This window comes from Sturnira hondurensis, unplaced genomic scaffold (assembly GCF_014824575.4).
Source record: "Sturnira hondurensis isolate 20B ecotype Veracruz unplaced genomic scaffold, ASM1482457v3 Scaffold0008640, whole genome shotgun sequence".
In the NCBI taxonomy this organism is placed as follows: Eukaryota; Metazoa; Chordata; class Mammalia; order Chiroptera; family Phyllostomidae; genus Sturnira; species Sturnira hondurensis.
In genome coordinates, this window is record NW_028081271.1 from 23,110,357 (window position 1) to 23,253,905 (window position 143,549).

General features: G+C 43.5%; 3 protein-coding genes and 1 pseudogene across 7 annotated transcripts; 2 read left to right on the plus strand and 2 right to left on the minus strand.

Annotated features, from left to right (window-relative positions):
* The first annotated feature begins 202 nt into the window (after window positions 1-202).
* POMK (protein O-mannose kinase) lies at window positions 203-14,663 on the plus strand. 3 transcript variants are annotated; one of them, XM_037055498.1, is made up of 6 exons: window positions 203-249; window positions 1,604-1,701; window positions 3,548-3,688; window positions 5,119-5,216; window positions 6,231-6,533; window positions 13,537-14,663. In XM_037055498.1, the coding sequence occupies exons 5-6, from the start codon at window positions 6,252-6,254 to the stop codon at window positions 14,305-14,307; spliced, it is 1,053 nt and encodes a 350-aa protein (XP_036911393.1). In that variant the 5' UTR covers window positions 203-249; window positions 1,604-1,701; window positions 3,548-3,688; window positions 5,119-5,216; window positions 6,231-6,251; the 3' UTR covers window positions 14,308-14,663. The 3 variants fall into 3 exon arrangements, with proteins under 3 accessions (XP_036911393.1, XP_036911392.1, XP_036911394.1); XM_037055497.1 differs by lacking the exon at window positions 203-249 and having other exon boundaries at window positions 613-1,701; XM_037055499.1 differs by lacking the exons at window positions 203-249; window positions 3,548-3,688 and having other exon boundaries at window positions 613-1,701.
* An 884-nt stretch (window positions 14,664-15,547) lies between these two features.
* On the plus strand, window positions 15,548-50,450 carry HGSNAT (heparan-alpha-glucosaminide N-acetyltransferase). Its single transcript, XM_037055097.1, has 20 exons — window positions 15,548-15,585; window positions 20,494-20,548; window positions 20,634-21,021; window positions 24,292-24,407; window positions 27,618-27,754; window positions 27,967-28,088; window positions 30,337-30,406; window positions 34,789-34,858; window positions 35,543-35,652; window positions 37,667-37,743; window positions 38,418-38,448; window positions 39,788-39,948; window positions 41,077-41,192; window positions 43,175-43,296; window positions 43,685-43,811; window positions 44,919-45,005; window positions 46,350-46,427; window positions 47,044-47,114; window positions 47,213-47,325; window positions 48,066-50,450. The coding sequence occupies exons 1-20, from the start codon at window positions 15,548-15,550 to the stop codon at window positions 48,245-48,247; spliced, it is 2,271 nt and encodes a 756-aa protein (XP_036910992.1). The 3' UTR covers window positions 48,248-50,450.
* Window positions 50,451-53,049: 2,599 nt separating this feature from the next.
* On the minus strand, window positions 53,050-82,117 carry INTS10 (integrator complex subunit 10). 3 transcript variants are annotated; one of them, XM_037055500.1, is made up of 18 exons: window positions 81,865-82,117; window positions 81,266-81,333; window positions 79,894-79,997; window positions 79,041-79,180; window positions 77,436-77,517; window positions 76,515-76,655; window positions 75,898-76,069; window positions 75,152-75,321; window positions 74,238-74,371; window positions 70,149-70,302; window positions 68,739-68,821; window positions 67,550-67,702; window positions 64,746-64,854; window positions 60,775-60,854; window positions 59,446-59,608; window positions 58,389-58,482; window positions 55,421-55,498; window positions 53,050-53,406 (listed from the first exon to the last, which is right to left on the minus strand). In XM_037055500.1, exons 1-18 carry the CDS (start codon window positions 81,991-81,993, stop codon window positions 53,250-53,252), a joined length of 2,211 nt encoding a protein of 736 aa, XP_036911395.1. In that variant the 5' UTR covers window positions 81,994-82,117; the 3' UTR covers window positions 53,050-53,249. The 3 variants fall into 3 exon arrangements, with proteins under 3 accessions (XP_036911395.1, XP_036911396.1, XP_036911397.1); XM_037055501.1 differs by lacking the exon at window positions 55,421-55,498 and having other exon boundaries at window positions 81,865-82,116; XM_037055502.1 differs by lacking the exon at window positions 81,865-82,117 and having other exon boundaries at window positions 81,195-81,274.
* Window positions 82,118-127,416: 45,299 nt separating this feature from the next.
* Window positions 127,417-128,690, minus strand: LOC118993041 (casein kinase II subunit alpha'-like; annotated as a pseudogene).
* Window positions 128,691-143,549: the final 14,859 nt, after the last annotated feature.

The window sequence follows — 143,549 nt, forward strand, 5'->3', positions numbered from 1 at the left end:
AGTGATAGGTCAACACATCATCTACGTTTGTAGAAAAGAAACCAGAATAGGAGAAGGACCGGTCGGTGCACCTGGGTTGGAACCTACGATTCGCTCAAACTCCTTTGCGTTGCAGCGTCCAGTCTCCGGTCTCCAGGGCCGGCGGGCAGCGGGCGGCGGACACCAGGGGGCAGACTCGCGCTCATCCTGCCTCCGTTTGTTTCCGGCCGCGCAGGCGCAGGAAGCTGCGCGCCCAGCCCAGGGCCGCAGGTAGGCGCGGCGGGTTGAAGAAAGGGTGGGCAGGAGACTGGAAGGGCGCTTGGCGGGCGAGAGACAGGTGCTGCGGAAAGGGTGCGGAGGCCAGCTCGGCCTCCTGCGGGGCTCGTCCCAGGTTCGGCTTCCTCAACCCTGAGCCCTGGTAGCCCCGCGTGCCTCTTGGGCTGCTTGACCTGAGTGCAGCTAGAGGCCACGCTGGCCTGGGGCAGCCGGCGCCCACCTTCCTGGGCCCCTCTGAATCCTTCCCGGAGCGCGAGCTGGACATGAGCTAACATAACAAGCTTTAGGTTCTTCTCCCAGGCATTTATTCTGCACGCGATCATTCGTGCCAGCACTGCTAGCAGCCTCTAGGTGCGAGCTCTGTGTTAGGTGTAAACATATGCTGCTCTTTTTTATTGAGCCATTTTATTTAGTAGTCCTGTTTTCGCCATCCCTTATCTTTACTGTATAGAACTTAAGGCTAAGTCAGCACCAGGAATTATTTTAATGGCATTCCGCTCTAAAGTGTATTGAGTGACACTAATTCGTGTTGTCACTGGTTATATAAAATTTTGTAGGTTAGTAAAAACTAATTTTGTTCCATTGCTTTTCTTCTTAAGTTAAACTGTGAGTTTGGAGTGGTGGTTTTCCCAATCTTTTCCCTGTTTACCAGCTTTTTCCTATGAATGCCAGGAATCCTTTTTCTCTAAACAGTGCCTGAATTTCTCCGTCCCAGCTGGCCCCACATTGTTATTCCTTAATCTGCTGGGGTTTTTATTCATAACTAGTGTCTTCTTTGCTTATTTCTGGGCAAGAAATTTCCTTCAGCCACACGGCGTATATCCCAGGTTTTGGGCGGCCTTCTCCAGAAACATTCCTTTGAAAGAAGAAAGCCCATCAGGTGTTGAGGGGTGCCAAAAAACCTTTAAGAAATGGGCTTATGTGGTGAAAATAAAATACGTGTATGGGAATTAAATGCTCCAGTGATTCTCAAACTTCATCGTGCATCTAAATCACCTGGAGAACCTGTCACAGTGGATTTCTGGGGCCCACCTCAGAGTGTCTGATTGGGGAAGTCTGGGGCAAGGTCTGGAGCCAGAACTTGAGAACCTGGGTTTTTTGTGGGTTCCCAGGCGATGCTGCTGCTGTAGGTCCTGGGACCAGAGTTTGGGAACTGACAACACCAACCTGTGGATGGTGATTACGTCCTGGGAGGGGGCAATATAAGTTTCTTGGGAGGGATCCACAGGACTTCAACTATGTGTGTGATATTTCATATTTTTAAAAAAGATCTTTTAAAAATGTGATGCAGTGTTACCTGACAAAGCTGAGCGGATGTCCAATTTTTCAGTTTTCTCTGTGCTTGAAGCATTCCAGGAAAGAAAAAAAGGCCCTGTTTGCTGCGTGGAGAATGGGTTGGAAAAGAGAACGTGGGAGATGGAGTAGGAAACTGTTGCAGAAGCCCAGGTAAGAGACGCTGTCGGCTTAGGCCAGGGACGGAAGAGCAAGGAAGGGGAGAGGTGAGCAGGTCAGAGAGACATTTGGGTGATAGAATGGACTGTGTGGGGTAATTGGTTGGTTTAGTGGTTAGGGAAGGAGGAATCGAGTCACCCGTTTTGTGAGTTGAGGGAGTGGCTGCGCTGTGTGCCCCTCAAAGAGAGGGAGCCCTGGAGAAGGCGCATGTTGTAGACAGGAGAGACACAGCCCAAACGTGGAAGAGCCCGCTGAGTGAAGCATAGAAAGATCTGGGCCGCTGTAGCGACTTGGATGTCAGTATTTACATGGCTGTGAAAGCCATGTTCGTGGATGAGATTACCTAGAGGGAATGCAGAGGAAGGAAACAGGGCCTGCAGCAGACCCAGAGGGGTATCATCTCCTACGGTGGGGCGGGGCCGACTGCTGCCCCACCTGTTTTTGTATAGCCTCTTAGTTAAGTGCTTTTTTTAAAAAACCTTTTAAAATATTGGGGCAGGGGAGGTAAAAGAATAATTTATTTTGACACATGAAAACTATGAAATTCTAATGCAGTGCCTGTAAATAAAGGGTTTTATATACAGACATGCACAGTTGTCTATGTAGTGTTTGGGGCTGCTTTCGCATTCGGTGGCAGAGTTGAATAACTGTGACGGAGACATTGCGTGACCTCTCATCCCTCTCATCCCTGAGATGAGATGACCTCTCATCTCAGCGCACCACAAGTCACAGTGATGCTGCTTTCTCAGTTTCCGCCTCTGGCCCCTCCACCTGAAGAGTTACCATCTGGATCTTTACAGAGAAAGTTTGCTGATCCCTGATCTGACATCTGAGTGAGACACACTTGGTCAGTTTTCACTGATGTAGAAAAGAGATGGCAATGGTTTTACTCATTTCTTTAAGATCTACTTCTGAGGATCAGGACTAATGGACGGAGCTCAAGAGACCGAGGGCTGAGTGGGGAAAGTCATTGTAGTTTCAGTTGACGTCCTTGAAGATGACAGAATGGACTGGAAAGAAAGATGCAGGCCTGGGATCTGTATGAGAAAGAGGAGCAAGCCACCGTCGGGACCTTGCTGGTTGCTAGGCAGAACTGGGAAGACCAAGGTGGTGGGGTGAGCAGATGGCATCATTTCAAGAAAAAGGTTGTGAGTGTTGCTGGAGCCAGGGTTTCCTGGGCCCCTCTTAAGGACAGTAGAGACAAGCAAAGCAGCCCTTTCTTTAAGTAAGTAGGAAAGACACAGAATTGTGGAAGAACCCATTATTTCTAAAGTTTTCTGCTTGGAGAGGAGCAGTGGCACTTTGTCACCCTTGACCTGTAGCTTCGCTGGCCTGGGGAACGCGAAGAATAGACCTGTCATTTACGGAGACTGTAAATACTGTGAGAACAGCGATTTGGGAGGGAAAGAGCAGATGCTCGGTTTGCGGAGTATTTTTATCTTTTAAAGTTGGATATTTGCGTACTGTAAAATGTGCTACTTTAAAGTATACAACCAGTGACTCTTAGTACTCTTACAACCATTACTGCAGATTCTTAAACATCTCATCCAGAAAGGAACTCTGTACCCACTAGCAGCCCCTCCCCATGCCCCATCTCACCCAGCCCCTGGCAACCACCAGTCTGCTTCTGTCTCTGGATTTGCCTGCTCTGGACATCTCATATAAATGGAGTCAGATCCTATGTGTCCTTTTGAGTATGGACAGGTAGGGTTTTGGGGTCTTTAGCTAACACTGCTGTGAACATTCTTCTACAAGTGTTTCTATGAATGTGTTTTCTTGGGTATATACTGAGCAGTGGATTTACTGGTTGATATGGTAACTTTTTATTTAACCTTTTAAGGACCTGCCAGACTCTTTCTACAGTGGCTGCACCATCTTACATTCCCACCCGCAGTGCAGTAGAGTTCTTGTTTCTCTGCATCCTTGTCAACACTTGTTATTGTCTGACTTGGTTTACAGCGCCCTGTGGATGTGTGATGAGGTTTGTATTTCCCTTGATCACGCATAGGGTTGAGCATCTTCCCACCTACCTATTGGCCGTGCGTACATCTACGTTGCAGAAATGTCCGTACAGGTTCTTCACCCATTTTAAAATTGAGTTATCGTATTTTTATGCTGAAGACAAATATTTTTGAGTTGTCCTTCAGATATCCAAATAGAGATTTCAAGGAAGCACGTCTAGAGGTCTGAGAAGGCTAGACATTTGGGAGGTGGCAGCAGGTGGAGATGGGAGAGTCCTGAGTCCAGGTAGATCACCTAGCCCTGTAGGCAGTGAGTGAAGAGGTCAAGTCCAAGCCTGGGGCACTCCAGCAGTGACAGAGGCTGGGGAGCCACCAGGGTGCAGTTCCCTGGGAACCAAGGAAAAAAGAGGTCGAAGGAGGAGGGAGCAATCAGCCATGCCAGATGCAGCTGAGGGGTCAAGACCAGGACTATGAATTGACTATTGTGTGTACTATTGTGGAGGTCACCTTGACAGGGTCTCCGTAGGCAGAGTAGCAGCGATTTCAAGAGAAGCAGGGGACAGAAGTGGATATAGTGAGAGTACAGAGTTTTTAAAGGAGTTTGCAAAAAGGGAAGAGAGAAATGAGGCAATGAGTGGAGGGGAAGTAGGGTGATGGGAGGGTGTTTGAAATGGAGGGGGAAATTAGGGCACACTGGTCACGATTCAGGAGAAGGGGGTGTCCTGCTGGGGCAGTGCCCACGAGGCAGGGAGGGGTCTGTGCAGGCACGGGGCTGTAGTGGCCTTCAGGTTTTGTTCAGAGTCACAGAAAAGACGGGGTGGGGAGCAGGAGCCTGCAGTGTGGTGTGGGGGCTCAGGGCAGTGCTCTCTGATTGCTTCTGTTTTTTCAGGAACATAGGGAACAGGAGCGTCAGCTGAGAGAGAAGGTCCAAGTGGGGGTGATACAGTTTGAAGAGAGGGGGACCCAGGCCTTGGGAAAGAACCTGTCAGTTTTATTGACCCACTGCACTGAGTGACCCGCACAGCGTTGGAACCTGGTGTCTCAACCAGGGAACAGAGTTGATACAGAATTTGGGGGGAAGGCAGCATCTAGGCAAAATTGAAATGATGCTTTCTTTTGATGGGCTGGAAGGCAAGCAGTGCAGTCTGTAAAGAGGTCAGGATGTGGTATGGATCACAAAGGGACCCCAGGGTCTGGTTTCCTGGGAGACTGCAAAGTCATGTGGATGTTTAGCATTGTCTCCAGACAAGCTGATGGGGCTTTATAAGGGTATCCGGGTGGCAGGAGGACTTCCCTGCAGCCACTGCACCGTCCTGGGAATCCAGAGCCAGAGGGACACCCAGACACAGGGAGGAGCCCTGGGGGAGGCAAACCATTTCTACTATTGCCATTTGTCTGTGTGCCGAGTTTCAATGTTTATTTAACAATTATTTTTGGCACTTTGTGGCAGAGTACTTTCTAACCAGTGCCCGCGGCCAGCCTGAGCACTGACTGACCCAGGTGTCCAGATGGAGACCTGAACCGGCAGAAGGAAGACGTACCTGGGAGGTAAAGCTTCCTGTCACACATGTCTCAGAACCAAGAAGTGAGGGTCAGTTCTGTCACTGCTGTCCCCATGCCTCTCAGTGCTTATATTCAGCGGGCACACACTAACTGGTGTGGCCACATCCCTCGTTGAAGTACTGACACAGTTGCACTCTACCTCAGGCACCCTGAGTGTCAGGCACCCCATGTCCAGGGTCCTTCCCCAGCCCTCTCCCCTCCCGCCCCCTTCCCACCCAGCAACTACAGCTGTGGTGCCTGCAGCTTCACCAGGGTCTGCACCACGGGCCACACCCCAGCTCCAATGTTGGAGCCGTGCCGTGGGTTTGGTGACTAACTGCACCTTCGATGGTTTCCTGGTGTGCGGTTCTCTCCGCATCACCCTCTCCCCACACTCGCCACCAGTGTCCTAGCTCACACACGCGTCAGCTCATATCCCGGGTTGTTGCCAGGGCCTCCTAAGCATCCTCCCAGCCCCAGCCGCTCCCACCCCTGCTGGAGAGTAGCCTTTGCTGCTTAAAAACATGAAGGAGCTTTTGAGTGCCTTCCAAGGAGCATTCCAGTTCCTTGAGTGGCTTCCAGAGCATTCCAGCCCCACCCACCAGTCTAGTGAATCTCCTGCTGCTCTCCTTTGTCCACCTTCTGTCCCAGCCCCAGTGGCCTGACATCCGCACTTTCATTTTGCTCACTCTTCACCGGTGTGTCCTCAGTGCAAGCACTGTGGGAGAGCGAGACAGTCAGACACACACTGCACCTCCTTTCCAATGGAGTCTAAAGGAGATGAACCTGGACTGGGGTGTGTAACAAAAACTCTGATTCCGAGAGCAGCTGACACTGAACATTTAGTACGAGCCCAGTGTTCAGTGCCTTCTCTCACCCTCACGATGACACGGTGACAGGGAGGTGCAGGATCCTTGAGAATGAGGCATAGAGGGTGTGTCACCTGCAACTGCACACTGTCCAAACACCTGAATGGGAATAAAAAACAACTGTTATTACTGGTTCCATTTTATATTGTAGGAAGTTGCCAAGGCTACCGGCATGGAAAAGAGGCCCCAGGATGGTAGGAAAGGCGCCCCCCCAAGAGAAGTGTCCCCCGTCGTGGGGCTGCTGCTGGCCATGGCCCTCATGAACGTGCTCCTCTACCTCTGCCTCGACCGGCTTTTCATTTCCCCTCGGCGTGCCGCCGTGGACTCTGGCCACTGTCCCTACGGCTCCTTCAGAATGGGACAGATGAAGACCTGCTCCCCGTGGCTGTCCTGCCAGGAGCTGGGGACAGAAGTGAGGCAGCTGAAGCGCGTCGGGGAGGGAGCCGTGAAGAGGGTGAGTGCCTGCTTAACCTCTATGCCACGCCCCCCATTCGAGGGGTGGGCCTTGGGGGAAGCAGCCATCAAAGTGTTTGTTCCCTTGTGCCCAGCAATGTCACATCTGGGACTTTACCTGATAAAATAGTCCCAGTGGAAGGAAAAAGCCAAATGCTTAAACGGTTCCTTTGCTTTGTTTTTTGTAGTGGTAGCAAATTGGAAATAATAACTATAGGGGACGGTTAGTTAAATTATGGCGCAACCACTTGTTGGAATATTCTGTAACCATTAAGTGTAGTTAGAAACCTGGGCAGCAATATGAAAAAATTTCATGATGATAAGTGGAAAAAACAAAATATGAAATTGTTGAACATACTGTTTCTCACTGAAAAACTATGTATTTATGTAGAAAATACAAAAATGGCAGAAATTATGCTACAGTGAAGGAGGGCTATGGGCAGTTTTTTCACTCTTACTACTCAAACTCTGTGATGATGTAGTGGTGTTTAAGTTTTTAATTTTACTAAGAGAAACTGAAGGGGTGAATTCGCTTCTCAGACGAAAGCTTCAGGAGCCCTCATCTCATCAGCTGGTGGGGGGGGGGGGGCGGCGGTGCACTGCAGTCCGGCGGCCGTCAGTTCTGTGATAACCTAGGTTACTGATGTGGCCGAGAGCCACTCTGGAAGCCAGTGCAGGGACGTGGAAGAGAGACAGTTCCTTTGTGAGGCTGCACTGAGTGACCGACAAAGAGGAGGAGGAGCGGAAAATGCATGCATGGGCCTGTGGCTCCATAAAGTGCTGGTCCTTATTTTGGGAGACCCAGAGCCTTGGCTGCTGACCCCAGGTTTGCAGAAAGGAGACATCTGAAAGGAAGTCAGACAGGGAGAAGGGGCAGGCATCTAAATAAAGTAAAACCGTAAAACAAGGTAACTGTAAAGATCCGCTCATTCATCGTATGTGTTGGGGCTGTGACAGCGAATGAAACAAAGACCCTTGGAGCTTGCCTTCCAGTCAGGGAGTCAGACAGTCAAGACAACCAGAGCAGAATGTCATGAAGTGTGTCCGTGCCATGGGCTGTGAAGACAAAGCCGAGCAAGTGGCAGGCTCGTTGCTCGAGGTGACAGAGCCATCTGAGAGCGAGCTGTGTGGATGTTTGAGGAAAAGATGTTCCAGTAGGAAAGGTGGGGCCAGCAGAGGCCCCAGGATGAACTTGCTTTGTTGTCTGGGGACCAGGAAGGACCAGTGTGCCTGGAGGGTGGGACGAGGAGGGGAGGTAGCAGTGACAGAAGGACTTGAGGTGCCCCGTCCGGCGGGGCCCCTGTCTTAGTTGATGATCTTGTTACCTAAGTTATTATGGAATAGAAACCACCCCCAGGAAATCTCCTCGCCGTCCTCTCAGCGGACCTTGAATCTTCCAGCTCAGGTGAGGTCCCTGACTGCCCACACTGCCCTCACCTCAGCTTTTCCCTGTCGCACCACCAGTCTTTCGCACTCTGAACAATGTTCCTACTGGCTCACAAACACACACTCTCTTAAAAAAGAGGATCTGGCCCTGATGGGAGTCGCTGGTGGGGCTCGGTTGGCTGGGTGTCATCCATAAACCAAGAGGTCCCGGGTTTGCTTCCCAGGCACGGCAGATGCCTGGGTGGCGGGTTCAGTCCCTAGTCAGGGAGCATGCAAGGGGCAACCTTCCACGTTTCCCTCCCGCATCAATGTTTCTCTCCCTTTCTTTCTCCCTCCTGGACCCTCTCTCTGGAATCAAAAAAGAAAAAAAAAATTAAAGAGTGAAAAGTCAAGCCATAAAGTGAGAAAAAATATTAAAAAATAAAATTAAAAAAGATTATCCTCTTCTATTGATTTTCTCTCCTTCTGTAGTAAGACTGACATAGTCTCTCCTTCTCCCATTCATTCATCTGTCCTCTTCCCTGCGGCTTCCAAACTCCCCCACTGCTACTATGCAGATGCCGGCAAATTTCAGGTCGGATGTTTCTTTCTTCCGCTTGTTCCTTCTCGAAGCCCTTGGTGCAGCCCGGCCTCTTCCAGCTGCTGCGTGTGTTTGGTTTTCCCCCTCCCTCACTGGCCGCTCCCAGTTCCTCTCCTTTCTTGCTTCTGTTCCCCATGTTGCCAGCAGTCAGCAGTGTTCAATCAGAGGCCATTGTGTTCCTTGGGGACGTCTACCAATGAGTAGAGACACCTTTGAGGTTGTGACACTGAGGGGCAGAGGAGGGGCCAGGGCCCCCTGTGGGGAGAGGCCAGGGACGCTGCTGGGCGTCCTGCAGTGCATGGCCAGCCCTCACCCTCCACACCTCACACCCGGCCCAAATGGCAGTAGTGCCGAGGTTGGGACCCTTGTTCCTGTTGGTTCCTTCCTGGATCCTCTTCTTTTATCTTCCTTGGATACACTGTTAGGTGTTTAATCTAGTTCCATTGCTTTAAATACATTGTATATGCTGCTGACTCCCAGATCGACACCTCTACCCAGGACCTCTCTGCTGAGCCACGGACTTATTGTTTATTACCCAGGGATTGATCTGCATCTCTACTTGGAGGTCTCTTGACGTCTAAGTACATCCCATTTGGAACTCTTTTAATTTCCTGCTCCAGAACCTGGGAGCCATCCTGAGCCCTCTACTGACTTCCCCTTAACCAAGCCAAGAGCAGGTTCCATTGATTGTATTTTGAACACATGTCCCAAACTTGTTCAATAACCTGTGTGCCCTGACCCATTTTTGTCAAGGCACTGTTCGCTCTCGCCCTGAAACAGGCCTCCCTACTTTGCGCTTCACCCTGCACCAGGCGGAGTCACTTCTAAACACAATTCATGTCACGTCGCTCTCTTCCTTCAAACCCCTTGGTGGCTTCCCACTGCGCTTGGGGAAAAAAACCCAAACCTCCTACCAGGATCTGGCCCTGCTGCCTCCTGAACTCACCCCAGATGCCCTCGCTCCCCACCCCGCACTCACCCTACCCTTTTACTCCTGAGTCAAACAGCCCTGTCTCAATGCAAGGCCCATGCAATAGCTCTTCTCTGCCTGAAACGCTCTTCCTCCACCCCTGACACAGCCAGCTCCTCGTCATCCAGGTCTCAGCTCTGGTATCAGGGTATCACTTCTCTAAGAGGCTTTCCCTGACCACCCTGCCCCCATCTAAACCCCCTCCTCATGAACTTCTCTTCTGTCTTCTGCTGCTTTGTCTCACAAATACAAGTTCCCCAAGGGCTCAGAGGGCAAGTCCCTCACATCTAGCCAAGTGCCTGCTTTGGAAAACGCATTTACTTGTCTCTATATTTTATTTCATGTTTTAGTCTTTTTTATTTTTTAAATTAATTTTTTTCACAGCATGCATTTTAGGGGCTTGCAGTCAGAAGCTCATTTATTGAATCCTCAGAAACTAAAATAATCGGCTCAGCTTTGATGGCTTCCTCAATGCACAGATGGCCTTCGAGCACCTCTCTCCCCAGTCTGCGAGTTTGGGTTGGGAACTGCCAGGGCGCGTGCCCTCAGCCTGGAGCAGTGCCGTCAGTTGTTACATGACTTACATATTTTGAAGAACTGTCCACTTCTCAGTCTCCGTTGCAGGGTCCACCTCCTCACCTCACTTAACCTTGGACCTTCTTCTCCTGTGCCCACCCCTTGGGTGGCCTTATCCAACCTCAGATCTTCATCTGCAGCTGAGACCTCTCTCCTGGACCATCTAGACTTTTCTGTCCCGCTGCCCACCCCACATCTCCACCTGAATGCCAGAAAGGCCTCTCAAACCAAGTGTGCCCCAGGTTGTCCCCCTCAGGTGGCCCTGCCTTCATCCTCCCATCTCAGTGAAGGACGGCTCCTTCTGTTCAGTTGCTCGGGCCACCGGCCTGGGAGGCGTCCTTGACTCCTTCTGCTCTCACATCCATCTGCAGTCTGTTAGCGTCATGTTGTGTCTGAGTCTCAGAAGAGATCGGGATTTGACCGCTCCCTAAGGAGTATCCCTTCTCGTATCCCTTCCTCCCCATCCATGCCACCATCATCTTGTTCAGTGACCTCCAAGTGGCCTCTGCTTCCACCCTTGTCCTCCTCCCTTCCCCTTCAGTCTCTTCTTAACACGGCAGTGAGGATGCTGCTATTAGCTGATATGTCAGCCAGTGTCCCTCGTCCGCTTGGATCCTCTGGTGGCTCCTGTCTCCCTCTGGGTAAAGGCCAGAGTCCCTTCAGCACCCGAAAGGCCTCACAAGGTCTGCACCCCTCACCAGCCCCTGTTCCGTTCCCTTGCTCGGTGCACTGAGGCCCAGGCCTTGCTGACTGGCAGCCTCGGGGCCCACTCTCCCCACAGCCTTTGCCCTGGCTGTTCTTTCTGCCTGGCATGTGGTCCCCCTGAGATTTTATGGCTCCGTCCTCTCCCTCCTTCAGGCTCTTGCTCAGCCATCACCTCAGCGAAAGCTTCCCCGACACTATATAAAATTGTAAACCTTTCCAGTTTTTCTCCAAAGCACATTTTACCTTCCAATATACTTCATACGTTTCCTGTTTCTTTTCTCTACTGTCTGCCTCCTGCACCAGAATGTAAGTTACACAAGGGCAGGGTTTTATTTCAGTTTTTTAATTCACACAAAAACAGTTGGCCCTTGAACAATGCAGGTTTGAACTGCATGGGTTTGCTTACATACGGACTTTTTTTCAGTTAATTCATGGTGTTCACTTGGCCTCAGTCCAAACTCAAGTTGTTGTCAGATCCATTGGCAGTTGGGAATCGGTGTGCGGGGGAGGTTGACCCAAGTACACAGGTGGTTGGCAGTTCTAATCCCTGCATTGTTCAAGGTCAGCTGTACTTGTTAAATAAAAGACATATCTGACTGCGTAACAGTTACATTCTTTGTGTTACCATAGACCATGTAAACTAAGGGAATTATTTTCTAAAACTTGTCCTATATGTTTATAATCAAGGATCACCTGGATAATATGTAAAGAGCTCCTAGAAATTAATAAGCACAAAGCAAATAACCATATAGAAAATTGGACAAAGGACAATGAACATCTTTTCCACAGGAGACACAACAAAATGCCAGTTAAGATGAAAAGCACTCAGTTTCAGTAATCAGGGAGGTTGAAATTGGAACAGGAAAGTGTTTTTGATCCCTCGGATTGGCACAGATCGCGAAGGTCGATAACATCTGGCAGATTAGGCCTAGAGAAAGTAAGACTGTGTCACACACGACTGGTAAGAGCCCATTGGCACAGCCCATTGGGACCAAGGGCTGTGCCCAGTCCCCGTCCAGGAGGCTGCTGGCCACCCAGCTTGTAACACTGTGCAGATGTGCCCAGAAGTATAAATACCACCTATTCATTGTAGCAGTGTTGTTAAGAAAAAGGGGAAGTAATTTAAATGTCCGTCAGATCTTTAGAAATAGATCACAGAAGATGGTGTTAAGGTCCATACAAAATTACAGAGCTGGGGAAAAGGGGACCCAGTCCATCGCCTGGGCTTGTCTGTCAACAAACCGCCCTTTGCAGATCCAGAAGAGATCTTCAAAGTCCACTGGCCAACCTCCATTTCATATAATGTTTCCGAGTTATTTTAAAAACTTTTAAGATGTAAAAGTAATATATATTCATTCTGGAAAAGATGGAAAACAGCCAAAAGGTGTAAGGGACAATAATCACCCAGAGTTGTACCATGAACCTGAGGACTGAAACATGAGCCTATTGCCTTCTATTTCTATATAATTTTATATCCCTTTTCATTTGCAGCATAATTTTATCTGTGAAAACTCCACCTATATATGCATTTTGCTGATCCTACCATAACTGAACTACTCCCCCGTCTTTGGTGGATGGGTAGATTCCAGTTTATGCTTTTATAAATAATGCCAGATTTTTATTCCTAGAGCTTTTCTTTAACTTACTTTTTTAAATTTTTATTTATTTATTTTTAGAGAGAGAAGGGAAGGGAGGTAGAAAGAGAGGGAGAGAAATACCAATGTGTGAGAGAGACAGTGATTGGTTGCCTCCTGCGCACTCCCAAAGGGGAGCCTGGCCCACAACCCAGGCCTGTGCCCTGTCCCGGAATTGAACTGGTGACCTATTGGTTTGCAGGATGACTCCCAACCCACTGAACCACATCAGTCAGGGCTCCCAGGCCTAATTTTTAGATAGGTTATAGACTTAGATGTTAAAAGCTCTTGATCAATAATGCCCCAGGTTGCCTTTTTACTTTAACTATGAAGAGACAGCAGCCTGGAGCAGTGATCTGCCCTTCCAGTCTGTTTTCTGCCTCCCCTTTGGGGATGTAAGCTGTTGATCAGAGGCTCTTAATGGCAGTGCTTCCTGCCAGCCTTTGGAGCTAAGAACAACTGAGAGCCCCAGGCAGTGCCGCAGTTTCCTGGACACTGTGCCAGGACAGGCTGGTCTGCGCATGTGGCGTTTCACCTCCTGCTTTTACAGCTGAAGTCCCGCTAACCCACAGTGCCCTGCGCAGATGTTTATTTTACATAGGACTATTCTTGTGGTTTGCTGTGCTACCTGTTAAAATTAATGAGTCGTCTTGTTGTGTGTGATGGGCTGGCTAGGCTCAACCCCCCACGTAGGGTTTTCCAGTCTTCTCTCCTCTCCCACCCTCTCCCGCTTTGTGCTGCAGTATTTGGGAACTGGCCGTCAGCCTGCCACCCGGTGCCCTTACACAGTCAGTCCCCTCTCCTGGGAATGCACTTCCCATGCTCCACGTCACCCTGCAAGCCCTGATCATCCCTCAGAGCAATTCCCAGGAGGCTGCTGGCACCCTCTGTAGATGGCCCGAGGCACCCTGACCAGAGTCCGCCCCTCCCGCCTGCTCCCTCCCTGCACCTTTACTTGCTGGTGTGGCACTTGCCTTGCTGGGTATCTTGTGTTTGCTCCTAAGTGAATCTTTGCAACTAGACCAAGAGCGGCCCTAGGCTGGGTCTATGTCTCATTAATTTCTGTATGCTCGGCACCAAGTCCAGCACTTAAAAGATGCGGAGTTCTTTCCTGGTGCCCTAAGACAGGTGCTGTTCTTTGGCTCTGTTTCAGGTCTTTCTGTCGGAGTGGAAGGAACGCAAAGTCGCTCTCTCACGGCTCACCAGTCCGGAGATGAAGGATGACTTCCTCCACGGACTGCAGATGCTGAAGTCTCTGCAGAGTAAACACGTTGTCACGCTGCTCGGCTTCTGCGAGGATGACAACACCATTCTTACTGAGTATCATCCCTTAGGGTCCCTGAGCCGCCTGGAAGAAACGTTAAACCTTTCCAGGTACCAACATGTGAACACCTGGCAGCAGAGGCTGCGGCTGGCCATGGATTACGTCGGCATCATTAACTACCTGCACCACAGCCCCCTGGGCACGCTGGTCATGTGCGACTCCAACGACCTGCCCAAGACGCTGTCCCAGTACCTGCTGACCAGTAACTTCAGCATCGTGGTGAACGACCTGGACGCCCTGCCCCTGGTGAACCGCAGTGCCGGGACGTTTGTGAAGTGTGGCCACAGGGAGCTCCATGGGGACTTCGTGGCTCCCGAGCAGCTGTGGCCCTTTGGAGAGGACACGCCTTTTCAGGATCATCTCATGCCCTCGTATGATGAGAAGACTGACATCTGGAAGATTCCGGATGTCTCCAGTTTCCTTCTGGGGCAGGTCGAGGGGAGCGATATGGTCCGATTCCATCTGTTCGATATTCACAAGGCCTGTAAGAGCCAGGCTCCTGCAGAGAGACCCACGGCTCAGGACGTCCTAGACACTTACCAGCAGGTGTTAAATTCCCTCAGAGACACAGTGATGTCTCAGACCAGAGAAATGCTCTAAGAACCAGCGCAGTGACGGGATTTAAGGAACGCGGGGAACAGTGACAGCAGTTCTGCTCTGACAGTGAGCTCGCTGATGTTTAGCCCCGTGGCTCTTCCTCTGCACCCACGTGCACACGAGTGTCCTGCCCCACCTCGGCCACCTGGGCGGCACCTGCTAAGCAAGAACAGACCAGGCTTGAGTCTGGGTTTGCTTGTGACAGTAATCCTTCGCAGGTGAAGATGCAGAGAAACAGAGAATCTGAACTGTATCTGAAGGAAGTAACAAAAACGTAGCTACAAAGAGGCTTCCCCTATCCTAAATAATTGAGTTTGTAAGCTTGTAAGAAGTAGATAAAGAAGATTTTGAAATGGCAATATATGAAAGAAACATAGCTCTGGCCAGGTAGCTCACTTGGTTAGACCACTGGCCCTGATACTCCAAGGTTGTGGGTTCAATCCCAGTCAGGGTACATACAAGACTCAGCAATGAATGTGTAGATAAATGGAACAACAAGTTGATGTTTCTCTCTCTCAAATCAATAAATAAAAATTAAAAACATGGAGTAGTTCTCCAAAGAATTTTTTTCCTTGTTTTTTTTTTAGATGATAGTCAACATCCCGTGTCGTGGGAGTATTTCTGGTCTGTTTTACTGGCTGTGGGTGGGGCCACCTTTACTGTCTTGACCTGTTGAATGATTGAGCTGTTGAAGCTCCTGTACCATCCTCCTTCCTAGGAGCTACAGGAGAACTATTAGAGCATGCTCTTTGAAACTGCGAATGGAGAAGGAATATTCAAAACAGCAAATATGAGGAAAATATGTGTTACTGCCTTGGATGGTACTTGTGTGAAATGCCTATTTACCTTCCTGCTGGGTTTTGTGCATCCCAAATTAGTTTTTGTGAACATTTTACATCAACACTGCCACCCTCTACTGCGAAGTGTCAAACCCGCCTGAGTTGCGTGATTGAACCTTTCCAAAAGTTCTTCCCTTGCTCACTCACCCTCACTTGCAGAAGATGACAGATTTGGTGCATGCTAATCATCCCTGACAAGGTGGCTAAAGCTGACATCGGGGGCAGGATCACTGGAATCACAGGGACAGCGCACCCAGGCAGTAGGATAGAGCAGCGTTCTCGGTCTTGTCCCCTGCTCATTGCACTTGGTCGGTTGGGCTCTCTGGGTGATGGGAGGATATGCTTGACACGGTATTGTTTTAACTGCTGCTTTTTATTATAAAAACTCCGCCACAGCCGCTAGGATGGCTGCAGTCAAGCGGACGGACAGTAATCAGTGTTGGTGAGGATGTGGAGAACCGGCCCCCTCACGCTGCTGGTGGGAAGGTGAAATGGTACAGCTGCTTTAATAATCCGGTGTTCCCCAGAAAGGTAAAAATGGAGCCACTGTGACCCAGCAATTCTGCTCCCAAGAATGCACCCAAGAGAACTGAAAACAAGTCCACAGTCAGGACACTTCACATTTGACATTTCCCAAATATCTTTCATCTGCTCCAGATTTGCTCTTGTGTTTCATACATCTGTAAATGGCACACCATCCACCTGATTTTCCAAGGCAAAAAATGGTTTCTACAAACTAAACTGTACACTTCAATGCACTTTGGTAAACCCCATACTCATGCCGCCGCCCTACAGATGAAACATGACACGTTCTGTCTCTGCTGGAACGATGCTCCCCGTCCCATCCCGATCCATCCTTTCCCCGATGCTGGCCTCGAGCAATGACTGCCTGCTTTTCAGAAAAAGGAGGATTTTTTTGCCCAGAATTTCTTATAATTGGAACCATACAGTATGGTGTAAACCTTTTCGTGCCTTTTTTCATTCATTGTAATTTTTTTAACTGTTTATGCTATTATAAGTGTCTCGTTTTCCCCCTTCGCCCCCCTCCACCCAGTCTTCCCCCCTTTCAATCACTAATGCTTTTCAGATCCACCCATGTTATTGTTTACATCAGTAATTTATAGCTTTTCATTGGTGAGTAATATTCCATTGTGTGTGTGTGTGTGTGTGTGTGTGTATCTATACACACACACACACACCACCCAACCACCTGCTGATGGACATGGGGTTGTTCCCAGTTTGGAGCTATTATGAACAAAACTGCTGTTAACATTTTAATAAAGTCGTCTTGGGTAAATACTTAGGAATGTCCCAGTGATCACATGTGAGCATATGTTTATAATAAACTTCTAAACTGTTTTCCAAAGCATCCGGCAACATGTAAGAGTTTCATTTGCTGCACACGTCGTAGCCAACCCTTGTTGCTCTCAGACATTTAATTCGAGCTCTTCTAGTGGGTGTGTAGTGGCATCTCATTGTAGTTTTATTTTCCTTTTTCCCACAGATGAATGATGCTGAGAACCTTTTCACATTTATTGGCCATTCACATGCCTTCTCTGGTGAAGAGTCCAACTCTTTTGTCTACTTTAAAATAATTTGCTTATTATTAGATTGTAAGAGTTCATTACTTAACCTGGAATTAAGTCTGTTACCAGATTTATCTTTTGCATTTTTTTCCTCACAGCCAGAGGCTTGCCTTTTCATGTTCTGACCAGTGTGTTTGTTTATTTTTAAGTGATTTATATACTGTTTAAGAAAGCTTTACCTCGACTTCTGCCAAGACGGAGGCGTAGGTGGAAACACTGTGCCTCCTCTCACAACCAAGTTTAAAGTCAACAAAGTTTCAGTAACAAAAATGCAGCCAAAACACAGAAAATTGAACTATACGAAGTCCGACAACAATGAACCATTCAGACAGACCGGTATGAGGGGTAGAGCCAGCAGCGGATCAGGGGGGGTCCGGCAGGAAAGATCTGCCAACCCAGGCGCATAGGCAGCCATGGGCAGATCCCAGGTGTGGGGTAGAAACAGGTGGACCCACTGAGGGCGTAAGGCGGCAGGCTGACCGCGGTCACACATTCGTGCACAGATAAACCAGGCAAAGGAGCAAGCAGTGAGACAGACTGCGCAGGCCCCAGCGGCAGGAAATAGCAGAGGGGATCGCCATTGCCCCTCTTGGACCCCACCCCCACATACAGCATCACAACCCAGCAACTGAGTTGCCCTGCCCTGGTGAACACCTAGGGCTATGCCCCTCATATGTAACAGGCACAAACAGACTAAAACATTATGGCTCAAGAACTCAAAGCCCCAAGCCACTAACTCTAAGCGACCAAGAAATAGCCAACCTATCAGATGCACAGTTCGAAATACTGGTGATCAGGGTGCTCACAGAACTGGTCGATTTTAGTCACAAATTAGAACAAATGAAGCTTAAACTAATTGAAATGAAGGGAAATGCACAGGAAACCAATAGTGATGTAAAGGAAACTGAGACTCAAATCAAGGGAGTGGACCAGAAGGAAGAAAAAAAATGACCAAACAGAAAAATATGAAGAAACAAGAATTCAAAATAATGAGGAGAGGCTTAGGAACCTCCAGGACATCTTTAAATGTTCAAACATCCAAATTATAGGGGTACCAGAAGGGGAAGAGGAAGAGTGACAAGTGGAAAACTTATTTAAACAAATAATAAAGGAGAACTTCCCCAATCTGGCAAAGGCAATAGCTTTCAGGAAATCCAGGAAGCTCAGAGAGTCTCAAAGAAGTTGGACCCAAGAAGGAACACACCAAGGCACATCAGAATTACATTAGCCAAGATTAAAATGAAGGAGAGAATCCTAGAAGCAGCAAGAGATAAGGGGACAGTCACCTACGAAGGAGTTTCCATCAGACTGTCAGCTGATTTCTCAAAAGAGACCTTACAGGCAAGAAGGGGCTGGAAAGAAGTATTCCAAGTCATGAAATCCAAGGACCTACAACCAAGATTGCTCTATCCAGCAAAGCTTTCATTTAGAATGGAAGGGCAGATAAAGTGCTTCTCAGATAAGATCAAATTCAAGGAGTTCATCATCACCAAGCCCTTATTATAGGAAATGTTATAGGGACTTATCTAGGAAAAAGAAGATAAAAAAAATGAACAGTGAAAGGACAGCAAACTCACAGTTATTAACAACCACATCTAAAACAAATGCAAACCAAGAGGATAGCTAGATCGGGAGTGGAACCATAGAAATTAACATCACACGGAGGGTTAGCAACAGGGGAGTGGGAGGAGGAGAAGAGGGGAGAAGATACAGAGAATAAGTAGCATAGACAGTAGGTAGAAAATAGATGGGGGGAGGGCAAGAATAGTATGGGAAATATAGAATCTAAAGAACTTGAGACACGTGGACATAAACTAAAGGGGGGAATGGTGGGGGAGGGGTGTGCAGGGTGGAGGGGAATGAAGGGGGGAATAGGACAACTGTAATGGCATAATCAATAAAATATATTTAAAAATTACAAAAAGGTACGGGGGGGGGGGAAGAAAGCTTTACCTCACCCAAGGTCATGAAGATTTTCTCCCTATTTCCTTCCTGAAGTTTTATAGTTTTAGCTTTTACATTTAGATCTATAATCCATTTTTGGTTCGGTTTCGTGTATGGTGTGAGGTCAGTTTTTCCCCATATGGATGTCCAATTGTTCTGGCATCATTTATTGAAAAGATTCTTCTTTTCCCCATTAACTTGCTTTGGCAGTTTGGTGAAAAACCAGTTGCGTGGGTTTACTTTTGGGCTCTCTTGCTTTCTTGATCTATGTTGCTACTCTCATACCAATAACACACTATCTGGATTACTGTAGCTTCACAGTAAATCTTGGACTCAGGTGGGGCCAGACCTGAGGCTTTGTTGTTCTTTCTCATAATCATTTTACATTTCCACATGAATTTTAGAATCACTTGCCAATTTCTATACATGTAAACACACATACACGCAACAAATGACGGGCTGGAATTTTGATTTGGGTTGCACTCACTCTATATGGATCAGTTTGTGGAAAACCAGCATCTTAGCAGTAATGGTTCTAATCTATGAACATGGTAGATCTTCCCAACAATTTAGGTCTCCTTTAATTTCTCTCATTCATGTTTTTAAGGTTCAGGTCTTATACCTATTTTGTTAAATTTATTTATGTATTGATTTTAAAAAATTCTATTGTAGCCTTGGTTGGTGTGACTCAGTTGGTTGAAGCGCCGTTCCTTAAACTGAAAGGCTGCCAGTTTGATCCCCGGTCAGGGAGCACACCGAGGCTGCAGGTTCGGTCCCTGGTCGGGGCACATGCAGAGGCAACCAATCAATGTTTCTCTTACACAGATGTTTTCTCTCTCCAAAAGCAGTGAAAAATGCCCGTGTGGGGTGAGGGTAAAAAAGAAATTCTATTGTAAATGCCATTTTTAAAAAGTTCCAAGTTTGTTTATATCTAGGATATGAAAACACAATTGATTTTTGTATGTTGACTTTCAATTCTGTGACCTTACTAAACTCACAAGTTCTCATACTTTTGGGAGGTGGCGGTGGGGGGAGATTCCTTAAGATTTTCTGCACATTCTTTCATGCCATGCTTGAATAAAGCCAATTTGTATACTTCTCTCCTCTTTTTCTCGCCTTTTTGCACTGACCAGGACTTCCAGGACAATGCCAAATAGAACCCATAAGCATGGATATCCTTGTCTTGTACCTGATCCAAGTAGGGAAAGAGTCTTTCAAGTCTCATTTAGCTGTTAAGTTTAGTGTTTATCTTCCCCTACTTGTCTTGACACTTTTAGTGCATATGCATATATCCCTAAACAACATATAGTAGTGTTTTTCTTGGCTTTACACTTTACACACAAAGTATTACGAAGGCATTTCTGCAACTTGCATTTTCCCCTCTGCCTTGAGTTTCATCCATTTTGATACATGTAACTCTAGATCGTTACTACTGCTGTATACATTATACCACGATGTATCCACCGCCTCTGCTGCTAGACATTCAGATTGTTTACAGGGTTTTGCAATTACAAACCATTCTGCTACAACCGGTTCTACACATGTCCCTTTATACGTAAGATAGTTTCTCCTACCATATAGCTGGGAGTGCAACTGCGGGGTCATCTTGCTTGCTCGCCTTGAACTTCATCAGAGACTGGCAAAGCTCTTGAAAGTGGTGGACCACATGATGGCTTTTAAGTCTCATCTTTCTCTCCAGATAGCGACCGTCTCGGGCTGGGGCTCTGCCTGTCGTGCTCAGCCTGACATTTCCAGAACAGTGGACAGAGGACACTAACACCCACTCTTTTTGTATGGTGAACGGCATACAAAATTTATAGGAATTCAACAGAAAGACGCTCAGGGGAGAGACGGGAGCTGCGGCTTGTGGCTCGCGTAAGGCCTCTTCGGACGTTTCCTAGAGGACCGAGAGCACTGAGCAGCGGGGAGGAAACCTAGGCCCTTAGTCCGCTTCCCCGAGCCTCGGGCGGAGAGCGGTCCGGCCCTCGAACCTTCCCGCACCCCCGGCACCGCCCCTTCCCCCTCCCCCCCGCGGGTGACTCAGGCGGCGGTGACGGCCTCCGAAAACGAGGCTATGACGGGCGCGCGGCCGAGCACCGCCAAGCAGCGCAGAGCTCGGGAGCGCGGCGGCAGCGGCGGCGGCGGCGGAGGAGGAGGAGGAGCGGCGGCCGAGGCTGCCCCCCGGCGGGAGCGGCGGCCGGTGGAGGCGGCGGCGGGCAGCATGCGCTGGGCGCCGGCCGCGGGCCGGACTCTGGCCGCGCTGTTGCTGGTCGCGTCCGTGTTGAGCGCCACGCTGCTGGCCCCGGGCGGCTCCGTCGAGCGCGGCCCCGAGCCTGCGCCGCCACGAGGTGAGTGCGCGCCGAGCTCCGGCCCGGGCGGCTCGGCGGACCCTCGCCCCCTCCTGCGGCGGCGCCCAGGGGGCGACGCGACTCCCCTGCGGGCCTGCGACGCTCCGCGCGCGGGCTCTCGGCGCGGCAGCTCCCCGGAACTGGGGCTTTTGTTCCCCCCCAGGCGGCGGGAGCTGCGAGGACCGGGCGTCCTGCGCGGTAGCGCGTTCGGCCACGCGCGGCTCTGCCGGGCGCAGTCGGTGGGGGCAACCGCCGAACTGCAGCGACCCGAGGCCGAAAGCCCGGGGCGCCCAGCGTCCGGGGGCGACTCTCGTCCAAGTGTGCCTCTGAGCGGGCGTGCAGTTCCCTCCCCAGGGCAGAGCTGGAGGAGAGTCGGGCTGGCCAGGAGGGGTGTGCCCGCCTCGCGACGCCCCTCTAGTCACGAGTGACAGTTCCGCACAAATGAAGTCCCTGCCCCAGAGGGCGGAGGAGGGTTTAGCGGCCGGCCCAGTGCGGGGCGGGACCGCGGATGCGCGGGCGCCGCCCTGCCCCGTGGCGGGGACGGTGGGACTCCGGTGGGCGTCCGCGGGGTCGAACTGGGTGCGTGAAGGCCTCGCTGGGCCCAGGGATTACACTGGAGTGACGGGCAGCGCGGGGAGGGCAGCGATTGCGGGCGTGGGTAGTTAAAACTCCAAGTCCGGTCTCAGGCGAGCCTCCCCTCGCTCCCCATCCCCCGCCCCCACCAGCTCTCCCGCAGCCTTCCTCTGGGGGGCTTTTTACTTAGGAGGGCACGGGAGGAACAGTGGAGGTTGAGGTCTGCCGGCGGCACCCTGCGGTTTGCGGGGGCGCCACTGAGGAAGCTTCGCGGTTCGCAGCCGGGAGGGGCTTGGCCGGGTTGTTTTTGCCGGGATGGGTAGTGATTCTGATGTGCGGCCGGGAGAGGCCGTCAGCTCCTCTATTTCTCTCACTTGTCTGGTCTCCGAACTCACCGGGGGAAATGTGAACAATGCAAATTCCAGAGCCTTTTTCTAGACTTCTGGAACGAGGCTCCCAAGGCGCTGTCCTGGCGAGGCTTCGGGCGGGGTTTGTGGGATCAGCCAACTGTAGCAAAACCTGAGAGGTCAGCGTTTGGGGAGGGTCAGGCTATCCGCGGGGGGGCGAGAGTCACCCACCTCTCTTCTCCCGCCTGTCATCCCCTCTTCTGTACCAGAACTTGGGGTTTTGGTGTCAGATTGCCGCTCCTCCCCAATCAGAATCTTGTCAGATGTCACAGAATAAATTTTGAGAAAGCATCTTAGCTGATTACATTTTGTACGCTGCCTCCCCCACCCTCCGGCTCATTCCCTTCTTTCCTCTCCTTTGATAATTTGAGGGAACAGAGCCTGAGAGGTAACATAATGTGCCCAGTCACAGTTTGTCAGGGACAGATTCGTACAATGCTCTCTTTTTGTATTTTAGCACCAATTCACAATCATAATTATTTTAGGAAGAAGAGGTAGTTTGTAAATAGTAATTGTGGAAGTGGGGGAGAACAGTATTCTTGAGTGGTGAACCCCAGAATCTTCACCAGGCTGTGTGGAGGGGGACACCCAGACTTGCACTACTACCTAGAGCCCAGGTTTGGGCTGAACAACTACCTACAAAGAATTCTGTCTTCATAGATGATTTGAGGCTCAAGTTTACTTGCAAAAAAAAACACAAAAAACTGAGCAGAATATGTCCTTTAAAATATGCCCAGGAAAGACACTCCTGAGCAGAGAGCTAGCATCAGAAGTTAAATATTTGGAAATGGAATAAAAGTTGAATATACAAACAGCACCGTTACCCAGGATTATTGAAAGGTGACTTAATTTGGTTTATTTCCTCACCAAAGCATTGAAGACTGAGAGAAGAGCAAGGGATTGTTCTTTTGAAGAAAATGCTCCTTGAGTGTTAAGCTTGGTATTTCTAAAGTCAGCTGTGTCTGAACTTGGCAGCTTTTTCTTGAAACTGAGCATCAGGTTCAATTCCAGTGTCACTGGATAGCTTAGGAATTGCGTCCTTTGTGCGTTTGAGTAATACAGACTCGTTAGCTTAAAAAAAAAATGTTCACGTAAAGTACAAAGTAAAAAGTACAAAGGTGTCAAAACCCCCTAGCTTTGCACTCAGCCTCTCTAGCTGTTGTTTTGACCTTGGCTGCATATTAGAATTATTGATACTTGGGTTTTTGTTGTTATTTTGGGAAGGAAGATTTAAAAATCTTGCTGGTTGGGTACGGATTCCGATTCATTTGGTCTGAAATGGGGCTTTAGTTTGTTTGCTTTTAGCCCTGAAGGAAGTTTTCATATTATGAAATAAAAGAGGTTATATTATTACCTTTCTAGTTAGTTTCCCATGCTTTCCCTTTGCCTAAAAGCTAGGAGGTAAATTAATTTCTTCTTCATATAATGTAATAGATGTAAATGGCCCAGTTGGTCTCAATGAAGCGTTTTGTTTTAATTTTAGTTAATAATAATTCCCTTTGTTTTACTCCACATTTTGCAAACTTAAATTTAGAATTTGCATTTCATGGTGGACTTCTAAAAGCATTTAATAAAGTGGGGAGCTCCAAGCTTATCTTCTCTCTTACTCCCCCCAAATCTGCTGTGGAAACTAGAAGGAGATTCAGAACTCCAAACCAAAGTGATACAGAGCAGACTTTAAAGGGCACACAAGTGTCCCAGTAGGTCTTACCTGCTCATCCCGACCCAGCAGGTCTGGGGTTCTGCAGGTCTCATGCTGCCCATACCACGCTCAGAGCTGAGTAACATGGTCGGAGAAAGTTTGGAATTTCAAATCTTTCAAATTGTGTTCAAAATAGTTCAAAATGTTGCACAGAAAAATTCTGTGGCCATGGGCAATTATCTAATCCTCTTGAACCCTAATTTCTTTGTCTGTGAAATGGAGAAAGTGCCTGGCTCATGAGATTGTCTTATTATCAAAATAAGGAGATACATGGAAACTATTGTACCAAATTCAGTGCCTGTTACATCTTAGCAATTGCTGAATGCACACAGTCCTTTTATACACAGGTTGTGGATGGTGTCGGCTGAGTCCTCATGTGCTGTAGAGACACGTGTGCAAAGGGGTTCTGAGTGTGTGTGTGTGTGTGTGTGTGTGTACACACATAGCAAGGGACCAGAGACCCTAGAATGTGGGTGTTTGAGAAACACTTCTATGAAGCCACCATCCACATGGTGTACTTTGTGCTTAACACATTTTTAAGTGCTTTGTTTTTCTTTTATTTTTTAACCTTTTTTTCCTAATTACTAGATTTAGACAAAAAACGGCATGTAGAGCTGAAGATGGACCAGGCTTTGCTGCTCGTCCATAATGAACTACTTGGGACACACTTGACTGTCTACTGGAATTCTGAGCGCTGTTATCACGTAGGTATCCTGTTCATGCTCACAATTGTGTTCACTTTGGGGATGGTTGCATATACCCCTGATGCCCTCACACCTGCTGTTTTGTCAGAAAGGAAACAAACAGGCTGTAGAGGCAGAACTGTGATGAGGGAGATGCCTAGCAAAGAGCAACATTTGTTTATCTTTTCCACTGCCCATTAAAAAAATAAACAGTTATCAGTGATGAGCAGAATCAATGCAGCATATTTTGTTTTTCTCCTTTTCTTCTGCTTACCCCTCTTGCTGGACCAGAGGGGGAGTGAGACACCTGAGTGTTCTCCAAGGGCGAGGGCGGTGAGGACAGTGGCGAGGTCATGTTGAGGCAGATGGCAGTTACTCCAGGGATCTGCCTCTCTGATGATAGAAATAATTTATTTTTTCTGAAGGGTTCACTTCTATCCTAGGCCTTTATGCTTTTTTAAAGCACGAGGCTATTTTTCCATGTAGAATAAAATATTCTTTTTTTAATATAATTTTTATTTAATTCTTATTCAAGTACAGGTTTCTGTCTTATATTCTCAACCCTGCCCGCCCCCGCCCCTAAAATATTCTTTATTTCCAAATAAAATTGAGAGCTTCAAGTTACCACCTTCAGAAGAGGACTTTGAATGCATGATGTACTCCTAGAATGGGTACCAGCTGAAAAGATGGAGGGATACGTGATGCTTCCTCTGTTTGGTTAAACCCATGGAAAGCTTGGTAAAGTAATGTGAAACAAAGAAAATCTATAATATTAAAAAGTGTAGCTTACAACAAAGAAGATTTAGTCTGCAAGAAGGACCTAAAGAAAAAACTAGAAAAAAAAGCAACAATAGCTGAAATAAAAAGTTAAAGAGTCACACATAATTTAGAGAATGAGAAAAATGTCTTCTAAACAGACTTAATAAAGGTCTAAAATCATTGGAAAGCAAGTTGAGGGGAGGAAAGGTATTAGCCATAGGTAAGAGTAAGGGCATCTTTAAAATAAAAATTTAAAAATCATCCATACAAAAATAGCAGCACTAGTGACAGACGGAAGAGTCAAAACACAAGAAAATTCACTACTTCAGACTAACTCAGGAGGAAAAAGGCGGAGTTATTTAGAAGAGCGTGGAGATAATTATGTTTAAGGAAAATATATTTCATAGAAAAATCTTTGCTCTGGCAAAAGAAGTTCTCATGAAAAGTTGTATTCAGATGTTCCCAGTAATAAAGGTCAAGGTAACAAGTTGCAGCTGCTCTTGCTGAGGGCCTGTTCTGTGTCTCAGAGATGCCGTATCTCATTGAGTCCTCACAGCAGTTTGGTAGAGAGGTTATCCTAGGATTCTGCAAGTGGTGATGCTGACATTAAGAAAAGTAAAGTGACTTTTCCCCGGTTTACGCAGCTGTTAATAGGATTTATATCCCGCTGTCCTTAGGACCCTGCTGTATGTTAATCAGAAAGAAAAGGGAACATGCAGGGCCACTGAGCAGGGGTCTCAGGGTTTGGGAAAGCTGAGTCTCATCATCCAAACCAAGAAAAAAAGAAAGCAATAAAAATGACAAATAACTATGAAAAATGAAAAAATTCAAATAGGAACGAATCAAGAAATGGTATTTTAAAATAAAAGCCACACAATTGGTGACTTATTGGTAAATTTAAGAGCACAATGGAAATTAATGAAATTAGAAATTAGGATATATAACTGCTATAATTGAAATAAGTATGAACCAATGAACAGTTACAAGCTGATAAACTCAGCATTCAAAAATTGATTGATTTCCTTAAAAAATACATGAAGGTTGATTTAAGAAATTGAGAACAGTAACAGATCAGCAGCTGATGAAGAAATCTGGGAAGTTGTAATGAATTCCTCTACTCAAAAATAGGTAGTTTTCTACGTTTTCAAATAGTAAGTAATTCTCAGTCTCTGTGAATTGACCCAAGTGTCACAAATGTCACAAATTGACCTGTCACAAATGATGCTGATCCTGGATTTATTCGACAGTGTAGATAGGATGTGCATCCCCCGACCTGGCAAGGGTATGACGAGACGTGCGGGCAAACTTTCCCAAGTAATAGGGGTTCAAAAATCTTAAATAAAATTCTACCAAGGAGGCTAAGTTAGCATGTTGAAAGACTTATTTATGTTGACATTTTTATCCTTGAGGAATCTTTAGAGCTCATATGAAAAGAAAATGATGGAATTTTAATGGGAAGAATAGAGGTTAGAAGGAGCGCTAGCCAGTGCACTCTGGTAGGAAGACTAAGAGGGAAACAATGGTACTTTAAAACTTCTACATTGAGTACAGTTGCTGTTAGTATATCAGTGGGTACTTCATAGAATCTGCCTAAGGAATCCCCAAATCCGTATGAAAAAGTGAGCAAGGGAGTCAAAGGGCCACCCAAAGGGAGAAGGGCATCGCGGGCCTTGCTGGACCAGGGCAGATCTGTTTCTGTGGGCAGAACACGGGGAGTGAAGACAGGACCAGAGTAAGTGTAGGAAGCAGAAACTGTTACACACAAGAATTTAACATATTACAACTCAAATCATGAGGAAAAGTGTTTCAAGTTGTTATATACCATCTATCAAATGTTCCAAGTGGATTCAAGTTTTAAAAAAACTGCCACAAATTTAAAAAATACTAAAAAAGGCAGGATACCTGTTTAAAGTAATGAAGCAATAGAAGAAATGACAAGCCAGATTAGTATAACTATATAAAACTTTAAATGAATTTAAATGAATAAGAGCATCATGTGTAGATCTTTGAAAACTATAACATGTAAATTATAGATATATTTACTTACAATTAAGTTATATAATTTTTAAAAACTATAATTTATATAAGTCACATATAAAAAGATACAACAAACTTTGAAAGCAGCATTAAAACACAATGATAATATTTCATGGAATATAGAGCAACCATTAAAAATTATAAGTATGCAAATTGAGTACAATCATGGAAATTTGTTAAAACATAAAACAATAGAACACAAGATGCAGTGTATGCTCTTACTTGTTAATCATGTGAAAGATCTACCTATGAATAAAGGTCTCATTCTATAATCACACCTTTAGGCAGCATCCAAATTTTATCTAAATTATTGAAATTTTAAGGTTTTCCCATAAGTATGGAAGAAAAGAAAAAGGCCTTTGGTTAGATGTTCTTGTCCTCCAGCCACCAAGGCTTCCCAGCACCTGACCCGTGTGCTGTGCTTTCGTTCTGCAGTGCTTGCCCCAGGCTCTGGTGAATGTTTCTGGGAGTGGGGGGCCCGGGAAGCCCAGCGCTGCCTCTGTGGCCGTGAGCACCCAGCACCGCTCCACCCTGCAGCTTAAGGACACCTCGGAAGGGAAGGAAGTTTGTAGGTTAGTACCCACTTCGTTGTGACCTGCCAAAGGCTGTTTTCTCTCTAGTTTTCTTCTTCTTTGTTTTTTTTTTAGCTTTTTTTCTCTCAAAATGTTTTTTGTATCTTTCCTGGTCTCCAGCCAGGAATGCCTATTCTTCATGACATAACCAAAATCTGACTCCTTTTTTTCCTAATCTAATCCTTTTTCTAAATTTTACCTAATTTTCACAGGCTGGAATACAAGTTTGGTGAATTTGGAAACTATTCTCTCTTGGTGAAGCATGCCCACAGTGGAGGCAGTGGTACTGCCTGTGACCTGGTTGTCAATCAGAATCCGATTGACAGCAACCTTCGTATGTATATGCTCTTTATGGACTTCAGATTTGCATTTTCAGATATTTTAGTTTTTGAGTGCTATTTGCAATACTTTGTGTAATTTAAAACCTGGATTTTAGGTTATCTGTCTCATAATTATGGTATATTTATCATGTCAGTGTTATTTAAAATACCAAGAATATTATGTGTATATAAAAAATTATATATCAACATAGCCTCTTAGTTGTTTAATTATGAAGCATAAATAAGCCAAAAAAGTTAAGCCAATGCCATGGAAAGAAACTGTCTAGTATCTTTCCTTGTTTTTGGATTTAGGGTCTGGTATTTCCTGTATGGGTCTGACGTTGATAGTCCAGAGTTTAAGAAGGGACTGTTCATTCTATTAAAAGGCCACTGAAGAGAATCTGTCACTCTGGGCCCTCCATCAGACAATAAGTCCCTAGGGCATTAGCAGGCACTGCTCTCAGTGAAGCTGTTGAAGACTGTGGGGTCACGTCAAAGGAACGTGAGAGCCAGTATGAAAGGGCCAGTGTGGGGCAACTCAGCTATTAAAAAGAACAGTGAATGTAACTGATGGAAGCACATTGAATATACAGAGCCCAGTGAGTTCATTGGGATGCTAAAAAGAGCAAGGCCCCTCTCCCCAAATGAAAACAAGAACAGCACTTCAGTTGCCTTTGGCGGCAATAGCACACCTGATGTTAACTACCCTGATGTAAAATTGTCCGTTGAAAGGAAAGATTTAAGTGTTTATCTTGCTTTTCCTGTATTTTAGGATAATTAAATAGCTCTAGGTAGACAGGGAAATTCTTTAGAGAAGAATTCCAGTTAATAAATGGCAGAATGACAGAATACTTTGCAACCCCTAATGAAATAATTATTGTAGGCAAAAAATCATGAGTGGGTGACACCATCAGATGAAACGGGAACTTCACGCAGGACAGGTCCGGCTTTCTCCAGCTGAACATGCCGGCATTTATCGGGCAGGTGGTCAGTGTTGGGGCAGCCTCTGGTGTGGTGCAGCAGGAGAGACACAGCACCTCCTGTGAAGTGTTCTTCTGGAAAATTGAACTTTCTTAGTCAAGCCCTTACAGCTGACTTCCTGTGTGCAGAACACACGGAGGCTGGAACAGAGTTCAGTGACATCCTGAGGAAGCGCGCTGACAGGTCCAGAACACGGGGCATTCTGAGAGACCACGGCTGCCCTGGGGTTTAACTGCAGCCAGCGGCGGCTCACGGCTGAATGAGACTTAGGAAACAAAACAAGCAAATGTGTGATGCGAACCTCGTTTGGACCCTGATTTGAGCATACTGACTACAAACAAACAGCTAGGAAATACTCACTAATTTTGTGTGACATTGTGGTTCTATCACAAAAGGTTCAATTTTAAGAAACTTTTAAATTCTGAAATAGTTTTAGACTTCTAGAAGCAGTGCAAAAAAGTGTTCCTGTGTACCCTTTACCCAGCGTTTCCAAACCCCTAAACTATATCATCATAGTACAGTGATCCCGTGTACAATTACTGAAACCAGGAACCTAACGTTTGATACAGTGCTGTTAACTGATCCACAGACTTTTCAGTTTTCCCCAGTTGTTCCTTCTGGTTTTTTGTTTTTTTTTTTTCTGACCCAGGATCCAGTCCAGATTCCCACAGTACGTTTACTGGTAATTGTCAGGCTCCTTCCTCTCTTCTAATCGTGGTCAGTTCCTCCGTCTTCCTTTGTCTTTCCTGATCCTGACACTTTTCAAGAGGACTGGCCAGTTAATTTGTTATTTGGCTTTACTTGCTGTTTTCTTAAGATGAGGTGCAGGGCATGCTCTTTGGTAGACTCTTACAGCAGTGACGTCGTGCCCCTCTCGGTGGGTCACGTCAGGACGTGCATCCTGCTAATATGAGATACAACCGAAGGCGTGGGGAGCAATCACGTGGTGTCTGGGATTTGCTTAAAAACACTTTAGGAAAAAAATAAGGGACAGTGGTAATACATAAAGCAAGAGTGACAATATTCTGATAATTTAGGCGATGGATATTTGTAGGTTTATTGTACAGTGTATGTTTGGTGTTTTTCATAATGAAAAACTGCACTCCCCTTATGAAGTGTTCTCATTTGTTTATAGGAAATTTAGCCTAAGAATATAGCCTTTTCCCTCATATGTTTCTATTTTTTTGCATTTTTCATTTACAGATTAATAGTAATTATGTGACAGCTTTGACTCTTATGATGGTATTTTTGGTGACAACATCTTTTCTGTTATTTTTGTAGCTGTGTGCATTGCATTCCTGGTTGGTCTAGCGGTTGTCATTGCTGTGTGCTTTCTAAGGTTCTTGTTGAGGTAAGCACAGTTGGGGAAAGGAGAATATCGAAAAAGCGTATTCAGAGAGGGCAGCGTGACCCATCAGATGACCATCATTCTTTGATGGAAGGAACACTTACTGTCGACCACGGCCCATCCAGGCACAGGGATTCAGAAGATGATCCCTGGCTTCAGGGAAACCATAAGCTAGTTCTAATGGGTCACTGGCTTCAATCCTCCCTAATGGCTGAAAAGGTAGAAGCAAATGCTTGAGCAGTCATTTCCGGAAGGAATCTCACATCCTATTTCATAGTGAGTAGCAGTGGACTGTGGTGATTTCAGGAGGTGGCCGCCACACTGGAGTTTTCTTCCTTCTCTCTGGCTCTGAGCCCTGAGGCCACCCCTGTGGTCTGGCTGCCCAGCTCCCGCCGCCCGTGGGTCTTTGGCAGTGGAGATGGAGGCTGAGGTGCAGTACCTGCAGGTGGCAGCGCATACCCCTTCCCCTTGTGGGGTTAGCAGCGGGGGGAGGGAATTCTTTGGTTAACAGCAATTCTGGTGAGAGTGAATTAGTAGGCTGGATAAGAAAAAGAAAGTAAATTAGATCCAGGCCTGGTAAATTACCTTTCAAAGGAAAGTTCTTATATGTTTTAAAAGGAGCAAGATGGATTTTTCACGTGCTCAGCCTGTTAGGGTCTCAGAAAGGACCATGAGGTTTTACTGGTGAGCGATATCCAAGTTGGAAGAAAAAGTTAGCCTTTCAGTTTGCTGTCTTGGGAAAACCCTGCAACTTTGGGGAGTTTATGTACTCTGACCCTATACCTTTGTGCATTCTAGAAATTATTCCACATACGAGAAACCTGGCTGCGTACAGGGGTAGAAGAACTTGCTGCTCAGTAGCAAATGTGTAACCTATCTTTTTTTTTTCCTCTTAAGATTGTGTTTAGACAGAGGGGAAAGGAGGGAGAAAGAGAGGGAGAGAACCATCAGTGTGTCGTTGCCTCTTACACGCCCCCTACTGGGGACCTGGCCTGCAACCCAGGCATGTGCCCTCACTGGGAATCAAACCAGTGACCCTTTGGCTCGTAGGCCGGTGCTCAAACCACTGAGCCACCCTAGCCGGGGCAATCTATTTGCTTTTTCAGGGACAGAGTATAATCCTAGCAGAGACATTTAATTTACTTGAATTAAGGTATTGTCAGTCTTTGGATGAGATGCAAATACTGTTCCATTTTGTTAGGATTTTTTTCATTTGGTGCATTTAAATGCAAATGTATCCATTACATCACTTTCTAAAGTAATTGGTAGCTGATCTCTGGCTCTTGCAAAGGGAGGAAATGCTACCCCACCCCACTGTGAAATTGAAACTCTCCTCTGCGGTGTTTCCGCCTTTGCAGCCTCAGGCAGAATGCTCTTGTTGGCAAAGCAAGAGGCCCTGGCCCTGGCCCCATCACTTTCCAGCCTGCCCAGGACGTCCAGGGAAGTTCACATTTGCCTGAATCAGAAAGGATCTGAAAGAGTAGTGAGAATACAGCTTCTCTCCTGTACAAAAAAATTTAAGTGCTTTTTAAAAATTTTAACTTTAACATATTTTAACTTCTCCTTTTCACCCTTCCTTAGATGTCTCTATTTTAATGTTTTTCATGTAATAGTGATGTTATTGGTGCTGAATAAACTAGAAATAGGAGTTTAGTTGTGGAGGAAAAGGGAAGAAATTAAAAATACATGCGTTGCCCCTGACTGGCGTGGTTCAGTGGGTTGAGTGCTGGCCTATGAACCAAATGGTTGATGATTTGATTCCCAGTCAGGGCACATGCCTGGGTTCGAGGCTGGGTCCCTGGTAGCGGACACTTGAGAGGCAACCACACATTGATATGTCTCTCCCATTTTTTCTTGAAACCTTCCTTTCCTTCCCTAAAAATAAAATCTTTAAAAACAGATTTAAAAATATATGCATTGGATATTTGGATCATGGTTGGATACTGATGTGAGCTATTGAATTGTAAGAAAAACCTTAAGAGACAGGGAAATTGAACTGGCTATTTGATAGTATTAAGGAATTTATTGATAATATTATCAAATACAATAAAGGTACTGTAGTTATGTTTAAAAATCAAAAGATCCTGCCCTGGCTGGTGTGGCTCGGTGGATTGAGTGCCAGCCTGTAAACTAGAAAGGTCGCTGGTTTGATGCCGTATCAGGGCACATGCCTGGGTTACAGGGCCAGATCCCCAGTTGGGGGCACGAGAGAGACAGCCAATTGATGTTTCTGTCCTTCTCTTTCTCCCTTCCTTCCTCTTTCTGAAAATAAATAAAATCGTTAAGAAAATTAAAATAAAAAACAAAAGTAAAAAGGTTCTTACCTTTTGGAGATACATGCTGAAGTGTTTGTGGATGAAATGATATGATGTCTGGGAGTCTTCAAAATAAAAGGGGTAGCGTGTGGGAGTGTAGGTGAAGTAAGGCCAGTCATGTGTAGGTACTTGTTGAAGCTGGGAGGTGTGTCTATGGAGGTTTATTGTGCTAGTTTGTCTATCTCTGCTTATGCTTGAAACTTTCCTTGATGAAAGAAAGAAAAGGAAAAAAATCCTATGCATTCAATAATGCAAATGTGCAAAGTTTATGTAAAACACGTGGGAAGTATGTCCTGGCTGGTGTGGCTCAGTGGATAGAGGGCCGGCCTGCAAACCAAAGGCTCACTCACCGGTTCGATTCCCAGTCAAGGCACATGCCTGGGTTGCGGACCAGGTCCCCAGTGAGAGGAGCGCAAGAGGCAACCACACGTTGATGTTTCTCTCCCTCTCTTTCTCCCTCTCTGTCCCTCTCTAAAAATAAATAATTAAAAATCTTAAGAAAAATGTGGGAAGTAGAAATGTCCTCTTAGAGAAAAAGTAGTAAATATACTTATCTTTTCTTAATCATGTAAATCAGTATAATATCATCTGGATATCTTTTGGAACTAAAGTACCCGTCTAGGAAAAAGAACCCAATATATTAAGTATTTGAATTACTCCAAAGTTACTTTCAAACTTTCTCAGTATGCATGCATGCATTTTTGCTTAGTTGTAATCAAGTCTGTGGTCTGTGTAATGGGTTTTTGTTTTTTGTTTTCAGTAGTTTATTTTTTTATTTATTTATTTTTTAAGATTTTATTTATTTATCTTTAGAGGGGAAAGGAAGGAGAGAAGGAGAGAAATACCAATGTATGGTTGCTTCTCATAAGTCCCCTGCTGAAAACTGGCCTGCAACCCAGGCGTGTGTCCTGACTGGGAAGCAAACCGCCACTTTCTCATTCCCTTTCCCAGAGTCTGTGAAAGCATATGTCATCAGGGCACATAGATTTCAGACAATGCTCAATTTTCCAAGGTGGTAGAGAATGAACATGCATTGTTTTCAGTAGTTAATATTTGTATTTCTTTGTATGCAGAGAGCCCACTTTTTTGTTAATTTATTTTTATTTTTTAAGAAGATACTATTTATTTTTACAGAGAGGGGAGCATGAGGCAGAAAGAGAGGGAGAGAAACATCTATCGGCTGGCTGTCGCGTGCACCCTGACTGGGGACCTGACCTGCAGCCCAGGCCTGTGCCCTGACCTTGAACCAACCTGGCCACTTTCTGCTTTTGAGCGACACTGCCCAGCCAGCGGTGCCATGCCGGTCAGGGACGTTCATGTGATTTTAGTAGCTGCCTTTCACCCTGTCACACAGCCGTCATATCCCGTGTTTAGTCATTTTTGTCATGCGTATGTTTGTTTGACATTTTTTTGCTATTCTAATTTAACAGTATTATTAATAAGAATTCTAGCCCTGGGGAAAAATTGTTTCATTAAACCCTCACAAAAACTCTTGAATGAAGGTTCTGTCTTTATTCCTGTTTTTATTGATGAGGAAATGATGCTGTAAAGGTTAAGCATTTAAAAATACTCCTGCTATAAACTTTAATTTCTACTTTTGTTTTGTTAAAAAACTAAAATGTTTAATTCTTTGATTTGTATGGAATATGGAGTTTAAATTAATTTACTTTCTTTTAGGGGGGAACATAATATTTACTTGTAATATGGTTTATATATATCTATATTTTTAAATATTTAATTTATTTATTTTTAGAGAGAGAGGGAAGGAGAAAGGTCAATGTGTGGTTGCCTCTCATGTGGCCCCCACTAGGGACCCGGCCTATAACCCAGGCATGTGCCCTGACTGGGAATCCAACTGGCGACCCTTTGGTTCTCAGCCCGCGCTCAATCCACTAAGCTACACCAGCCAGGGCAGCTTATATATTTTTAGAAGTTTTTATTTTAATTGCTGTTCAAGTACAGTTTTCTGCCTCCCCGCCCCCCATATACTTTCAATGTGATTTCTAGTCATTTTGAAAATTCTGCCAAAGAAGGTAAAGTAAATTTACTGAGGCTTCTCTTTCTTTACAGTTTGGATGACTTTAGTAATTGGATTTCTAAAGCCATGAGTTCCCGGGAGACTGATCGCCTCATCAACTCGGTGAGTTATCAGAATGTGTCTCGTGTGCTCTAGGTGGTTCTTTAGATTCATAATTTGCAATTTCCTGTTTAATAATCTTTACTGTGCAGTTTAATTAATCTTATTTATGTTGCGGAAGGCCGGGTCATGTGTCCTGTTTTCTCACTGAGGAGCAGCCTTCTCCTGGCTCCTGAGAAGGACGCTGTCCTCTCCTGTCTCCGCAGTGAGGCTGGGACTCAGGGCTGCCCTGTGACGCACGGTGTGGGGACGTGTCCACTCCGCAGGCAGCACTGCCGATCGACCCCGCCGGGTGTCAGTATTGAAACGAGATGTCAGTACTGACTCTGCAAATGCGGGGCCTCCTGGGATGGCTAAACATGTCATTTGTGCCAGTACATTCATCGGGGACCATTTTTGTCCACTATGCATTAGTTCCTTGTACACTTACACCAGCTGCACTTACACACCAGTTCTTTGCGGTCATTTTATCAGCACGGGCACAGCAAGCTCAGCTGAAGGCACAAAGTCAAATAAAGCGAAAATCCAAACCTCTGGGTGGGATCTTTACAAAAGCAAATTGAAGTATTGTTCGGAACAATGACCTTTAACTGTCCGCTCTGTTAATTTCTCTCTAAACAATAGAAAAGTGAAATTTATTCCCTAGCATTATGAATTGTCATTGTCCTTCTCCCCCTTTTTCTGAAGGAGCTGGGCTCTCCAAGCAGGGCAGGCCAGCTCGGCGACGATGCCCAACCGGAAGTGTGGCGTCCGTCTGCGGCGCCGTTGCGCCTCCGCTGTGTGGACACCTTCAGGGGGTACGTGGGCTCCCTTGTAACACGGTGGGCACAGGTAGTCCAAGGTACATGTTTACACACAAATGCACTTTTATTGTTGTAGATTTTATGTATTTATTTTTAGAGAGATGGGAAGGGAAGGGAGGGAAACATCAGTGTGGGAGAGAAACATCCATCTGTTGCCTCTCACACGCAACCCGAAATCCAGCAGTGTGCCCTGACCGGGAATTGAACCAGCACCCTTCGCTTCGTGGGCCCACGGCCAAACAACTGGGCTGTACCGGTCAGGGCACATAAACACACTTTTAAATTAAGGTAGATCCTTTGCTTTCTAGGCTAGAAAGGACTTCTTGCTACAGAAGTAAAGCAGCAGCCTCTCCTTTCTTGAAAATGCCCTGATAGTCTGTACACTCTGTTGCTAGAGAGGAGTAGTGGGGCGTGACCAGAACCAGTTTCTCCTGGTACAGAGACCCTGCTGAGTCAAGGTCATTGCACTGGGTCCAGTAGCTAGCTGTGTGTGGGATCCCGTGTCCATCTGCATCCCCCACCTCCTGTCACCAGCATGACAGGTGAGATGTGCCAGTCTAGGAAGGAGACACCAGATCACGAAGGAGTCAGCTCTCATCCTGTACTGGCAGAACAGCTAGAGCATCGGATCTTTCTGATAACAAAACCACAGTGTCACCTAGCAAATTGTTATTATCTTATAGTTCTGGTGGAAGATTGAAGGGTAGGACCAATCTCTGAAAATAAAGTATAAAAATAGTAGCCCGAAATAAACATCTAGGCATCAGGTCTTCCATTTCTATTCACCAGGGTCTTTTAAACTCCAGTGGTGACCGCCTAACCCTGTCCCAGCCTCACCAGAGCTCTGAGTGCTCCTGGCCTGTATACATGAAGCCAAATAATAATAACAAACGTGACGATAGTAACAATTGCGAACAATCTTGAGTTCTCACTATGTGCCAGGCACTGTTCTAAGTTGTCTTTTTTTTTAAATTTTATTTATTTTTAGAGAGAGGGGAAGGGAGGGAGGGAAACATCAATTTGTGATTGCCTTTCACCTGGCCTACAACCCAGGCATGTGCCCTCACTGGGAATTAAACCAGCGACCTTTGGGTTCACAGGCTGGTATTCAGTCTACTGAGCCACACCAGCCAGGGCTAACTTGTCTCATTTTATTTACTCTCTTAACAGCCCTAGGCGGTATATACTTTTAATATGCCTGTTTCACAGATGAAGAAATTGAACCACAGAGTTAAGTAACTTGCCCAGGCTCACTCAGGGACTAAAGAAGCCAGCCAGGATTTGATTCTAGGCAGTTTGGCTCCAGAGTCCCCACCAATTACTCCATTAACATACTAATGCCTTCATTCCCCACCTTCTGCAGAATCAACATCAAACAGTAGCCTATTTAGAATTGATTTTATTGTGTTCTCTTTCTGATTCTCATTGCCGCTTTTGGAGATAACATGTTCACAGGTGCACAGGAACTAACATTTATAAGGTGCTGAACTTGCCACGCTCTGGTCAGGTCCTGTACCGTACAGTACGGTCAAGAGTCCCAGAGGTGCCTCTGGGAGATGCACTCTCTCTGTCACAGAGAGGCGTACTGGGGTAACTGGCGAGGGTTTCGCCCAAGGCCTGACAGCTCACAGGAGAGAAGGACTCAAGATTTGAACGCTCAGCCCTGAGTGTAGTGACTGTGTGCCTTCCACTACACTTCTTTAACTTGAGACACCTAAATGATTAGCACAAAATGGAGAGATTGGAAATGTTCCGCTTTGTTTTCAAGCTGTCCAGGTTACTGTCCGAGTACATTTTTCCTTAAGACTGGATCTCGTTGGCCATGTTGGCCACAGGGGCACTTCGGCATGGAGCCTTAATTGTAGTGATGAGACATTGTCACTCTTTGCTCTTTAAGTGTCCTCTTGTGTTGTGAATGCGCCTTGTGAGGATACGTGTGTCCCTGGCAGCGGGGCCATTCCCTGTCACCTGTGTGCACCCTGACAGTGTGCTCGTTCTTGCTTTGCAGGCTGGCTCTCATCCTCATGGTCTTTGTTAATTATGGAGGAGGAAAGTATTGGTATTTCAAACACGCAAGTTGGAATGGTGAGTCCTTCCCTAAAGGTATCGTTGCTTAAGTAGGACCCCGTCAGAGAACTGGCAGGAGAGTCACTCGGTGCCCCCGGGGATCCAGAGCGGAGGTTCCTGGCAGCCTCCCCAGAGCCACTGAGCCCCTGCCTGCATAGAATGACCTGTCGATTATTTTGTTGTTTGTTCTTTTGTGTTCCATGGCTCCATGATGCTTTGCTATGGTGACTAACGGGCAGACTCCAAAGGTCTCTGCGGAAGATGCTGAGAACTTAGTTGTAAATGGTCCTTGTCGTGTTCTAGACATGCCTTTCCGTGCAGCCACATGCACGCCTTCTGAGACTCACGGTCCTCCTTGGGGTGCCCTTGGCCTGAGGTTGGCCTGGGTGGTGCTGAGTGACAGCAGTGAGCCTCGGTGGTTGGCTGGACAGTGGGCTTTGAGTAGTACCCCTTAAAGGTAACAGACTTGCCCACACACTTGTAGTTTGATTCCCCCGGGGCCCAGTGCTCTGTGCAGACACTCCTGTGCTCTCTAGGCCCAGTGACGGGCCGCAGAGTCCCTGTCTGTGTCTGGTCCTTCCCAGTGTTTTCCTGGGACTCTCAGTTTACTTTCCATATTCATCAGAATATAATGGGGCCATTCTAGATTTAGGAGGTTTATCCCTTTCCCTACTCTCTGTGTTTTTCCGCAGGACTGACGGTGGCTGACCTTGTGTTCCCATGGTGAGTTGGCCGTCTGCTACCAGCTCTTCTGTAGGTCATCTCCAAGTTTTTCCTTTTGGCTGATGCTGGAGCCTTGCTCAGAGACCAGCCTTGAAGTGTGGGGTCATAGCCTGAATTACCCACAGGCCTCTGCTGTTGTGTGCTCCTTCCGGAAGCTGTGGTACCGAATAATGCCCATGCGGCCTAGTGCTTCCCTGAGGCGTGCATGTGCGGATAAGAGATGAGTGATGGCAGGGGAATGTTTCGTCACTGTACACATGACGTACAAGCTCCTGGAATCCTGTGGGAAATTATGACTTCTGTGTAAATACCACTAATTCTGAAAATAAGCGTGAAATCATTTCTAAAAGGCACGTAGTGGCCTGGTATCGGGGCATTCTGAGAAGCAGGTAACAGGACAGTGACACTCTAAATTCACATTCAGAGTGAGACTGGCCGAACATGCCGTTGCTCCCCGGTGACCTGCTGATCTCATTGGGGGACCCCACCTTCCGGTCCAGCGTGGAATTTGTGTCTCCGTTGTGACACTTGAGCAACTGTGCTCCATCATTAGGGGTCATCCTGGCTGTTGGTTCATGTGTTTGGTCTCTTGTGTTTCATCACTAATGTGAACTCTGGGCTTTTTTGGGGGAGGGGTTCTTTTTTGAGGCGAGTTTGGGTAGGAGGAACTTTGACAAGCCTGCAGGCCTGGTAGTTGTGCATCTTCTCTGTGAGGTCCCTCTGGGAAAGGGGCCTGGCCCCTGGTACCGGAGGCTCTTCTCTGATCACGTGACCCCCCGAAGCGGCCAGGGGACAGGGAGGAGCGCGGCAGGAGCACACCCCTCTCTGTCAACCCTGTGCCAAGAGGCTAGAAAAATTACTATTCTGACTTTGTAAAAAAGAGGTACTTTTGTGTGATAAATTAAAAAAGGAAAGAGTGTATGGCTCAGACAAAATCAGAAAAAAATGCCGCTTTCATTTTTCTTCTAGGAGCAAAAGTGAAGTTAGAAACGATTGAAATGTGTGGTCTCTTTCTCACGGACTTTGAGGGTGGGCTGAGCAATGTGGACGAAAGCGCCTTCGGCATCGTTTCTCCCTGATATTGAAGTGGGGCCAATGTCCCAGGACATTGCGCTCAGCACTGAGGAGTGTCCTCTAAGACAGGACTCGAAGGCGCACGAACCCTCTGGCCCAGCAGGACCACGTTCTGGTGTTTCCTCCACTGTGAACCCAGCAACAGCCAGGAATTGGCTACTTGAGAAAATCATGTGTTGCTTCTCTTTTAGGAGACTATAAACTATTAGTGGTATATAGACAAAAAAAATCTGAGTGGCTGCCTAGTAATAGCTTTTTTTTTTAGGTTTGTGTTTATTATGGGAACCTCCATTTTTCTCTCCATGAGTTCCATACTCCAGCGGGGACGTTCAAAATCCAGGGTGCTGGGGAAGGTTGCGTGGAGGAGTTTCCTGTTAATCTGCATAGGAATCATCGTCGTGAACCCCAATTATTGCCTTGGTCCATGTAAGTATTTTCCCCTCTGTTAGTGTATGTTCAGATGGAAGTACAGAAATGATGTGTTGTAATTCAAAAGACGTGTACTTCCTCCATCTCAGGTACCTGCAGAAAGAACAGTTATTAGGAAAGTATATGTAATGCTGGTATACCCTGGGCTATTATTGTTGTTACACTGGGCGTTTAGACCTGGAAGGAGCCTCCAAGATGACCCAAACCCATCTCTTGCCGTGAGAGACTGAAGTGCTTTCTCCAGGTTAGCTGAGTGTAGTGAGTGGCAGGGCGGGACCAGACCAGGTCACTGGGCTCTCAGACCCTGCCATCCTGCCACCCTGGTTTTATCAGCTTTCTTGATAAGGCTGTCATGTGGTGGCTCAAGAATTCACCTTTGTCACCACCAGTATGTCAGCTGGGTGGCGGGAAGGAATGGCGCCTTTGTCATTGTTCTAGCGGTGTGAGTGAGATGGGAAAGCTGAGGGAAGGATGTAGAGTAAACCCTGTGTGTGGGACCTGGTATCAGAATTGAGGAAGGTGGTGGTTGCTGTCCTCAAGGAAACATCCCAAGGGGCATTACACAAAGAGGACACAAGTATCTAGATGGCAGCCAGAGGAATCCCGCCGGCTGAAGCACTGAGGCATTGGTGGGGTAGAGGTCTCTTCCAATTGGGTTGGAATGAAGGTGGCCCATAAATTTGATTCAGCGGATCTCCAGAAGTGGGCCACTGCCCACAGGACGATACATTCTGGGGTCCGTTCTTGGGTTCACATTTCCAGGGACACAGTCATGTGGCCCGTGGGGCAGGGGGAGTCTGTCGGGGCCTGTGCTGGGGCTGCAAGTTCCCGGTGGATGTGCGAGTTGAGCGCATATGGTTAGGAGATGAGCCTTCAGGGCCGGGGTAGTCCTTGCTTCATGCCCACACCTGAGGGGCACACTTTGGTTTTCACCCCAGCCGGCCAGCTTCCCGCCATGAAGGGCAGCCGTGTCTCCTGACTGTATATAGTAGTTCCATCTCTGAGATCCTAAAGAAGACCCACCCAGGTGCCATACAGGCGTGTCTCCTCCTTAGAAAAGGTCGCATTGTCTGGGGTGAAATGAGAAATGCCGGCTAATGTTCGCTGCACTTGTACCTCCTACAGTGTCTTGGGATAAGGTGCGACTCCCGGGCGTGCTCCAGCGGCTGGGGGTGACCTACTTCGTGGTGGCCGTGTTAGAGCTCCTCTTCGCAAAGCCTGTGCCTGAACGTGGTGCCTGGGTGAGCGACCCCCTGTTTTTAAATCGGAGAGAGCAGGAAATGCCCCTGTGTAGTCTTCGGAGATTTCTGTAGTTTCGGGTGCAGTACCGTACTTCAGTAGGCTCTTTAATGCTGTTAGGCAAATACTTTCTTTTCCCCTGCAATTAGTTAATTTTGTTTAGCCTTTGTATCAGTGATTTTTTTTCCTGTGGTGAAAAAAACAAACACATGAGATCTACCCTCCTAACACATTTTTAAGTGTCCTGTAATCAGATGCATTTGGATGGCATCAGTGTAATATCACAATGTTCTCGTTCGCTAATTCAGGCTCTTTCATTGTCCTCGTGGTATAAGATATATTTTTTAAAACTTGCATGACATATTAACATCTATTCAGAAGGCCGCAGAGGTTCACCTTAGAAGACAAGTGCCAAGCTAGGGTGCGGGGGAGTGACAGCGTGTCCTTGGCTGTTTCTTCTTTGTGAGAACTACGTGGGTCGCTTCTCTGGAGATTCCTTTCTGTCTTCCTGTAAGTTGCCGAGTTTACCCTGGTGACAGCGATTTCTTTTTACCTGATGGAGGTAACAATTCATGTGGGAGCGTTTAAGTCCTTCCATTTGGGTCCCACTAAATGGTAAATTAACAAAGCTGTACCTGTTTTCTAGCTTCTTTCTGTGCGTGTAATGAACAGATTCATCATCAAACCCCACATTCTCTTGGTTGCTCAGTTACATGTTTTTGGAGTGTGTTGAATCGTTCCTTTACCTCTTCTGCCCTCCCCGTGGCCTGTCTGTGTGCCTGTCTGTGCCCTCCATTGTGGATTTCCTGAGTGTGCAGGGAGACTAGACATGTGCAGGTGAAGCTGGGCGTGGTTAGCCGAGGGAGGGGCCTTAGGGACTGTGGAGGCTCGTCCAGGGTCTGTCGTGGGCCGCCACGCTGGAGCCAGGGGTTGGGCTTGGGACCCCAAGAATAGGTGGGTTGCACCCTTTTTCCTTTAACCAGATAGTTGCAAATGTTTAAATTTCATTTTTCTTTTTCTTTAGGATTTTACTTGTTTTTAGAGAGAGGGAGAAAGAGAGGAAGAGAAACATCAGTGTACGGTTGCCTCTCATGTGGCCCCCCCTCTGGGGACCTGGCCTGCCACCCAGGCATGTGCCCTGACGGGGAATCAGACTAGTGGCCCTTTGGTTCACAGTCTGTGCTCCATCCACTGAGCTGCACCATCCAGGCTCATTTTTCTTTTAAAACATTTCTTCTTTAACTTCTTTTTTAGAACAGCTTTATTGAGCTGAGTTTCACATACCATAAAACTGACATGTTTGATGTGTACAATTTAGTGATATTTAATGATACTTAGAGTTGTACATGCATCGTTCCTATCTTGTTCTAGAACATTCTCACTACCCCCAAAGGGACCCTGGTGTTCACTACTGGCCACTTGGTCCCCTGGCAAGTCCCCTAGCCCAGCCCAGTCCACTTTTTGTCTGTCGATTGGCTGATTTGGGGTGTTCCATGTAAATGGAGTCACACAGCATGCAGCTCTTGTGTCCAGCGTCTTTCACTTGGATCATGTCTTCCGAGGTTTCTCTGTGGTGCCCAGTATCAGGGTTTGATTCCGTGGCGAATAGCGTTCCGTTCTGTAAATGTGCCACACTTTGTAACCCTGTATCAGTTGGTGGGCATTTGACCTACTTCCACTTTTTGGCTATTTTGCACTTTAATGACTCTGTACACATTTGTGTCCAAGTTCTGTGCGAACACCCATTTTCGTTCCTCTTGGGTACAGGAGCAGAGTCGTCCACTGATTTCTTTTATTGTGGTGTTTCATAGAGAGGGAACATCGAGGTCACAGAATACAAATGAAGTAAACTTACATGTACGTTTGTATCGCTGCAGGAAAGGCCAAGAGAAGAACCACAGAAACTTTTCAAATGCATGTCCTGAGTATCCGTTCCCCTTCTACTTGCTTTTAGTTCACGTGTGTTTTTATGCCCCTCACTCAGGAGGGAAGATTCTCGTCTCTTCAAGACATCATACCCAGCTGGCCGCAGTGGCTGTTTGTCCTGGTGCTGGAGAGCGTCTGGCTGGCCTTGACATTCTTCTTACCTGTTCCTGGATGCCCCACGTAAGTGCCCCCTTGTAGGTAATCCCTTTCCGCATGTCCTTGTCTGCTAAGTCAGACCTTCTGGGACTCTGCTTTCAAATTTCCCAAGTCAAAAAAGTCCTTGTTCACTCTTTCTTCTCCTTTGAGGCCTGTTTTATTTGGGGAGGAAAATTGGGTGAGTGTCCAGAGGAGTGTCTGTGTGAGGTTTTATTCAGGGTCAGTTTGAATGGAAGTTGCCAAACCTTAACATGGGGGGGGGCAGTTGAGTCACAGAGTGTTAGTGCGAGGGCGGGTGTTCCTAGGCCGGTACGGGGTCTCCGAGGGTCTTTGTGGGGCTGCCTACACAGCCAGTGTGTACTCTTCCCTCTCTGGCATCTTGTCACTTAATTGCTCGTTCTCACTCCCTCAGCGGCTACCTCGGCCCTGGCGGCATTGGAGACCTGGGGAAGTATCCAAATTGTACTGGAGGGGCTGCCGGCTACATCGACCGCCTGCTTCTGGGAGAGGATCACATTTATCAGCACCCTTCCTCGACCGTGAGTGGTTCGGCTTGCGCTCAGAACGGAACACGCAGGAGCTCTGAAGGGGAGGAAGAGAGACAGGGCTGGGCAACTTCCAGTGGTGTCCAAGTCATGTCCATTTAATAAACTGTGGTGGGAACCAGTCTTTATTTGAAAAAGGGACTGACCGTAGTGACTTCAGTGTTCATCGTGGGGCAGCACGTAAACATTACTTTGGGTCTCAGAGCGAGAGCACCTTGTAGCAGTGTGCGGCCTGGTGCTTCTCTGCGTCCCAGGCCAGACTTCCTGGCAGCTGACGCTGAGGCAGATTCGGGTGCTGGAGCAGGCAGGCGTCCCTTGGGGGTCAGTGCCTGCTGGGGAGTGAAGGGCAGAGAGAGCTGCCGAACTAACTACACTGCAGTCCAGCCTAGGCCTCAGCTGATCTCCTGGGGGGCGGGGTGGCCCTTCGGAGTTGTTCTGAATCGAGGGGAGGGACCTGGCCCCTCTGTCACTGGCTGGGTGGGCACTGCCCCCAGCGAGGGGGTGTGACTCCTGAAGAGGCAGCTCTCTTCAATCAAGGACAAATCCAGGAGAGGGTCTTGACTGAGAGCTGTTGGCCATTGACACTTCTGGCAGCCGAGGAATGAAGGCTTTCGTCCTGAAAGGGGCAGGGGAGGGGGATGTTTGGGTGGTACATCAATACAGCATCCACCACACTATTTCCAAATTTCTACGCTTCCTACAATAACTTTTTGTAATAAAGTGATGTGGAAGTATTAAATGTGTTTTGTCTTAAAAGAAGGTAGGAAGTGCTGAAGTTACAGTAGGGCTGACCAGAAAGAATAAACTGGGAGATGGTGAGGGTGTTGTACCTACTGTGTGAAGCTGGTTTGGGATGCGTCGTGTCGCTGAGCCGCTGGGAGGCGAAGTGGCAGCGCTGGACCACGCGCTCCCTTCCAAAGGGCGCCCCTTTCTTGGCCAGAAGTATTCTGCCTATGAGCCCCCGAGGTTGGCCATGGAGTTCGGCAGTAAAAACAAAGCCCGCTGAGTGTTGCAGGGCATTGAAGTCTGTCGTTGGTCTGTGGGCTGTTGGTGTGCGTTTGCGAGGTCACTGAGTGCCACTTCTTGTCCTGCTCTGTTCAGGTGCTTTATCACACCAGGGTGGCCTACGACCCGGAAGGAATCCTAGGGACCATCAACTCCATTGTGATGGCATTTTTAGGAGTTCAGGTATTTGTACATTTCATTAGGAGACTATTTCTGACTGCCTGTGATTGCTGACTCACCACTAATTCAAAGACTATTTCATTAAAGTAAATAATTGGAAGCATATCACCTTCTGTGTATTACAAGTCTAGTAAATTCTGTGTACATTTGACAGGTTGTCAAAACTAAAAGTCATAAAAATTCAGCATATTTAAATAATTACGAATAATTTCTATATTCTGAAAGTAAATTCTTATTTTTCTCATGGCTCCTCTTAGAAACAGGCACAGCAGTTTCTGATAGACGAGTCCCTGCTGGTCTGGGCAGAGGGTTTGGGTACCAGTGACGCTGGGAACTCACAGATCACATCTCTCTTTTCTTTTATTTTTAATTGATTTTGGAGAGAGAGAAGTAAGAGAGAGAATGAGAGAGAGAAACATCAATTTGTTAACATCAACTTATTATACCCTCACTGGTTGCTTCTTATATGTTGCCTGACCAGGAATCGAACTCACAACCTTGGTGTATCAGGACAATGCTCTAACCAACTGAGTTACCAGTCAGGGCTCCTGTCACATTTCTTTTGTATACACTTTACATGGTTTCAACTGTGTATTTTGAAAAATATTTTTAAATTTATTTATTTGTTTTCGGAGAGAGGGGAAGGGAGGGAGAAAAAGAGGGAGAGAAACATCAATCAGTAGCCTCTTGATTGGTTGCCTCTCACAGGCCTCCAAACCAGGACCTGGCCCGCAACCCAGGCACATGCCCTGAATGGGACTCGAACAGGCAACCCTTCAGTTTACAAGCCAGCCCTCAATCCACTGAGCCACGCTGGCCAGGACTGGGAGGATTCTTAGGCAAAGTTCAGATTTTACTCCTTAAAATGTTTCCCTGCCTCCAGTTCCACCCTGCCCTGTCCCTCTTTTATACCCCGGCCAGACTGGACCGTCTGGCAGGCCAATCCGATAGGGTCCCTTGGGACTGTTTTGCGGGGGAGGGGGGGGTGACTTTCCTTGGCTCCCTATCACTTATGGGGGAAAAATGGCTCTCAGTGAGACTTAAAGTCAACCTGACCGTCACCTCCTCGCCCTTTCTGAATGACCTGCAGCACCTCAGGGATGCTCTTCTGCGTTGCACGCCTGTCCTCCCCTCTGGGACTCTTCCTTTCCAATGTCTTTCCCCCGCAGGTGGTCCACGTGCCTCTCTCCGTCTCCACTGGTCCAGGGGGGTAGCAGTGCCTCTCCTCTTTGTAATCCCAGTGTCGTACTGGCTGATGAGTCAGTGAGTGATTAAGATAATGGATGAATGTGAAATAAGAATATACCTTAGGTGATTCTCTTGGTCATATTGTGTTTTCTTTTCCAGGCAGGAAAAATACTCTTGTATTACAAAGAGCAGACCAAAGACATTCTGATCAGATTCACTGCCTGGTGTTGTTTTCTAGTGAGTAACCGACATTCCCCCCTAAAATGCCTTTTCTTCACACATACAAATTTAAAGGAAGAGAATGTTTAGCAACGCTGGTATATCAGCTGTCACCATGGGCAACGTTCTTTACTTGAATGACTGAGGGGAACAAATCTTTATACCTGAATTCTCAGGCTCATTTTTTAAGGGAAATGTTGTTATAAATAAGTCAGCGTTTGCCATCAGCCAGCCAGCCAGGGATGCGTGGAGAAACAGAATCGAGGTTTGGGTCTGGGTCGGGAGCCGCACTGGGAAGACAACTGGCAGATGGTGACCGGCTTCCGGGTTTACAGGGAACGGAGGGGTTGTGAGGCTGACTGTGCTTTTTGCCCCTGACCTTGCATTCACTTTCCTCCCGGGTTTTACTCTCATTTATCACTTAGCTTTCCTTCAACTCAGAGGAATGCTGAGAAGATGCTTTTAGAGAATATTTTTAGTCACGTGTCTTAAAAACTTTCTCCCGTTGAAAGCATATGACACAATTTTCAGCTCCCCTGAAAACAATTAAATAAATACTATTTTTCAGATTTAAAGCATAATTGTTTTTGAAGTAATATAACAAAACTTTTAACATCTTTCTCCCCCATGATAGGGGCTTATCTCTATTGCTTTGACGAAAATTTCTGAAAATGAAGGCTTTATTCCAGTAAACAAAAATCTCTGGTAGGTACAGAAAACGGTCATTTCCATGGTCGTGACTGGGCGTGCTCTCGTCCGCCCTGCTCTCAGGAGCCCTAGAACAGCTCGCTCCCCTCCCTTAGGTCCATCTCCTACGTCACCACGCTGAGCTCCTTCTCCTTCTTCATCCTGCTCCTCCTCTACCCGATTGTGGACGTGAAGGGCGTGTGGACAGGAACCCCATTCTTTTACCCAGGTGAGCTGCCTCCCACCCCAAACAGAGTTGACTGTAGTGACCAACCGGGCTTTACCTTTCAGGCCCAGAGAGACCCCCTGAGCATGCCCAGTGCCGGGGCCTGGAGCCACCGCCCTGGTGGTGTGTTCCCACCATGTGGCTGAGGGAGAAGGCAGCAGGGGCCACGCAGCCCTAGGCCATGCAGCTCGCACTGGTCCGCTCCGAAGTGGTCCCCCTGTTTGACCTGCTTACATTGGTATTTGGTATTGATACCTCAGGCAACGATTTGGGGAATGTCATCCAGTTTCTGATGTTTAGGAATGGGGCATACTTTCCACCTTAATGTTAGTGCACTGCGTACAGATGATACATAAGACGTAACAAGAAACAGAGCAGTGTACACTTGGTTCTGCCCGAAGACTGCAGGGCAGACTGGGTAGCTCCAACGGCTCATTTCAGCCCTCTGATCCCAGTAATAGTTACTGTCTTTGGACCTTGGGCTTTCTGTGAGAGTGTAAGTCAATAATTTTGGCTTTCCTTTCAGATTTAGCATTCAGGAATCACATTCTTAGGAGTATTTCCTAATAATTTTTGATGTAGTTTACACTCGAGTATCTAAAATCATGCGTCACTTATTGTTGGCACTAGAGGTGGGTGCTTTCGGTTTTTCACTGCACTTAAGTCCAATGTCAAGAATTAAGTAGACGAGCACCTTGATTAAGGTGATGTAGGAAGACACGGTCGTCTGTGTCCCTCTTCAGGAATGAACTCTATTCTGGTGTACGTCGGCCACGAGGTGTTCAGGAACTACTTCCCCTTCCAGTGGAGGCTGCAGGACAACCAGTCGCACAAGGAGCACCTCATCCAGAACATCGTCGCCACCGCGCTCTGGGTGCTCATTGCTTACGTTCTCTATAAAAAGAAGGTGTTTTGGAAAATCTGATCGCTCCAGCCGAAGTGTGTTGCTGGCAGACTCTCTGGTGGGGGCCTGGGGGCAGTGCTGATGCAGCCTTTATTAAAGGGAACCATTAATTACACCGTCAGTGGGGTATGTGTTTCCAGGTTGTTGGGGAAGGTACTGATGTGCTCAGGCTTGTGGGCTGGGTGGGACAGGACTCTGCCTGCAAGTTTGGGACTTAAATGTTGGAAGGTAATTACCTTCTTTCTCTATCTTCTGTGTAAATGGATGGATTTAGAAGTCTAATGTAAGGATTTCTCGGATAACTTTTGTGAAAGCAGTTGCCACGCGTGGGCATTTGCCTCTGTGGCAGATGGGATGGTGCAACTGACGTCCGAGTCTTGCCGATCTCGTTTTCCTGCACACTGCCTTTCTGCGCCAGCCACGGATACCGTCGTCTCCGTGTCGGCTGACTGTAAAGCTGACTGAAACGTGAGGTGTAATAATGTGTAATTTTTTTAGTTGAATTTAATGTTTCAGAAAAGTCAGGGTAATTTACCTTTCAGGTCTGCAAGACATTGGTGGGTCCGAGAAAATGCCTTTCTGTCAGAAGCTACTTTCTTCTTTTCCTACTTGATAAAAAAAGTTAAACTATAAATGTTATTCCCAGCCACTCTTGCTTAGTTATATACTTATGTAGCTATGTGTTGCCGTGTCTGTCAATCACCTGTCTGTCTGCCCACCCACCTCTCTCTCTGTAGCTGGTTCCCAGGGACAGAGCCATGGAAGAGAAAAGCTCACTGTCTTGCATGTGGCTCCGGCTTTGCCACCCTTGCCCGAGAGGGTGCCGGCAAGTCCCTGGGCCTGAGTGTCAGCTTCCTCATCTGTGAAGTGAGGGAGGTCACGATGACCTCTCAGGTCCCTTCCAACTCTTACGACTCAGTGAGGTGGGCGACGTTGATAGCTTTTCTGAAGTCCTTGGAAAAGTCGTTTTATTACAGACGCCTCTTCAAGAGGAGCAATAATGACAAGTTGTAAAAACTCTCATTGGAGTCTATGAGAGCGACCCTCCACAGGGGAGGCACCTTTCCTGCTGGGAGCCACAACCCGAAGACGTCCTTTCTCAGGAGTGGGGAAGGGAGGGCACCTGAACAGAAGCCACACTTTTCTATGATGCATCATCATACTTGTGAATTTTTGTGAGAACTCCATATTTAAGGGAAATGGGACAATGGCTTGTGCTGTAGAGTTTAGAGCATCCTCTGCCGTGAGACGGGGCGTCCTGATGTCACTTTGACGGCCGCTGCCCAGACGCCTTCCGCTCTGTGCTTCAGCCCAGACTCCACCCTGAACTCTCCCCCGGCCTGTCCCTGCCCGCCGCACGCTCCACCTGGACGTCCGCCTGCCTCCAGGCCCCCCTTCCTCCTCCATTTGCCCAGGTTCACGCTGTCTCCTCTTCGGGTTTCCCCAGCTCTGTGAGTGGATCATCTCATCTGTAGGTATAAAGCTGCCGCCACCTTCCACGCACCCACCTCCGTTATCCCCCCTCTTCCCATATTTTAGCCAGTGCTGCATCTCCTGTCTCCACCTTCCCGCTAGCATCTTCGTGTTCATTGGCACACTGCCTTATTGCTCTGGTCCAGACCCTCGGGGTTCTTTTCAAACTGGCCCCCTTCCCTCAGTCCCTCCTTCTGCAGTCACTCTCCCTCGTCGCTGGATTGAGCTGTATGAAGCAGAGCTCAGAGCATATCACCGCTTTATAAAAACCAACTCTGAAGCTGATACAGCTTCGCCGGACATACATGACCCTCCTCAGCGGAGCCCAGCACACCCTCCCAGCTCCCTTCCCTGCCTCCGTGCCCACCCTGCTTACTCCAGCCCGACTGGACCCCCTACCCCGTCACTTGGCCAGGACCTCCTGCTTCTGACCTTGATGATAGCCTTACTTTTTCCTCTTCATTTTCTCCTGTGTATGTTCGACCCGTCATTTTAGACCCTCTACTTCGAAGGCACCTCTCTAATCTCATCCAAAGGTAATATTTTCTTCCTCTGGCTCCTTGTAGTACCTTGTCAGGACCAACTCCATGGCCCCCATCACTTTGTGAGAGTGATTTGTGTACATGTCTCATTTCCCACGCCGGACTGGGAGCTTGCTAAGGGCAAGAATTATGCCTTGTTCTGCGTGTTCACAGCACAAACACAGTGCCTTATACATAGCAGGCACTAAATAAACATTTTTTAAAGCAAAGCAAAATGGCGGCTGTCCTTTTTTTAAATATGAAAGCGCTGATAAAATCAGCATCTGGCGTGCGCGTGACAGTGGTCATGGAGCNCTGAAGCCGATACAGCTTCGCCGGGCATACATGACCCTCCTCAGCGGAGCTCAGCACACCCTCCCGGCTCCCTTCCCTGCCTCCGTGCCCACCCTGCTTACTCCAGCCCGACTGGACCCCCTACCCCGTCACTTGGCCAGGACCTCCTGCTTCTGGCCTTGATGATAGCCTTACTTTTTCCTCTTCATTTTCTCCTGTGTATGCCTGACCCGTCATTTTAGACCCTCTACTTCGAAGGCACCTCTCCAATCTCATCCAAAGGTAATATTTTCTTCCTCTGGCTCCTTGTAGTACCTTGTCAGGACCAACTCCATGGCCCCCGTCACTTTGTGAGAGTGATTTGTGTACATGTCTCATTTCCCACGCCGACTGGGAGCTTGCTAAGGGCAAGAATTATGCCTTGTTCTGCGTGTTCACAGCACAAACACAGTGCCTTATACATAGCAGGCACTAAATAAACATTTTTTAAAGCAAAGCAAAATGGCGGCTGTCCTTTTTTTAAATATGAAAGCGCTGATAAAATCAGCATCTGGCGTGCGCGTGACAGTGGTCATGGAGCTGAGGTTTGGGGAGTCATCGTTGAGGAAACCTGCGGCTGCCCTTCTCTTGCAGGGGGCCGTTTCGGACGGTCACAGCTGTGTCATCCAAGTCTCAGCAAGTGAAGCTGGGCGGGCCTCTCCCGGTGAGGCGCCCAGAAGCCTTTTTTAAACTGGGGAGTGTATCAGGATGTCTTGAGCCCTGGGAACGGGTCCTGGTTCGGCTGGGTTTTAAGGGGATTCACCCCTTAGGAGAAGCCCCAAGGTGGGCTGGCTCCTGCGTGGCCACTTGGTCCTGCCAGCTCCCTCATGGCCGTGGGGGGGCTGCTGCCCTGACACTCAGCTGTGAGACACCTGCTGGACGGAGAGAGGGCCTCCCCCAACCCGGTGCCTTTTCACTTTACCAGCCAGGCAGCCCTCCCCTCGGGCCTCATGGGCCACCAGTGTGTTACTTGACAAAAAAAGCCAGCAGTGACGAGGGAACTGGCTTAGACCGTGTTAGGTGGTCTAGGTGGAGCACCATGATTACCTCCTCGGGAATCACATAGCTGGTGTTCGTCTTTAGTTGCCTAGTTTTATACTCTTAACTTTTCACCAGTGTACCGAGCCAACATTTTTCTTTTGGTAATCAGCTTTCATTGGCCATTAGTTCTAAAAGACTGTTTTTCGTCAGGCCACATGCAATTTCCAAATTCAGCGTTGATAGAAATGGTGCATGTCTATATCACGTCATGAAATGCCTCGGACTTCACAAAACCCTTCCTTCCCTAAGGCATTTGTCAGAGGAGCCATCACACTGGTGCTCCGTCACCGCCTCCCATCTGAACTGCCGCTGCGAGAGTGCCAGCCTTGCCCTCTGCGCTGTCGAACACACAGGCCCACGGCGTCTGGTACCGTTCTGGGTTCTGCTGGAATTCTTTCATGACTCCTGGGACTTTCCCTATAAAGATGTTATTTTTCTGATTTTCCCACCTTTCATGGCCAGCTGTTTATTACTCTGTCCTGGCTGTCCTGGTGCCACCCTGCTGACTTCCCCTGCCGTTTGGCACGCAGGGGTGGCACCACTGAACAAGTAAGCGAAAGGTGGTTCTTTGCCCGATGCTGCACCATGTGGGCATTAGAATGTTTTGTTTTGAGGTGTGCTGTCTCTGAGAGCTGTGCAGGGATGACACACTGTGATCAGAACAGGATGGTCTGTATATCTGTAATCAACTCATTGCATTGATAAACACTAAAATGACCTGGAGGAAACGTTTTCTGAGATAGGGTGTTTACTACTTAAACCATTTCACTGATTTTGGTATATCTATAAAAAGGGTCTTTTCAGAAAAGATTTCTAAAACTTAAGCAAAGTAACTGAATAATTTAGTTCTTTCATTCTTAAAGAGCCCCTAGAAACAAATGTTTATGTGCTGTTTACGTTTCTAGAGGAGCGAAAAGACAAAATGGACCTGGTCACCAACACCGGCTGAGCAACGACCAGTAAGCCAGTCTTCCCAGCATTTCACGTGAGGTCACATGCAGTCTTTCCAGCAGCCACCTGTGAGGGGCGTGCCTGTCCTTGTCAGACAGCAGGCCCAAAGCACAGAGAAACTGTCCCTGGTACATGGTGAGTGAAGGGCCACCCAGAGACGGAGCTAGAGGCTGGCCCATGTGGCCCACTGTCCCCACAGCTGAAAGCCTGAGGCGCTTCCCCCGACCACCACTCCCTCTCCTAGGCTGTTTGGCAGACGCTGCCCCACCCCCCAGGGCTCCTCAGCAAATTCACTCAAGTCTATTTTGGCATAAAGGTTTTTGGTATTAAAATTTTCAGAATGAAAAAGCCTAGTATTGTGTTGCTATGTAGTATTTAACCAAAACCTGACTCTGGAAAATCAGATACGGAGGTCATGGGAGGAATGTCTTTTTGTCAGTAAAGTACACCCTTCTCAGAAACTCCTAAGAATTAAACTTTTAAAACCTCCAAATTTAGGATGATTTTTATTTACAAAACAGGCTGATTCTGTTTTACAAAAATTACAAAAAATGACTTTTAAAAAATAGAAATAGCTTCTCAGGTTCTTGGAAACTATCTTTAAGGAGCTAAAACGAAGGTGGTTTTCTTTGTACGAGGAGGTGTGAAGCCACGCCCACCGAGGCTCTGTGCCCTCCCCGCACTCCCGCGGCTGCGCGCCCCCTTCAGGCCAGAGTCTGCAGGAGCAGGATCTTCTCGTTGATGCAGAACCTGTGCAGCACCGCCATCAAGTTCTCACCACAGCGCGACACCTGGCGCTCCATGGCCAGGCGGAAGTCCTCCTTCACACCCTTGGTGATACCCCGAGTGACCGTGTGATGCCTGAGGGCAGTGACAGGGAAACAGAGGACACCGCGGTTAGCACCAGTGTCACAGCTCCGTGTGTCTGGGGTAGGAATAAAGCCTACCTCAAACCTAAGTAAAAAACTTAAAAAGAAAAGCCCTAACCAAGTTGTCCCGTTGCCCATTCCTTCCCAGAGACTTAAAACTAGAGAGACATTTTTCCCACTCAGTGAAAGAGTATTTTAAAGATCGAAGTGTTCAGTAAAGTGCCACCTGCTTTGCCTGCGAACTCCTGTAGCTCTGACATCATGCACCCCTACACTGACCTGTGTGCAGTTCAGTTAGTCTGGGCCAGGGGGCTGTACGGCTGCAGAGGCAGCAGCAGGGAGGAAGGGAACCAAAGGACAAGTCAGCTGCAGACTGAGCTTAGGCACCTGGGTCCTTGGGCTGCTGCTCCGGGAACCGCTCAGAGATTGCGCGTGGCCGCCTGGCTGCAAGCCTCTCTGCCCCCAGGCTGCCAGTGGCTGTAAGTGCTGAGGCCAGCTGGACTCAGGCCTGCCTGAAGCAGGGGGAGCTGGGGCTCCCAAGACAAGGGTCAGGCCCAGGAGGGGAGAGAGAAGCAGTCACTGAATGGCAGTCAGAGGCCAGCAAACTGCAGAGCAGATCTGGCCCACGTGCTGGGGAGACCAGCACGTTGGTGGGAGGGCCAGTGGAGCAAGGCAGGGTCTCGGACTACACTCAACACGTTGTGCTCTAGAGGGGGAAATCCCAGAAAAGTGAAGACACCAAAATGAAGAAAGGAAAAGGCAAATCTAGCAAAATTCTACAGGTGCAACTAAAAGAAGAGGATTTTTTAATACTTGTTCAGTGATTTGGTGGAGTTAGACAAACAGAAGCCATCTCCAGTCCCCACCCCTTCTGCCCTCAGACACAGTGAGAGGGATTTAAATTTAGCTGTTCATGTGTTGGCTGAAATAAGACTGTTGGAACCACTCTACAATGTTTGTTTTTTAAAACTTGTAAGTACAACAAAGTCAAAAAGTTGCAACGCAACAGAAGAAAAACCCAGCTTTGTCAGACCACTGAGGACGGGATGGGACACTGCGGTGCCCAAGGACTACGTGGTGAGACAACACTGCCACGGAGAAAACGCAGTTCTTCGGGGACATTTCTGATCAAGTCTGGCGGGTTCACTAGCTCATCAGGACGATGGCAGTGAGGCTGAGGCCAGGAGTCCCACCGGAACAGACACAGACGTTTTTAGGCTGTTCTGGGAGGCAGACTGAATCCCAAATTGGACCAACTCTCTGAGTAACCGAACGAACGTTACTGGTACTTGCAGACAATGATGGGCATTGATGGTTCAAAGCAAACTCTCCTGTTGATACTAGTGAACATAAAATGAGCTGTGTCCTGCTGATCATGGTTCAGCGTTACTGTTCCCATGAATAAATAGAAGGTATAATTATATATATCTGGTACAATAGATCTGTACCAGAGCCTCTATCCTTCTGGCAAATTTGGATAAGGGAGAGAATCAGCTGTTGTGGTCTAAATTAGCTAATAAATCTGACATTCTAGCCTACCAAATATTTTCAGTTAAGGCCTGAAAAAAGTGTCAGTGACAGGCAAATACTGGGCTACTGCCTGCTGAGACCAAAATCCTAACACTGGTCACTCATAAAAACCTAAGAGTAGATATTTACTTAAGATAAGTTTCCTTCAGTGTTTGGAATGGAATGCCTACATCTTCTCGGAGGACAGGGCTCAGTGCCTAACGTGCACTTAATCTGACCCAGTTTTATGTAACTTTCATTTTTTGGTCCAGATCCATAATGATTTTTAAATCGAACACAAAACACTGGCAACTTATGGAAAAAAATAAGAAATGTTACAATATTACAACCAGATGGTTTTGCCAAGGAATGCAGAACGAATTAGAAAATAAAGAAAGCATGAAAAAGAGCACTGAGGAACACAGAGCTGAAAACCATGGGCAGTAAAACATGTTGACAAACAGCACACTATGAGCAGGTGTTTTTCCACTTGGTACCTGTCAGCAGTCTGTATGCTGGGCTGAAGCACAGGTAAGAATTCCTGCTGCAGTAACCCCATGGGAGGGCTAGTAGGCCTTTAAAAAACAGCAAACGGCAGCATTCAAACACCCACACCGACTCACCCTGCACTGCAAAAACAACACTCCAGAGAAAATGCACAAGACTGGAAGCAGACCATACAGAGACCCCTTCACCGCCACAGGCCCCTGGCTGCAGCGCTGTCAGGAGGACGAGAGAAGCTAGAGAGCCCTCTCACTGCCCCCGCTGCTGGGCCATGTCCATGGGCATCTTGGTTCCTGGTCCCCGAGCTCAGCTCACTTGACATTTGGCATAAAAAGCAACCACTGAGGAAGAGGACGGTGAGATGCAATTGAATGGCAGTGGGGAGAGGGGTTTACATCTGAGAAGACACGTTTCAGTTCAGCCTCCTTCACTCTCCACTCTTCTCATGCCCACGCCAATCCTAGAAATAAACCTGGTGACTGTCTGTAACCATCCTTGACGGGACTGAAGCCTCGAATTGAAGAGGCCCTTCCAGAGAACTAGAGGGGCTGGCATTGTTTTTGATAAAGAAAGGTTGAGTCTGAATTTCAGAAATTACTGAGAAAAGGAAAACAGGGGCGGGGGTAAGCCTGGGCCCCACGGCTTTGCAGAATTCTGTAACAACAAAGATTCATTTCATTAGCTGGTGGTCACCATATGGAATATTATTATCCACCCTATTCCGAGCACACGCAGGACACCGTTTCCCATTTCATCCAGTCTCCTGCACCTCAAATACTGCACGTATCAGCACAGAAATGTCTCTATTTTAAAATGCCTAAGGCTGACAGGTCTACCTAACGAGTAAGGAGCTGACCCCTCCTGTGCAGCAGCCCGGGTGCCCTGGGGGTGGTACCGTACCTGCTTGCACCCCGATGCCCCACCTGGGACAGACTCACAACCTTACCCAAGGGGAGGGGCTACGCACTGCGCTCACAATCTCTCTGCCACTGAGCTGCAGGGGCCACACGAAAGGTCTGCAATGGCTTCAGAGGATTTGTTTGCAACCCAAAGGGAAGAGGAATATAGATAGTTTTACTCAAGGTTTCATCATACCTCCATTAGCAAGGGTGCTCAGGCTTATGCGGCTTGCTCCTCCCGCTGTAGGTTTGGCACAGTAATTTGGAACGTAGGCTTCAAATGAACTTTGAAACTCACACAGTGAAGACTGGGCAAATTCCTACAAGGTCAGCTCACTACGTAACAATCCTCATTCCTGCTTCCAAGCTGATGGAAGAGCAGGTTTCTGATGAAGTTTAACGGTCTAGAAATTAAGTATTGTATCGACCAACGTGGGGAGCATGTTATTCTCTCCAAAGCCTAAACACCCTTCACAGTATTATGTGGGTGTCCAAGCCTCTTGCTTTTACTCCTCATCTTGGAGGTTATCTGCATGTCCCCACCACTGTTTAGCTTAGTAAAAACTGGCAACAAAAAAAAAAGGTTCAGTACAATCAACTTTGAGATTCAGCTGTTGATTTTATGGCAACCATTTCCTCTCACTTCCACAAACAATTGACCATTATCTAATTAACGTGAGACTCAGCTGTAGATTTCATCCTAAGTAAATGGAGTTGGTTCTGCTGAGGCCGTCTCTATACTGTGATCATCTGTGTGGCGAGTGCCAATGGGAATGAACTAAGAAGCTATTAAAGGCATGTCTGTATACCCAGCCTCAAAACCTAGAAGAGAAATCACAACACAACAGGGGTTGCCTAGGCTCCCAGGTCCAAAAGTTACCTTCATTCTCAAACACGTAAAGGACCCTGTGAACCGTGCAGTTACTGCCCCCGGTTGGTCTTAGGGAAGTGATGGGGGGGGGGGTGAGCATGTCCAGCCGGCTCGCTGAAGCCACCTAATGCATAAAGGTCTCGTGTTTTTAAGACAAATCATTTGCTCTTTTATTTTAAATGTTTAGAGTATTTAGTAACATTTGTAAGATGAAGGACAACCACCCCACTTAATCTTCCCATTCTTTACACCAGATCCCACAGGACCCTATTACTGAGAGCACGTGTCTGCTATGCACCCAACTACGGAGTCACAGAAACTCAGAATGGACGTCTCTAAGACTGCTGAGCACAAATTTCAACCACTGAAAACTCGTTCATTTCACAGTTGAGGGAAGAAGGAAAACGTCTTGGGCCTTAGCAACACTTTCTCATCCTTCTGGGTTCAGTCTCTTGCAGCGACTCTGATACTGACTGAAGACACGCTGGAGAAGCAGGACGCAAAGGAGGGCGTATGGCAATCAAACTATGCGCGGCGTTCGTAGCACAGAGGATATATTACCCAAACTACAATGAGGACTGAAGGAGAGAAGCAAGATTCATGAGCTATTTAAAAATCATAAATGGTCAGTAGCTTCCTCTAGGTGTGGGAGGGCGTGCCTAAGACCCAGCACCCCGCCGTCATTTCTTGGGGCAGGTGTGTTTGTGGAGTCTAGAGACTGGGCTATTTTTCTCTGTGCTATACAAGCAATGAAGATTGCTTAGGTGGGTTTCGACTCGGTACTGAAATTCAAATACAGTTTATAAATAAAGTCTATAGTTTTTTCCTAATGAACTGTCCTAATCTGATACTTTAATTTAGCAGGCTTAATTAAAAGCACTCTATGTCTAGTCAGAAATTTGTAGACAGTCTGTAAATTTGGGGAAGAAAAATATCATGAATGAGACTTGTCTCGTGAAAAAGTTTCAAAAGTGAAACACTCCAGTTCAAATAATGTTTTATCAGAAGTGTCGTTAAGGAAACACCAAGTCTTTCTAAAGGCATCAGAATCAAATCTGTTCTCAAAAACCGAGACCAGGTTTGGATTCCTTTCTGTTAGATTTTTGGAAGGTGCAGAAACTTACAAATATTTCCCACAAGCACACAAAAGGTGAACACTTAGCGGAGGGGAGCAAGAGTCAGTCTGCTTACTTGATCAGCATTCCTTGATTGGGCAGTAACTCCAGATGGATTTTCCCACCTTCCTGAGTCCGTAAGTAGGCAAATTCCTCCAGCATGTCAATATCTGCGGGCCAGATTCAGGTTAACCACACGTAAGAAGAGGTGCCCTGGTCTCTCGGGTGAGGAAACAGGTCTGCGGTGGGGGAGGAACGACACCCTCCAGCATCTGCAGAGTCAGTACTGGAACTGGTCAGATTCCAAAGCTAACGATTCTATACCAACCGAACTACCTCACCAAGACAGACATGCTTTTCAAAGAGATAACAATCAAATGTTCTATGTGATCCTAACAGCCAAATCTTTCGTTTCTTAATAAGAAATGGAAGTGGCGCTGGGGGTGTTACATCCCCCCCAAAATTAAGAACTATTGCTCTAGGCACTTGGACAAAGATTTTTAGATTCCTTGCAACTCAAAAATAATGTAGAGATAGGCAATAAAGTATACACACCACAATGGTACACAACCTTCAATTCAGAGGTAGTCCTTCCCTAATGAACAGTATAAAATACAACACTTCTTAAGGAAGCCACTGTCGGGCTGGTTTCCAAGAGGAAAGACCCTACCCGAGTCTTCCAAGAGGAAGCCTCTTGGGTGAGTGCTCAGCAGCTGCGACAACTCTGGTGCAGAGTTCCAGCAGCTGATCCCACGGGACAGCCGATGCCCCAGGAGGCCTTCTTCTGAGAACGAGGGCCAACTAGCTACTACATTCTATGGCCAAACCAGCCACTCTGGGCCTGTTGCAACCTGTAGGCCATTCCTTCAGGCACCTCAGGTGCTGCCCCAGCAGTCGCTGGAAGTGGAAAGTGGAACAGGGATGCTGACGTTCCTGTTTGCTCACATCACGTCTCTGAAGCCTTTCGTGACTTTCCCAAGACTAATGGCCACTGTCCCACTTTGATCCTCATTCTTTCTTTCTCCACCAAAATAGTGAAAATCATTTCTACACAGAACGGTTCATTCATTTTTATCACATGCACTCCTTTAAAGAAATCAGAATATCTTAAGCTTAAACAAGAAAAAGGATACTTGTGACATAATTGAAAAAATTCTCGTATTGGAAGTTTCCTTGTTGGCAAATCTTATTGACAGCCTTCAAGAAAAGATTCTCTCCCCGCGGCCACTCTTGCTGAAGCAGCACGATCACGTGCCCCAGTGCCATGTCATCCCTGCTGTCCGTGAAGGCTCTCAGCTGCAAGACAAGGGTTTGTGCACACACGGAAGGAAAAGGCAATCACGGGGCAATCCAAATAAAATACACCCAATACCACTTCCTTTAAAAAATGCTATTCTGTGAAAATGCACAAGAGAGGTCACTGGAGTAAGAAGAGAACAAAGTAGAAAACAAACCTGCCTTGGCAAACATCACACAACTGCCTACTGAGGAGGGTGGGTCCCAGCGCGAGAAGCCTTGGCAACCCCACCCCAGCACCGTGGGAACGGTGGCTGGCAGTGTGTTTCCCTGAGCGTCCTGATGGGTCCTGCATATGCACGGTGGGCCTGAAGCTTTGAATTTGGGAGTCAGGGCAAGAGAAAGCTGAGCGGTCTGTATAACTGAGAGAAGAATTGGGGGTTTCTTTTAAGGAGACAGTTGGGGGTGGAGAGTGGGTCAGAAGCCGTGCAGGAGAGGAGTTGAAAACATGGACTTGGGGAGAAGGACAGGCAGTGAGCAACAAGGAAGTAGACGGCGGTGTGACCTGGAAACAGGCAAAGAACTCGTCTGAATGAGCAGCTGGGCCTAAAATCACGCCTTAAACAGTTTCCGTCGCCCTAAGTGAATCCGTTGACGAGTTAAGTCTGGAGTTACCACTCTAAAGTGGAGGAGACCCAATGTTGTTCCCTTGCTCATAAACCTGCCTGAGGCTGCGCAGCACCTGCAGCCAAGGGCCTGGGGTTCTTTCAAGTCCTTACGCTTTCCCAACGAGCTGGGCCTTTGCTGGTGCTCATCCTTATGCTTAAAACAGTTTCACCCACCGTATCTTTAGGATAATAAATTCACCACCCCTGTATGAATCCAACACTCCAACATTTACAACCCCTTCTGTAGCTAATAGAGTCTGAACTGTTTATCAGTTCATGAAATATTTACTAAACACTGCTATAGGCAAGCTTACTTGAATATCTGTCCCACTATTATCTGTAAACTTCTCAAGGATGGGAATCACTTCCTACGCGTCTTTGCCTCGTTCAGTGAGTAGTCAATGAACATGCGTTCACTCCTACCCGTGTGCTTTCCTCACTACCCAACCTGCACTTCCAGAGGCTAAACTAACACTGGTTCTCAAGGCAACTCATCCCGGGTCATTACAACAATATCCCAAATTAAATTTCTCTGCCACTAATCAACTTTAAGCTTACCTTAAAACAAGCTAACATTAAATGCAGGCAGTACGGCATGATAGCCTTGCTGGTACAGGGCAGAAGCTTCAGGTCCGAACCTAACAAAATGCAGTGCGCTTGTTACCACCACAGAAAACAGCTTTGAAAACCGCCATGTTTAAGATGCTTTCCTCAAAGAAAAGGACAGACGACAGTCACATGGTTTCATAAGTAGTTAAACAATTATGTTTAGTGGAAATTTTTTTTTGATTCATTTTTGAATGGTCTCTGGATCTCACTTACCAATCTTCTTTCCTAAACGTGCTTAAATATTTTTTACTAATAAGTATTTCAAATATATAAAAAATTAGAGAGCATATTACAAACACCAGTGTGCTCACCACTCAGCTTTATAAAATGTTAACATTTTGCTTTACTTTTTAAACGTTTTAATATAAAGTATCACCAATTCAGTTGAAGTCCTTGTGTATCTTTTCCAATACCATTCTCTTCCTCCCTCCCTCCTTAGAGATAACCATTCATCTCAATACAGTGCTCATCCTGCAATGCACACTGCACACTTTTAACGCAGAAACCTGCACTCGGAGACAACACTGAGGAGTGTTTTGCATGTTTTCTGTCTACCATATTAAAAGTGGCGTATCACACATGTCTTTCTGCAAATTGCATTTTCAATGGTAATACCTGTAGCTCTAAGTCACTGTTTTTTTTCTCTTGATATCTAACTGACATATAAAGTTATATTAGTTACAAGAGGACAATATAATGATTTGATATTTGTATATATTACAAAATGATTAGCACAGTAAGTCTACTTAACATTAGTCACATATAAAGTTATAAAACTTTTTTCTTCTTGTGATGAGAACTTTAAGAACTTAGCAACTTTCACATATGCCATACAGTATCATGACACAAAGCCACTGTGCTGTACACGACACTCCCAGGACTGACTTATTTTATAACTAGAAGTTTGTACCTTTGACTCCATTCAACCATTTCCCCCACCTTAATTTTCAATGGTACATGGTATTGTTTTTACATGATGCCTCGAATGATCTATCTCTTCTTCGCTGATGGGCACTGAGATTTCCAGCTTTTCACTATTACAATGCTGAAATCAACATCCTTACACATATTTTCTTGTACACTGTGGAAAAAACATTAGGCGATGGTTTTTAAACCCCAATCAAAATCTTTTCCTTTACGGTATGCACTCTCTGTAGCCTAAATCCCTCACCTAGAAGGCACAAAGGTTTTCTTCCAGGTTAAAAGTTTTAGTTTCCATATTTAAATCTTAAAATGTCAATTACCTTTGTGTTGAAAGAGAGATCTCACTTTTATTGTCACTTGACATTTGCATAATAATGTCCCAGTCCCACTTGTGGATATACTCTCTTCCCACCCTGAGCTGTGATGTCACCTCCTCCTCGGTGTTGTGTTGTCGGTCCGTCTCTGCGCCCAACTACACCATCTTAGTTCCCATGGCTTTAAAATTGGCCTTGATGTCTGCTAGACCAAGTCTTACCCACCTGGTGTGTCCCTGTTCCACAGAGATACTCAATTTTTAAAGGGGTATTTGCTGTATCTTTAAAAAACAACAACCCTTTTGTTACAGAAACTTTCAAACACATACAACATCAACAGAACAGCATAATGAACCGCCGTGTTCCGCAGGAAGCTTCCACGACGACCGAAGCTGTCATGCTTTCTTCTAGAAAGGGTGTGGGTTCCTAAGGAATCTACCTATTATCAGTGGCAAAGGTATTTTCTTCCAAAAATGTTATCATTTTAGCTCTTCCGCTTAGTCTAGGCTCCATCTCAAATTGATTTTTTGTGAATCGTGCAAGGGAGGGGTTGAGGCCCCTCTTTCTTTTCACATGAAAGCCCACTTGTCCCAGCACCACTTGCAGAATAGGCTTTCCTTTCCTCCCCGAATCACCGTGGCGCCTCCACTGAAAAGCATTTGGCCATAGTTGTGTGGGGCTATTTCTGGATTCGCCATTCTTGTGCCCATTTTGTCTTAAGAACCGGCATTACTGTAAGTCCTGCTCTCGGGTAGGGTAAGTCACCCAACTTTGTTCATCTTTCTTAAAACTGTTTTGTCTGTTCAAGATTGTATTTCTCTATAAATTTTAGAATCAGCCCTGCCAATTGCTTTCTTTCTTTTTTAAAGATGTTATTTATTTATTTATCTTTAGAGGGGAAGGAGAGAGGAAGAGAAACATCAATGTATGGTTGTCTTTTTGTGCATCCCCTGGTAGTTAGCCTGCAAGGAACCGGCCTGCAACCCAGGCATGTGCCCTGACTGGGAATCGAACTGCGATTGTCTGGTTTGCAGGCCCGCGCTCAATCCACTGAGCTACGCCAGCCAGGGCCCTGACAATTTCTATTTAAAAAAAAAAGTCTGCTGAGATTCCCACTGGGGTTGCACTGACTCTGAACACAGACTCGGGATGTGATGAGACTGCATTGCGCCTGCTGGTCTATAAACACCATTTTACACATCTTTCATGAAATTTATTCCTAAGTAGTCCAGATTTTTTATGTTATTTTATTTGGAGATTTCTTAGACTTTTCCATGTAGCTATAAATAAAGGCAGTATTTTTCAACCTTGATGCCTTTTTCTCCTTTTCTTGCCTGTTGTGTTGGTGAGTCTGTTCGAGTGAGGGGTGAGAACAGACACCCCTCTGCTTTTGCTGATCTCAGAGAGCATTCAGTGTTCAGTCTGAGGCCACGGAAGTTTCCTTTTGTGTCTAGTTTGCTAAGATTTTAAAAATCAGGAATAATAAATACAAACATAATTGAATTCTGCCTGTTAAGGCAATCATATGACTTTTAATCTGCTAATGTGGTGAATTACAGTTATTGATTTTTGAATGTGAAACAACTTTATCATTCCCCATATACTTGGTCATTTGTATTACATTATTTGCTATATTTGACTTACTGGTATTTGGTTAAGGATTTTGGCATCTATGTTCAGAATGGGTGCTGGCCTTTCATGTTCTTCTCTTGTGATGTTTTTGTTTGCTTTTGCTGGCAGAGTTATGATGGCCTTAAAACTGAATTGCAAAGTATTCCCTCTTCTTCCATTTTCTCAAAAAGTGCAGGTAGGATTGGTATTATTTCTTCCTAAATGCTGACAGAATTCACCAGTGAAGCCATCTGGAACTGGAGTTTTCTCTCTGGGGAGGTTTCTGATAACACACTGAATTCCTCTGACAGATTCAGGAGCGATCAGATTTTCTGTTTACTTTTTGGCCATTTTGGTAAGTTGCCGAGTCACTGGCACATGGGTACTCATCACTCACTCTCTCACCGCCTCCTGGTCTCCGGAGGCCCTGCAGCAACTTGCACTCCCTCTTTTGTTCCCGACCCTGGTGATCAGTGTTCACGTTCTTCCTGACCCGTCGTGTTAGGGGGTTTATCAATTTTATTAATTTTGCAGAAAACCAACTGTTGGCTTTATAAATTTTTTCTACGTCATTGATTTCTGATTGTATCGTTATTATTTCCTGTCTTCTCCTTTCTCTGGGTTTAATGTGCGCAACTTTTCCTGACATTTACGGTGGAAATTTAGATCAGTGACCATGAACCTTCCTTCCTTTCCACTGTATCACCACTAAATGTACGTACTTTTCAAGCAACGTGCAACGTGAAGTAAAGCGCAGAATAGCCCAAGGAGAAAATGTACGAGACACTCAACTAACCATCTACCTGATTCCCTAGAATGGGTGAAGGAAGGAACAAGAGTTCAGGACTGAAGAGGTAACAAACTCAATAAATGAAGAGAACTTTGGAAGAAAGACAGATTGCTGCTTATGAATTCACAGCCAAGAAAGAGTTTGGCAAGGGGTTAATTTTTCACACATTTTGTCAAGCCCTGCAGATCACAGTATTATCTTAAAAGGAATTATAAGAAAATTTCCCAGCCTTGGGCCCCAAAGCTATTTTTACAAAATAAAAATAAAACTTGTCACTGTACCTTTTCTAAATTTGGACTTTATTTTTGAAGGTTCTTCTTGAGGTTTGCCTCCCTCCTGAATGGGGAGCACCATGTAGCACATCAGATCGAGGACTTTCTCACATGTCATCTAAAGAAGATAAGGCCAAAGGAAAGAATCTGAAGTTTTCTGAAAGTAAAATCAAATCATCACACTAAAAAATCTGCACACTGGGCGACATGTGCACACAGAGGCCTGGTTTTCTAGGTGATCTCAAGATTTTCCAAGTGATCAGCATTGTTTGCTCAACAGTGCATGCAGAGAAAGTAACAGCAAGATTAAACCCATGCACCAGACCTTGAGGGAGCATAACTCATTTTCTGCTGTTAAAAAACAAAAGAACAAAACTTTCAAAGTAATCAAGTATTAATTAAACTACCAAGGTGTTAAACAACATAATGGCACCCAAAATAAGTATGTCTCTGTCTTAAAAACGTTTACTAACTCGCTGGTTAGAAGAATTAGCAGAATAGGACATACAGTAGAGAACTAAATAGCGTAGCATAGAACAGAATTTAAAACATAATAGCAGGAAGGTTATTCTGACCTTAGCTTTAAAGTGGGGGAAGAATTTAGAATGTGGAAAAGAGGAAAAAAGGTTTTCAAAGCAGGGGAGAAAGCTAGGGGAAAAAGTTGTGGATCTGTTGCAGTGACTTCCGTGAGGGGGAGGAGGGAATGGTTTGGGACAGATGGACAGATGCGGGACAGACAGACAGATGCAGCGCTGGGGGACAGAACACGCTGGTTGCAAGCCACAGAGAGGAAGGCATAACACTGCTCACTTCTGGCTACCTACTAATAGTAACAACGGGATCCCACTTAGGTAACATTTTCTGTGTGTCAGGCACAACCTTCTTATTATCTCCGTTTTACAATGAGGATGTTAAGTCTTAAACCCATGTTTCCCAAGCATTTCCAAGTCTTGGCACGTAACAGAAAGAAATATGTACAAGGCTGTCCAGAACCGGCAGCAACTGCCCTGGAGGCTCTAGTTGCCCCGGGTCTCATCTAACTGCCCTGAGGGCTGAGGGGGTATCTCCTCCCTCCCCTCTTCCATTGCCACAGGGTTGTGAAGCTCTACCTTTGGGACTGGCAGCTTGGTTGTTAAGTACTTGAACTTGAGTTAGACAGTCCAGGTAACTTGCCCAGGTCACAGGGCTTGGATGTGGAGGGGCCAGAACTTGTACTCTGGAGTTCCAGGCTGCCAACCTTTTCTATACACCTTCCCCTGACTATCTGAACCCTGGTGAACACACTCTTCTCCGAATCCCACCTTTGCACACATCTGAGGTATGCCACTTAATATATTGCATTTTTCACTGTCTTGTACTCTTCTCTCGAACTCAAATGGTACGTCCTCAAATGCAGGGATCCCATATTCCCTGCACACTGCTTGCACGCCCCTTCCCAGCAAGTGGTTCAACTCTGCGCACCTAGAACGTCAATCTTTCAAGTAAGTGGAATGCTGACAGCAATATTTTAGAAAGCAGTGACCATCATTTATAGAGATGGGGAAAAGGTTACATGCAAAAAACTCCATTGAAGGCCATGGATCAGGGTGGTGGCAATGGAACTTAAAGGCACTACACCAGCGATGTTAGTATCACCCTGAAAAAATCTAAAGGGTTAGAGTTGAGAGTCAACCATGACTGGGATGTTTCACCTCGAAGGGCCAGAGAGATAAGGAAGCTCGTATCTGGACATGTTGAGTTTGAGCTGAAGACATGCAGTTAGAGACTAGGGAATCAGACAAGTCAGAGACCAAGCAGGCCCAACAGTGGTCAGCTCAGAGGTGTGACTGATGCTCTCCAAGAGAATGAGGGTTCCTAGCTTAGTTAAATGGACCAGTTTATTCTGTATTTCCTGCTACAGTGAAGGACGGCAGCGCCCTGCACAGCCATCTACTTCTCCGTGATACACGTGTACATGTGGGTGAGCACACATTCTCTCAGGTTTGCAGAAGGAACCGCCTGAAACTTAGGGTTAGGTACCTGATAATTACCTACGTAGTGGTGGAAATGCATTTTCAATTTTAAACGCACAGACGCTACACACTCTCTAACTGTTTCTTTCTAAAACTCCTGGCAAATTATAAATCATATTTCAAAGTTCAAGATTAAAACCTTAATTTAGGGTTTTTAACCACTAAGTAATCAATTTAACATGTGCACAGATAGAACTGAAGTCTGTGTGTGAGGCTGTGGCCTTCAATCCATGCAGCACACACGTGCAGTGTGACGAACGCGCCTACCATCTGAACTAATTCAAACATTTATTTCACACAGAAGCTGAGTAAGCCACTGCGACAGGTACTGTGAGAAAGACCCAGGGTAAGAACGCTGGCCCCACTCTGGTGGGAGGGGCCCGTGATCACGGAAGGAACACCTGCCCTTGCCGCACCCCCATGGGGTGCTGTCGCCGTGGGGGAGAATCTGAGGTTCGGATAAACTAATGTCACTCCCAGTACAACAGCACTGATTCCACTCTAAAGGGATGCCAGGCAAGAAAGTAAAAATAAAATAAATCCCCCAACAAAATGGGATAATGATAAAGCACCAAAGCCCAATTGCGGGGAAGTTATTGTAAAGAGAAAATTGAGCAAAACAAAATCCCCATAATTTTCCAGCAGATTGGGTAGTAATTCTAGAAAGACCAAGGAAGACCAGAAAGACCAAATTTCAAGAAAACATGCACAGAACAGAAAAGCCACTCTAGGAAAGAGAGAAAGCCCCTGGGGCGGCTGAGTGCAGGGGGGGCGGGCCTGAGCCAGGTGTGTGGTACTCACCCTGTACTCCCCCAGGGCAAAGTGGCAGGTCGCCAGCTGAATGAGGGCCCTCTGATGCTCCAAGGTTCCCTGTCCCGAGATCTGCGGCTGAGGAAGTGATCCCTGGAGAGCTGCTAAATGATGTAGGCTGGCTATCGCCTTTTTATACTGACCCTTAGAAAGATATCACAGAAAGAAGGAAAAAAATACTGCCATTAAAAAAGCCTCCTAATTCAACTAGGCAACTAGCAAATAACCACAAACAAGGCAACTCTGCTTGATCATCTGAGCAGGAAAAACGAGACTTAGCAACAGTCTTTCTGGTCTTCTTTTTTTTTTTAAATTTTAATTTTTAGCTTATGTAGGGGTAGTGATGTAGGATTCAGTCTGCAAAGCAGGACGGACTTCTATAAGCCCAGCGCTGCTGCTGCTGCTTGTTTTTCTTAATAGACATTAAGAAAATATATACATGTTTTTACTTTTAGGGAGAGGGGAAAGGACCAAGAGAGGGAGACAAACATCCATGTGTGAGAGAAACCAATCGGCTGCCTCTCCCACACCCCCAACTGGGGACCTGCAACGCAGACCCGCGCCCTGATGGGGAATTGAGCCCAGCGGCCCTTTGGTATGCAAGTCAATGCTCAATCCACTGAGACACATCAGCCAGGGCTGGTCTTAATTCTTAAGACTGAATAAAATAACACAAGCCCTTTGATAAAGTACATTTTGAATATACCATTCCTCCATGAATACTTTACTACTAATACCACTTCTCTTACGAAGGATGGAAGCAGCAACCTGCCCATTTCAGCAACAGCGGCTGGAAGCTCGCCATCCCAGCTGGGGACTAGCTGCTCTCTCCATTCTAGGCCTAAGGAGCTCGGGAACAGCAGAGCAAGGCAGAAAGACTCCATCAGAGTAGGCGGCAGGAGGGGTGAGAGGTATCCATCTTTTATTGAAAAGTAAAAATCTTATTTTTACAAAGGAATGGACTGGAAATACCAGAAGGAACACAGAAGATGCAGCCTTGCCATTTTGGAGTTATTATGCGATGCACACGGACCCTAATTCCTCTGCCACTGAAGACAGACAGCTGTCCTCGGAGCACAGACCAGCAACCCACAGAGGGACCTTGCATCCTGCACGCCGATGGTTCGCAACAACAAGCATCCAGTACAGACACAGGTACTTGGCATACGCATTACTCTACCTGATAGATGATCATATCAGTGAGGAAGATTCTTAACCAAAGCCAAGTATCCGTCTTCCATGCCAAACAAATTCTTGTAAATTCTGAGTGAGAATTCAAAGCAAATTTACCAAAAATATGTAACAAAGAAGCAGAAAACAAAACCAACAAACTCAGCAAGAGAGAACAACTGTCAGCGAGACAAATTACCAAAAAGTGGACAGTAACCTCAGAGTTTAATTTCTAAAGCAATGGTCTAGAACTCCAATTAGATAGTGAAGTTAAAATATGGTACTTACCAGCAATACACAGCATGCTTTCAACTGGGCGCCAACCTTTACCAAGCACATACCATGTGCCAAGAACTGTTCAAAATGCTTTTCACATTTACCTCATTTACCTTTATTTTTTGAAAGACTTTATGTATTTTTAGAGCAAGGGGAAGGGAGGAAGAAAGAAGGGGAGAGAAACATCAAATGGGTGCCCCCTCTCCCATGGCCCCTACTGGGGACCAGGCCTGCAACCCAGGCACATACCCTGACAGGAATCGAACCAGCAACCTTTCAGTGTGTGAATGAGCCATACCAGTCAGGGCCCCCATTTATCTTTTAAATTACTTTGCTTCCCTCATCCCAAAAGGCCTTGTTTTATTTTTTCCCAGTTAAAATAGCACGTGGCACTAAGGGGTTTACTCATTTTTCAAAAGAATACTTGTAGATAAAGGGAAAGTCACATCCATATTCACAGTTCTAGATGTGATAAGGAGACAGAGAATGATGCTCTGTTTACTCAGAAAGCACGGCCGAGGGCCCGGTAAAGGGCGGGTGTCCACTGGCCAAAAGGAAGTGATGGGCCTCGGCTCCCACGGACAGTGAAAGTACTTCAGTTAGCAAAGTGCTGGTCATTTCTAAGAAACGTAAAAATACTTAATATTTCAGCATTATTCAGATAAAGCATATTTAGTATGTCTCTACATGAAAGAGAAGAGACTGTCTGCAGCATCTGGATTTGGAGGTTTCTGGGCAGTGGAGTTAATGTCTGGATAAAAGCAGCAGGACCTTTTGCGTTCTCAGTAACGTGGTGTAAGGAGACACAAAGCAAGAGGGCAGGACGACCAGAAGCACAAAACACACACAGCAAGAAAAAAACAGGCCAGCAATACAAATTTCAAAAGACCAAAAACTCTCCCTCAAACTTCACCCCAACCTGACTTTTAATATACCCTCAGAGTAGAAGCTAAGAAGTAAATGGTTATTTTAATATTAATAATTGATTGGCTGTCTTGCTCAAAAGAATCCTAAAATACGTGGAACTATCGTCATCAATTTAATTAGCCACACGTGACCGGACATTTCAAACAGAGTAGTATTTTTAGCAGAATGATTTCATAGGAAGAACTAACCAGCACCGACGGGACGGACACGTTCTTACCCTTGTCGAGGAATTCCAGGGAGCAGAGCAGCTCCCAGCTTTCCCTGGCCAACTTGAAGCTCTCCATCACCTCCATCGCGTTCGCCAGCTCCGCTTTGTTGATGACAATGTGACGGTTCCTTCCTTTCGCCGAACAGTCCTCATCGTCTGAGCTCTGCTCCGAGGGTGAAGAACATGATTAACTGAAAACTACAAGTGGAGTTACATAGTGAAGCATTATTATGGCTATTGCGCCAATTCTGGTTATTACACGGATTTTGTATCCATGGACACTGATGTGAGTACACTGAATTTTTGAAATGTAACAATTTAGCTTGAAAAATTAATATAAATTTTTCATCTTTTCACTCTCACGCATTCAAGTTGTACTTCTAAAATTAAGTTTATGTTTTTCTGATGGTAAATTCTAAGTTTCTGTTGGCTTCAGCATAAAGTTTATGTAAAAGTTCCAGTAATTTAAAAACACATCAATGTTATAAAAACCAGAATTAGATTTTTACCCTCAGATACAGAGTAAGTAGTGCCTGTTTTATAGTGTACTGTCTTTTCAATGTGTCACATTAGTTTGCTTCCAAATAACAGCTTGTCACATAGTGGAATAAAACTAAAGCCTGCGTCCCCTAAAAGTAACTCAGTGAAAACGGCTGTTACCGTTTGCTCTCTGCACGTAAGTTCCCCAGTGGCCGCCCGTCTTTAGCTCTGCTCCCCACTGCAGGGAGGCCAGCCAGGAATCACTCCCGTCTGCACTTACCAACAGAGCCCTACTTCCCTGCTCTGCATCCTAACAGAAAGCCAAAGAAAAGAGGGGGCCTCAGAGAAAGGCAGCTACTGTAAATGCCAAAGGGAATGCTCAGCTGAAAAAAAAGTCAGTAAAGGTAAAACAGCTCACTTATTTTTATTTTGCTGAGAATGTCTTGAATCTTTTACTCTACCTAGGTCATTTTTATGTATTCAACGACCCAAGTTAAATTTTTCCTGCTGATTTTTACCTTACTAAGCCCATTTGAAAGGTACAAATATTCTAGCTAAAAGCTCCACCCCTCAAGGTAATCTCAGAAAAAGCAGGCACTTCCCTTCTACCACCCACCTTCCTCCCATACTTTTACGGAGGTGCAAGGGCTCACTCTCTCTGCAAGTGCTCTGAGGCCAAAGTGAAGAGTTTGGGTGTTATTCCAAGCACTCAGTATCCTCCTGCTGTTCCTTGATGCTGGGCACCCTCCCTCAGCGACACATACCCAGGTCCCTCCCACGATCAAACCCAAGTGCCCAGCATCCTGTTTCAGCAGGGCCCTGTCCCCTGCCTGTAACGATATACCACTGTGAACAGTGTGCTCACGGGAAATCGCTCTGCCTCACAATGTGATCAGGGTTTACGGAAAGGACCCCGGATGTGATGGGTACACTGTGGAGTTCCTGTCAGTACGATTTGGAGAAACTGAGGCTGAAGTGCACTCCAAAGCTCTGGGGAGATGCTCAGAAGCAAGGGTCCTGACTGCAGGGAGTGCACATGAGTGAGGTCAGGTAGGAGCAGAAGAGGTTGCCCACCCCCCCCCACTCCCAGCTCCCGTGGCCTGGCGTGTCCTGTGAGCCACGATCAGGGGCTAATGTTATCAGATGTTTCGATTACGAAGGGGAGGCCAGACATTTGGGTTGTTGTAAGTAATCTCCCATCTTTAGATGCTACGTTACTAAAACACCACAAATGAAATGAGACATGTCTGAAAGCTGAGCTCCATTACTTAATTAAATGGAGACATTCCATTGCCTTTAGTTCAAACTAGTAATATACAACCTTTATCTACATGGGAGGATGTTATACTGTGAGGTACTTGAATACACCTCACTCCCTCAGACACCAACAGGAGAACCTGGAAATGTGGGGTCACTCTCAGCAGCCTTAGTGATCCATTAAAACACCACAGGGCATCCAGGAAAGCCTGTGGGCACAGAGTTCTCAACCTGGGGTTCATGGCTGCGTTTCAAAGCAACTGTCAACCTCTGAAATCATTTGCAAAGTTGTGCATGTGTGTGTTTTTGTGTGGGAGGAAACAAACTAGTGTGTTAAGAGGGTTAATAACTTTACGAGCATTCAAAAGGGCTACATCTTCCCTGCTCCGACCCTTTCTATATTACACAGCCTTTGGAGACGTCAGATTAAAGTGATCTTAGAGCACACCGCTCACCCTGGCAGGTCTAGTACAAGGTTACTGAGAACTGAAGAAGAGAGGTTCGGGAAGAAGGCGGGGAAAAGTGAGTGGGACTGCAGGCTCCCCTTGGGCATTTCAACTAGAGCAGCAGTTAGCAAACTATGACCTGCACGCCAGACCTAGTTTTTGCAAATAAAGTTTTATTGGAACATGGCCATGTCATTTCTGTACTATCGTCTATGGCTATTTTGGCACAGTAACAGCAGAGCTGAGTAGTTGCGAGAGACCCTGTGGCCTGTAGAGCCTAAAATATTTACTATCGGCCCTTTATATCTCCATGTCCATGTCACACATTAAGCTTCCACTAAGGATGTTACAGATGCTAAGGGGTCCCTCTGAACACCAGGGTCCTGCATAGGCCTGTCCCCTGGCCAGTGAGAGGACTGATGGTTCTTCACATTCTCTAGCCTCTTGCATCTTTGTGCAAACTGTCCCCTCTCAACAAAAGCTACTTCTCAATTCCAAATGACAAAATCAAACACATCCTTCGAGGCTGATCTGACCTCCTTCATAAAACCTTGCCACAGCCTCTCCCAGTAGATTATAACTATTTCCTACCCTGAATGCCTAGGCACTTGCCATTCTGAAGCCAATACTCACCACAGCACTCTGATCTAGATGTCCAGTGTAGTCTGTTTGGTTTTGTTTCAGTCCAAAGAGGTATGAATAACTTATACAGGGTTTCTCAACCTCAGCACTGTTGGGAACCGCCCTCCTTGGTTTCAGAAGTTGTAACCCCCCCATGGCTAAGGCTGAGTGAGAGACCTTGGGACCAGAAGCCACTAAGGAGACAAAGCTTATCTCCCTGGCAGGGGTGCAGCCTCTGCACCCTGTACCTCACCCTGCCTGGCTCCCAGTGCATGACCCATTAGCCAATGACGGGTAAGATTCCTTAATGCAGGGATGACCTAAGACAGGCATGGTCACGAAGGGGCCCTCAGAGAAGAACTTGGGGGGGGGGCTACAGCAAAAGGGGGTAATGGACCCTCGCCCCTTGGCTTTGACATAGCCTGAGCCCTCATTCTGTCTGCAAGAAGTCTCCTAATCTCTTGGCTGCCTTACTTCCCCTCCCTGACTTAAGCCTTAAGGTTTCACAATGATAGAGGGTGGTGCAGCCCTGTGCTGGAAAGGGCGGTTCCCTGGAGCAATGAGGACTAAGAAAGTTTGCATAAAATCCTGTGAAACCTGCTTTGCTAAGAATGCTCTCAATTTTCTGATAAGGGTCCCAGCAGGAAATGAGTTTATCTCCCAAAGTTTCATAGCCCTTTAGCTAACAGACCCTGACTGAGAATAAGCCCTTACAGTTCTTTGTATGTTATCTATTGTTTGATCTTTACTGCCTGACAATAATTGATGAGCTTTACCTGTATTCCTGTGCAAAGATAAAAGCCCATTGAAGAAAAGGCTCTTGGTCCTTCTCCTCTGAGAGATCTGCTACCTTTCCTCCCCAAGCAGATCATGTCTTGAGAATGAGATCATTCTCCTCCAGGGCAGGGTGAGAGGGGGTAGGGATCTGTGGGCAGAGCCCCGCCCCCACACACAGCACAGCTGGCCTTTTGAGCTGGATAATTCTTTGCTGGGGGTGCTTTCCTGTGCATTCCAGAATGTCTGGCAGTTATCCCTGCCCTCCACTCACTGCACACTAATAGCAACCCTTCCCCACTCAGTTATGGCCATCAAAATTGTCCTCAGATGCTGCCAAATGTCCCTAGAGGGCAAAATCACCTCTAGCTAAGAACCACTGATTTATATAAGTAATTACATTTTGTAATGAAAAGACCTAAGCTTGATCAATTTAGCTCCAAAGACACCTTTTACAAAGATTCATTTCTTACTAACCATAAACATATAATCTGTTAATAATCATATTGGAAAGGATTACCATGGTTTTCTCTCTTCCCTCAGCCAGCTTCCTCTTCTTATGTATGTGTTTATTACGGTCGATTTCTATATCACCGTACACATTGGATACATCTTCCAGAAGAACCAGTGGAACTTGGCTCGGGGCATTAGGACCTATGGTGGGGGAAACATCGACACTTCAACATGAAGCAAGGAAAAGAACACTTAGTACCACGTGGAAGTTTACTCAACTTTTATGTGAATATAGGTCATTAAAAATGTTTAGTGTGACCCCCAATTACAAAAACAAGTAGGTATGTAGAGAAAAAAAGGCTATAGAGATATACATTACAAATGTAAGTCCCTTTTTTGTATTTGTTCTTATGTGTCAACAGATTTTTTATAAATATCAAGAATCACAAAATTACCCAAAAAAGGGCTACAAAGTTACATGTATATTATGGTTACAAATTCCAAACAAATGTAATATATGAAAAGACTATAAGGCAATAGACAAAAGTGAGAGCTGTGTTATATTGGAAGAATTATGGGAGATTTTACACTTTTATTTTTCTATTTTTCACACCTTCTAGAATTTTCTAGAAAATAATATGTTATTATAAAGGTATACATTAAATAATAGATATACATGCATATATATTATTCAATAAAATCTTTGTCTCTTGCAAAGTCTTTGTGAAATCTATTTCAATACTTTGCTTCATCTGCTGCATTCAATACCTGTATTTAGTTTCATTGTACCACTACCTCCTTTGATACAGAGACTTTTAATAAACACGTACTTACATAAAAACCAACACTAACTAAGAAAAGCACTGGCATCACTCCACAATTACCTGGATCTAAGAACAATGTTAAGGTAAGCGTTTCCATCTTCCTTACCATCCCTGCTGAGGCCAGTATTTTTGGAAACTCTACAATTCCCAAACCAACCTTGGAAGAGAGATGGCTGTATGCTGTTGACATACTGGAATGCGTTCTTAAAGAAGACCAACATAGTGGAATAAACCACCTGGTTTTTGTATTTAGCATGAGCTTCATTATCGAAGTTGTTCATGTATCTGCAGAGATCCTTCATTCTATGCAAGATGTCACCATAGCTTCTGAAAGATGAACGATAAAGCTTATTTCCTTACTCTGGGCCTGCCAGCGAAAGGTCTAGAGAAATGCCCCAGTGGAACCGATGCATTTACCAAATGTAGCTTTAGGCATGTGCAGCTAGCTATTCTGTACTGTCTGCACATGGATGGGAATTCTCCTTCTGAATTACAGCAGCAACCAGACCAAGACTTTATGATATAAACCTGCCAAGTGGTTTCTCTTTCCTCTGAAGAACAAAGAGTGCTTTAAACTCAGTATCATCTTAAGACTTCACATTTCTTCTGAGAAGGGTGGAAATGGGAGGGAGGGGGAGCACAGGGGGTAGGATGGGATGGGAGTAATAGACAGAATACTGTACTTGAAAAATAATTAAATAATTTTTAAAAAAAGACTTCACATTTCCGTTGGAAATCTTTCAATAAAGTGCAAAACTACCTTCCTTTGCATAAATATTGCATGTTACAGAATGTGCCAAAAGAAATGCTTTGGAAAAGAAAAAAGTGTTTTTGTTTCCTAGGACCTGGAGATTATACTATCAAAGATTTGTTAGGCAGTTCTAGAAATTGACAATGCTTTACCGTCTTCCTTTATCCATCTGCCATTCACATCTCATTCCAACAACATTCAAAATCTTAAACAACCTCTCCCAAGGGTCCACAATCTGGGACGATTTTTCAGTGAGTCCTTCTATGATGTACTTCTGAGAGCTACGTTTGCTGGGTGACAATAAATCAGATGTTTCTTGGGTACCTGAGATGTGAGAAAAGAAAAAAAAAAATAGCCTGCGATTAACATTACTACTTCACTATGTATGCGGCACTTGCTGGAGAAAAAGGAAGCCTCACTCCACATTCAGAAAGCTGGTGCACAGAATCTCAACCCGTTATGTGCTTTAAGGGCCCACAACTGGCCATTCCTATAGTACGGAATGACTTTTGAACTGGGATACATGCCTAAAGCTCAGTGTACTAACGCCACAGTTCAGCAAATGGACTGTTTCGATTAAGGGGTAAAATTGGTTCCAGAAAAGTCTCATCTCTGAACTGTAGTATGTATTGTTTTCTAGAACCTATCTTTAAGAAGCACTATCAAACTGGTGTGTATCCAGAGGAGAATAATCAGAATGAGGGGGGATTTCTGACTTTGCAATTTTACTAAAGTCTGTCTGAACAAACTGTAAGACATTCTCACTTACCTTGATGCTGATTCTCTACTTGAGTGGACCTGGTGACATAATTGATATAAAATTCAGCTGCTTTGTTTAAGTACTTGTATAATAAATTGGCAGGCAATCGAACATCATGGTTATTGATTATTAAAGGAAGGACATCACAAACTGTTGAAGAGAAAAATCAGAAAAAACCCGATTAAGTTGTCTGTCTATCCTAGAGTTCTGGTGAAAACAAAATTTATTTCCGAGTTCACTTACTGCAGTACCTAAAATGTATAGGAGAAAAAAACCCCTTAAGGCACGTTTATTTGAAATTGCAGTGCAGAGGCACACAAGTGGATGAAGTCAGAGAGGAGACACAGGCAGATGTACACTGTGGGTAAAGGTCTAGTCAGGCGATTTTCCACCCACGTGCCACAAGAATGTTTAAAACGTGCGGCACCTGCCTGTGCAGCCAGGGGCCCTGACCGCTTTTCCCTCAGACAGTCAAACAGAAAAATGACAACAGCTAAGACAACAACAGCTGTTCAGTGTGAATGAATCAAAATTGTACCTGTTTTGTAAAATCAGGTAGGCAGAAAATATATTTTGGGTGTGCCACAGAATTTTAGTAATTAGATTATGCATGCCATGAGATGAGAAAGGTCAAAAACTGTGGGTCTAGTTCTTACACTGGACGGTGATTCAGATATTTGTCTACTATTGAGCTTTGTAATACTTAACTACACAGTCAAACACACACTTTTGGAGAGATCAAACATTACATAATAAAAACTTAGAAGCTGTTGAAAATGCTTTCTGGACTGAGAAAATAAATAAAGATGTAAATTCCATAACATGAGAGGTTGCTTTGCTTTCTACAAATGGCTTGACTTCCGAAATGATACGTACCCCAGCGTATTCTACTCACCAGAAGGAATTAATACAAAATACAATTTTCCTTACCAAATAATTTCCTAAAGCAGTTAACAGGAGATTCTTGTTCTTCAATAGTTTCTGCCTCTAGCAGAGCCTCCCCAAGGCCAACCTGTTTCAAAACACAGTTAACTGTTTAAATGCGTTACAGTTTAAGATGCCAGAATTATATGAAAAAAAAGTGTATTTTTAATTTACTACATAGTTCGCTATTCAAGCTTCCCCCTAAAAGAAATATTCTCATTTTAAAGACTAGAAAACAAAAGAACATCAGCAACAGAGTTTCTTAGAAGGGAACCCCAAATTCACCTGACCACACATCACTTTGGGTTATTTTCCTCTGAACTGGTAAATTAAAACACTGACAAAATGTGTAAGAGACTTAAAGTATGTGCTAGAACTAGAGTTAAAATAATAGACAAGTAGAGATTTTTAAAGAAATGTGGACACTAACTTTATCAAGATGTATGGTGTGGATGAAACTTACCACCCTCAAGGACTGTCGAGGGTGGTCAATCACACAGCCTGTGGCAGGCCGGGCAGAACTGCTGGGGGTTTTACGGCCACCTTTCCGTGACTGACACCCCACTCAGCACAGCTGAAAGTCAGCTTACCAAAATCCACCAAGATGCCTACATTATCTTCCTTGGGACCACTTCGGATACACAAGGTTGGGGTGGGACAGCTTGAAAGACTATGTAACACAGAAAGTTTAAGGTCAGGGTAATGACCAGGGAGTGTATTGGGTTCAACAGTAACTCCCCAAAAGACCATGTCCACCCAGGACCTCAGAATGTGACCTCATACAGATTTTACCTTATGAAAAAGTAAGCTCTTTGTAGATGCAATTAGCTAAGATGAGGTGATACTGGATTAGAGTGGGACCCAAATCCAACAACCTTATAAGAAGGCACAGGGACACAGACACGCAGGGAAGAAGGCCATGTGACAGTGGAGGCAGAAACTGGAGTGACATAGCTGCAAGTCAAGGAATGACAGAGTGCCAGTGACCACCCAAGGCAAGGCAGTGGCAGTGAGCACTAAGGATTTGAATCCTGACTCTTCCACTTACTGCCTATGGGAAGTTACTAACGTATTTCAAATTCAGTTTCCTCCTCTGCACAGTGGCTGCTATCTAATCTACCTCAGGGGATCTGCAGGGAAGGGAAGGAGATTCCTAACACCTCCCAGTGCCTGCCAGTAGCACTCAACTATTACAGACCTAAGGAAAAGTCACGAATAGAGAAAAAAGTGTCCACAGGGCAAAAGCACATGGAAAACATGTCTGTTAAGAAGATAAACTATGGCTCTCATTAGAATTCAAACACATTGTTGAATACAATGGAATAAGAGTATTTTAAGAAAACCTGACTGTACTGTAGATGGCAAAAAAAATAGCACTGTCAAAACTCGGCCACTATTTCCTGATAAGACACCTTCTACTGGAAATGCATAGTTTGATAATGGTGACATCCTTTTAGCTTTACGGACAAAAATCCCTTGATTTAAGTTCAATCTTAGCCAGTGTTTCTTAGAATTTCTGCTTTTCAACAATACCCACTATAGCTCCTGACCATAATGATGAGTTCGTTGAATTTTATTCTCTCTTAGGAAAAAGGAAAGGATCAGACTCACCCCGTGCTGCACCACTGTTTCAGGGAAGCGTCTCAAAAGCAGGAGCAGCATTTCTGACCTTTCCAGTGTGTTGAAGCATTGCTCCGTAACCTTCAGCAACATTTCACACTGGACCCGGCCGGGAAGAGTTTCAAATAAACCTGTACATGACACATGACATTTTATAAAGTTCCCTTCAGAAAGAACACTGAAGCCAAAGTGGAAGTAAGGTATTTCTATATACAGAACAATACATACTATATAAAGAATCCCTATGGTTGGGTTTCACCTACAGCCCGGAAGGCCTTGGGGTCACAGGGTATTGGACACAAGATGTTTGCTGAATGACCAGAAAAGACCTTTGGGGATCCAGAAGACAAGAATGAAATACGTGAAAGGTCACAACAGTGCTTGTTGCTGGCCAAGCTCAAGAATATTACTTGTTTATGTTGAAATGACATAAACTGCCTATTTTCTTTTTAATCCAGAATTTGAAATCTGTGATTGCACATAGCAACCAACACAGAGTATAGGCTTAAAGAAAGGTCATACATTATTAAAAGTTTCTCTCTTGCTTTGTGGAGATCTGCCTAATCTATAGATGCTTTCTGATTACTGTAAAATCTGTTAAAAACATCTATTCAGTTCCTTGGGCCAACTGGTACATCCACATCTGTTAAGGAAACTTACAGGATTCTAAGCATAGGCTTCTGAGACCAAGTGACATCATTTGTACAGACTCTAGTTGCCAAGACTAAAATATACATATGGGTACCAATATGACAGATGTGACGTTTTCATGAAATAACTAGATTTAACTTGGTATTCCAGAAATGGAAATTTATACACCTTTAAGTTATTACTCCATTCTTACTTCTTAAAAATTGTGTTTGTTTATCCTGTGAATCGTTCCTTAATGCTGATGTAATAATGCTGATTTCTCTCCACACCACCGGCTGATCTGGGAAATTCACAAACCTAGTTTTAAAATGAATGCATTAAATTAAAATGTCAGATTCTCATAGTATCCAACAAAGAAAGTAAGAACATTAGCATTTAGATAAAAACACATTTTTAATCCCAAGTGAATACACAGATGTACCAAAACAAATCAAAATAAATGTATAAAAATAAAAACTAATTTAAAAAAATGAAGTATCCACAAAAGTTTTTAGAGATTTTTATAAGGGAAAAGATAAAAAGGTAAGTTATCACAATGTATAAAGTACTTATAAATATCAACAAGGAAATAAAGTATCTAAAGAAAAAGTGGGCAAAGGCAAACCACAGAAAAAATACAAATAGCCAAAATGAACATTTGAAAATATACTCAATTTCATTAGTAATACTATAGAAACATATTTTTTAAAGATAACAAAATACCATTTTCTTCCATTACACTGGCAAAAATTTAAATCTGATAAAAAGTCTGATAACATCCATTGTTGGCAAAGGTGTGTGAAAAGTAAATTGGAATAGTTATTTTGGGGGAGAGTAATTTGACAGTGTATCAAAATTTAAAATGTGCATACCTCTATGAAAATCCATGTAGAATGTATTCTACAGCAAACACCAAAACAGGGGTACAAAACTGCCTTTTGACACTATAATTTCAAATAATTGGAAACTACCAATAGGAGAGTGGTTATGAAATACTATGCAGACATGGAGAAGAATGGGTGTATCTCTACCCACTAACATGAAAATGAATCCATTACAGGGGGTGAAAAAAGCAAACTGCAGAATAATTAGGAATTAATTAGGAATAATTAGAATTATTATTCTAATCATGTGTATTATTCTAATAACATGTGTGCACGCACGTGTGTATACACATGTGTGTGCATGTGTAGAGCACGTTGCTATTCTGATGACGTGTATACACACATGTGCGCGCGCGCACATGTGTATGTGCATGTGTATACACACAAAATTTAACTCTGAGTTTAGGGAGGACTTTCATTTTATATCTGGATATATCAGTATTGTTTTAACTTTTACATAGAGCATGTATTATTTCAAAAATAAAACAAATTTTTGGATAGCAAAGTTTTAACATAAGAAGACCTCTGCAGAAGGCTTGTCAGCAAGTGACAGAAGAACTAGACTCAAGTCTAAGTAAGCTTTAGGCCGCAGGGATGTAGATGAACTTGAAGCTCTTCCCCCAATGCCCACCTCACACACAGAAACAAAACCTCAGCAGAGATCCAGTGCAGTAAGGGTTGGAGTCCAGAGTCCCCACTCACATGTCGTACAGCAGTCTCCCTGCCGTGGCAGTTCGCTCCGCGTTCCGCTCGATGGTGTACATCTCATACTGCAACACAAATCAGACCCCTCGGGTCACCACCTCCACGGAGGCCGCTGGAAGCTCGCCGGCAACGCTAGTTGGCCTCCACAAAGCACGCCCCCACCCCGCTGAGGGATGGCGTGCCCGAGATAGTAAAGGTATCACCTGGTGACCTCAGGTTCACTTACAACCCTTTGGTTCCCAGGATTAGTGAAATGTCTTAAAAGTAGCAGGAGCTGAACAAATGGCTGCCATCGGGATGAATGAACGATAGAATGGCCTTTCTTAGTGATGCTGATGTGCAGTTGGGGCCGCAGCACAACACCCGCCACGCCTCCTACCAGCCCCAACCTCCACCGAGCTTCTCTGGGTCTCCGAGGTGCGGGCCCCGCGGGGAGAAGGCTTGGGAAAGACTTGGGAGAACGGGGCGGGGGCAGGTAGAGAGAAGCGGGAAAGGACGGGGCAGGGCGGGTTGGGCAGGAGGCAGCCAACCCGGGGCAGCCGGCGCCGCGAGGCTCACACCTCCACGCCAGCACCGTACGTAGGGCCTGACCTCACCTGGATGTTAAAGTCGGTCGGGTAGAGACTGCGGGCCGTGATCAGCCATGCCTTGGCTGCCCACAGGTCCTGCTGCACCAGCTCCCGGGCTCGCTGCACCAGGAACTCGCAGTCACCCTGGGCCGACATGGCCCACGAGGTGTCTGATCGCCGGCCTAAAGTGGCCGAACCTTCGATCTCAGGAGAAGCCGCCACCGCTACCGCCGCCGCGGCCACAGCCTCTGCCGCCTCCGCGAAGGTTACTGCGCATGTCTGGGGTCGCACGGACGCCAGCATAGTGGATCCGGAAGAGTTTTCCGGGTTTTGTGAGCAGCCTCCTATTGGTCCGCTCTCAGTAACCGCTAAGTTCCTTCATTCCTCCTGCGGAGCTAGTGTTTTTGTACCGATTCTCTCAGGTCACCTCCAAAATCTGGAGAAGTGGATTTTTCACTCTGGTGGCTTTCACAGGACCCTGGTCAAACCAAAGAGCATGCGCGGGAGCCCGCCGGCCCCAGGCTGCAGTTCCCAGGGCTGGAAACTTGGGCGAGGGAAGGAAGGTTTCCGAAGGCGCGGGGGGCAGACGCGTACTCCCAGGTGGTGGGTGGTCTCTGGGTTTCCCCCGAGGCTTAGATCCCCGGACTGGGCTGGGAAGAAATTTGAGAGGGAAAAGCCGAGGGCAGTCTGGAGGCGGCGGGAAGGATCTCCGGGTTGAGACACCAGCCGCTGAGTCACTGCCCGAGAGTAAAGGTACGGGTAAAATGTAGGGCCCCAGTACGGTGTGCTCCGTACAGGGGAGAATTCGTTTGGTCTGGTGCGTTGTATCTTTTATGAGTCTGTCCGCATTTTATTGTTGCGCGTTTATTCGCTGGTTTTTCCAACAGACGTTTATCGAGCAGTTGCAGTAGTAAAAAAAATTGCTCCATCCTGCGGGAGCTACAGTAGTTGTACCTGGCCCAGCAAGGGCTGTACAATGTTATGGACGTGTGACCCACAGAAGAATACGTTCTTTTAAGTATTTCCTCCAATCAGAATCAATGTCATTTTCACAAAAACTCTAGAGTGTTTTTCATTGGAGGGAAGAGAAGCGAAATCATCTCCGTGCTCTGGTGAGGGGAGGTCTGACTTAACAGCCAGAGGAAGCAGGATTTATTTGCCCAATAGGAAGACTGTACGAAAATGTTGGTTCTGAATAGTTCATTCGAGTTTTCAATCCAAGTTCTGTAGACAGAAATTTTAGAAATTCTATTACCACTGATAGCTTCCATTTAAAACCAAGAGATTAAGGATTCAAAGCTGATTGGTGTTTAAAAAGGAAATTACTATATAATACTTATATACATGATAATTATAAATTTTAAAAATAAATGTAAACCTACTCCATTACTATGGCATATACAATATACCATGTAAAGTGTGATATATACTAATTTGTAAATAATCTTAAAGTTAGTGCTGATTTAGTGTGCAACATTTATTCCTTTGTTTGTTTTAGTGTGCTAGCTTTAGAGTATCAAAAAGGCCTAGCACAAAGGAACAGAACGTAAAGTGCCAATGCCATCAAATCAGTAATGTCCAAGCTCTTTTATTGTTATTTTGTTTATTATTTTATTCTAAAAATGGCAATATTAAATATCTTTACCTTTACTCAAAATTTTTAAAAAATTGATTTTGTTTGATAGGTATCCTCAATGATAGATACCTTTAGGTAAGATTCACTGCATTTACCTCAGTCATTCTGTGGTGCAGTGACTGTGTTAGCATTCAGGGAAGCATGTTCTAGGGGTGCTATTTAATGTCCCCTGATTGTGTACAGGAACAGCCTAATCCTGTGATCGCTTTGTAGGCCAGGAAAGCTCAGTGATAAAAGTTTGTTTGGCTTTGTAGAAAAGAAGATAGAAATTGGAATTTAGCAGATCAGGATGTCTATCTTATAAAGAGTACGTCATAAAAAGAGATTGCTGCCATATATATTTTTCATTATTTTATTGATTTTAATGTACAGAGTTTATGTAGGGATTTTCAAATGGCAAAATGACTGGTTTGGTCTTCAAAATTTATGTTTGGAATTACCAGAACAAGAATGAAAACAAAACTGTACGCTTGTTCCCGAATGCTTAGTTATCTAGTGTTATAGTAGATAACTATTGTAAATAGATTTTTTAAATCTAGGGGCTAAATAAGGGAACTCTGGGTGTATTTTATTTTTTTAAACACAAGTGGGAATTTTTTTAAAAGATTTTATTTATTTTTAGAGAGAAGGGAAGGGAGGGAGAAAGAGAGAGAGAGAAACATCAATGTGTGATTCCTTCTTGCATGTCTCCAACCTGGGACCTAGCCTGCAGCCCAGGTATGTGCCCTGACTGGGAATGGAACTGGAACTGGCAGTCTTTGGGTTTGTAGGCCAGTGCCCAATCCACTGAGCCACACCAGCCAGGTCTGTATGTATTTTAAATGTCAGTCAGTTGAGATTGCTTCTGTCTTTTTGCCAGAATACCACATAAGACTTGTGGTTATTTTCTGGCCCTTGCTGGTGTGGCTCAATGGACTGTGCTTAAAAGCAGCAAGAGAAAAAGGAGACAGTTAACTACAGAGGAGTTCCCATTAGACTATCAGCTGGTTTCTCAAAAGAGACCTTGCAGGCAAGAAGGGGCTGGAAAGAAGTATTTGAAGTCATGAAAGGCAAGGACCTACATAGAAGATTACTCTATCCAGCAAAGCTATCATTTAGAATGGAAGAGCAGATACAGTGCTTCCCAGATAAGGTCAAGTTAAAGGAGTTCATCATGACTAAGCCCTTATTATATGAAATGTTAAAGGCACTTATCTGAGAAAAAGGTGATAAAAATATGAACAGTGAAATGACAACAAACTCATAGTTATTAACAACTGAATATAAAAATGATGCCGATCCTGGCCTGCAGGATTCGTGTGTTTCATGGCTGCAATGAACAAATTCACATGGACTACAGAAGTCCTGTGGAGAAAAAGGGACCACATGGCCACTCTCAGAGAGAGAGAGAGAGAGAGAGAGAGCCCTGACCCCTGCCTGGACAGGCTTTTACTGTTTTTCTGAGTACATTATACTAAGGATAGTCCTCATTCACTATGCACAGGTCTGCTTACCTTTTACAGATAACAAAGGAAAGAATGTTGCTAATTACGTCAAAGAGAAGGATGTTGCAGACCAAGGGGAAAAGTGGTTGAACCAGTTACATTCCATACTGGGGAGGTTTAGCCCAGACTTTAGACAGTTCCAGTAAGCACTTGCCTCAATTCATGGAGAGGGAGTTTTAGCAAAAGCAAGCCTCATAGTGGCCTAGGTGCAATGCAGGCCTGATTCCCCATGGAAAAACCTCTCCATGGGCATGGTCTTGTGTGCTAACTTTCTCCCCACTGGTTTTCCACGTCATGGAGGCTGAGGTACATTCCCACGCCAGGTGGAATGGCTCCCTATATAAAAACAAAAACAAACCAAGCAAACAACTAGAACAGGAACAGAATCACAGAAATGGAGATCACAAGGAGGGTTATCAGAGGGGGAGTGGGAGGGGGAGAGTGGAGGAAAAGGTATAGAGAATAAGTAGCATTAATGGTAGGTAGAAGATAGACAGGGCGAGGTTAAGAATAGTATAGGAAATGTAGAAGCCAAGGAACTTATATATATGACCCATGGACATGAACTAAAAGCGGGGAAAGCAGGTGGGACGGGGTGTGCTGTGCGGAGGGGAACAAAGAGGGGCAAATGGGACAACTATAATAGCATAGTCAATAAAACAGATTTAAGAAATAAAAATAAAACCCAAAAAAATAAAATTAAATAAACAAAATCTTTAAAGAAAAAGATTTGTGGCTATTTTCTACCCAACTTCTTTATTTTTTCAAGTCAGCAGGAATTTGCGTTTGCTGTCTTCTTGCCAGCAGCAGGCTGCTGTAGAGTCACCACAGCACGTCTGCTCCTCCAGGCTGGGGTCACGTATGCAGGAATATCCATGAGTTTGTCAGGGCAACAGCTTCTCCTCGAGGCCTCTGATACTGCGGAGAATCTGAGCCTCCTGGCTCTTGTCCCTGACATAGAAGTTGTCATCTGGAATACATGAACCAGGGGCCCAGATTCTCAGCAAGGCTTCGAGATCATGGAACGGAGGCCAAAAGACATAAAGTTCCCTGGACGCAGTACCTTCCTTCTGCACTTTGAGATACTAGCATGACACACTTGAGGAGGAAAAATATTTAGCTGGAGACCTTTACCAGTTTGGAAACATTTTCACGTTCTCCACGACAACTTCGAAGTCATGTAAGACATCCAGCATCCAGTGTCAAGTTCCTTGAACTCAGTTCAGTGATTTATATTGAACGTGACACTGCTTTTTACCTTCCACTTCAAGATTTTAAAATTCACAAATGCACCCTCTTAACTTTCACTAACACAGCCTTTTTCCTGCCCTCAACTCCCTGCTTGGGTCTAATTGTAGCAGTTTTCTCATTTCCCTTCTCCCTGACTTTAGCATCACAGACCTCTATTCCCTTGACATCTACATTTTTCTGCTAGTGTATCTGCCTTCTCCTGGGCCTGCTCCACTTCCTACTCAAGCTAAAGCCTGTGCTTGGACACTCAGACTCTCAACATCGTTGCCTCTTTATCCTCTCGCTGTATCCATTCTTCAAATTACTGACCCTGGGCCACGTCCTCTGGTGCACCTTCCTGGATGTTGTGACTGGCTTGAAATAGGTACGATAAATATATGTTCAGTGCATCTGCAGGAGACTGAGTTCTGTTGTGCAAATTGGGGCTGTGGTCAATTGCGGGTTTTGGTATCAGTTTGGGCTCCTGAGTAATCTACTTCCCATTCCTTCACCAGCTACAGTGAACTCTTAAACAGCATGGAGGTCAGGGATGCCAACCCCTGTTAAGCTGGAAAATCCATATAACTTTTTGACTCCCCCCAAACATTCAGTCCATTGGATCCACAGTTTCAACCAACTGCAGATAGAAAACTTTTCAATCTGTGGTAGGGAATGCAAAAATACTGTTTTTGATTTGTGGTCGGTTGAATCTGTGGATGTGAAGGGCTGACTATCGAAAAAAATCTGCCTGTAAGTGGACCCAGGCAGTTCAAACTAATGTTGTTCAAGGTCACCTATTTCAAGCCTTGGTCATTTTTCTCAAGTGCTTACCTTCACTGTGAGCAGATGACTTTGCCTTTTACTGAGAAGATTGAGGTCATCGAGCCTTACACTCCTTCAATTCTGGACAACACGATGGCCCTATTTATATATCAAGGCCAAACATCTGCATTCTTAAAACCCTCCTATGGTCTCCAATGGTGGTAACACCTGGTGTGTAGCTACTGCTCTGCATTGTGTTTTGCTACCAGCCATCACCCAGAACTTCTCCACTTCTTCAGTGAGGTGCTATTGGGGACCACTCTGCCTGGTTTCAGGAATTGTAACTCTACCCCCTGTGGCTAAGGATGAACCCAGTGACCTCTGGAATTCGAGCCATAGGAACAGGAGACAAAGCTTGTCTCTGGTAGAGAATGCTGCCTGAATTCCTCCCCCTGCCCCCAAAAGCATGGTCGATGTTGATGACAGGTAAGTCCCTTCATAGGAGGGGCAACCTAAGCCAGACATGATCACTTGGGAGGCCATCATGGAAGGACTCAGGGGCTGCAATCAAGAGCAAGCAATTGTCCCGTGCCCCCTGGCTATGTGACATAGCCCGAGTCCCCATGTACTCTGGGAGAAGCGCTTCCTGGCTCTAATCCCTTTAAGCCTGAATACCTGATGGGGAGAGGTGCAGCTCCTTGCCTTGCCAGAGTGGATCCTAGGGAAAAATCTGGCATCACAAAGAATTCCTAAAAAAACTGTGAAATCTGTTCTGCTAAGAGTGCTTTCATTCATATGATAAGGGTCTGAGAGGAAATGAGTATGTTTCCCAAAGTTTCTGCAACTGTCTTCCTGACAGACACTAACTCAGACTAAGCCCTCAGATTTCTTTGAAAGTTATCTACTGTTTGATCCTTGCCGCCCTGTATTCCTGTGTATTACAACCCAATAAAAGCCACTGGAGGCTTTTATGGAGAAGAGGGGACCCTAATCCATTGTTGGTGGGATTGCAGACTGGTACAACCACTGTGGAAAACAGTATGGAATTTTCTCAGAAAACTAAAAATGGATCTGCCTTTTGACCCAGCAATTCTACTGCTGGGATTATATCCTAAGAACCCTGAAACACCAATCCAAAAGAACCTATGCGCCCCAACGTTCATAGCAGCACAATTTATAATAGTCAAGTGTTGAAAGCAACCTAGATGCCTATCAGTAAATGAATGGATTAAAAAATTATGGTACATATTCACAATGGAATTCTATGCAGCAGAAAGGAGCTCCTACCCTTTGCAACAGCATGGATAGAACTGGAAAGCATTATGCCAAGTGAAATAAGCCAGGTGTTGAAAGACAAATACCATAAGATCTCACCTTTAACAGGAAGCTAAACAACAAAATGAACAAGCAAGCAAAATAAAAACAAAGACACTGAAATAGAGAACAGGGGGACAGTGACCAGAGGGGAGAGGGGAGGGAATTTCAGGGGGAAAAGGGGGAAGGATTTACAGAAACTGGTATGAAGAATACATGGACAACAACTAAGGGGGGCAGAAATGGGAGGGAGGTGGGGAGCACTGGGGGGGTGGCTGTGATGGGAGTAAAAGACAGAAAACTGTACTTGAATAATAATTAAATTTTTTTAAAAAGCTCCTGGCTGGTGTAGCTCAGTGGATTGAGCACGGGCCCGCGAACCAGAGGATCATGGTTCGATTCCCAGTCAGGGCACATGCCGGGGGTGCAGGCCAGTTCCCAGCAGGGGACCCAGGAGAGGCAACCATACATTTATGTTTCTCTCCCTCTCTCCTTCCCTTCCCCTCTAAAGATAAATAAATAAATAAATAATTTTTAAAAAATGTAAAAAGCCCCTGGAGGAAGGTGCTCGAGGCCCTTCCCCTTTGAGGGATCGGCCACCTCTGCTCCCCAAGCAGATCATATCCTATTTACTTTCATCCGTCTTGGACTGGGGGGACTTGCAGGAAAAGTCGCCCCCCTACAAGGCACATTCTCTGTCACCTCCATGCATTCTTGTGCTGCCACTATTGGTCTGCTTCGGACAGTCAGCCCTGCCAACTCCAGGGGCTGACTCTTTGCCTCTCAGCTAACGCTGCCTCAGGGAAACTCCCTGACCTCACCCACCTTTGTCCCACAGTTTGTACACAGTTTTACATCTGGCGATTTGCCAGACATTAAGCTCTTTTATACTGTCTTTTAAAACTTGATTACTTTACCAGCTGCTCAGGAAAATTTAGGTGAATTTCTAATTTCTTCACCCTTTGTTTACAAATTTGCCTAAACCTAAGTGTACACAAATTTCATTCCCTTTAGTTTCAGAGGGTAAAGGATCCCACTAGTTCAAGGCCAAAATCGTCATGTGGGCTGAGAATTCCACAGCCTTGGCTTCCTCAGGGAATCTGCCTCATCAGTTATCCCTGCGTCTCCTATTTCTGCTGGTCCCTTTGAGAAGANCCAGCAGGGGACCCAGGAGAGGCAACCATACATTGATGTTTCTCTCCCTCTCTCCTTCCCTTCCCCTCTAAAGATAAATAAATAAATAAATAATTTTAAAAAAATTTAAAAAGCCCCTGGAGGAAGGTGCTCGAGGCCCTTCCCCTTTGAGGGATCGGCCACCTCTGCTCCCCAAGCAGATCATATCCTATTTACTTTCATTCGTCTCGGACTGGGGGGACTTGCAGGAAAAGTCGCCCCCTACAAGGCACATTCTCTGTCACCTCCATGCATTCTTGTGCTGCCACTATTGGTCTGCTTCGGACAGTCACCCCTGCCAACTCCAGGGGCTGACTCTTTGCCTCTCAGCTAACACTGCCTCAAGGAAACTCCCTGACCTCACCCACCTTTGTCCCACAGTTTGTACACAGTTTTACATCTGGCGATTTGCCAGACATTAAGCTCTTTTATACTGTCTTTTAAAACTTTATTACTTTCCCAGCTGCTCAGGAAAATTTAGGTGAATTTCTAATTTCTTCACCCTTTGTTTACAAATTTGCCTAAACCTAAGTGTAGACAAATTTCATTCCCTTTAGTTTCAGAGGGTAAAGGATCCCACTAGTTCAAGGCCAAAATCGTCATGTGGGCTGAGAATTCCACAGCCTTGGCTTCCTCAGGGAATCTGCCTCATCAGTTATCCCTGCGTCTCCTATTTCTGCTGGTCCCTTTGAGAAGAGGGCACGTTTGGATTGGGTTGCTGCCGTTGCCTACTGGTTTAGCAGATGCGGTGTGCCCCGCACAGATGCCCTCCACCAGGCCTCATGCCTGTCCCCTACTGCTGTGAGTGCTGGCTGCTAATTGCTCACAGCTGTCCTCTTCCGTAGAGAAATGCCTTCAGCTTCACTTAGAAGTTAACATCTTCCAAAGCGGTGATTAGGGTACAAAATGTTAGTGCCCTAGCCTCAGGAGGGGCAAGTCTACAGCATAGGGCGTGTGCTAAAGCTAGATGTGTCTGAGACCACATCCATGCTCAGCGCTGTCCCCTTCCTTAGCCTGTCTCCTTCCCCCATGGGTTTATGCTGGAAGGGCGCTCCCTCCGAAAGTCATGCCTCTTGGGCACTTTGGGCACCTCACCCTAAGGCAATCATTTGTACAGAGTAGGAGTAATAAGAGGTGTCTCCTGAGTCCTCTGGATGCATCTGTGTAGCAGCAACTATTTTCCCTTGGTAATTCAGATCCATCCCTGGCTAATAAAATGACCCCCTTTCTTTTTTGCCTGTCAGTCACGTGGCGGTCTTGCTTTTAATTCAGTGGAAACATGATTGCATTCCCCGGGAGCAGCCCTTCTCCCTTGGGGATTAGGACTTCCAAATTCTCAGAACACAGATTGAGGGGACAGTTAGAAAAAATTCCATTAGTGGATTATTAGGTATAATCTGAGGGGCCATTTCCTCTTCCCACCCTTGGTTGGTTTAAAGAATATCACGTGTCTACAGGATAATGCACACCCCACCCCCACCCATGTGGTTTGGCTGATGCCTGCAGCCTCCAGGAGACCACAGTCCACTGTTCTGTTAGGCCACCTACTTCCGGGTGACGGGGGCGGGGCAGGCTAGTGAATACCTTGGTTCTATTCCCCCTGCCACATTTCATTTGCTGCAAAATGAGTTTTGTGGTCTGAAGTGATATTGTATGGGGTACAACAATAATGAATAAATGTTTTGAAAGTAAACTTTGAAAGTCTACTTTTGAAAAGTAGACTAGGCACAAGTGTTGTGGAGGCAAATCTGAATCTGTCATAGTATGGATTCCCATAGTATGAGGACAAATCTCTCCCTTCTCCAGGGCGTGGAAAAGGCCAGTGTAATCCACTTCCACCAGGTAGCTGGCTGGTTCTCTGGGGAATGGTGCATATTTGGGGACTTGTTTTGGCTCCTGCCATTAGTTGTTTGGACACTCAGTGGTAGCTCTAGTCAAATTCCCCGTGAGGGGAAGTTCATGTTAGGTTCACACACAGCATCCCCATTGCCATGGCTGCTTTTCTCCAAGGATGCACTGAGCAAACCCCAGATGGCTGGGGAAGGAGAGTGACTGACAGTCCTGGGGATCAGTCATCCGTTTCCAGCTGATTCGTGGGAGTCGCCATTGGTGTGGACGTCCTCTCGGGAACATGTACACAGAACACAACTGCATTTACACTTGGCACCTGTTCCAAGTGTCCACATACTTCTCTCCGAGATCTCTTTGTCACCAATTTTGTCCTTTTCAAGTCCCTGACCTGTCAGACAATCCATCAGCCACCTATCATATGAGTAGGGATGCATACCTTAGACTGTTTCCAGAGTGGGCCATCAGATGAGCTGCCCAAAGTTCTATCTACGGGAGATACTTTCCTCATTGTGCTTTAGGGCTGCCCCCTAGAACAGCTGTCATCTGCTGGTCACCCAATTCCATCTGCCAACATACCACTCACACCCTCTGTATAACTTCTCTACTCCCATGAGGCCACCAATGTGACTTCAGGGAGGGGTCATGAGGTCTAGCTGCATGGGACTCCGAGCCATGCTCTTGAAAATTGCTTGTGCTTTTCAGACCTGCTCAGGCTCTCTCTTATCTATCATATTTCCATTAAATAGTTGAATGCTTATACACACGCCTAACTTTATGGTGGGCTCATAAATGATGTTTCAGATAACACGAAGATCATGATGGACACCTCAGATCACAGGTCAGTTGATGTCCCATGGCCAGAGGTCAGTCTCCGCCAGGCTTCGGTAGCAATGTGGGAACTGCCCTTCAAACGGGCATGCCTGGTGCTTGCACTGTGACTCTCCCGTTAGCCCTTGTCACAGGCTCCAGTCAGCACCCCCGTGTTACAGACGTGTTGGGATCACTCCTGCATTGGGCCCCACTCAGCTGGCATTTCCTAGGGAAACAGTTACATATTGCATGTCAGGAGCTGTGTTAACTTACTTTAGTGTAAAATAAAGGTGTATATCTAATACTGCCAGCTGTAGTTGGCACTGCCTCCTTATTAAGTTCATGACAAGCCAGTCATTCTCCAAGATCCATGTGGCTTTTTTAAGGATGAACCATCAGGCAAATTAAATGGAATGTAATGGGAGTCATCTATTGTACATCTTTCAAATAGGTGGTAGTGGCATTGATCCGCAATTCCTCTGGAGGCTACCGTGTTGTTTTGGACGACTATTTTGGCAAGATGGAGTAGGTTCAGAGACTCACTCTATCCTTCCTACACAGTGGCTCCTACTGCATTAGTCAGGGGACCCATGTGAGGATTCTCTGTGCTGGTTGCTGAGCATGCCAGTGGGGAAATAATTACAGGCTCATTTCCTGAGAGCTTCATCAGACACAGGGTGAGATAGACTTGGAGCAAGACACCACTAATCACCTGACCAGTAGACCTGTGTGGTGCTGTGGGTCCTCAGGAGTCCATGTTAATTCAGAGTCGGCATCTAATAATTCTAGGAAGCCAGCACTTCCTTTGCCCCAATGCCCAGCACTTCGTAAATGGCTTCAGGTCCCTCTGTGGAAGGCTTCGAGGAATATAATAGAAATTTGCTGCTGAGTTGCCTTGTCCTCTTACAGAGAAAACTGGGATTCTCCTCTGTCAAGGAGCTCGGGATCTACAAGTTGACTAAAATTGGGTACTTTTCCTCTAGTCACTCAAGTCAGATTTCTGCTCACCTGGCTTGGACTTTTTCTGATTTTACAGATCAAGCCATAACTTAGTAGGCTGTCTATCTCTTTTTTTAAAAATATATTTTATTGATTATGCCATTACAGTTGTTCTATTCCCCCCTTCATTCCCCTCCTCCTTGTACACCCCTCCCCCATCATTCCCCCCTTTAGTTTATGACCACGTGTCTCAAGTACTTTAGATTCTATATTTCCCATACTATTCTTGCCCTGCCCCCATCTATTTCTACCTACCATCTATGCTACTTATTTTCCGTACCTTCTCCCCCTTTCTCCTCCTCCCACTCCCCTGTTGCTAACCCTCCATGTGATCTTCATTTCTATGGTTCCACTCCTGATCTAGCTGTCCTCTGGTTTGCTTTTGTTTTAGGTGTGGTTGTTGATAATTGTGAGTTTGCTGTCCTTTCACTGTTCATATTTTTTTATCTTCTTTTTCTTAGATAAGTCTCTTTAACATTTCATATAATAAGGGCTTGGTGATGATGAACTCCTTGAATTTGACCTTGTCTGAGAAGCACTTCATCTACCCTTCCATTCTAAATGAAAGCTTTGCTGGATAAAGCAATCTTGGCTGTAGGTCTTTGGATTTCATGACTTGGAATACTTCTTTCCAGCCCCTTCTTGCCTGGAAGGTCTCTTTTGAGAAATCCGCTGATAGTCTGATGGGTACTCCTTTGTAGGTGACTGTCCCCTTATCTCTTGCTGCTTCTAGGATTCTCTCCTTCATTTTAATCTTGGCTAATGTAATTATGATGTGCCTTGGTGTGTTCCTTCTTGGGTCCAACTTCTTTGGGACTCTCTGAGCTCCCTGGATTTCCTGGAAGTCTATTTCCTTTGCCAGACCGGGGAAGTTCTCCTGTATTATTTGTTCAAATATGTTTTCCACTCATGGCTATTCCTTTTCCCCTTCTGGTACCCCTATAATTTGGATGTTGGAACGTTTAAAGATGTCCTGGAGGTTCCTAAGCTTCTCCTCATTTTTTGAATTCTTGTTACTTCATATTTTTCTGTTTGGTCATTTTTTTCTTCCTTCTGGTCCACTCCCTTGATTTGAGTCCCAGTTTCCTTTCCATCACTATTGGTTTCCTGTGCATCTCCCTTCATTTCAATTAGTTTATCCTTCATGTGTTCCTCTAATTTGTGACTAAAATCAACCAGTTCTGTGAGCATCCTGATCACCAGTGTTTTGAACTGTGCATCTGAGAGGTTTGCTATTTCTTTTTCACATAGAGTTATCGGCTCTGGGGCTTTGAGTTCTTGAGCCATATTTTGGTCTGTTCGAACCTGTTATGTATGAGGGGCGGAGCCTTAGGTGTTCACCAGGGCGGGGCAACCCAGGTCGCTGGGTTGTGATGCTGTATGTGGGGGCAGGGTCAGAGAGGGACCATGGCGGTCCCCTCTGCTGCTTCCCGCCGCTAGGGCCTGCGTGCTCTGTCTCACTGCGCGCAAATGTGTGACTGTGGTCAGCCTGCCACCTTGTACCCTCACTGGGTCCGCCCGCCGCCACCCCACACCTGGGATCCATCCACGTCTGCCTGGGCACCTGGGTCAGGGGATCTTTCCTGCCCGACCCTGCTCCGCTGCTGGCTCTGCCCCTCTTACCGGTCCTGGTTGAACGGTTCATTCTTGTCGTACTTCCATGTAGTTCAATTTTCTGTGTTTTGGCTGTGTATTTGTTTACTAAACCTTTGTTGTCTTTAAACTTGGTTGTGGGAGGAGGCACAGTGTTTCCACCTACGCCTTCATCTTGGCAGAAGTCGGCTGCCTATCTCTTTTATTGCCGGGAGCTTTATGGTCAATTAGACACTTCCACAGACCCTGATAACCAAAATGCTCTGATTGCTACCCTGTTCCTGTGCCTCAGCGTGGCATTGTGCCTACTTTGTTTCTGTTAGTCAGTTGCTGCCACCTGACTTCTACTACCCAGGGATCCCATTATTACCACTGATGTCAGGAAGCTTAATTCTGTGGCACTATCTCTCATCAGCATCTCTGGCCTACAGATCACACTTAGCAAAAAACTTATTTGGACGCTAATGTTGCCATTACTAGTGCTTTTCTGGGCCCTCCTGGGTTGTATGGTGGGGGTTGGTTGAACAAGCTGGAGTTAATTTATTAGGCTGCACATAGTGAATTAACTCCAACATTTCCATCTCAGAAAGTGATCACACTCCTTTTTCTAAAGTATGCTAGGAAAATTCTAGCACCTCAGTCTAGACCAGGGTGTCAAACTCATTTTCACTGGGGGCCACATCAACCTCGCAGTTGCCTTCAAAGGGCCCAGTGTAATTTCAACTCCTTAACAGTTACGGAGTAGTTACTTTTGTATAGTCCTAAAATTATTTTGAAGGTGACTGCAAGGCTGATGTGGCCCACGGTGAAAAGGAGTTTGACACCCCTGATCTAGGTTATCTTTGAGTCAGGCACCCTGATGGCCACTTCAGGGCCAAAGCAAAAGAGGGATCTGCAACTACTGTAATAGATCCAGTAGAATTCGAAATGTCTGTGATATTTCCATCTCTCACCCATTTTCTAATCAGATATTTTTTTTGCTGTTGAGTTGTGTGAGTTCTTTACATGTTTTGAACACTAACCCTTTATTAGATATATGATTTACAACTATATCTTTCCATCCCATAGGTTGCCTTTTCATTTTACTGATGGATTCCATTGCTCTAAAAGAGCTTTTAGTTTGATGTAGTCCAATTTTTTTATTTTTTGCTTTTTCCTCCCTTTGCTTTTGTGTCAAATCCAAGAAGTCATCACTAAGACCTATGTCAAGGAGCTTACTGCCTATGTTTTCTAGGAGTTTTACGGTTTCAGGTTTTATGGTCAAGTCCTTCATCCATTCTGAGTTCATTTTTGTGTGTGTTATAAGATAGGGTTCCGTTTCATTCCTTTGCGTGTGGCTGTCCAGTTTCCCAACATCATTCATTGAAGAAACTGTTCTTTCTCCATTGTAAATTTGTTGTAAGTCAATTGACCATATCTGCATGCGTTTATTTATTCCTAGACTGTCTGTTTTGGTCTATGGATCTATATGTCTGATTCTATGCCCATACCATACTGTTTTGATTATTGTAGCTGTGTAATATAGTTTGAAATCAGTATGATGCCTCCAACTTTATTTTTCTTGTGAAGTTGCTGTGGCTGTTTGGAGTCTTTTGTAGTTCCATGTAAATTTTGGGGTTGTTCTCTGTGTGTATGTGTGTGTAGGTGGCTCTGTGTCAGGGACCCACCTGAGATGTAAACTAAAGGTCTTCTCGTGACTTTCCTCAGCTTTCGCTTTGGGCACGAGGGGAAACTTTCTACATTTCCATGTGTGTGCATCCGATCCTTAAATATCAGGCACCCCAAAGGAGAAAAGAGGGAAATGAAGGGAATAAAATAACCATCTATTTAAATCCCCTGAGAGTTGCTTCCGCTGGAGGAGCAGGAAATAGTGGTGGTGGAGTTGCAGCAATAACTGCCTACTCTGTGTCTGCACCTCCATGATCGGCAGCAGCAGTCCGTGATCTGAACAAAGATCCCTGGTATTTGGAGGACAAAGCCTTTACTGCCACTCTGGCTCCTGCAGCTCTCTAGGCGCACTGGTAGGTCTGCCTTCCACGGGGCTGGGGTGTGGAAGGAGCAGGAGGCTGAAACTGAGCGGAGTTAACCACAGTTTACCAGACACTTCTTCCCCTGGAAACTACAAGCCTTTGCATAGACTATAGAATTCTAAAATAATTACGCAACACAGACTTTGCCAGTATAATGTGGTTCTGATGGAAAAAACAGGTTCCTGGCACTGTACCATCTTCATTGAAATCCAGGCTTATTTTGTCTTACACTCTGGAGTGGTTCATTTAAGTTCTCAGTGTCAAAACTCCAATTTAACAGCTATAAAACCTGACTTCAGATTGCTGTGTAGAATTTAGAATTATTGAGAATGACAGCTGGAAATTAAATTTTTAGTAACATTTCAAGGCCTTCTCCAAGTTATTCCAGATTATGCAGGGGCATACTTGGTACTCTGGCCAAAAGAAAGTGTGTTTTGTGTACAAGCAAGATGTAGAGCAGAGCAGAGCAGCAGAGGCAGGACCGGGATCCTGGGGAGTCGAAGCTTAGAGACCATTCAAGCCTGTTTGATCTGCCTCCATGGTAACAGCGAGAGGGCAGCATAAACCTAGACAGAAGTCTCCCATTGTTGTGCCACGCCATCTACTGCCGGACGGCGCTCAGTCCCAAGAATGAGAAGAGGATATTTACCCAAAGCCTGTGTTCCTGTTGTCCTAGGTACTCTCTGAAGACTTCATCCTATGTACAATGTCTGTTTTCCTTGACTCCCTACATCAACGTATATACGATCATGCATTTTCTTATTTTCAGAAAGCTTATTTCTCCAGTTAGGTGGCAGGCTCTTCAAGGTCAAGCATCATGTTCTAATTATTTTTTATCCTATACACCCATTGGGAATGGTTGTAGTTCAATTAATATTTGATCATTGTATTTTCAGAGTATGAGACATCGAAGACCTTTTAACTTGTCGTTTGTCAGCATGTAAATACTTTTACTTCAGAAGCTGCTATTTTAATGGATGGGACTGAAAGCAGAAATGCTCGTTATAGGAGTTTGATTGTCCTAATTATGGCTCAGTATTCTTTTATAACTTTTGTTTCTGCTGGATCCTATTTGGCATATTAACAATTCACTGATGTGTGATATGTATAGGCTGATAATTTGATGTATTAAATTTGGTTGTAAGGCATTAAACAAAATAAATAAAACCACTGTAAGATGGAAAAGGGTACTATTATTCAATTGTAGCTATAGAACACCTTGGAATAGTTTGAGAATCACTACCATAAATCATTCAAACATCCCATAAATTTAATGGTTAGCATTCAAATTTTATCCCCTAGAGAATATCTTTTGCAAAAAAAGAATTGTTTTTCTTCATTAAAATTGTGCAACACTTAATGTTCTAAAAATAATACATAATCATTATAGGAAATTAGAAAAGTGCAGAAAAACACAGGGAGGAAAATATAAATCACTCATAATTCCATCACTCAGAAATAACTATTATTACCATAATAGAATATCTATGCAGGCATTGAAAAATATTTTTTCTACTTTTAGAGAGAAACAATTTAATAGAAAAATGCAGGAAATTAGAATAAATAATTAGTTAAAGACCATGTCTAAGTGGCCAATAAACCCTTTAGAAATAAGGAAATTTCAAATTAAATTATAAGATAACATTAGCTGTGGCTGGTACACCTCAGTGGATTGAGTACCAGCCTGTGAACCAAAGGGTCACCAGTTCAATTCCCAGTCAGGGCACAGGCCTGGGTTGCAGGCCAGTTCCCCAGTTGGGAGCGTGTGAGAGGCAACCAATCAATGTATCTCTCACACACTGATGTTTCTCTCCCTCTCTTTCTCTCTCCATTCCCCTTCTCTAAAAGTAAATAAATAAAATCTTTAAAAAAGAAAAAGTAGAATAAATCATTTTAAAAAATGTATAAGATAGTGCTCTGTAACTACACAGTTATTAAAATTTAGGAAGACTGACAATAACCAGTATTAATTATTAAGGATGTGGAACCACGGAAGCTCTCATGCTGCTGATGAAAATGTGAATTGGTTACAGCCAACTTAGAAAACTGACATTATGTTCTAAACTGAAGAGCCACCTATCATTCACTTAGCAGTCCCCGCCCTAAATATTTACCGCACAAAACGTGTGCTCCTGTGCAGTAAAAGATACAGGAAAATGTTCAGAGTAACCTCATTCATAATAGCCCCGGATGCCTTTCAAGAGCAGAATGAATACATCAATCATGGGATGTTCATACTGCTGTTCAGAAAGCCTTTCCCCATTCTACACATGACCATGAAAAATGACTAGACTACCATGTGAAATGGCAGGGAGTGGGAGAGGCCAGAGCTAAGAGTTCATGTACCGTATAATCCCATTGACATAATGTTTAAAAACAGACACAACTACAGTGTTTACTGATACAAACACAAAGTGGCAAAACTAGAAAGAAAAGTAAGAAAATGATTACAACTATGTCAAGAGTGTGTTTATTTGGGGAGAAGAAAGGAAGTAAAGCCCGGGAGAGTGCACAAGGACACCCCTGTAATGCTTGAGTGGTCCTATTTCTGGACCCGGATGGGAGTTACAAGACATTCACTTTGTGGTAAATCAGCCATACCTGCTTATTTTGTACTACTATTTATGTATGTTGTATTGAGCAATACAAATGTTTAAAATGAAACACAAGTATTGTGTTAGACATTGTTTTTAAAGTTGCTTTTTGCAAAAGCATATCTTAAAAACATTTTCATTGCCTCTGCTTTTTATGGCCTCATAATTTTCCTTGAATTGATTATTTAATACATTTATTGTCATCAGACAGTTATTTCTAGTTTTTTTATTTTGAAAAATATTTTTTAAATTTATTTTTAGAGAGGAGAAGGGAAGGAGAAAGAGAGTGAGATAAACATCGATGTGTGAGAGATATACAGATCAGTTGCTCTTCACATGCCCGCAGCTGGGGACCTGGCCCACAACCCAGGCACATGCCCTGACTGGGAATTGAACCAGTGACCCTTTGGTTCACAGGCTGGTGCTCAATTCCCAGTGCTGAATCCACTGAGCCAAACCAGCCAGGGCTGTACTTTTGTAAAAAATAAATAATGGTTTGCTATAAACATCTTTGTAAATATACCTTCTCAAATGTTCGTGATAGTTTCTTTTGGCTAAATCAAAAAAGTGGAGTTATTTAAGTAAGTGCATATGTTTTAAAGGTTTTTTTTGGTTTAAATGTTGCCAAATTGCTGTCCAAAAAAGTTATGACAAATCTGATTTTCATTAGCTTTGTAGGAGAATGCTAATTCCCTCCATCCTCAATATCAGGTATTGTCATTTTATTAATTTTTTCCAAATTGATCAATCAATGTTCTTATTTTTGCTTGAATTTGAATTTCTTTGATAGTTAGAAAGGTTGAACATTTAAGAATATGCATATTGACCACTGGAGTAGGTCTCCTATGATGACCTTTCTTCATTATTTAATTGGGATACTAGTGTTTTCCCTTATTAATTAAAAATATTATTATAAAATAAGAATATTAATCTTTTGCTGCCATATATATTTTTTCACAGTCTGTCATTTAATTTTGCTTATTATTTTCATTGTAATGAAAATTTTCATTGTAATTAAAATTTATTCTTGTAAATGAATATACAAGACCACACCAAACAAATGTACAGCTTTGTCAGTTATTCTAAGGCAAATAGCCTTGTAGCCACCACCTGCTGGGGAAAGAACCGCAGTGTCCCCAAACGCTGCTTCACACGCCCACTGTGCTCTCTCTTCCCCTCCTCCAACAAGCAACCGCTCTCCTGACTTTTGTAAAATCACCTCCTGTGTAGACCATTTGTATCCCCTGCAAATTTGTATACTGACACCTAATTCCCCATATAATGATTTTGCAGGTGGGTCCTTTGAGGGGGGAAGACAGCTGTGTATCAACCAGGAAGCAAGCTCTCATCCATCAGAAAAAGACTCTGCTAGCACCTTGACCTTGGTCTTCCCAGCCTCTAGAACTGTGGGAAATAAATTTCTGTTGTTCATAAGCCCCCCAGTCTATGACGTATATAGTCATAACATTATCTGAACACATATTAGGGGCCAGATACTATGTTAAGTTCTATCTTAAGTTAAATTTATTGGGGTGACATTGGTTATTAATAACATTACATAGGTTTCAGGTTTATATCTTCATAAAATGACATCCATACACTTTGTGTTGTGTGCCCACCCCCTAAAGTCCACTCTCCTCCCATCATCTGGTGTTTTTTGCCTGTTATGTTTTATTGTTTTTCAGCTTTATTGAGATATAATGAGCACACTCATTGAAAGATATCTGAGGTGCACACTGTGGGGATTTGATATACGCACACATTGTGAGAAGACTCCTCCTAACTAGTTAGCACACCCATCACCTCACATATTTATAACACACATTCATGAGGAAGGATATGAGTAAAAAATCATGCCTTGTTTGAAAATGTATTTAAGTGCTGAAGGAAAATAATTACCATCTAGAATTATGTCCTCAGCAAAACTGCTCTGCAGGAAGGAGGCTGGCATCTAGACAGTTCTGATAAATAAACAGGGCATATCACCAACAGACCTTCACTAGAGGGATTTCTACAAGATACACTGTGAGAAGACGGAACACCGATTCAGAAGGAGGAACTGAGGTGCTTATCGGGATTCTTCTAACATTTTTTATCACAGAACTTAAAACAACCATCTGATGTATTACATATGTTTTTATCCATTTGATTGTTGTCTCCCTCATTTCCTCCCCTCCTCACCTCTGCTCCTGAGAATATAAGCTGCAGAAGGGCAGAGACTCCCAGGGAACAGTACATAGCATCCCTCAATGGGTATTTGTGGGGGTGACAGTGTTATTCGCATCATAAGGAGGATCTTGACCTCATGGAGAGATTTGAAGTGATAAAATAAAAAATATTTTTTAAAAAAATCATGCCTTCACACTGTCTACAATTCTAATCCTTAACCACAAGTTTCACTCTACTTTTCCACCTTTCTTTTTTAATTATATTTTTTGATTATGCTATTACAGTTTTCCCATTTTTCCCCTTTATCCCCACTCCATCCTGAATCCCTCAACCTCCAGCATTCCACCCCCCTTAGTTCATGTCCATGGGTTGTACATATATGCTCTTTGAATTCTGTTCTCTACATCATTTTTGACCTCTCCCATCTATTTTATACCTACTGATGATGCTTCTTCTTCCCTGTACCTTTCCCCCCTATTCCTCCCCTTCCCCTAAAACCCTCAATGTCATGCCCATTATTCTGAGTCTGTTCCTGTTCTAGTTGTTTGCTTAGTTTTTGTTCTCATTGTTTTTCTTTTTTAGGTTAATTTGTTCATAGTTGTGAGTTTGTTGTCATTTTACTGTTCATAGTTTTTGATCTTCTTCATTTTCTTATATAAATCCCTTTAACATTTCATACAATAAGGGCTTGGTGATGATGCACTCTTTTAACTTGACCTTATCTGGGAAGCACTTTATCTGCCCTTCCATTCTAAATGAGAGCTTTGCTGGATAGAGCAATCTTGGGTGTAGGTCCTTGCCTTTCATGACTTCGAATACTTCTTTCCAGCCCCTTCTTGCCTGCAAGTTTTCTTTTGAGAAATCAGCTGACAGTCTTATGGGAACTCCTTTGTAGGTAACTGTCTCCTTTTCTCTTGCTGCTTTTAAGATTCTCTCTTCTTTCATCTTGGGTAATGTAATCATGATGTGCCTTGGTGTGTTCCTTTTCATGTCCAATTTCTTTTTTTTTAATATATTTTATTGATTATACCATTACAGTTGTTCTATTCCCCCCCTTCATTCCCTTCCCCCCGCACACTCCCTCCCCCACCATTCTCCCCCCTTAGTTTATAACGACGTGTCTCAAGTTCTTTAGATTCTATATTTCCCCCACTATTCTTGCCCTCCCCGCTATCTATTTTCTACCTACTCTCTATGCTATTTTCTGTACCTTCTCCCCTCTTCTCCTCCTCCCACTCCCCTGTTGCTAACCCTCCATGTGTTCTTCATTTCTATGGTTCCACTCCTGATCTAGCTGTCCTCTTGGTTTGCTTTTGTTTTAGGTGTGGTTGTTAATAACTGTGAGTTTGCTGTCCTTTCACTGTTAATATTTTTCATCTTCTTTTTCTTATATAAGTCCCTTTAGCATTTCATATAATAAGGGCTTGGTGATGATGAACTCCTTGAACTTGACCTTATCTGAGAAGCACTTTATCTGTCCTTCCATTCTAAATGAAAGTTTTGCTGGATAAAGCAATCTTGGCTGTAGGTCTTTGGATTTCATGACTTGGAATACTTCTTTCCAGCCCCTTCTTGCCTGTAAGGTCTCTTTTGAGAAATCCGCTGACAGTCTGATGGGTACTCCTTTGTAGGTGACTGTCCCCTTATCCCTTGCTGCTTCTAGGATTCTCTCCTTCATTTTAGTCTTGGCTAATGTAATTATGATGTGCCTTGGTGTGTTCCTTCTTGGGTCCAACTTCTTTGGGACTCTCTGAGCTTCCTGGATTTCCTGGAAGTCTATTTCCTTTGCCAGACTGGGGAAGTTCTCCTTTATTATTTGTTCAAATAAGTTTTCCACTCGTGGCTGTTTCTTTCCCCCTTCTGGTACCCCTATAATCCGGATGTTGGAACGTTTAAAGATGTCCTGGAGGTTCCTAAGCCTCTCCTCATTTTTTTGAATTCTCATTTCTTCATTCCTTTCTGGTGGGATGTTTTGTTCTTCCTTCTGGTCCATTCCATTGATTTGAGTCCCAGTTTCCTTTCCATCACTATTGGTTTCCTGTGCATCTCCCTTCATTTCAATTAGTTTAGCCTTCATATGTTCCTCTAATTTGTGACTATGTTCCTCTAATTTGTGACTATAATCTACCAGTTCTGTGAGCATCCTGATAAATAGTGTCTTGAATTGTGCTTCTGAGAGGCTGGCAATCTGTTGGTCGCTTAGAGTTATTGGCTCTGGGACTTTGAGTTTTTCTTGCACCATCTTTTGGGCTGTTCGTGCCTATTCCGTAGCAGGATTGGAGCCCTAAGGTGTTCACTAGTGCGGGGCAACTAGGTCGCTGGGTTGTGACGTTGTATGTGGGGGCGGGGTCAAAGAGGGACTATGGCGTCCTGTCTGCTGCCTGCCGCCTCGGCCCTCACCGGTGCCACAGCTGCTGCCATCACCGGGCCCACGAATTTCGTCCCACTGCACGCGAGTGTGCCACCGCCATCAGCCCTCGCCCCCTGGGGCCTGCATGGTCCGTCTCACTGTGCATGAATGTGCGACCGCCGTCAGTCTGCCCTGCACCCCAACTGGTTCCGGCTGCCTGCGCGCCTTGGTCGGGGTACCTGCCCTGCCCGACCCTGCTCGCTGCTGGCTCTGCCCCTCTTACCGTCCCCGTTGAATGGTTAGATGTAGTCGGACTTCCGTATAATTCAATTTTCTGTCCTTTGGTTGTGTCTTTGTTTCTCCAAACCTTTGTTGTATTCAGACTTGGTTGTGGGAGAAGGCACAGTGTTTCTACCTATGCCTCCATCTTGGCGGAAGTCGTGTCCAATTTCTTTGGGACTCTCTGAGTTTCCTGGACTTCCTGGAAGTCTATTTCCTTCACCAGACTGGGGAAGTTTTCCTTCATTATTTATTCAAATAAGTTTTCAATATTTTACTCTTGTGCTTCTCCTTCTGGCACCCCTATAATTCAGATATTGGAACATTTAAGATTGTCCCAGAGGTTTCTCAGCCTGTCTTCATTTTTTTGGATTCTTGTTTCTTCATTCTGTTCCAGTTGGATGTTTATTTCTTCCTTTTGTTCCAAATAATTGAGTTGAGTCTCAGTTTCCTTCCTGTCACTGTTGGTTCCCTGAATATTTTGCTTTACTTCATTTTGGGTATCTTTCATCTGTTCTTTCACTTTTTGACCAAGCTCAATCAGTTCTGTGAGCATTTTTATTACTAGGGCTTTAAACTCTCCATCATGTAGGTTGGCTCTCTCCTCCTCACTTAGCTCTTTCTGGAGTTTTGCTCTGTTCTTTCATTCGAGCTGTATTTCTTTGTCTTGACGCACCTGTTCAGCTGTAAGAGGGCGGGATGACCCTCCTTGCTGTGCTGCAACCCTGCCTGCGGGGGAGGGGCCAGAGAGGGAACAATGCAGCTCACCTGCTTGGCTCTAGCGCACTTTTCAGTGAACTCTGCTGTGAGACTGGGAGTTTCTCCCGCCGTGGCAACCGCTGTAATCCACAGTCAGCTCTGAGTCTCAGTTTCCTGTTCAGCCATCCCCGCCTTCAGGATCCACTGCCTCGCAGGGGGTTCTCTCTGTCCACCCATCTTACTAGGCTGGTTGGTCTGGTTGACAATTTCTTTAATTCCTTGGTTGTTGGAATTTCATGCAATTTGACTTTCTGGCACTTCTGGTAGTTTATTGATTTTAGATTGGTTGTTATCTGCCTTTGGTTGTTCGAGGAAGCGAAGCATTTTTATCTACGCCTCCATCTTGGCTGGAACTCTCTCTCCATACTTATTACCTTTCTTATCTAACAGTGAAAAACCTGGTTGCCATTATCCTCAGACTATTGACTTATTAGTTTAGTACCTTGTATGTACATGATCTCCCATCACCTTTGCTGCCCCCCCCTCACGGATGCCCTCCCCAGCCCTGCCTAGGCTCCAGCTCCCTGCAAGGGGCCACCTTGCATCATCAGCCTGTCATTCATGCTGCCCTCCTTCACACCCACATGGCTCATGACACGGCACACTGGACTGCCAGTGTCAGTCCTCATGCCCCCATGCCCTCCTCGCCTTGTCAGACTCTGACCTCTACCTGCCGGGCCAACCCACCCCAACCCCACCCCTCACACTGGCACCTGCCTCACTCGGCCCCAGTTGATGACCTAATGACTCGTGGAGCAAATTGTTCCATAGGGGAGGGAGGCAGAAGAGAGAAAGGCAAAGAGAAAAACATTTTATACACTTTAAATGAAAAAACGTTATAAAATAACATGTTTTAGGAAAAAATTTGTACATGTGAAGGACGTGGATATGCCAAGATAGTCCCCAGTGGCTGTTGCTGGGAGACTGGGCTTTGTGTTTTACTTTTATTGCTTGTCTCAATTTTTTTTGCCCTCCTCCTCTTCTTCCAAGTCTTCCTCACGCTTCTTTAGGAGGGAAGGCCAACGAGCATAATTTATTTTGGTAATAAAAAAAATCAGTGGAAACTTAGTTTTTAAATATAAAAAAGGCCAATAATTAACCTCAACATTTTTTTCTTTCTGTGTATAGGGTAACTCAAAAAGTATGGTTCTTAGGATGACCTGAGTTCTTCTGTTTAATTTACAACAAGTTTTTTCAAGCAAGTGACAAAAGAAAAAATTGGAGATATCCTAAATTTGTTTACAGTGGGCCAGAGAATGGGAGAGACAGGGAAGTTAAACAGTTAACAAAGAAAACCGACAAAAGATTGCTCTCATTCCTGAATGGTGTTGAATCAACTTTGAACCAGCTATCTCAGCTCCGATCTAGAGAGAATAGCCAATAACCAGACGCCACAGCACTTTTCTTACGCCTGAACTTTCTGGACTGTTTGCACACAACCAACCCCAAATCAGCAAATACATCTTCCTAAAGGACTATACACCTACCCCAGAACTTCCTCTGCTTCACTTTTTCCCACCCCTTTATCTGTAGCCAATGAAAATTCTTTCAAAACAACTGACATCTTTCTTCTCCAAACTTATTGTATGACAGAGCCCTGTCAATCTCAAGCCAGTGGACGTGTTCGTCTTCTCCCTCTGGCCCCACTGCCAGGGGTTCATTCAGGCTGTATGTCCCAGGCCCTGGTCCTTTTTCTGGGTAGCATATGGCTCAATAAACCCTTTCTTTCATTAAAAAAAAACTTTTGGCCTAAAAGATTCTGGTTGAACACTAGCATACCCAGATAATAATGCTGCTTATTTCACCTGTTAATTGCCTGAATCTGAGGATATCTCTCTTTCAATTGCTAACTGACATCGCTGACATTTTCCCAGCTGGGTTATTGATTCGCTAAAAGAGAAATCATTGGTCTGTGCTGGGCAATGTGGAGTGTGAAAAAAGTAAAAAACAAGTTCCCTGATCTTTTTTACACTCTTAGGTTGAGGAAAAAGTTGCTAATGTTTCAGTTGCTGTGAGTTCAGCTGACTTGGAGCTAACCCCAAATCGATCCCAACGAAGAGCAATCCATCTTTGCTAATACCTGCACTTCACAGACCTTGGTGGGATCTGTGTGGCTGATTGTAACTGACCAGTTCTAGAAAGCAGGCACACGTGAGTGCTTTGTGACGTGTCCTTATACCAATGCAGCCCTGCAACGTTAGTTGCATACAAAAGATTTTCCCGATTGAATTACTACTGGTAGCATTAATTCCTCATTTTACACATGGCAGTTAAAAGCAGACTCCATTTATAAGGACTTATCCCATGAAGTCATGCTTTTTCTTCTTTGAAGCTTTTACCAGTGGAAGTTTTATTTCTTTGTGTTAGTAATTTTGGCTCCAGGAAGCTTTCTCCCACTATGGTTTCTGAGTAAGCCTGCCTTGCTGCCTTGGATTCCAGCTATAGAGATCTTTGGCCTGTCGCAAAAATTTTCACATTACTCTATAAAAGGAACCAAATGTGTAACACTGTTTGGCTTTAGGCTTATATTTTTCTAGTTCTTTTGTTTGGTTTCATTTTTACCCTATGTCCACTGACATTATTTTAATGCGCCATTTTCAGGGAGATTAATTCTACCCTTGGCATGCATACTTTCCCATTTGAAAATTTTTCTGTGACAGGATTGGAAAATAATAGAAAACAGTTCCTACAGCTGCCTTAGTTACCAAGACAACAAGCCGAGGAAATGACTGGCTGCTTGGCTTTTCTCTCTGTTTTTGAACCGCCTTCCACAGACGGTACTCGCCGTCCTGAAGTCTGTGTATCCGAGATTGCTAGTTGAGTAGTTACTGAGTTCATTTTTTAGCAAGGGTGCCATGCACTCTGATTATGATTTGAGAACAAAGGGGTGTCCTGTTTTTCTTTAAGTTTTCTTTCGAGCTATTTTAAAAAGTACACAGGCAATAATATATTTAAACATGTTCAGTGTGAGAATGTAGAACTTTACAGAAGTGTATAGCGTAAGAAGCATGAATCTGTCTGTCCGGAACGTTTATCTTGACCAACATCAATGTACTGTAGTGAATAGGATTCAGTAAATTGGCTCAGAGACTTTCTGATCAGTAAAACCCACGTGTTAAAAATATGTGGTAAAAAATCTAAATCCTTTAAAATTTGTATGAGAAATATATGTTTCTTGCATGAAGTTCAAAAAAAATCAAACAAGCAAACCCCCCCAAATTACCCACAATTCCACTGCCCAAAGTCACCACCACTAATATTTAGTTTTAATGCTTTTCTAAAGAATTACTTTTTATTTTAAAGTAACACATGTCCATTAAATTAAGAAACACATAGTCCCAGTAACAATGATTATAAGAGCAATAATAATGTCCACTCTGTTTAACATTTGCAAAGGGTTAGCCCTGTGGTAAGAGCTTATCTGCGTAAAAACACAACCATTTGGGGGGTAACTTTTGGAATACTCATTTCTGGTGCTTTATTTCCTTCCGTGTATAGACATTTTAAAAGCATATAGTTATAACTGTAGTATATAATTAATTTGGAAGTTTGATTTTTCATAAAATTTTTCTGTGATGCTCATGTTCTTTAATGTCTTCAGAAAGTATCCTTTTACTGGTTGTCTAATGTTTCAGCGAATGCATGTATGTAATCATTTAACCATTTCAATGTAGTTAGACTTTCATCATTTGCTTCTACTTTTCCTTTCAGAGCTCTTTATGTATTATTTTTAGATGGATTATTTCTTAAAACAAATCTATCAAAAGCAAAAGTACTTGTTCTGGGTAACAAATAGTTTTAGAGCTCTTGAATATATTTTTAATTGCTTTATCAAAGGATTGTGCCAATTCATACTGCTATAATCATTATATAATGACACTGGGAATTGTGTTTCCTGTCCTTTTTAATTTGATAGAAGCAAAGTGATAGTGTGTATTTAATTAGTTTCTCTTTAATAGAATGACAGAGTTTAATGATTGATGTATGTTTACTAGTATTATTACCTTTTTAATTAATTGTTTATCTGGTATGAAGTTACATTATATCCTCAAAAATGTATGTTTTCAAAAATAAGAGTAGTATATGCTTACTATAAAAATAAAACAATGTGCAATTCACATGAAAACAGGCTCCTCTCCTTCACTGCATGACCTTAATCTCATTTCCCCGAGTGCTTTGGTACATGCCTCTCCAGGCCTTCCTCCAAAATTTAGGAGTTCAGTTTGGGGTTTTTCGGTGATTGTGGCAGTGAGGGCAAGTGAGTTTGATAGGAGTTCTTTCTGAAGCAAAGATACTCACCTTTGTCTTTCATGCTTGCTAATGTTTATATTTTTGTTTGTGAGCCTTTAATTTTGCCTTGGTTGCTGTTGCTGTCACATCTGATGATCTTTTCTTTATGCTTTAAAAAATGTTTCATCTTAGAAAGGCTGCTTCATTGAAAGTTTCAACAAATACTAAGTTCTTTTTTGTCTGCTGGTCTTTGTTACGGTTTTTCTTTGGTGTGTATTGTAAGGTGATGTTCTAAATGTAATTAGGTTTTAAAAGAAATACATTTACTAATCTCACAAAATAATATATTGTGAGATGACGATCTAAATGTACTTTCCCTCAAATTCTGGGCTGGGTGTCCCCCCATCTGGGCCTTCCCCAGTGATCTGCAGCGCCTGCGTGATCACACTTTAAATTCTGAGGACCTCTTCCTGGGGTTTCTTGTTCTACTGATTTGTGTGTCATTTAATGTTATTTTTGAAAGGTGTTACGTAAAAATAGGTGTTATAGTTCAATAAGACTAGATTTTCCTTCATGCAAAACACACACACATGTATGTATGCATCCTTGAGAAAAGTGGTCCCCTCTTGAATTTGCAGAATTAAAAAGTACTGTATATCTTTACAGATGTCTATTGATCATGAACTAAAGTTAAAAAATAGATTGCCCACCCCTGGTTTTCAGCCTAGAGCCTGAGTCGTGCTGTGGTGTTTGCCTCTCTGTGGCGCAGGGGGAGGGACGGGGCAGAGGAGGCGGTGCAGAACAGGTGACGCTGACCTCCTTCTACAGACGACGAGACTGAGGACTCGCCTGGGTCTGTTTCATGCACATGGTGGAGTGTTGTTATTAAAGAAAGTTGTACATTCTTTTCCCCTGTTATTTCTGTGAATGCCTCTTTTTAAGTATAAGAGTTCCTCTTATTTCCTATTTAAGAACCACATTTTTACCTTTTAGAATCTGGTGAATGTCTATAGTTTGTCCTCTGAAGGTTTTAGGAAAACGCAGTGGGGTGGAACACGTAGCTGAATCATGTGAGACCAGGACTTAATGAAAACCAATTGACCAGTGGGCGAGCAGATTTTCAAATTGATAAATTAAAAACTTGATTTCAGTGTTTCACTTTGATTTCAATTCTGTCTAATTGTGCAGTTGGCATCTCAAACAACTTGTTCATTCTTTAAAAAAATTAGGTAAATATGCATATACATAAAATTTACCATTGAAATCATTTTAAGAGTACAAGTCAATGGCAGAGAGTATGTTCATAACATTGTGCAGCCATCAGCACACCCATTCCCCACACCTTTTCATCCCAAACAGAAAATCCGTGCCCTCTGAACAGTAACTGCCCTCTCCTCCTCTCCCGGCCCCAAGTAACTCACGTCCTTTCTGCCTCTGAGGATTTCCCTACTCTATGAATCTCATGTAGATGGAATCATACAACATTTGCCCCTTAATGCTTGGCTTATTTCACTTAGTGTAATGTTTTCAAGGTTCATCCATGACACAGCATGTGTCACAGTTTAATTTTTTTGGCTGCAAAACATGCCATCACGTGCACAGACCACGTTTGGTTCACGTGGTCATTGTCAATGGTCAGAAAGATGTTTCCACCTTTTGTCTGCTGGAAATAGTGCTTCAGTGAACAGTGCACTGGTATGTGTATGTTTGAGTCTCTGCTTTCAGCTCTTTCAGGTATATCCCTGGGATTGGATTTGTTAGATCACATGATAATTCTGTGTTTGACTTTTTGATGAACTGCTAAAATATTTTCTGTAGCAGCTGCACCGTTGCAAATCCCCATCAACAGTGCACAAGGGACCCAGCTTCTCTGTATCTTGGCCAATACTCGCCATTCCCCTCTCCCCACTTTTTAAAAATAACAGCCAACCTAATGGGTGTGAAGTGGTATTCTCATTGTAATTCCAATTTACATTTCTCTAATAACTAATGATGGAGAGAATCTTTTTATGTATCTTTCTTTTGATCTTTGTATAATTTCCCAGGAGAAACGTCTATTCAAATCTTTTGCCATTTGTGAATTGAGTTGTTTCTGTTGTTGTTGTTGAGTTGTAGGGATTCTTTATATATATAATCTATATATTAGTCTCTTATCAGGTGTATGATTTGCAAGTATTTTCTCTCATTCTGCGAGTTGTCTTTTGTTCTCAATAGTGTCCTTGATGCACAGAAGTTTTACATTTTGATGAAGTCCAACTTACCTATTTTTTCTTTGTTTTTTTTGTGTTTTGGTGTTATGTCCAATAAATTATCACCAGATTTAATATCATAAAGATTTTCTTCTAAAAGTTTTATACTTTTTAGTTCTTAAGTTTGAGTCTTTGATTAAATTTTTGTTAATTTTTGAGTTCGTTTTTCTATGTGGTATGAGAATATCCAGTTTTCTCAGTACCATTTGTTGAAGACGCTATCCCTTGTCCCCCATGAATGGCCTTGGCACCCTTGTCAAAAATCAATTGGCCATATTATGTGAAAGTTTATTTCTGGGCACTGTATTCCATTCGATTGGTTTGTATAATTGTACTTATTCCACTACCTCATTGGTTTAATTACTGAAGTTTTGTAGAAAGTTCTGAAATGGGGAAGTGCAAGAAGTTCCAGCTTTGTTCTTTTCCAAAGGAGTATTTTGGCCATTTGGGGTCCCTTGAGATCCCATGCAAATTTTAAGTTGGATTTTTCTATTTCTGCAAAAAACATTATTGGGATTTTTATAGGGATTACATTGAATCTGTAGATCACTTTGGATCATATTGTCATCTTAACAATATTAAATTTTTCTTCAGTAATGCGGGATGTCTTTCCATATTTATGTCTTCTTTAATTTCTTTTTTTTTCAATTTTTAAATTTAATTATTTTTCAAGTACAGTTTTCTGTCTATTACTCCCATCCCATCCCACCCTCCCATGCTCCCCCCTCCCTCCCATTTCCACCCTTCTCAGTTGTTGTCCATGTATCCTTTATATATGTTCCTCTAAATCTCTCCCCTCTTTCCCCTGAAATTCCCTCCCCTCTTCCTTCTGGTCACTGTCAGCCTGTTCTCTATTTCAGTGTCTTTGGTTATATTTTGCTTGCTTCATTGTTTTGTTGTTTAGCTTCCTGTTAAAGGTGAGATCATATGGTATTTGTCCTTCAATACCTGGCTTATTTCACTCAGCATAATGCTTTCCAGTTCCATCCATGATGTTGCAAAACGTAGGAGCTCCTTCTTTCCTTCTGCAGCATAAAATTCCATTGTGTATATGTACCATAGTTTTTTGATCCTTTCATTTACTGACGGGCACCTAGGTTGCTTCCAACTCTTGGCTATTGTAAATTGTGCTGCTATGAACATTGGAGTGCATAGGTTCTTTGGGATTGGTGTTTTAGGGTTCTTAGGATACAATCCTAGCAGTGGAATTGCTGGGTCAAAAGGCAAGTCCAATTTTAGTTTTCTGAGAAAATTCCATACTGTTTTCCATAATGGTTGTACCAGTCTGCAATCCCACCAACAGTGGACCAGAGTCCCCTTTTCCCCACACCCTCTCCAACATTTGTTGTTTATTGCTTTGTTTATGATAGCCATTCTCACNTAGCTTAGTGAAGTTGCATACGGTGATGATCGAAATCAAACCATAGATGATTCCCAAGGAGCTTACCAAGAGGCTTTTGATATAAGCAAGAAGGAGATGTAGCCCACTCACCTAATTGTTCTAGCGCTAGCTCTGAACTTCTCTGTGTTCTACTGTGAGACCCTGAGCAACCCAGAGCTTGCCTGCACACTGGCTAAAACAGCTTTTGATGAGGCCATTGCAGAACTTAATACACTAAATGATTCATACAAAGACAGCAGCCCTTACCATGCAGCTGCTTAGAGACAACCTCACATTATGGACATCAGGAGAAGAATGTGATGCAGCAGAAGGGGCAGAAAACTAACTACATACAGGGTGTTGTCCTTCTGCTCTCCAGAAACCTTTGTACACATCTCCATTCTTTTTTATTCCATTTATTTCCTAGAGCGAAGAAACCCATTCATGTGTATGGAATGAACTGTTCAGTCTTTTCATACTGCAGCTTTGGGAAAACTGCATTCCTTGATTTGTGTTTGTCTTGAACTTCCTGCTGTGCAGTTACTGATGCAGAAAAGTGTTAATAGCCTAATTTCACATAAAAAATAAGTAACTTCCAAACATTTATGTAGAGGACTAAAAATGTATATGGTATTTAAATAATCTGAACTGGTTCCACAAGTGACTGTGTTTTGTATTTCTGTGAGATTTGAAAATGTAGTTAATTACAATGTAAAGGGTGTTTTACATAACTTCTTAATTTCTACATTCCCTCCCTTGATCTTCTTTCAGGGCTTCCTTATAGGAAGCAACTTCTCCATGCTCATGTATTCCTTTTGGGTAGGATTCCAGAAGTTTTAGATTGAATGAATAAGCATTTGGCATTTCTGGGCTGGGGGTTCACACATTTAACTGCCTCCTGTGTTGTATATGGTGGAGGGCTTGTGTGTCTGTGGCAACAGGGGGTTTCCTTCTTTACTCTTCATTTGCCGCTGTTTCAGATGACCAATTTGCCTTCCTAATAAAAAATTCACTTATGCTTCCAAAAAATTTTTAAATATATTTTATTTATTATACCATTACAGTTGTTCTATTCCCATCCTTCATTCCCCTCCACCAGCAAACTCCCTCGCCCACCACCCCCCCCCTTAGTTTATCACCACGTGTCTCAAGTTCTTTAGATTCTATATTTCCCCCACTATTCTTGCCCTCCCCCTATCTATTTTCTACCTACTGTCTATGCTATTTTCTGTACCTTCTCCCCCCTTCTCCTCCTCCCACTCCCCTGTTGCTAACCCTCCATGTGTTCTTTATTTCTATGGTTCCACTCCTGATCTGGCTGTCCTCTTGGCTTGCTTTTGTTTTAGGTGTGATTGTTAATAACTGTGAGTTTGCTGTCCTTTCACTGTTAATATTTTTCATCTTCTTTTTCTTGTACAAGTCCCTTTAGCATTTCATATAATAAGGGCTTGGTGATGATGAACTCCTTGAATTTGACCTTATCTGAGAAACACTTTACCTGCCCTTCCATTCTAAAGAAAAGCTTAGCTGGATACAATAATCTTGGTTGTAGGTCTTTGGATTTCATGACTTGGAATACTTCTTTCCAGCCCCTTCTTGCCTGGAAGGTCTCTTTTGAGAAATCCGCTGACAGTCTGATGGGCACTCCTTTGTTGGTGACTGTCCCCTTATCTCTTGCTGCTTCTAGGATTCTCTCCTTCATTTGAATCATGGCTAATGTAATTATGATGTGCCTTGGTGTGTTCCTTCTTGGATCCAGCTTCTTTGGCACTCTCTGAGCTTCCTGGATTTCCTGGAAGTCTATTTCCTTTGCCAGACTGGGGAAGCTCTCCTTTATTATTTGTTCAAATAAGTTTTCCACTCATGGCTGTTTCTTTCCCCCTTCTGTACCCCTATAATCCGGATGTTGGAACATTTAAAGATGTCCTGGAGGTTCCTAAGCCTCTCCTCATTTTTTTGAATTCTCATTTCTTCATTCCTTTCTGGTTGGATGTTTCGTTCTTCCTTCTGGTCCATTCCATTGATTTGAGTCTCAGTTTCCTTTCCATCACTATTGGTTTCCTGGACATCTCCTTTCATTTCAATTAGTTTAGCCTTCATATGTTCCTCTAATTTGTGACTATAATCAACCAGTTCTGTAAGCATCCTGATAAACAGTGTCTTGAACTGTGCTTCTGAGAGGCTGGCAATCTCTTGGTCACTTAGAGTTATCGGTTCTGGGACTTTGAGTTTTTCTTGCGCCATCTTTTGGACTGTCCATGCCTGTTACATAGCAGGATCGGAGTCCTAGGTGTTCACCAGAGCAGGGCAACTCAGTCGCTGGATTGTGAAGCTGTATGTGGGGGCAGGGTCAAAGAGGGGCAATGGCCTCCTGTCTGCTGCCTCCCACTGTGGCCCACACAGGTGGCCGGTGCCACAGCTGCCACCATCACCTGGGCCCATGCATTTCGTCCCACTGCATGCGAGTGCGCCACCACCGTTAGCCCTCCACTGGGTTCACCCCCTAGGTCCTGCGTGGTCCATCTCACTGTGCGTGAATGTGCGACCTTGGTCAGTCTGCCTCACACCCTGACTGGGTCAGGGCTACTTGTGTGCCTAGGTCTGGGGATCTTTTCTGCCAGACCCTGCTCCACTGCTGGCTCCGCCCCTCTTACCGTCCCAGTTGAACGGTTAGTTGTTGTCGGACTTCCGTATAATTCAATTTTCTGTTCTTTGACTGTGTCTTTGTTCTCCAAACCTTTGTTGTATTCAAACTTGGTTGTGGGAGAAGGCACAGTGTTTCCACCTATGCCTCTATCTTGGCGGAAGTCCTCAAAAAAATTTAAGGACAAGATTATTATATGCTATTTCAATTAGTCTGAAACATGGATAAAAAAAGAACATTCCAAATTTTTAAAGCAAATATAAATGTCTACACAACAGGAAAATATAAACAAATGTCACTTAAGAATATGAATGTAATAATTCTAAAAGTGACATCAGCAAACTTAACAATACTGAGATGCCAATTCTCACTCATCATACAAGAGAGAAAACTCAATTGCATTTGTGACACTTAAGCTGAACACTATAATGAGTGTATTTTCCTTCCATTGATATTATGGTGGGCTTTGCAAAAATCAGAATCTTAGACAAAAGTTTGGGTACAAATAGATTATTTGGGGGTGATATCAGAAGACATTTTTAGGGGAGTAAGGGGACAAGCCTGGGAAGGGACAGTGGGCAGTGAAGAGTGAAATCCTAAATGGGTATTGCTGTAGACAGCTGGAGCTAAACTATATTGGAGACCCCTGAAGAATGTATAGAGCATCCTCAAATTTGCCCTTCTGAGAAGTGAGGAAGCTGGGGTGTTCATCTACTATCTCCTGTCCATAATCAGTTGAAATCTGCTTTCAGTTAGTTAACTCGCAGAATAGAGATTGACCTCTATTTGTGGATCAAATGCTTTTCTGATGCAAGGGCGTATCCTCAGATAGAAAGATGAAGAAGGCCCTCAGCATATAGGAAACCATCTGCAAATGACCACTTCCTGGGGGACCTGAACCATCCAGCATAGTACTGGCAGCCTCTACTACATATTCCTTGTAGAACACAAGTCAGAGAATTGTAACTGAGATCTGGGCAGTACAGCAGAGTCCTTGGATGACTATTGAGATATATGATGTCAATCAAGGGCTCCACTGGAGTCAGTATGGCACAAAAGTGCAGAGCTGGCTCAGTGGGAGCTTATTTAACTGAGAGAATTGATTCATTTTGATGAAAACATTCTGGCAATGCCTGATATATTACTTCCAGTTTCAGAATAATTAGTTAGCACATGGAGAAATGTGCTCTGAAAATTATCTAAGATAATTGACTTTGTGCATTTTATTTAGAACAATATATTGTTCCTGAAGAAGCCACATATGTCTAAAACTGCAGCTTTGATTTTTTCACCTTTCACCTGGAATGATGTGCTCCCAGCCATTGATCAAGAGGAGATACCATGTTATTTCTTTATATTTTCATTTATTTAATTCTTGTTCAAGTACACTTTTCTGCCTTATATTCCCAGCCCTTCCCCCCAGTACTTCCCACCTACCTCCCATTTCCACCCCACCTTAGTTATTGTCCATGTGTCCTTTATACTTGTTCATGTGAGTCCTTGCCCTTTTCCCCTGTGATTCTGTCCCCTCTCCCCACTGGACGCAGTCAGCACGTTCTGTATTTCAGTGTCTTTGGTTACATTTTGCTTGATTGTTTGTTTTGTTGTTTAGATTCCTGTTAATGGTGATATCATATGGTATTTGTCTTTCACTGCCTGGATTATTTCGCTCAGCATAATGCTTTCCAGTTCCAGCCATGATGTTGCAAAGGGCAGTAGCTCCTTCTTTCTTTCTGCTGCACAGGATTCCATTGTGTAAATGTACCATAGTTTTTTGATCCAGTCATTTACCGATGGGCATCTGGGTTGCTTCCCACTCTTGGCTATCATAAAGTGTGCTGCTATGAAAATCGGGGTGAATATGTTCTTTTGATTTGGTGTTTCAGGGTTCTTAGGATATACTCCTAACAGTGGAACTGCTGGATCAAAAGGCAGGTCCAATTTTAGTTTTCTGAGAAACTTCCATACTGTTTTCCATAGTGGTTGTACCAGTCTGCAATCCCACCAACAGTGAACTAGGGTCCCCTTTTCCCCACAACCTCTCCAGCACTTGTTGTTTGTTTCTTTGTTTATGATGGTCATTCTGACAGGTGTAAAGTGGTAACTCATTGTGATTTTAATTTGCATCTCTCTGATAGCTAGCAATATTGAGCATCATTTCATGTGTCTCTGGATCCTCTGTATATCCTCCTGGGAGAAGTGTCTGTTCAAGTCCTTTCCCCATTTTTTAATTGGGCTGCTCATCTTCTTTGAGTGGAGTCGTGTGAGTTATTTGTATATTTTGGAGATTAGACCTATGTGTGAGGTGTCATTGGCAAATATGTTTTCCAAACTGTTGCATCTCTTTTTATCTTGATACTGTTTTCCTTAGCCATGCAGAAGCTTTTAATTGTGATAAAATCCCATTTGTTTATTCTATCCTTTATGTCCCTTGCTCTAGAAGACATATCAGTAAAAGTATTGCTGCATGCAATATCTGAGATTTTCCTGCCAATGCTCTCTTCCAGGGCTTTAATGGTTTCCCGGCTTATATTTAAGTCTTTTATCCACGTTGAATTTATTTTGATCTATGGTGTAAGTTGGTGCTCGAGTTTCATTTTTTTGCATGTAGCTGTCCAGTTCTCCCAACAACATTTGTTGAAGAGGCTATCTTTAATCCATTTTATGTTACTGCCCCCTTTGTCAAATATTAATTGACTGTAGAGAGTTGAGTGTATTTCTGGGCTCTCTGGTCTATTACACTAGTGTATGTGCCTGTTTTTATGTCAGTACCAGGCTGTTTTGATTACAGTGGCCTTGTAATAGAGTTTGATATCAGGTATTGTAATCCCTCCTACTTTGTTCTTCTTTCTCAAAATTTCTGCTGCTATTCAGGGTAGTTTATAGTTCCATATACATTTTTGAAGTGTTTGTTCTATGTCTGTGAAATATGCCATTAATACTTTAATAGGTATTGTATTGAATCTGTAAATTGCTTTGGGTAGTGTGGGCATTTTGATGATGTTAATTCTTCCAATCCATGACAAAAGTATATGTTTTCATTTGTTTATGTCTTCTTTGACTTATTTCTTCATTGTTGTGTAATTTTCTACATACAGATCTTTTACTTTCTTGGTTAGGTTTATTCCCAGATATTTTATTTTTCTTTTTGCTACATGAAACAGAATTTTTTTCTTAATTTCTCCTCTGCTGTTTCATTGTTAGTATACAAAATTGCCTTTGATTTCTGAATATCGACTTTGTAACCCGCTGTTTTGCCAAATTCATTTATTAGTTCAGGCAGTTTTCTGGTAGAGGCTATAGGATTTTCCATGTACACTAGCATGTCATCTGCAAACAATGACAGTTTTGTTTCCCCCTTTGTGATTTGGATGCCTTTTGTTTCCTTTTCTTGTCTGATCACTGTGGCTAAAACTTCCAATACTATATTGAATAGAAGTGGTGAAAGTGGACAACCTTGTCTTGTTCCCAATCTTAGTGGGAAAGCTTTTAGTTTTTGCCCATTGAGTATAATGTTGGCTGTAGGTCTTTCATATATGGCCTTTATTATATTGAGGAGTGTTCCCTCTATTCCCATTTTTCTGAGTGCCTTTATCATAAATGGATGTTGTACCTTATCAAAAGCTTTTTCCGCATCTATTGATATAACCATGTGGTTTTTGTCTTTGCTTTTTTTTAATGTGATATATTACATTTACTGATTTGTGAATATTGAACCATCCTTGCATCCCTGGGGTGAGTCCCCCTTGGTCATGGTGTAGGATCTTTTTGATGTATTGTTGGATGTGATTTGCCAATATTTTATTGAGGATTTTAGCGTCTATGTTCTTCAGCGATATTGGCCTGAAGTTTTCTTCCTCTGTTGTGTCTCTATCTGTCTTTGGAATTAGGATGATACTGGCTTCATAGAAAGAGTTTGAGAGTTTTCCCTCCTTTTGGATTTTTTGGAATAGTCTGGGAAGAATAGGAATTAGCTCTTTCTTAAAAGCTTTGTAGAATTCTCCTGTGAAACCATCTGGTCCAGGGCTTTTGTGTGGTGAGATTTTTTTGATTACTGCTTCAATTTCATCTGCTGTTATTGGTCTGTTCAGGTTTTCTGGTTTGTTTGTGGTTTTTTTTTTTGTATTGAGTTTTGGAAGATTATATTTTTCTAGAAATGTGTCCATTTCACCTAGGTTTTCAAATTTCTTGGCATACAATTCTGCATAGTAATTTCTTACAATCCCTTCGCTTTCTGTGTTATCAGTTGTAATCTCTCCTCTTTCATTTCTGATTGTGTTTATTTTGGTTATCTCTCTTCTCTTCTTGATGAGCCTATTTAAACACTTGTCTATTTTTTATCTTTTCAAAAAACCAACTCTTGGATTCATTGATCCTTAAAATTGTGCTTTTAGTCTTTATGTCATTTAATTCTGCTCTGATCTTGGTTATTTCCTTCCTTCTACTTGCTCTGGGCTATCTTTTTTGTTGTTCCTCAAGTTCTTCCAGGGATCAGATTATGTTGTTTGTTTGAAATGTTTCTCTGTTCTTTGGGTAAACCTGTATTGCTATGAACTTCCCTCTCAGGAGTGCCTTCGCTGTGTCCCATAAGTTGTGGGTTGTGATGAGTTCATTTTCATTCATTTCCAGAAACTTTTTTATTTCTTCCGTAACTTCAATCTTGACCCATTCATTGTTTAATAGCATACCACTAAGTCTCCATGCTTTTGGAAGTTTTGGGTTTTTCTTGGTGGGGGGGGGGGGGTTCCAAGGTGCAGCCAGGGTGGGGAACCTAACAGGANAGACTCGTTTTGTGTCCTATCATGTGGTCTATCTTTGAAAATGTTCCATGTGCATTTGAAAAGAATGTGTATTTAGCTTCTTTGGGATGAAGGGCTCTGTATATATATATCAGTTAGGTCCATTTCATCTCGGGTGTCATTTAATGCTGCAATATCTTTGTTGATATTTTGTTTGGAAGATCTGTCCTTTTTTGACAGTGGGGTGTTAAAATCCCCTAGTATAATTGTGTTGCTGTCAATATCTTTATTGAGGTCCTCTAGAATTTTCATTATATATATGGGTGCTCCTATGTTGGGTGCATATTTATTTACGATGTTAATGTCTTCTTGGTAGATTCTTCTTTTGAATTTTATGAAGTGACCTTCCAGGTCTCTCTTTATGCACCTTTCTTTGAAGTCTATTTTGTCTGATATGAGAATTGCTACCCCACCTTTTTTTTCTTGTCCATTTGCTTGGAAAATTTGTTTTCACCATTTCACTTTTAAAAGACCAGTCTGTGATGGTCTTTTGTCCTGAGGTGGGTCTCCTGTAGGCAGCATATGTGTGGGTCATGCTTTCTTATCCATTCAGCTATTTTATGTTTTTTTTAATAGCTGCACTTAATCCATTTATGTTTAAGGTTATTGAGAGGTACTTATTCATTGCCATTTATATACCTGTGTCCCTCTCTGTCTCCCTCTTTAACTTCATTTCCTTAAAGCAGCCCTTTTAGTAATTCTTGTAGAGCTGGTTTGGTGGAGGCATATTTTTTTAGACTTCTTTTTTCTTGGAAGCTCTTTATTTGGCCTTCTATCTTGATTGAGAGCATTGCTGGGTAAAGTAGCCTTGGTTGTAGGTCTCTGATTCTCATTACTTGGAATATTTCTTGCCATTCTCCTCTTGCTTGGAATATTTCCATTGAGAAGCCAGTAGCCAACCTCATTGGGACTCCCTTGTTTGTTACTTTCTTTTTCTCCCTTGCTGCCTTTAAGATTCTTTCTTTGTCTTGGAGTTTTGCCATTTTAATGATGATGTGTCTTGCAGTAGGCCTCTTTGGGTTCCACCTGATTGTGACTCTTTGTTCCTGGATCAGTGTGACTCTTTCTCTCATCAAATTAGGAAAATTTTCTGTTATTACTATTTCAAATAGGTTTTCTATCCCTTGTTCTTCTTCTGGTATTCCTATTATTCGGATATTATTATGTTTCATATTGTCTTGCATTTCTCTTAATTCCTCCTCATTTTTTCTGAGCCTCTTTTACTTTTCTTTCTCTCTCTGGGAGATTCTTTCTACTCTGTCCTCTAACTCACTGATGTGTTCTTCTGCTTTATTGATCCTGCTTTTCATGCCTTCTACTGTGTTCTTCAGTTCAGAAATTGTATTCTTCATTTCCTCTTGTCCTTTGCTGATGGTTTCTATTTCCTTTTTCATGTTGGTATAGTTTGCAGAGAGTTCATTGTAGCTCCCCTGTAGTTTCTGGTAGCTCATTGTAAGCTCGTTGAATTTCCTGATAACCAGTGCTTTGAATTCCACATCTGATAGTTGACTTGCCTCTATTTCATCTAACATTCTTTCTGAGACTCCCTCCTTTTCTTTCATTTGGGGATTGATTCTTTGTCTTCCCATTGTTTGTGATACTCTTCTTTTTGGCCTCAGCTTCTTAAATTGATCTGTTCTGATTCCCTGGGTTTATGGTGTGAAGTTCTGTGGTAGAATACCTTTGAAATTCAGTGGTGCAGTCTCCTGCAAGTACCTTGGTGTTCTCCACTTCTACCTACTCCTTTTGTGTGTTTGTGCATGTGTGATCAGTTGGAGGGGAAGGCAAAATGGTTTATGATAGAAGAAGAATATTTTATGTTATTTACAGTCACAGTTGGTAGAGAAGAAATAGACAATCTTTAGGCTATGTATAGTGTTAACCATACTCTTGGACCCAGCTTGCCACTTTTAAGAAAGGATGGACAGAAGATACGTCTCTTGTTGGAAAAGGAGGCCTTGTGAGTTGGATCTAGAGAGCAGTGTGATTGCGGGTGGTCAGATTTTGAGATAAGGTGAGAGTAAACATTAGTAACTAGGTTTAGCATGTGAGAAAATAGAGTTAATAACTACAGTAATAGAATTCAGGAATCTGTAAGGTGGTCTAAGGTCCGAGAGATGTGTTGTGAAGTATTTACCATTGTATAGAACAGCTATTATTTACAATAATATTAGAACAACATTCACGTGACAGACTCTATGTGATCTGTCTGAATGGGGGTTATAGAGCTTGTGTAGTATGCCAAAGGAAAGCAAGTGGTGTGAAGAATAGAAAATTAGCGATACACTGTGGAGGAAAGAACAGGAGAAACCTGTCAAATAGTACAATTTAACCAGCCAGGACTAAGAAACCTGTACGGAAAGAGGATGAATACAAAGGTATTATTAAAACAAAAAAAAGAAGTGAGAGTAACGCAAAAAATAATAGTACACCTATGCAGCAACTTGAGGGTTCTGTGCTATAGCAAAGTGAAATTTGTCTCTGTGTCACTATTGTTGAGATGCCCCCTCTTTAGGTTTCACTATAGTCCTTTCACAGTTCCCAGTTATTTGTGTCTCTTGTGTGTAAAAGAAAACTAAGCAACAAACAAAAAAACAATCCAACATGCACACACCAAAAAAAGTCAGGAGAAAGGAGGAATAAGCGAAAAGTTTGGGAAGAAAGGAAGAAGGACTAAAACTGGACAAAAAGAAAAATGAGGGATAAAGTATCGAAAAATAGAGCAACAATACAATTTAAAAAATATAAGATTACTTAGAAAAGAAGTTGCAAAAAAATCTTTCTTTGTCGGTTTCAAACTGTCTAAACTGTTTTTTCTGGTTGCAGCAGGACCTCTCTGTGATCTGGGATGCAGGCGCGCACCCTCGCACATATGTGGGAGCCAGGCTACCGGGTTGGGATGTTGGCGCCTGCACCTCCGGCAGGCTGCCTGTGTCCCGCGGGATCTGGCACTGTCCTTCCCAGTCCCACGGTCGGACCCAAGTGTTCCTGCCCCTCCCCTGGATGGCTGCTGGACTGGTTGGGCTGTGAGGAAACTTGCTGTTGCAGAACACCTCAGTTCACTTTCCAATAAATACTTCTCCACAAAGCCTGCCTCTCAGCCCTGCCCAATCCCCAAAAGACTGGCAATGACCGTGTCCTTCTCAAATCCCCTGGGCTGGTGGGCTTGCAGGCTGGAGACCACAGAGTCTTCAGCTGAAGGGGGCCCTCTGCCCCTGCCACCCTTTACATAAACTTAAGCCCACAGGTCTCTGCCCGGTATTACCCAGCCTTGCCTAGACGAGGAGGGAGGAAGTCAGTTCTCTCCCACAGACCCTGTAGCAGACCCACAGCTCCCACAGAGTCTGTTGTAGACCCACTAGGTGCCAGGCTTCTGGAGTTCCCTCCACAGAAGGCACCCCTGCACGAGTCCCAGACTGGGGCCTCTGTTTTTCACCAATGCCGCTAGGCTAGGCGCCGGCCGAGATCACCCACTGCTTCTCCTCTGTACTCAGGCACCAGCCGAGGTCACCTGCTGCCTCCTATTGTCTGAACTCAAGTATCGTGCCGTGGGCACAGCCCGCAGCAGGTGCACCCTACCGTGGGTGCAGCCCACCGCAGCGGAGGTCGAGTGGGCGCAGCCGCTATTGTCCTCACTCACCTTCCGGAGTCCTCACAGACCTGCAGCTGTCTGGTTCCTCCGTCACACTCTCTGGTCTCTTATTTTCATAAATGCTGGGGAATTGTTGGTTGATTATGCTGTATTTCAGTAGATCCACCTGGATTTTCTACCAGGTGCAGGGGAGCTGGATTCCCTCTGTGCTACTCTGTCGCCATCTTAATCTCTCTCCTGATACCATATTATTCTGACATGTCTCCTGTCAGAGCAGATAAGACTACTGACAGGAAAGTAATCAGAGGTGTATTGAGAACAGCCCTATATAGTTTACAGTTTATAGAAGATTTTATAAAACAGTGGTAAGAAATAATTACCAGACAGAAGAATGATCAAGACTTAAACATTGAGCACTATGGTCCATCTATTGTGTGGCAGATGAAGTAGCCTAAATTCACAGCTATTCCCTCTTACAACACCTGGGCCTGAGTAGTAAGAAAGCATATTTGAGCATGTGTCCTGATAAATTACATATGTTGTAGAGTCATAACAGTAATTACCAGTTATGGCTTTGCTCTTAAGCATCATTTAATTATTTGTCTTTTATTGCCTCATATGAAAAACCACGGGAGTTGAAACTTACAAACTTGAGGGTTTCTCCTTATGCTAATTATATGTCTGACTTTATGATCCTATTACTTTATGCATATATGTATACATATGTATATATACATATATACACAGAATGGGTGGTTATTATAAAATAATAGAGCTCATACTGTTGAATTTCATTCAGTTGATTGAGAAGAATGACAGGGTATGAAGACAGAGGAGGAAGAAAAGTGAGCAAGGGCAAAGTGGCCTCGACCAATGTAAAGTGACCAAGAGGGGTCAGTAACTAAACTGAGTGGCCAATAACTAAACCAGGAATCCTTGAGCTCAGCAGAGGGAATTTCAAAGTTATACTCAGTCTTCATAAAATACATTTGATAATCATTGTGGAAGAAGACATGAGAAATGGAAAGAGGCAGAAATCAAGTCTTTACAAATACAAATACAAGAAAGTTGATTGCTTTTTTACACCAATCTTGGCTTATTAAAAACTGATTCCATTCACAAACCTCTACTAGCCATGGTGATTACTTTGGAGCCTCAGAAGCAGAACTACAAGGAAGAGGAGAAGGCAATGGAACCAGACAGGAAGGGGCTAGAACACACAGGACATGGGGAAGTAGTGAATCTCAGTCAGTGCTGAGGCCCTGGGTGCTCTGGACACACCAGCCAGCTGCAGAAATTGATAAGACTAACCTGAGAAGAAAAAGCTGTGGGCAGTGTCTGAAGGAGATAGTTGCTGGTATCCTGGCTTTCCTCACTGTTGTGTGCCCAGGAGCCTGTAAACTAGCCAAGGCAAGAGCAGGGATTCATTAACTCTTGAACTAACCCAGAGGGAGAAAGCAAAACTCCTGGTGTCTGATGGCAGTAGCAGGGACCTGGCCCTTACTCTACACCCTGACTTCCATCTTCCCCTATGTCTCAGCTTGTTTCCTCACTAAATGAATTCCTTGCATGTGGACACATAGTTATGGGAACTCCTAGGACATACCTCCTGCAGCCTAGCCACCCAAGTGAACTGAACTCACTGCCTGATTCTAGCTCAGAATAACTCTGTGGAAGACCTGTAGTGACCCATTGACTTAGTTTGCTCCCTCCCTCAAAAGCAGAACCTGAGACGAGTGTAAATTAGGGCAGGAATTCAAAGAAGAGGCTCCAGGAAGAGAAGTGATGGGAAGGAGAGTGTGACCCAGTAAGAAAACCCACCAGAGGGTAGGCATTTGCTGACCCTGACTGCTCACTGGAACGTGCTTGCAGAATTCATTACAGATACAATCTTCCAAGGGATGACAAGCTAGAGAAGGGGTGTCAAACTCATTTTCACAGGGGGCCACATCAGCCTCTCTGTTGCTTTCAAAGGGTCAAATGTAATTTTAGAACTGTATAAATGTAACTACTCCTTAACAGTTAAGCAATAAGTTGGCGCTGTCATCAGGTAGAAACAAGGGAGGGCCAGATTCAGCCCACAGGCCTTGTGTTTGCCACCTGTGACCTAGAAAATTTATCTGCCACTTTACACCCTCTGTTGACTGATAGCTGAGATCCCTTCAATAAACAGGCTCTATGTCTTCAGATAAAAGCACACTTCAGGCAAAAAAACAAACAAACAAGCAAAACAACAAAAAACCCTGAGAGTATGGCAGCAGGGGTGTGAGAACACTGGACATAAAGAATTGTCCTTCACAGCCGGAGCATGGTGAGTCACAGAGTTGTTACCCAGCACCTGAAGTGTCTGTTGCAGCCAGCTTGGGACTGATGCCACTGCATGATAAACTGCTGGTTTCAGGGATCCCCTGTAGAATCCCCATGGCTAGTTGTGGGAAATCACTGGATGGGTAAATAACCCATGTGGTGGTAGGCAAATGCTAAGCTCATAAAGGACAACAGGCAGCAAAAATGGGATCTGATCACTTTGGGGAGCAGGACCTACTCACTGAGGTCCCCCCTGGGTAATACAGGACCCAAGACAGTATTACAGGCCACAGTACCATGTAAATACTGGCTGAGTTTAAATTCTGCAGGATGTGTGAAATGCTCACCTCTGGTTACAGCTCCATGACCAAGAGGAGACACTTGCTACAGCAGGTGCAGCTTATAGTGTGTGAATGCAGCAGGGGTGGAGGTAGGTGGTGGAACTGCCTGTGGTCATCCCAAATATGAGACCCCTGGCCAGTATAAGTTTTCACCTTTGTGCCTTCATAGAACCAGAAACAACAATTAGGCTACCAGTCATGGGAGCTGGTCAAAGGCTGCTATGATGTTTCCTGTCTGGAGTAGAGTTGACACAGGGTGGCCAGAAATACCATGCCTGTAGGTGAAACACAAAAGGGCTTCAGTGGAGCCAGCCTGGGCAGATGATTGTTCTTTGAGGTTGCATTGCAGTAGTTGTGATTCCATCCTTACATCCAGAAAAGAGCTTTTAAATGAGAACAATTTCATAAGCATCAGAGATGTAAGGAAGTACATTTAGCTCCCTAGGAAAATTAATCCATTTAACATTACACACTGACATGCTTTTTCAAAAAAAATTAGCATCTTTTCTTAAAGGATTCATTCCCAGCACCCATTTTTACACAGGAGATGCTCCATTTCTGTTTTTGTTTGCTTTTAATATTGTAACTGTTTTAATATCTCCTTTTTTTAAATGAGTCTGGTGGATCAGCACAGACTGCCAACATATTGCTAAAACTTCGGCCTGAATCTCATTCACCCAAGGAAACCCAGACCACAGAGGAGCATATAGAAAGTCATATATTCAGAGTTTTTTTTACCAAAAGTGTTAAATCAACAGTAGTGTCTTGTCAAATAGAGGTAACTGCAACAACTCTGAATCTCTCATCTCCCATGTATTCCAGAAACTGAGGTCCCTCAATTTCTGAACTATGTGCATTCTCACACTGTTGCCAGAGTAGCAGCTCCCTGTGTAGACTAGTACTGGGAGGGGTTTTGGGGTTTTGTGTTTTTTCGACAGACTTTTAGGTCTTTATTCTTCTTTGCATTTGAAATAAATGAATGAATAGAATTTCTTATCATACTCTAGTTTCCCTTCAAGACTTGTGTTTGGTTGGTTTTATTGGCAAGCATCAATGTCACATTACCTGTCACCTTCCAGTATTTGTAGGTCAGCCGTGCCATGAAACCACTGGAAAGAACAGCCCTGTCTGCACAGGGCTGGGACTTCTCCTTCACCATGGGGTAGAAGTATAGATGCTCCATGGACTCTGCCAGTCAGTATCTGTTGATCGTTGTGTCACTGAAGTTTGTCTACAAGATCTAGGGCCTTGGGAATGATGAGGTGTCTCTTCTCACTATGGCTAAAGTTTTCCCAGTGCTTCTGTAAATGTTGTCCCAGGATATAATTAAAGTGAGGATCTAGGTCTATGTGATTTTTTTCAGATACCCATACAGCTCATCTGTTCCCAGAACCTTAGCAATACAAATAAACTGGTTGTAGTTGTTCTATCTGTGAAGGAAAAAGGATCTTTTCAAAAGATCATGCTCTCTAATACACAGACTAAATTCTACACATCCCGGCTAAAATCATACACCTGATAGTCAACAAGAACTCTGGTCCCTTAGACACAATGTCTTTGTGTCTCTGGCTACAAAAATATTATACTCCTGTGCAGGATGGTAGAACTCTGCCAGACTCCAGACTATCAGTTACAGCTCTTTCTGTTGGTTATCTATCATGACTGGTTCTGATGTCTCACATCCCTGTGCCTGATTCCCTTGCTGTGGCAGTAATCCAGAGCTTTAAGTAGTTCATACATATAAAACTGTATATCAAAGTCTGTCAGGATCTGGCAAAGTTGCTTAAAATCTGTATTATTAATATATTCAATACCAAAGCTCATGTCTCTGCCAAAGGGTCCTTCACAGTGTCAATCAGTTTGATGATATTCCATCGTGAATTTTCTTCAGAGTCTTAATCTCTCATTTTACCTTCTTTTTCTTCACTGGCTTAAGAATTTTTACAACTACTCTCTGCTGGTGATATTAATGGCCTCCAAATACTTCGCTATACTTTCCTTACCAATTTTTCCAACCAGTTGGTAATCATCTGGATTACCTCCGCTCAGGACATGAGCTTCATAGTCCCAGTACTCAGGATGTTCACCACAGCACCTCAACCTAGACCCATTGATGGGTGCCCTGCAGCCCTTGGCAGGCCAGGCATGGGGAGCTTCTGTATTCCGAGGGCGGTGGCTTGTGGAGGGCCAGGAGCAGTGGGGAAAGGAGGAGCAAAGAGGCAGGTGGGTTGGACAGGGAAGGGCTTGGAAATACTGTGGGTGGTTCTTGCAATGCATGGCAGCCTCAAGCGGTGCTGCAGTAGGAAAGGAAATACTCTGGCCAAGAAAGGAGATGCTTCATTTCAGAGGTTTTTTTTTTTTTTTATGTTGTCACACTTCACTGCATATGTTAATCTCAAGTTTATTTCAAATATGTACACTTATTCAAATGCTAAATATGTTTTATGACTGCAGAGGAGGGGATTTCTCTGAGGTTCTTATTTTCATATTTATATATCGCCGCTAAAGTTCATGAAAAAGGGTGTGTGGAAGGTCATTCTGGAAATCCAGAGGAGCTCCAGTGAAGCATGACTCTGCAATTACTGTAAGCAAACGTTTGTTCCCACTTTGGCTACTTTGTTTACCTTTGAAGAACTAATGTACAATTATTTCAGAAAAGGTTGCTATGGAAAGTGGCTACTCTAATATCCTCTCTTAAAGGCCAGTTATCCTTATTTTAAAGCCAGAGTTTGAGTTTTTTATTCCAGGTCAACAAACCTAAGTAATGGTAGATGCATATCTGGGAAACTAAATGGTTCTATTTCCACTTGTGTTCTTTGCACCATAACCCCTCATCATATAATTTAACCTCAGTGTGGGGCTTATCTAAACACTGGGTTCATGTGTGTTGAGGGCACAAGCAAAAGCCTGTACACCACTTCTGGGTCCCTTCCATTTTTTCTAGTCAACAGTTAGAAATAACAGGCAGTTCTTAAAGACTGATGTTTAAATAATAAAGATTGAATCAAATACTTAGATTTTGTGGCTCTTGAAACTGAAGCTGAGCATAGCACTATAACTCATACAGTAGGTAGCACTTGGAATATGAGTTCTATTTGTGGATTCAGGTGAGAAACACAGAAAGAGTGTGGTGTAGAAAGATAATTTAGGGTTGAGAAGTTCATGTGTCATGAGAGAGAGCTAGGGGTGTTGAAATTGATTTGCAATGCAATAACTTGTCCTAGTATTCCATAATGTAGATCCTTGCTGCATGTACAATGAACACTTGCATGCAGAACCTTCTTTTTAGGGGTTGACCTCTACCTTCCATTGCTATATTAATCTTCTACTAATTGCAAGCATTGTACAAAGGTACAAGTTATAGTCCATGTCCATAAGAGCTCTCATTGAAGATGAAGGAGAACTTAAATCAGGGATCAATCAATCTTTATAGGACCCCTGACTGATATGGCTCAGTTGGTGGGGTATCATCCTGCAAAGTAAAGGGTTGTCAGTTCAATTCCTAGTCAGGGCACATGCCTGGGTTGTGGGTTCTGTCCTACATAGGGAGTGGAGAGGTTGTATGCGAGGAGCAACCGATAGATGTTTCTCTCACATATCAATGTTTCTCTCCCTTTTACCTTCTATTTCCCTCTCTCTAAAAATAAAATCTAAAATAAATAAACAAACAAACAAACAAATAAATCTTTGAAGTTGGCATCAAAGTTCACATAATGTACAAAGACACAGACTTCCTGTGGGAGATAGGGAATCTTCACAGAAAGAATGTCTTTTATCTGGGTCCTGAATTAATATCTGTTTCCAAGAAGAGACAAAGTGAAGGTTGATATGTATGTAAAGCATAGCTATTTCCCCATTTTTGGTAGCTAAGGGACCATTTTTCTCCTTCCCTCATATACTGATTAGGAACTCTTATGGCATCTATTATCAGAGTCAGCAAGGAGAGACTCTCATTCACATACAAGAGTTCCAAGGTGCTACAAAAACTTTCTCCACTCCTTCCCACTCCTTATGCAGCTTCTGTTGTCATGACCCAGGGTCTCAAGGCAGGATCTGGGAGGCCTTTAGCTACACTGAGTCTCCATTAATTCTCGTCCACATGAGAACATATCAGCACATAAATATTCAAATAATATGTCTGCTCTGCAAGCAGCAACTTCAGGATAACCCTCAATCTCTTTCATTTTTTCACCCGGAGCTCTCAGTGTAAATTCACATATAGCCACACCCAGTGCTCTCAGTGTAAATTCTATGGCTTCCATTATCCCCACTTATAAAACTGTTCTGTAGTATATACTTTTCTGGACAAATTTATGACATTTTTATGCAACAGCCATTTTGTGAGCAAAGGGTGAAGGTACAATTCTTGCAAGAGTTTTCTGGAATCCACTTGTATGTTTCGATTCTCTTGACCTATAGCCAACCTGCTCCTCTCCAGAATTTTTTATTGATCAAAAGAAACTTTAAATTTGAAATAAAGATGTCAGGACATGCTGAGAAGTTTGCATTGTCATGCAGTAATTAATTCTGTTTGTAATTTGAAAATACCCTCAAAGAGAATGAACAGTAGACCAGATGGATGAGTTAACTAAGCTCCAGAATAGTTGGAAATGTTCATCTAACTGCACCTCTGCTTTGCATTCAGGTTTTATTGCTATGTGGATGCTTATGTAATTTGTGATGGCTTAACAAGGACCATCCTGGTGAAAAGGCCAATATCCTCTTCGAGGAGTTTATCTACTCAATGCCAGCTGGCTGTCTAAATGAGACCCAAAGAGCCCCTTATTTAAAAGGCTGCCCCTTTACTTTGCCAGCAGACCTCCTTGGCAAGAACATGTGGGCAACTTCCCAGTGCCTCTCCCTTAGCAACTAGAAATTAGAAAAACAGCCTTTGTTGGCACTGCTATGTTACCCATTGGTTATTGTTTAACTGATAGTTTCCATAATCATTTTCTTTTATCAATTTTGGAAAGTATGTCTTTATATTGGGAGCTCCACTGAACACAATGCTTTTTAGAGAGAGACAAACTGAAGCATCAGAGTTTCTTTGCACTTAATTTTAAACAGGTTCTATAAAGTCACTCAATGTCCTGCTCCTGAGGGTGATTTTTGTGCCTGTTGATCACTGCCTTTTCTTCTCAAGAGAAGCTCCCCTCAGCTGATAGAAGATCTGTCCATTCTTCTTCCTTTGCAGAGGTGGTAGTCATGATTCAGGATACCATACTTAATTACGCTATAACTTGGTGTGAGAAATATTGCTCTGAATCTAAGAGGTTCTTCCATTTGAGAAGCAGCTTGGCATCACTTGGAAGAGAGTACATAAGCATATAATATCAGCACTCTCAAATTTAGTATCATTGTACTACATTCACAAAAGCCTCACCAACAGACTTCTGAATTAAACTGTTAAATTTTTCATTGCATAGCCCATCTTTTAGAAATGAATTGAATAAAGATTTTTCTTTCTATAATTTTATTAATCTAAAAAGCTTAAAAATAAATGTTGATCTTTCCCACTATTCTGTCCTAGAATTTTACTTTGGCTCATGTCTTTTTAAATAGCATGAGTGAGAGTATTCAGGTTGTTGACAGCCACAAAGCATTAAATTGTGCTCTTACATTGCCTACTGCATAAGTTCCCCTTTTCTGAATTTTTCAGAACATCTGCATTTGTCTTCCTTGGAGCAGTGTCCAAACATTGTGCTGGTAAAGTTGGTATGTAAATACCCCAGTGCCTCCTTCCCTCTTGGAGTACAGTGCTGGGGCAGATGTCCTGCTCTGCCTTCTTCAGGTTCCCAGGAATGTGAAGTCCCATGTGCCCATCATGGTGTCCAGCTTAAATATGCAACTATTATTGGCCTTTTCCCTGTCCTCTTCTCTCATCTCCACTCCACAACCAGTTCTCTAACATCTCTCAAAAAAGCGATTTGAACCCATCTCCTTGTCCCAGGGTCTGCTTTAGAAAGAATCTAAATCATAACAGATGACACAACTAGGCCCAATGTTGCTTAAAGAGCTATGATTTTATTTTTTTACTGTTCAATTACAGTTGTCCCCATTTCCTCCCCCCCCATTACTATCCCCTGCCATACCCATCCCCACCTCTCACATTCAATCCTTTCCCCTCCCATCTTTGTTCATGGGTCCCTTATACATGTTTTTTGACAACCTTTTCCCTTCTTTCCCCCATCATCCACTCTCCCCCCCACCGATTACTGTCAGTTCGCTCTTTATTTCAATGTCTCTGGTTACATTTCACTTGCTTGTTTGTTTTGTTGATTAGGTTCCACATAGGTGAGATCATGTGGTATGATTTTAAAATATTTCATTTTATCTAATAGACTGAAATTTCTTCAGATGAATTTGATTGTATAAGATGGATTAAAAGTGAAGTTGCTATAGTGCAAGCTTCAAAAAAGAAGAGATTTATTTATTGTTTCTTTGTTAATAATATGAATATGTAGTGAAAATTTAAAAATCTACTTTAAAAAATAAAAGAACTTGGTAAAGTTGCTGGACACATGAATGAATACAGATGTTTAGTTTTTTTTCTACTCTATCAACAACTAATTAGAAATAAAGCAGAAATAGTGTTTCACCTACAAAGAAGACAAATGTATAAATTAATTAGAAATATGTGTATCAAGAAACAACTAGAGCCTATCTAACTAATACATTATGCAAAACCTATATCCATATTTTTATTATAAGATATAAAATAACAATGAAGCTAATGTAGAGACACAACATAAGATTTAATATAACAGTAATATCACATGCTTACCAAAATAATGTGTAAATACTATCATTCTAATTGGTATTCTAACAGGTATTATTTTTCAATTCCATAAAATGACTGTACAATTTATATAGAATAATGTGTATGTAAGGGTATGTTAAGAGTAGTATATTTAAAAATAATAGTAAGTGTGCTATGTTTTGTCAATTTTTAGATACCGAAAGCTATTTGATCAATCACCATGCTAATAGTAGATCAGAAGAACCCTATGAAGAATCCAACCACCAGTCTCAGTGTATGAAGATTTAATATGTGACAAAATGCAATTCATCAGGAAAACATTAGATTATTAATAAATAGCATGGTATACCTCTTAGTGCTCTGGAATAAAATAAAATTGGACATCTGTTAACATTTACACAAAATTAAAATCCAGTCTTATCAAAGGCTTGAATGTAAACAATGGGTAATTACATTCTTATGAGAAAATCTGGGAGAATACATGTATATTTTATGTTTAACAGAAGCTATTTAACCACAATGAAACAGAATTTTTTTAAAGAAATGATAACTGTGTGTTATGTAAAACTTAAAATCATGGGGAAAGTGCCATAAAAATACCAACTGAGATAAAGGGCTAACATCCATTTTATAAAATGAGAATTTTCAAATTATCTAGAGAAAGAACATGCAGAAAAATGGGAAAAGGAGTAGAGCAGATAATTTAAAGAGAAACAAATCCAAATGGACAATGCATATTTTCCAGAACAACTATAAAGGACACATGAACAAAACCAAGGGGATGGAATCTGGGGAGGGAGGTGGGGATGGTTGGGATGGGAGAAGTTGTGGGAAAAATAGGCAGGCAACTGTACTTGAACAACAATAACATTTTAAAAATGAAAGAAATCATGCCCAAATTCACTAATTATCAGAAAAAGACAAATTTTCTGACAGTAAAAAAAATCACTTGCCACTTTTGTTAAAGTGATTTCACAAAAACACTCCCTTTTGCTGGCAGTGTTATGGACAAAAGGTTCTCTCACACATTGTTAGTGAAAATATAAAGTGCCATAGAGATATGACAACATCTTTTTAATTGTAAAATGCATATACCATGGAAATATTGCAACATTGTTACTAGTTCCAAACAGCGAAAATACACTTATGTGTGTATCAAGAAAGAGCAAGAAAAAAATAAGATTAAAAAAGAATGAAGAGGGGTTAAGGAAACTACAGAACTATGTGAAACATAACAATATCCATATAATAGGGATACCAGAAGGAGAGGAAGAAAATCAAGGGATAGAAAAGCTGTTTGAAAAAAGTAATGATAGAAAAATTATTTAATTTAAAAGAGAAAAAGTCACACAAGTCTGGGAAGCGCAGAGGGTTCAAACAAGAGGAACCCAAAGAGGCCCATTCCAAAATCATCATATTAAAATGGCAAAATTCCAAGACAAAGAGAGAATCTTAAAGGCAACAAAGGAGAAACAGAAAGTAACATACAAAGGAAGCCAAATAAGACTAGCAGCTAACTTCTCAACAGAAACACTACAAGCAAGAAGGAAATGGCAAGAAATACTCTGAGTAATGAAAAGCAGAAGACTGCAGCCAAGTCTGCTCCACGCAGCAAGGCCACCATTTAAAATGGAAGGTGAGCTCTGGCTTGTGTAGCTCAGTGTATTGAGCACAGGTCTGCGAACCAGAGGATTGCAGTTTGATTCCCAGTCAGGGCACATGCCGGGGCTGCAGACGAGTTCCCAGCAGGGGACGCATGAGAGGCAACCATACACTGATATTTCTATCCCTCTCTCCTTCCCTTCCCTTCTAAAAATAAATAAATAAAAAAATTTTAAAAATACATAAAATAAAATTGAAGATGAAATAAGGAGTTCCCCAGGGGGAAAAAGCTAAAAGAAAATACCTCCAACAAACCAGCATTACAAGATATACTAAAGGGACTGCTTTGAGAAGATGAAGGAAAAGAATGTGAGAGAGAGCAGCACAGGAACAAAGGGGGTGAAATTGCAAAGAATAAGTACCTATCAATAATAACTTTAATGTAAATGGATTAAATGCTCCAACAAAAGACACAGGGTAGGTGAATGGATTAAAAAACATGACCCTTATATTAGCTGTCTGCAAGAGACCCAACACAGAAAAAAATATACACAAACTGAAAATGAAATAATAAAAAAAAATATTCCAAACAAATGGACAGGAAAGAAAGGCAGGGGTAGTAATACTCATAACAGAAAAAAATACTTAAAAATTAACCATAAAAAGAGACCCAGAAGGTCACTTCATAATACTCAGGGGAGGAATCCATGAAGAAGACATAAACATTATAAGCATACATGCAACCATCATAGGAGCACCCAAGTATATATGGAATACCTTGGAGGGCTTCAAGAAAGACATTCATAGCACCAAACTTATACAAGGGTGTATCACACCCGACTGTCAACAGTGGCTAGATCTTTCAAACAAAATATCAGCTAGGACATTGTGGAATTGTCCTAGATGAAATGAATGAATAGATAGATATAGATACAGATATATAATTTTATATACATATAATTATATGTATATATATATATATATGTAAAATTTTATCACTTCCATCACAAAGAAGAAAAACATACATTCTTTTCAAACGCACATAAATATTTTCAAATATTTTGTGTCCACATGATAGGACACAAAACAAGCCTTAACAAATTTGAGAAAATTAAAATTACATCAAGCATTTTTTCAGACCACAAGGCTTGAAAATAGAAATCAACCTCAAGGAAAAAACTGAAAAACATTCAAACTCGTGAAGACTGAATAACAAGCTATTAAACAATGAATGAGTTAAAAATGACATAAAGAAAAACATCAAAAAGTTTCTGGAAAAAGATTAAAATGAACACACAACATTCAAAAACGTGTGGGACACAAAGAAGGCAGTGCTCAGAGGAACATTCATAGCAATACAGGTCTATCTAAAAAGATAGAAACATTTCAAATAAACAACATAACCCTTCATCTACAAGAACTGAAGGAAAACAATAAAGGAAGCTTAGAGCAAGTAGAAGAAAGAAAATAACAAGATCGGAGGAGAATTAAATGACATAGGTCCTTAAATTCTAAAGATCACTAAATCCAGGAGCTTCTTCTTTGAAGATATATACAAAATCAAGAAACTTTTATGCAGACTCATCAAGAAAAAAAGAGAGAGGACCCAGATAAACACAATCAGAAATGAAAGAGGAGAAATTACAACTGAAACCACAGAAATACAAAGGACTGTAAGACACTACTATGAAGAATTATATGCCAAGAAATCTGAAAACCTAGGAGAAATAAAATTTAATCTTTCAAAACTGAATGAAGAAGCAAAAAGCCTGAACAGACCAATAACAACTGACAAAATTGAAGTAGTAACCAAAAAGCTTCTGACATGCAAAAACCTTGGACCAGACGGTTTCACAAGAGAATTTTACAAAACATTTAACAAAGACTAATGCCTATTCTTCTCACCTATGCCGGAAATCCAAGAAGAGCGAAACTCCTGAACTTTTTAATAGGTCAGCATCATCCTAATCTCCAAAACAGATAAAGATACAACAAAAAAAGAGAACTACAAGCCAATACCATTGATGAACATAGATGCTAAAATCCTCAACAAAATATTGGCAAACCACATCCAGCAATACAGCAAAAAGATCATACTTCATGATCAAGTGGGAGTCATCTCAGTAATGGAAGAATGAGCTAATATTTGCAAATCAATAAACATAATATACCACATAAACAAGAGGAAAGACAAAAATCATATGATCATAACAATAGATGTGGAAAAAGCTTTTCATAAGGTACAGCACTCATTTATAATAAAAAAAATAACACTCAGCAAAGTGGGAGTAGAGGTACATACCTCAACATAATAAAGGCCATATAAGAGAAACCTGCAGCCAATGTCATACTCAATGGGCAAAAACTAAAATTCTTGCACTAAGTCAGGAACAAGACAAGGATGTCTACTTTCACCATTTCTATTCAACATAGTATTGGAAGTTCTAGCCACAGTGATCAGAGAAGAAAAATAAATAAAAGAAATGCAAACTGGAAAGGAGGAAGTAAAACTCATTGTTTGCATATGACATGATAGTGTACATAGAAAATCCTATAGACTCTGCCAAAAAACTACTTGCCTTAATAAATGAGTTTGTCAAAATGACAGAATGCAAAGTCAATATGCAGAAATAGAAGGCATTTCTGTACACCAGCAATAAAACATCAGACAAAGAACATAGGAAACAAATCTAATTTACTATATCAACAAGAAAAAACAAAGTACCTAGAAATAAACTGAACTAAGAAGAAAAAACCCATACTCAGAAAACCACGGAACACTAAAGAAATAAATTAAGGAAGAAAAAAAATAAATGGAAGGTTATACTGTATTCATAGATTGGAATAATTAATATAATTAAAATGTCCACATTACCCAAAGCAGTCTTAGATTCAACACCATCCCTATTAAAATAGCAATAATATATTTCACAGATACAGAATAAATATTTAAAAAATTTATAAGGAACCATAAATGATTTCAAATAGCCACAGCAGAGTGGGTAAAAAAGAGCAAAGTAGGAGGGATTACAATACCTGATATGAAGTTATATTACAAGGCTACTATAATCAGAACATTCTGGCACTGGCATAAGCAAAGACACACGGATTAATGGAACAGAATACAGAGCCCAGAAACAAACCCATGTCTCTAGGGTCAATTGCTATTCAACAAATGGGTCAGTAGCATAAAATGGAATAAAAATAGCCTCTTCAATGAATGGTGCTGGGAGATCTGGACATGTACATGTAGATAGTGAGACTTGACCACCAACTTATACCATACACAGAATTAAATTCGAGATGAATAAAAGACTTAAATATAAGTTGTGATACCATAAAAGTCCTAGACAGAAACATAGGCAATACAATGTCATATATCCTGAGCAACAATATCTTTGCCAATATATCTCCTATGGTAAGGGATATAAAAGAAAGAATAAACAAATGCAAGCACAAAAAATAGTTAAAGCTTCTACATGGCTAAATAAAACATAAGCAAAATGAAAAGGGAACCAACTGTAGGGAAAACCATATTAGCCCATGATAATTTAGACAAAGTCTCTATCTCCAAAATACATAAAAAACTCACACGACTCCACACCAGGAAAACAAACAATCCAATTAAAATATGGGCAAATGTCCTGAACTGCCACTTCTCCACAAAGAACAAATAGAGTGCATATGAAAGAATGCTCAACATCATTATTCATTAGGGAGATGTAAATTAAAGCCACAATGAGATGCCAATTCACACCAGTCAGAATGGCCATCATAAACAAATCAACAAACAGCAAGTACTGGAAAGGATGTAGGAGAAAGGAACTTAGTACATTGTTGGTGTGAACACAGACAGGTACAGCCACTGTGGAAAACAGTATGAAATTTCCTCAGAAAACTAAAAATAGAACTGCCTTCTGACCCAGCAATTGCAATTCAAAACAACCTATGCACCCCAATGTTCATAGCAGCACAATTCACAATAGTCAAGTGCTGGAAGCAAACAAAGTACTCATCAGTAAATGAGCGGATCAAAAGGTGCGCTACACTTTTACAATGGAATACTACACAGCAGAAAGAAAGAAGGAGCTCCTACCCTTCACTACAGCATAAATGGTAATGGAGAGCATTATGCTTAATGAAATAAACAAGTTAGTGAAAGACAAATGTCCTATGACCTCACCTATAAGTGGAACCTAATCAATAAAAATGGAACTATCTTTTTACCCAGCAGTTCCACTGCTTGGATTATACTCTAAGAATCCTGAAACAAGTCTTCTTCTCTCTCCCAATAAAAGAAAAAAATTAATCTAATTAGGCAATTTTCACATGCTTAAAGTTCATGAGAAGTTTTGTTAAATAAATAATAATTATGTTCTATTTGTATACATGTGTTTTTTAGTATCAAAGTGGATGTTCTAGATATTATGTGAAAATTTCCAAGAGTATAAAAAGTTCTGATATACTTTCATTTGTACCTCTAATTATTATCATAAAATGTTGCTACAGAAAAGCAAATTCCTTTCTCAATTGCATTATAACAAGATCTATAATCATCACATTTTAAGTTTTTGTCATTTAGAGACAGCCATTATTTGATTCTGATACATTTGCAAATGTGTTACATCTTCAGAAAGATCCATGGAAAGGACTCTGACATTCTAAATTAAATATTTCTTTTTTTCTGATAGCAGGCGATATTGAGCATCTTTTCATGTGTCTCTGGATCCTCTGTATGTCCTCCTTGGAGGAGTGTCTGTTCATGTCCTTTGCCCATTTGTAATTGGGTTAGTTGTCTTCTTAGAGTGAAGTCATATGAGTTCTTTGTATATTTTGGATATTAAACCTTTGTCTCAGGTATCATTGGCAAATATCTTTTCCCATACAGGTGGTTTTCTTTTTATTTTAATACTGTTTTCTTCAGCCACACAGAAGCTTTTAATTTTGATGAGATCCCATTTGTTTATTCTTTCCTTTATATTCCTTGCTCCAGGAGATATATTGGTAAAAATGTTGCTGCGTGAAATATCTGATATTTTCCTGCCAATGTTCTCCTCTAGGACTTTAATGGTTTCCCGGCTTATATTTAAGTCTTTTATCCACCTTAAATTTATTTTGGTGTATGGTGTAAGTTGGTGCTCAAGTTCCATTTTTTTTGCAATACAAATTAAAACCACAATGAGATACCACTTTACACCAGTGAGAATGGCTATCATAAACAAAGCAATAAACAACCAAAGCAATAAAAACAAATGTTGAAGAGGGAGTTGGGAAAAGGGGACTCTAGTCCACTGTTGGTGGGATTGCAGACTGGCACAACCATTATGGAAAACAGTATGAAACTTTCTCAGAAAACTAAAAATGGAACTGCCTTCTGACCCAGCAATTGCAATTCATAACAACATATGCACCCCAATGTTCATAGCAACACAATTCACAATAGTGAAGTGCTGGAAGCAAACAAAGTACCCATCATTAAATGAGTGGATCAAAAGGAGTGTTACACTTTTACAATGAAATACTACACAGCAGAAAGAAAGAAGGAGCTTTTGACCCAGCAATTCCACTGCTGGGATTGTATCCTAAGAACCCTAAAAAACCAATCCAAAAGAACATATGCACTCCAATGTTCATAGCAGCACAATTTACAATAGCCAAGAGTTGGAAGCAACCTAGGTGCCCATCGGTAAATGAATGGATCAAAAAAACTATGGTACATATACACACTGGAATTCTATGCAGCAGAGAGAAAGAAGGAGCTCCCATCCTTTGCAATAGCATGGATGGAACTGGAAAGCATTATGGTGAATGAAATAATCCAGGTGGTGAAAGACAAATACCATATGATCTCATCTTTAACAGGTGCTAAACAACCAAACAAACAAGCATGCAAAATATGACCAAAGACACTGAAATAGAGAACAGGGGGCCAGCGACCAGATGGGAGAGGGGAGGGAATTTCAGAGGAAATAGGGGAGGGATTTAGAGGAACAAATATAAAGGATACATGGACAACTAAGAAGGGTGGAAATGGGGGAGGCACGTGAGGGGTGGGATGTGATGGGAGTAATATAAAACTGTACTTGAAAAATAATTTAATAAATTTAAAAAATATTTCTTTTTTAAAGATTTTATTTATTTATTTTTAGAGAGGAGAAGAGAGAGAGAAAGAGAGGGAGAGAAACAGCACTATGTAGTTGCCTCTTGAGCAACCCCACTGGGGACGTGGCTCACTACCAAGGCATGTGCCCTGACTGGGAATCAAGCCTGTGACCCTTTGGTTATCAGGCCAGCACTCAATCCACTGAGCCACACCAGCCAGGGTGTAAATTGAATATTTCAGAGAATAAATTTTTAGATTACACTTGAACTGGATGAAGATTTGTAAAACTTTAAGGAATCATTGTACTCATACTGGCAAATAATCGGAATAAGCAAAAATTGATTATAGGTGTGAATAATTATTGATTATGGGAACTGAGAATAATTATTGTTTTATGGCTTTACTCAAGATACAGCTGATTTTAAATATTTTTTATTTTGTTTTTCAGACATAAGAAAACTTCTTGTTTTTCATTAGATCAATTAGATAAAATGTACAATTACAAGCAATATTGAAGCATTTATATTTTTCTCCTTACATGATCCCTTCCAAATTTGGAAAGCCTTAAGGGGTGAGTACTTTTACCCTCATGGCAATATGTTTGTTTGCACTAATCCATTAAGAATATATTCTCTTTCAGCCCTGGCTGGGGTAGCTCAGTGGATTGAGCATGGGCCTGCGAACCAGAGGAATGCGGTTTGATTCACAGTCAGGGCACATGCTTGGGTTGCAGGCCACTTCCTGGCAGGGGACACACAATATATTGTGTGTCCTTGGCAGAGGCAAGCATACATTGGTATTTCTCTCCTTCCCTTCCCTTCTAAAGATAAATAAATAAAAAATCTTAAAAAATATCTATATCTATATATCTATACATCTATATCTATATATCTATATCTATATATCTATATCTATATAGAGAGATATAGAGAGATATTCTTTTTATAACAGGACAAAATTGGAAACTGGTTTTATTAACCAAGACTTTTTTGTCATACTTGAGAGACACATCCTTGGACTCTGGAGGTCAGCAAAAACTTTAAGGAATTAAGATTGACTTTTGAAAACAACAAAAACCCCTAGGAAAAACAGTCTAATGCCTTGCTCATTTATTTACATGGTTCATGGCAGTGTTTCCAGGTGAGGAACAAAGGTTGTGTCTCTGAAAGATGGCAAAGAAAGAACTTCACAACATTTGGGTGGACTTCTAGAACTTGAAGAATTTACTCTAATCTATGATTATTGCATGCAAAGACTGATAGCAACTATGGGGCTAAATAAAAGTCATTTGGGAGATTCCTTATGATATTCTAGCAAAACAGGTTTAAGAGAGCCTATATGATCAATTGCTATTCTTTCTTTTTTACTCATCGTCTAAGGATATGTTTATTGCAGGGGAAGAGAGAAGTATCATGTGAGAGAGAAGCCATCAGTCAGTTGCCTCCCATGCATGCCCCAACCAGAGATCAAACCCACAACTTTTTTGTGTTTGACACAACACCCTAATCAACTGAACCACCCAGCCAGAGACAATTACTATTCTTGTGTTTATGCAATTAATAAGGCCATGTTGAACCAATACTTAATATAATAAATAGCCTTAATTCGGCTATATTAATTAAAAATGAGGGTGATTTGAGGGCAAGAAATTGTATTTCAATAGAATATATAATACTCAGTTGTGGATATTAGGATCTAATTCAGTTAATTGTCTTTAAAGTTTTATTTTTCTATAAATTCAACTGCATCTTAATTATTTTAGTTTTCTTAAATATTTGCCTACAATCCTCCAGAGTAATGTTTAACTTTTCTCCTATTCTTTGACTTGAAATTATTAAAAACTAAAACCTTTTCCCTGAGATTTGTAATGGCAAATTGCAACCCAAAAACTTAATATAAACTTGTAAAAGTGCCACAACTTAATCTCACACAACTCCACTCTAGGAAAAAAAAGCAATCCAATTAAAAAATGGACAAAAGACATAAACAGACACTTCTCTATGGAGGACATACAGAGGGTCCAGAGACATACAAAAAGATGCTCAGCATCACTAGTCATAGAGAGATGCAAATTAAAACCACAATGAGATACCACTCCACACCAGTCAGAATGGCCATCTCTTTTTTTATTTAATTATTGCTCAGGTACAGTTTTCCATCTCCCACTCCTATCCCAGCCCACCCCAAAGTGCTCCCCACCTCTGCCCCATTTCCACCCCTCTTAGTTGTTCTCCATGTGTCTTTTATACTAGTTTCTGTGGATCCTTCCACTTTTCCCCTGAAATCTCTCCCCTCTCCCCACTGGTCCCTGTCAGCCTGTTCTGAATTTCAGTGTCTTTGGTCATATTTTGCTTGCTTGTTTGTTTTGTTGTTTAGATTCCTGTTAAAGGTGAGATCATATGGTATTTGTCTTTCACTGCCTGGATTATTTCACTCAGCATAATGCTTTCCAGTTCCATCCATGCTGTTGCAAAGAGTAGGAGCTCCTTCTTTCTCTCTGCTGCATAGAATTCCATTGTGTAATTGTACCATAACTTTTTGATCCACTCATTTACTAATGGGAATCTAGGTTACTTCCAACTCTTGGCTATTGTAAATTGTGCTGCTATGAACATTGGTGCGCATAGGTTCTTTTGGATTGGTGTTTCAGGGTTCTTAGGATATACTCCTA

Excerpts from the sequence above, each read along its gene's own strand:
- POMK (XM_037055498.1), top strand. The coding sequence starts at position 6,252 with ATGGAAAAGAGGCCCCAGGATGGTAGGAAAGGCGCCCCCCCAAGAGAA. Across the intron at positions 6,534-13,536 it reads GGGAGGGAGCCGTGAAGAGG|GTCTTTCTGTCGGAGTGGAA; the intron begins GTGAGTGCCTGC and ends GCTCTGTTTCAG.
- HGSNAT (XM_037055097.1), top strand. The coding sequence starts at position 15,548 with ATGGCTGCAGTCAAGCGGACGGACAGTAATCAGTGTTG. Across the intron at positions 27,755-27,966 it reads GAAGGGAAGGAAGTTTGTAG|GCTGGAATACAAGTTTGGTG; the intron begins GTTAGTACCCAC and ends TAATTTTCACAG. Across the intron at positions 35,653-37,666 it reads TGTGTGGACACCTTCAGGGG|GCTGGCTCTCATCCTCATGG; the intron begins GTACGTGGGCTC and ends CTTGCTTTGCAG.
- INTS10 (XM_037055500.1), bottom strand. The coding sequence starts at position 81,993 with ATGTCGGCCCAGGGTGACTGCGAGTTCCTGGTGCAGCGAGCCCGGGAG. Across the intron at positions 77,518-79,040 it reads AAACAGTGGTGCAGCACGGG|GTTGGCCTTGGGGAGGCTCT; the intron begins GTGAGTCTGATC and ends GTTTTGAAACAG. Across the intron at positions 60,855-64,745 it reads AAAGTCCAAATTTAGAAAAG|GTTCGGACCTGAAGCTTCTG; the intron begins GTACAGTGACAA and ends GCATTTTGTTAG.